Genomic DNA, 144,179 nt, shown 5'->3' on the forward strand with positions numbered 1-144,179 from the left:
AGCTTTTGTATGACAATACTAAAGCATTTTACAAACCCATTCATTTCAAGAAAAACCAGGTAATTAATAGAATTCTAGATTCTTAGAATTGTAAGGAATGTGCTTCACCTCAAAACGCTGGGACATTCTTCTCATCCCAGTGATCTGTAACACCTGTTCATTTCAACCAACACTCACAGAGTCACCCCAAGGATCTTCTTATTATCTGGAAATGCTTTACCTCAGAAATCTTAAATTCCAATATCTACTTTCTGAAAACAACCTCCAAACATTTTAGCTGTCATCACTGCAGGTTTTTTTGGTTTTTGGTTTTTACCATTTGGCTCATGCCCATCCATAGTATCTCCAGCTTCACTGGTGCTCCCAGTCTTGCCCTTTGCACTCCACACTAACGTGCTTGAAGTCAACCCATCCACGCATCCCCTGAGCTACGTTGTTTCTTCACTGGGTGAGTTTGCCCATGGTGTCGTCCAACTACTCAAATACTTATTGCCCTTCCACTCTGTGAGAATCACTTCTTCGCCTCTCTCATCTGGAATGTGGTCTTCCTCTTACCCCAATCCCTCCCACCCCACGCGCCCTCCTCTGCCTTTTCATTTTTTTTCTAACACCTACACAACCTTTAAGACTCCACTTTGAGGCACACCCTAAGAAGAAACCTTCCCTATCCATCCCCACCATTCCCTCCTTTCCTCTCCCGTTACACTAAATAACGTGTCCCCGTACTAATTTGTGCACACTGCATCAATCAATCGATTTTAATAATTGTTGACACAATTGTTTGTCCTTTCCCCCACTAGACTGGTGTGCACGCCTTTGGTCTGAGTACAATGTAGTGATCAGAGTCAGGCAGCCTGACATCACACCCCTTCCCAACTACTTAGCTAGAAGATCCTAGGCAACTTATCTAACTTCTAAGCCTCAGTTTCCTTGTCTATAAAACTGGGTTACTAAAAAGGCTTGTATGTAAAACACTTAGCACAATGCTTGATATATAGTGAATGCAAGATAACATAATAAATAAGCAAAATGGCATGGGAACAGCCTTAGAATACTCCTTAAAAAGAAAATATGAGTCCTTTAAACACTTTTAATGACAAGGAGCTTATTCCAATGTCAGATAACTAATTTTATCGTAATTCAAACGATAATGTCTAGTTTTATTGACATAAAATCATACCAGTTGATGTAAAGTAAGCCCCAGTCCCCACCTCCAATGTCCACTGCTGTGCTTGAGAATCTTGAGAATCTGTCAGGCTGCCCTGCCTGTGTATTCAGGAACCAGTCCCTCAAATACTTCCATTTTGGCCCCTAACTTGTCCACTAAGACAGTCACTCCTGGACAACGTGATAATCAGCTAGTACCTGTGGCTGCCACTCCACTGTGGCCTCAGGATAGGGCTGGTAACTCTCCTCTGTACTGCTTTGACCCAGCTGTGGTTATGGACCTCTCCCCTTAATTCCCCTCAGGACGTTGGAAGCAAAAATGTCGAGGAGTTGAACAAATCATAACGAAGGCTTAGGGACAATGAATGGGAAACAATTCAGAGAACAGCTCACTACCACGGCATAGGCTCCTTCCCTCCAAGAGGAAGCTGGTTTCGCTTCTCATCAGCCCACATGTGACGGGAGGGGCCACCTCAGGGCCTCAGGAACCGCCTTCCTGGCAGATCTAATCAGACTGACTCCAGGTTCCAGAGTTCTGACTTCCTGTCCCACGACTGACCTCTTCTGAGGACAGCTGGCAGTGAGCAGGTCCAGTCCCTGCAGGGGAAACCCCGCCCTTACAATCACGCAGTGATTCAACACCAGTGCATTTCCCCGAAGTTGTATCATTCAGTCTTGCTTGTTCCCACTTCATTGTTCATGAAAAGAGGAGCTACCGGATCTGGTTTACTGAACAATCCTAATGTAGAGGAGGTACAAACATGAAAGAAATTTTTCTGCGGTCACTGTCTTCAACTCTGCAATGGTCACAATCTCCTTGTTATGTCCCTCGACAACATCTCCAGCAGATCTTTAGCGTTCCAATCACTTTCCTGGGTAAAGAGCCCAATCCAGTCTAGCCCAATTTAAAACTTCAATTTTGGTTCAATGCAATAACAATGTCCCCTCTCCATGTCCTGGCCAGTTCCCCACCAGAGGGATTTGGAGTGTGGAGGGGAATGCCTGCTCCTGGGACCCTACTGTACTGACTATACAGCATGTGGAAACCAGGAAGAGGAACAGGCCAGATGGACATGCAGTTCTCACCTGCCTGGGGTGTCGAAGGCCTCTCCGCAGGCATTCCAATACTGTATTAGTCCCACTGCACAATCTCCAACCACCATCTGCTCCTGCCCGTGGTGATACACCTCTCTGCTTTTTGTTACTGGAGTTTACTTGCCTGACAGCCAGTTCTCTGCAGTGGAAACTTCCAGGGTATCCTTTTTGTTTTTGTTTTTGTTTGGAGGTAAAGGGGATTGAATCTGGGACTCATATATGCAAAGCAGGCCCTCAACCACTGAGCTATGTCTGCTCGCCCAGGGTATCCTTTTGTTACATGGCAAAATCATGTATCCATCACCAAATACTCTCCTTCCAATTCTCTTTTCCTCTTATTACACTGAGCAGAGGTAGATTGGCCTATCTGTGGCATAGACATTCCACTGGTGAATGAGGAGGGAGCAGGAAAGGCATCTCATCACAATGCAGCACCTCGAGGATGTAGATGACTTCCCCGTGTTCTCTCATCTGGGTCCTGTCTGTTTATATGAACTGGAAGGGGATGGTATGGATGATAGATGGGGAAGGCAGTGGGGAGAAGACTGTCTGGCTTCCTGATGTATATTGGGTTCTCAGGATTGGTCCAAGTACAGCTGCCCTTTTATCCTTATACCCTTAAAGATCAGGGTATTCTTAAAATCAATTTCTAGTTTTTCTTAAGCTAGCTTAAGTGAGCTTATATTTTTAGCAACCCAAACAGTGCTAATTAATACAGTTTTATAGTTTCAAAGCTAATCTACATTTTCCCAACTGTCTTGAAAAAGAAAGCACTATAGAGAACATTAATAGGCAGTTACACGGTGCTATAACTGGACCACCTTTATTATGAAAATCTGTATTATTCATTGCAACACTGAATAATAATGTTAACTGTAGTTAACATTTTCTTGGTGAAGAATTCAGAACGTGGCTGTAATATAAAAGATTAAGTGTTGGCATCCATCTGGAAAGAGAGATGAACAAGATGGCAGAGTAGATCCCCAATGCTAAATGGCAGTTGTTAGTTGCATCTTCTCTCTTTGAGTTTTGGGGAATGGCAGGAACAGACTAGACCTTGGGAACAAGCATCGGGATTCCAGCCTCAGACAGCCCTGGGATAGCCCTGATGCTCCTGCTTCCCTTGCCTTGATTTGAGGTCTGCCCCACACTAGAGATAAACATCATTTCTTTTTCCCATTGTCTTAATTTGCCAGGGCTGCTATGACAAATACCACAGACTGCTTGACTTAAACAAAAGGAATTTATTGCCTCACAGTTCTGGAGGCTAGAAGTTCAAATCAAGGTATTAGCAGGCCATGCTTTTTCCAAACCTACCGCACTCCTGTAGCGGCTTGATGGCAATCAATTTCTGCCTCTGTCTCATCGTTCTGTCTCCTCCGTGGCTCCTACTTATGTGTCCAAATTTCCTCTGCCTATAAGGACTCCTGTCATATGGGAGAAGGGTCCACCTGTTTCATTTTGGCCTCATCTTAATAAAATCTTCAAAGATCCCATTTACAAATGAGTTCACATCTATAGGACCAGTGTTTAGGACTTAAACATGTCTTTATGGGGAACATGATTCAATCTACCACACACATTATTTTCACTCTGCCCCCAACTTTCTCTTCAGAGAAACTGTGCAAGCCCCATTCTTGGGAATTTTGCATCCATTGTCCCTACCATTGGAACAAGTTCCTGTCTAAAGCTGGATCAAATTCCACCTGCAGGGAATTTGGAATTGGGCTTTTGAAACTCTGATCAGTCTTGGTTGGGGTCTTGACAAAAAGTCAATGTCAGGCTTGTCTGGGCATCCATGAGCACCCTGAGGCAGAGATCGCTGTCTGACAAAGAAGAACAAAGCAGATGCAAAGAGGGTAAGGGAAGGAGGAACCATGTAGTCTCTCAGAGAGAGGGCAAGAATTACCTTCATTTCTGGATTTTCCAGCTTCTTATGCTCCAATTCCTCTTGGAATTGAGCTGTACTTCATGACCAAGGTTTCTCGAGATATCCTTATATTCATCAAAAAAAATTTCCCTCTATCCTTAGACTAATTTGAATGGGCTCTATTCCAGTCAACCAGTCTCTCCTGTGGTTCTCTATGGATTTCAGTCATTACATAATTGATAAAGAATGTAGCCTGTCACCCATTCATCTGACTCTCAAAACAGGAAATATCCAAGAAAAAGAAAATCTAAGTTTATTTCTTCCCTGTCCACGTATTTTTTAGAGCAGGATATTTCTATTTCTTCAATTTGCCTTTTAATGTGAACAAAGGTTTAAGAACTTGTATACAAAGTAGCATTATATTTTAGTTGTAGGCCTAGATGTGAGAGCCAAAAAATTATCTATGCTTAAGGTATGGGATGACAGAGTTCCAATTTTAGATATAGTGTTCAGGAGTTCCAATTTTAGATATAATGTTGAGACCATCAGATCCTTTTCCACACAAATTCCAAATATTTGTGGAGTGGCTTTGTGCTTAGTACTATGCTGGAAAGGGCCTACCATCTGTAGGATTAGGATTTATACCTTCAAGGAATAAAAAAGCTAATTGAAAATGGAAAGCCATTTTTTTTCCAAAATAGATAGGGACAGGTTGGTTAGTAACTTTCCTAGACAATGAAAGCTAGAGGTGATCAACTAGGTTATGGTTTCTTAACCTGGATTCCATTATCTATTAGGTGAGTCAGTGAACCCACTGAAATTCATGCAAAAATTGAGACACATGTGCATTCTTCTGAGGAAAGAATCAACATTCTTGATCATATTATCAAAAGGCACATGTCCAAAGATTTAACAACTAATGAAAACCCAACCCTACTTTTACATATGAGAAAACTGAAGCATGGCAAAGACATGACTTGACAAGTCATATATAAAGACAACAGTAGAGCCAAGGACTGGAATCCAGGCATCCTGAATCTTATCCAATATTCTCTGTGTGCTGCATGATAGTGCCTTGAATAAAAGCCTTTTCGTTTTTCAAGTGGGGTTGTAACAAATAAGCAAAGCATGCTCTTTAATGGCTAGAGAAAGGTTGCAGACTCCAAGAATTTCTTCCTCAATAAATATTAGCAATAACTTAAACAAACATTTATGAGATTAGCCTCATGGATTCTTGGGGATAGTCATGGATTTGGGTATGAAGGTGTATGCACATGATAATGAAAGTCTGAGCCTATTTTAAAGTACCTTTACATCATATATCTGCTACCACTATACTGGGATTTCAAAAGAATCTCTTAATGATTCATATCTTACAAATTGGAAAACAGGTAAAAAATCTTAATATCTTGCTGATGCCTTGTCATATGGAGATAGACCCAGTTATCAGATGGAGGCCTTTTGACCACAAGTCCTTTGATCTGTAGTACTTGGCTTCAAGCTAGCAAACCGCACTTCTCAGAGCGTCCAAGATGAGGATTGTTAAGGCCATTTGGGGTAAGGGAAATGCAGATCTAGGTACAGGTTGGTAGCTGTCAAGTAAATGGTTGATGAGCTGAGACTCAAATTTATGTTCCCTGAATTTTTTCTAACTACTCATAGCAAAATGTTTATTATTATTATTATTATTTTTTTTGGTGGAATAATCAAAATCTTACCTAGCAGAAAGGCAAGGTGGTGCAGGAGACAAGAGAATTGGACTGAGTCAGGGGCCTGAGGTTACCCTTCTGGCTTTGTTGCCTATGAGACCTTAAATCAGTCACTTCCTTTAACCAGGCACTTAGCAAGTGGGGTATGGTCATTTTGGAAATTAGACCAGGTGCTCTCAAATTTCCACACCCTTTCAGTAGAAGTGGGTCCTTCAATTCTCCCAACTGTATGTGTGTAACACAGTGCATGTGGCAACCTCATTAGAATTCTAGTGCCCTATCTGTAGTCAAACAAACAAAAAAATGAACATCTTGTGAGAAATTTTAAGATAATGACATAAATTTTAAAAGCTGCTTTTAAGTTAAAAACACCAAATTACAAAGAATGAAGTTAGTCTAATTTTCTTAACACAGAAAGTTTTGTAAAAGTCAATTATTTTTTACTTTAGCTTAACAGTTGTCATTGTAGATTACTAGAATTTTAATTTGTATAGCTTTTTGCTCCCAAATGCTGATGTTCTTTGAGTTTGGACCCTAAATTGCCAAACTGCCGGGATGTGGTTGGGTACATGTTTCTTTTTAAGCGTTGTCATGTATATGCTCTCTTTCTCTTTGGTAGCAGAAGCAAAGAGCAGATGCAGCAAGTTTACTTTCATGGACTTAAAGTCCATCAAAATTCATCATTCCTGTGAGATCAGGGAGAATATGTTTAGGATGAATTACAACTATTTGAGTGTTTTAATTATAACTCAAAGCTCCCTTGGCATAACGACAACAAGCAGTTTTTAGAGTTTAAAACATTTTTCAAATTAAAAAAAAAATCATTGGTGAATTTTAACTGTTGTCTTGAAAAAATTCCATTCATTCCTTGATTTGTGCTACCTTTTTCTTTTCCTATCTGGTTGCATCATCTTTTTGGTGAGTCGCTTCTCTGCACCTGCACCTGCACCTCTCCGTGCCACATGGGGGCCTGTGCCTCACTGCGCGGCTCTGGGCCGCCCTTTTTTCTTTTTTTACCAGGAGGTCCTGAGGCTCAAACCTGGGTCCCCTGTAGGGTAAGCGGGAGCTCAATCACTTGCACCACAGCTGCTTCCCTGTGCTACTTCTTTTTGAAGCCATTATGATTGCAGATAAGCAATGATAAAATCGTATTTTAAAACAAAGAAACACAGATTATTATAAACAGCCAGATGTTGATGAGGGTGGCCTGGCATCATGGACTGAGAATCATTATTATTTTGCAATTAAAACATCATGTGACTGAAATGTATAGAAAAAACAAAAGGGAAAAAATACAAATGCTTCTTTACATAAATTTGCAGTGCTGTAAAGTCTGGGCGTTGCCCAATCAGTTGTTCTATGGGATTCTTCTTTTAAATTAAAAAAAAAAAATTAAAGATGCTTGAGATTACATAAATGTTATATAAAAAATATGAGATTCCCATATGCCTCCATCCCTCCCCCTCCCACACTTTCCCACATTAATAACATCCTTCATTAGTGTGGTACATTCATTACAGTTGATGAACCCATATTGAAGTAGCATTGCTACTAACCATGGACTACAGTTTACATTAAAGTTAATACTCTGTCATGCACAATTTTGTAGGTTATGACAAAATATACAATGGCCTATATCCATCACGCAGTGCCACACAGGACAAACCCAATGTCCCCAAAACACCAAGCTATTAGATTCTTGTTCTTGGACTTTTTGAAAGGAAGACTGTGTCAGGGGCTGGGGTGAGAAACTTGAGAGTTCTAGGTCCTCTGAATTCTGGCTTGTAGAGTGAGCTTCAATTTATCAAATAGCTCTAAGTATATTTGTCCAACCTTCGCTTATTAAGGAATAGGCTACACTTAGATTTGAATAATATATTACGTTCTTTACTAATTTTCACATTCTTTTTGTTTACTTTTTAAACTATATTGTTTTTTGCTTTTGCAAATTATATTATAAGAATTGCATTCATTATTCTTCCTAACTACCTGTTAGTTTGCCCCCTCTTAAAGTTCCATCAATGACCTCCTTAATTATCAAATTCAACAACCTACTCTCATTCTACTTGACCTCATATCTAATTTGATATTACAGACAACCTCTACTCCGTGGATTTCAGGATGTTGCTGTCTCTCTGTCCTCCTCTTTCCCTGACTACTTGTTCTTACTATCTTTGATTGCTTTTGTTATTCTACCTGCCCTCTATGAGCTAATATTTCCCAGCATACTACCCTGAACCATCTTTTCTTTTTATGCTCCTTCATTTACTCCCATGACTTCAACTACCATTTATGAGGCACTGATGTCTCCCAAATCTAAGACCCCAATCTTGACCTGAGCTCCAGACTTTGGTTTCCAAGTAGAACCTAAATAGCTCCACTAAGATACATGAAGCCTTCCCTAACTCAACATGTGCTAAACAGAGCTCATTGTCCTCTCACCATGGAAGGCAGCCTCCAAGATAATACTCATTTTCTGATATTCATGCTCTCTGTAATCCCCTACTCTTGACTGCAGGCTGGACTTATTGACATATTTCTGATGAAAAGAATACAGCAGGAGCGATGGGATATGACTTTTGATATTAAATTATAAAAAGATAGTGACTTTCATCTGGGTTGTTCTCTTTCTCTTAGACTGCTGGATCTGGGAGAAGCCAGCCACCATGTTATGAGGCATCCCTGTGGAAAGGACTGCATGAGTGAGCTCAAAAGCACATGCACCTCTAGTCAAGACTTGACATGACTGAGCCCCAGCCAACACTTTGACTGCACCCTTGTAAGAGTCCTGAGTCCTGAGGGAAGCAGATTTGGCCCAACGGATAAGGCGTCCGCCTACCACATGGGGGGTCCAAGGTTCAAACCCAGGGCTTCCTGACCTGTGTGATGAGCTGGCCCATGTGCAGTGCTGATGCGTGCAAGGAGTGCCATGTCACACAGGGGTGTCCCCCACGTAGGGGAGCCCCAAGCACAAGGAGTTCACCCCATAAGGAAAGCCGCCTAGCGCGAAAAAAGAGCAGCCTGCCCAGGAATGGCACCACACACATGGAGAACTGACACAGCAAGATGACGCAACAAAAAGAGACACAGATTCCGGGTGCCACTGACAAGAATACAAGCAGACACATAAGAACACACAGTGAATGGACACATAGAGCAGACAACTGGGGGTGGGGGCGGGGGTAGGGGAGAGAAAATTTTAAAATAAATAAATAAAGGCAGCTAAATAAATAAATAAAGGCAACAAAAGCAGAACAAAAAACCACCCACTAAGCCATTCCTGAATTCTTGACCCATGGAAACTAATAATGAATGTTTGTTATTTTCAGCCACTAAGTTTCGAGGTAACTTGTAATGCAGCAATACATAACTAATATCCTCACCTACTTGCAAATATACCCTCAATCTATGTTCTAGATACCTCAGTCAATTAATTCACCCAAGGTGCTTTGGAATAAAAATTCTGCCTTCTGACAACAAGATCTCTGCTGTGAGAAGGAGTCTGAACGGAGGCTGTGGGCTAATCGTGGACGCTGTCCAAGAAACACTCTTATTCCTGTTCCACAAAACCCACTCTCCCTTGCTTCTCTTCCCCTACTCCTTTTTGATATTCCTTTCCCACCTATCCCCCAAAGCTGACCCTGAGACAAGGATCAGAGTGCAAGTACTTATTTGGGAGGTGCAATGTAGGGGAATGAGAAACTCAGAGAAGGGACAAAAAAGGCATGGCAAAATGAAAAACGTGTCTGGTTCTTATGCCCAGTTCCTGGGGAGGCAACCTCTGAATCTGGAATTTCCTGTGATAGGAGTGTCTTTTATTCTTCATAGTGGGTCCATCCATGAGCACACCTGATAGTTTCAGGGTAGACCAGCCAAACTTGCAGGCTTAGGGAAGAGGTCTGAAAGACCAACAGTGTGATTAGGGGGTTGGGACTTTGGTCATAGCCTACCTCTCCGGCCTTCAGGCTGGGAGAAGGGCTGGAGATTGAGTTCAATCACACTGGCCCACATCAAGGAGCTGGAAGCAACCTGTATTTCCCAAACGCACAATCTGATTTTCCCTGATCATTAAGGACAGAAACCAGAGCAGAAACAACTATTATAACCTGGAAAATAATTTGTTCTCTAGGTATCAGTGAGTTCTAGGTTTCTCGGTTCTGTTTTTCCTTTAATAAAATGAGGGCAAGAATACCAAATTTACTGGTTTGTAGGATTAATTGTCACAACTATACCATAAAAATAGCCTTGTTAACTTTAAGTAAAGCTGTTATTTCTAGAATTTTTCCACTCAGCACAGGAAAGGAGACTAGACTATAAAAAGAGCTGGGAGGAGGATGCTGATGTGTAGCCCTCACCTATAGAACCTGATAAGGAGTTTACTGACTACTTGACCCAGGCAGAGCAGCACTGGGCGGAGCTTGCCTGGGTCAATGCAGGGCCTGGAGCAAAGGGAAAGATGGTGCTGTAAGCAGCCCATGCCATGACAAGAACTTTTTTTTCAAAATTCAGTTTCAGATGCTATGCTGAGACAAAAATAATTAAAATGAGAAAGTGTAGTTGAATTCCCTCAGCATCACTGGGGGTTATTTAAAATAAATTGGACTTGAATGAGGAAAACAAAACAAACAAAAAAACCTAGGGCAAAATGTGGTTAGTTCTTGGTTTGTTTCCTTCACTAAATCCCTCCTTATTCTTTGCATCCTGAAATAATAAACACAAAACAGACCTCCGCTATTACTCAAGGAGATTCTTTAAGCTCACTCATGGATTATCAGTTTAACTATACTAACTCTGAAATTTGTGGTGTCTCTCTAGGAAAACAACTTCAAACTCTCGAAAAATTCTCAAGTCCAACTTGGACCTTTGTATTAGTCAGGGTTCTCTTGGGAAACAGAATCAATAATATATATATAATATAGAGACATCTATAAATAGCATGAAATGTTATAAAATTCTCTCACATGACCATGGGGATGCACAAGTCCAGATTCCACAGGCAGGTTGCAAACCAGGGGCTCTGATGAGAGTCCGATGAAGGTCCTTTATGAGTTCCTGAGAGATGTTGGCTGTCCAAAGTCAAGCTGGGAAATTCTTTCTGAATCCTGAACACACTTTCCCTTTTAAGGCATTCAACTGATCAGATAAAACGTCATTTATTGCTGATGGCAATCTCCCTGGTTGATGTAGATGTAATCAGCCATCCATGTAGTAAACTCACTGATGACTAAAGTCCATAAATGTCATTGTATTATAATTAGCCCAATGCTTTCTTGACCAAACCACTGGGCACAATTACCTGGCTGAGTTGACACATTAGCCTAACCATCACAGCCCATCCCTTGGCAACCATACACATTACCTTAAACCATATTTAGTCTCTAAGTAAAAACGATAACAGACATACATATGCATATTTCCCGCTAAGAATATTCAACTGTCCTGCATTCAATCGGAAACACATTAATTCCCTACAGAACAGGGTGCAAATCCTTGTGTAATATTTATTCCATGTTCCTGTTACCTTCAGCAAGCACCTCAGCTGGCCATGGTTCTTTGCCTGGTGAGATGATCCAAACTTTCATTCCTGAAGTTTCTTGGTCATTGTTAGTCCTGCTTGGATTGGGTTGTTGCAATTTTCCATTGACTTTAATCACAGGGAAATGTGGTACTAAGAGACGCCCTAGAGGATCTCCTGTATTCCAGACAAACTCTTCTTTATCGCTATTATGTAAATGTAGTCCTATTTCCCCTTGATAGTCAGGATCAGTCACCCCAGCCAGTACAGTAATTGTCTTTTTTGCTTGTTGATTCAGAGTAAGAGTAGCCCAAAGTGACCAGGTGGCAGCCTTAACTTCCAGTTCAAAGGAATCATTGTTGTGTTCCCTGGTGGCAGCACTCCTCCTTTTGGAACTAAGACCTGTAGACCAGCAGAGCTTAAGGTTGTAGGGACAGGAAGCAAAAACTTTCCTAGTGGATCACTAGGGGTAATAGTAAGTGGTGTCACTCCCATTTCCACCCCTTGATTCCTGGACACATGAATCCTGGCTATGGGAGAAATAGCACCACAGAGTGGACACTGATTTAGAGCATACACAGTCTCCCGGAAAACATTGCCGCAGCCCTGCTTGATATTGCCACCTAGTTGGCACCATAACTGACTCATCAAAAGACCATTCCACCATTCTATCAATCAGTTGCTTCAGAATGATGGGAAACATGATAAGACCAGTAATTCCATGGGCATGTGCCCATTCCACACATCATTTGCTGTGAAATGGGTTGCTTAATCAGAAGCAATGCTGTGTGGAATGCCATAGCAGAGGATAAGACTTTTGGTAAACCCATGGATGGTAGTTTTGGAAGACACATGGTGTGCAGGGAATGCAAACCCATATCTGGAGTATGTGTCTATTACAGTTAAAACAAATTGCTTCCCCTTCCATGATGGAAGTGGTCCAAAGTAATCAGCCTGCCTCCAGGTGGCAGACTGATCACCTCGGGGAATGGCACCATATTGGGGGCTGAGTGTGGGTTTCTTCTGCTGCCAGATTAGGCATTCAACAGTGGCTGTAGCCACGTCAGCCTCAGTGAGGGGAAGTCCATATAGCTGAGCTCATGAACAATCTCCATTCCTACTGCCATGGCCACTTTGTTCATGAACCTGTTGGGCAATGACAGGAGTGATGGGGGAAAGAGGCTGAGCATTAGCCACAGAGTGTGTCATCTTATCTACTTGATTATTGAAATCTTCCTCTGCTAAAGTCATCCTCCGGTGAGCAGTTATGTGGGACACAAATATTTTCATGTTTTTGCACACTCAGAAATGTCTATCCACATACCTCTTCCCCAGACCTCTTTGTTACCAATTTTCCAATCATGTTCCTTCCAATTCCTGACCATCCAGCCAAACCACTGGCAACAGCCCATGAATCAGTGTATAAACACACCTCCAGCCATCTCTTCTTCCAAGCAATATGAACAACCAGGTGCATTGCTCAAAGTTCTGCCCACTGGGAGGATTCACCCTCACCACTATACTTCAGGGATGTCCCATAAAGAGGCTGCAGTGCTGCAGCTGTCACTTTCAGGTAGTACCGGCATATCGTACAGAACCATCTGTAAACCAGGTCCAAGTTTTCTCTTCCTCAGTCATTTGATTGTAACAGACTCCCCAAGAGGCCAAATCTGTGGACTGGGAAAGAGAAGGTAACATGGCAGGGGTGGTGACCATGGGCATTTGAGCTACTTCCTCATGTAACTTACTTGTGCCTTCAGGACCCCTTCGAGCTCTATCTTGTATATACCACTTCCACTTTATTTTGCAGTGCTGCTGTGCAAGCCCAACTTCATGGTTTGGTGCATCAGACAGTACCCAGCTCATGTTTCATGGTAACTTAATGGCCTATGGTTAAGCATTCATTCTCTTCTAAGGCACAGTAGCAGGCCAAAAGCTGTTTCTCAAAAGGAGGGTAGTTATCTGCAAAGGGTGGCAGGGCTTTGCTCCAAAACCCTAAGGGTCTGCATTGTGACTCTCCTATAGGGGTTGCCAAAGGCTCCAGACAGCATCTCTGTTTGCCACTGAAACTTCTAGCATCATTGGATATGCTGGATCATATGGCCCAAGTGGTAGTACAGCTTGCACAGCTTGCCTGGACCTCTCGCAGAGCCTCCTCTTGTTCCAGTCCCCAATCAAAACCAGCAGCTTTTCTGGTCACTCAGTAAATGGACTGGAGTAGCACACCCAAATGAGGAATGTGTTGTCTCTAAAATCTGAAGTGACCAACTAAGTGTTCTGCCTCTTTTTTGGTTATATGAGGAGCCAGATGCAACAGCTTATCCTTCACTTTAGAAGGGATATCTCGACATGCCCCACACCCTGGACACCTAGAAATTTCTCTGAGGTGGAAGGCCCTGTATTTTTGTTGGATTTCTTTCCCATCCTTTCTCATGCAAATGCCTTACCAATAAGTCTAGAGTCTTTGCAACTTCTTGCTTGCTAGGTCCTATCAACAAGATGTCATTAATATAATGGACCAGTGGGAGGAAGAGACGATCAAGTTCCCTATGACAGAATTATGATATAGGGCTGGAGTGTTGATATACCTCTGGGGCAGGACAGGGGTATATTGCAAGCCTTGCCAGCTGAAAGCAAACTGTTTCTGGTGGTCCTTACTAATGGCAATTGAGAAAAAAGCATTTGCCAGATCAATAGCCATATATCAGGTACCAGGGGATGTGTTGATTTGCTCAAGCAATGATACCACATCTGTGACAGCAGCTGAGATTAATCACCAATGGTTAAGTTTCCAATAATCTATTGTCATCCTCCAAGATCCATCTGTTCTGCACAGGCCAAATAGGAGAGTTGAATGGGGATGTGGTGGGAATCACAACTCCTACATCCTTCAGATCATTAATGGTGGCACTAATCTCTAAGGAAACAGAATCAACAGGAGAAATCTGTAAATAGTATCAGTTTTTACAAAATTCTGTCACGTGATCATGGGATGCACAAGTCCATGTTCCACAGGCAGGCTGCAAACCAGGGGTTCTGATTAGAGTCCAATGAAGGGTCTTTATGAGTTCCTAGGAGATGTTGGCTGTCCAAAGACAAGCTGGGAAATTCTGAATGCTGAAATCTCTTCCCCTTTTCAGGCATGCAACTGACTAGATAAAATGTTACTCATTGCTGAAGCAATCTCCCTGATTGATTGTAGATGTAATCAGCCATCCATGTAGTAAACTCACTGATGGTTAAAGTCCATAAATGTCCTTATAATTCAATTACCCCACTGCTTTCTTGACCAAACAACTGGGCACAATTAGCTGGTCAAGTTGACACGTTAGCCTAACCATGAAAACCTTCTGTAAGTGGGACTGTGTCTTAATTTGCCACAGGGCTGCAGAAGCAAAGTACCAGAAAAGGGTTGGCTTTTATAGTAAGAATTTTAGTTAGCATAAAAGCTTACAGGTTTGAGGCCATGAACCATCCATATCAAGGCACCATCAGAGATGCTTCCTTACCAAAGTCAGCTACTGGTGATCTTGATGTGCTGCCATGTGGTGAAGCAAGATAGTGGGCAATCTTTGCTGAGGTCTCTAGGTCTTTCTGGGTCACTGCTCTCAGTCTCTCAGGGCTTCTCTGCCTTTCTGCAGCTCTAGGTGAACCTGGAGTCCTCTCTCACGTGGCAGAATAAAAAATGGTGATTTCCTTCCTCTCTGTGTCTCTGTTTATATCAGACCCAGCAAGAGGGCAGAGACAGAAGCTAGCTCACGGCTCATGGACATAGTCCAATCAAAAGGCCGCACAACCACAAAAATGGATTAGTTCAAAAACAGTCTTTTTCTTTTTGGAATTCATAAAAGAACTTCAAACTGTCACAGTCTGATCTTGTTCCTGCAGGGCAGCCCTACTCACATGTACCAACTGTCCCCCAACCAAACCTGTCTGAAACAAACTACTGTACACCCTTTCCTTCCTAAGTTCTTTTTTGGAAAGTAGTGTTACTATTTTTCCCTTTTCCTAACTTCACACCCATGGATAGTTTTCATCCCATTGGTCAATATGTTCCTTTCATTTGCACATTTGGTCTATAATCATGACCTGCCACTTCATCAACAATTGCTATCTTTCTTTTACTAGAATTGTCACTCAAGGTCAGAAACAATGTCTTAAGATCTTTGTATCCCCAGTACCTAACATTGTGCCTGGACATTTTGAAGCAAGTGCTTAACAATTGTTTGCTGAATGAATGAATGAATGATTAGATATCCTTCAGTCTTATTCCCCTTAGTCCTTATTCTCACTGCAGCAACTTGAAATCAGTTTGACAACCTGAAGGGTGGACAACTGCAACAAAATTCTAGACACTTTTACCCTCCACATACACATCATAGCCAGAAATAAAGCTCTTTGGGTTTTCTTGGGACATATTAATATTTAACTGGTTATAGGATCCATTTTGAATTACTTTGTCATTATATTCCAAACATTCATTGACTGTTTTATTCTCCTCTTCAAACACTTCTAATTGCTTCCCAAATTGAATGAGAACTTTGTATCAGTTGCAAAGGATTTCTTCTACTAGGCTCTTTCTTTTCTAGATATTTCATTTCTAAATTTTTATTTGAATACTTTGCTTTAGTCCATTAAATGTTCTCAATGGTATTTGAATGTGACTTATCTGTTTCTCCACCAGGGCCTTTCATATATGCCAGTCCCAAAGGAGTGTAATGTTCTCTTGCTTCTCTATCTAAATACTTGCCTTCAGAATGGTTTGATATTTACTTTAGGAAGCTTCTGCTGGTATCTAGACACCACTACCAATTAACCAGCCCACTAACACTCACATTTTTAATTGTTTTACATGTGCATTAGAGTGTAAAATTTTTACACCAAGTACAGGGCACTCAGTTCAAAGTAAACAGGACATCATAGAGTGCACGTGGGCTGGCATAAAACAATTGGATTGGCTCAGGTTACTGCTGACTAGCTGTCACATCTAATTACCCAATCTCTTGAGATTGATGTTTTCTCACCTGCAAAATGGGAATGATAATAATTACTTGCTAAAGTTGCAGAGGATTAAGTGAAAAGCAGTTGGTGTGGTGCTAGGAAATGGTAAATTTGATAAATGGCACTACTGCAATTACTATTAGATTAAGAACATAATAATACTCAGTTTTGGATCATTTCCCTCACAAGGCAGAAGTAGTTGCTGTCTCTATAATAAAGGACCATGGAAGAAAGTGACTTATTTGTCCTTTAAACCAACTACAGGCAAATCTTGCAGATATTGCAGAGTTCGGTTCCAGACCACTGCAATAAAGCAAACATTGCCAAAAAAAAAAAAAAAAAAGTCATGCAAATGTTTTGGTTTCCCAGTGCATATAAATTAATGTTTACACTGTACTTTAATCTATAAGTGTAAAATAGCATTATGTCTAAAAACAGTGTACATACATTAATTTAAAAAAACTTTTTTGCGAAAACTGCTAACCAACATCTTTGCCTTTAGCGAGTCAATCTTTTTGCTGGTAGAGGGTCTTGACTTGATGTTGATGGCTTTTGACTCATGAAGGTGGTGGGTGCTGAAAGTTGGGGTGGCTGTGGCAATTTCTTAAAATAAGGTAACAGTGGAGTTTACCACTTCGATCTTTCGCACAAGATTTCTCTGTAGCATGGGATGCTGTTTGATAGGGTTTTACCCACAGCAGAACTTCTTTCAGGCGGAGGCAATGCTCTCAAAACTTGCCACTGCTTTATCAACTAAGTTGATGCACTATTCTAAATTATTTGTTGTCATTTCACCAATGTTCATGGCATCTTCACCAGTAGATTCCATCTCAAAAAATCACTTTCTTTGCTCATCCATAAGCAGCAGCTCCTCATACGTTCAAATTTCATCATGAGTTTGCAGAAATTCAGTCACATCTTCAGGTTCCACCTCTAATTCTAGTTCTCTTGCTAGTTCCACCACATCTGCAGTTACTTCCTCCACTGAAGTCTTGAACCCCCAGTCATCCATGAGGATTGGAATCAACTTCTTCCAAGCTCCTGTTTATGTTATCTTTTGACCCCCTCCCATGGTATCTGGAATAGTGAAATCTTTCCAGGTTTTCAAATTACTTTACCCAGATCCATTAGAGGAATCACTATCTATGGCAGCAATAGCCTTACAAAATATATTTCTATAATAATAAGACATGAAAGTAGAAACGACTCCTTGATCCATGACCTGCAGAATGGATATTGTGTTAGCATGCATGAAAACAACACTAATCTCATTGTACAACTCTATCAGAATTCTTGAGGGATCAGGTGCATTGTTAATGCAGTCGTATTTCAAAAAGAATATTTTTTCTGAGCAGTAGGTCTCAACAGTGAGCTTAACAGTCAATAAACCATGTTGTAAACAGATGTGCTGTGATGCAGGCTTTGTTGTTCAATTTATAGAGCACAGGCAGAGTAGATTTAGCATAATTCTTAAGGGACCTAGGATTTTCAGAATGATAAATTATTGGCTCCTAAAAGTCACCAGCTGCCTTAGCCCCTAACAAGACAGTTGGCCTGTCCTACGAAGCCAGGCATTGACTTCTCCTTTCTAGCCGAGTGTACTAAATGGCATCTTCTTGACAAAGAAGGCTGTTTTATTTACATTGAAAACCTTTTTAATGTTGCCACCTTCATCAATGATCTTAGCTAGATCTTCTTGATAACTTGCTGCTGCTTCTACATCAGCACTTGCTGCTTCACTTTGCACTTTTATATTATGGAGATATATATTCTTCTCTTTGCATAAATTAAATTGACTCAAATTTATTTCATCTTGAAGGTTAATTTTTTTAAAAGTGGAAATTGGTTTTTTATGCACCAAGAATAGGAATTGTACTTGACAGAATCTGATATCACTTTCATTATACAAGCTATTTTATTGTTTTCTAATCAATAAAATGAGAAAGCTGTGGTCCAATTTGAGTTAGCAGAAGCATTAAAAAGAAATTCAGTCAACATATGAGCTATGTTCTGATCAAAGACAGAAACACTAGCTTAAGTCAGAAATAAAAAAAGACAACATAGTCCACTTTAACTGCTGATTTCAAAACATCTTTACATTACATTGTCAGGGTCTTAAGGATGGAAAATATATACTTACCCATGAAGTAAATAACTAGACTTAGGAGAGCTTAGAGTGTGAGAACATACTACCAAAGAAATCATTTGGTTTTCTGGGAAGGATAACCAACAGTAGGGTATGAGCACTAGACCACAGATGTTTGGTTTAACTGTGCATAGTTGAGAATGATAGCTTGTGTCAGTAGATTAAAAAACGTCCCTGCTGAACCAGTTACTGGTAAGATTCCACCTACATATGCACTACTTATCTTCCTATATACTCAAGCCTAAGTGACCTGTCACAGTGTCTGTGACAGTTACAAGAGAATGGTCTTGCTTAGAATTTTGTGTGGGTGTTTAACATGGCGCTTTTAACAAATTTATGAGGTACAATGCAAAGATGACTCATAAAGTTTAGAATGTGTAACTATGAAGCACAATCTAACATACTGTCAATGGTGCTCACTCAGAGTAAAATAAGCCTTGATAACCAAATTGTCTGGACTACCAGGAAATTCACAAAATTTGCCACTCTTAATAAGTCAATTAGAAAAATTCTTGGGTTTATGATTTTAACATTTCTGTGGCACTACCATTCTGAACTGTTAACGGACATAATTTGCATTTTACAATGTTGTATTTTGATGGCAGCATTCAACTAAAGCTATTTCTCTGAGACTATAAAGAAGCAAGTTAATTCTTTTGAGAAATTAACAGTGGAAAACTTGAAGAGGAGGCAATTGTAAAGTAAAAAAAAAATTAAATAGAACTATTTTAGAATTATACGTCTTTCTTTAGGCAGGTTTCCTCATTTATATCAGTTAGAACAATGTCCTCTATAGAGGAACTATTTTTAAATATCTTACTGAATGTTCAGCGAAGAGAACGGATGGATTAAGGTGCATTGAGTATAAAGTCAATAAAAATTAGGAAAGACAATCTCACTGAAGTGTCAGAAGTCAGGCAATAAGAATAAAATGGAAAACAATAGTTGCTAAACATTTTGTATGGATGTTGAAATAAAAACAGATTAGGATTTTCCATGAGATTCATTTTTAATGTTCCTAGTTGGAGGGTTTTATCCAATTCCTACAAAAAATGGCATGGAAACTTTAATGAAGATAAATTGGTATAAACTATACATTACCAAAGTAATATTATTGAAATACTTTGGAGGTAAGTCACTCAGCTGTCAGAAGAATAATCCCAAATTGTGACCAAATGGTGAAAGCCAGGAGAACTAAAATTCAACAGGATATTGTTTTTAATATAGATCAACCGTGGGGTCACAAAGGAGCTTAATTAACCAAGTTTGTAAATGAAGGCAATTACAAGTGTCCTTGTTATTCACAGCCCCTTAAGTGATTAAAATTTGCTCAACTTCGTAAATACAAAAAGATTTGTAAGCCACACTTGAAAACTTAAGGACAACTATATTTTAAAATTATAACTTTAATATGTTAATTATGAACTTGAAAAAATTTACTGATCAGTTTTTTCTGTCAAAAAAACCACCACCAAAACAGCTTTAGGTAGTTTTCCTTTTTTTAACATTTTCATAGGTCAGTAGAATCAGAAGCCAGAGAAGAGGATTTAAAGTTTTAGCCACTGCAAACTCAGAAAGTAAGAAACATCCTAACCTGAGCATTTAGTTCTTAATTCTATGTGAAATAAGGATTATCTTATAGAGGGCCACTAAAAGGAAATAGTTAACATCAAGATTTTTGAGATTAAATGTATTTAAAATAAAAATAAATTTCAGGACATTGGATGGTTCTTTTAAAAACTTTGGAGAACCACTTGAGAACCCCATTTATGAGATAATAACCCACAGATAAAAATGAATAAATAAGCTTAGATTTCCTGAAACACCACCCATGCATGGCTGGACTGTAAGGTGGTTTTTAGTTAAACAGCTACCATTTTTGGCTATATGCTTCAAGCTGTTACAAACACAGAATATTCAATTCTAACATCACCTATTCACTCATTGCATTCATTTCCCATAAGAAAAGTTTAACACCTTGGTTGATTTTCTTTTGACGATGCAGTGCAGTATTAAGTGAAGTCACAAACAAAATGCGTATTATGTCAACAATAACTAACCACTTGAATAGCCAAACGAGCAGGCCACATGCCACACGGAGTGAGGAGTTACAAGGAAATTCCCTGCATTTTTATTTAGGTTTTAGCCTTCAAGACTGTCAACTATAATTGAAAAGGTATACTAGGTGCTAAGGACACCAAAGCCTAATGCTTTTACCCTAGTAGTTTTAACAATTAAGGACAAGCAAAAACGTACTCTTTCCTACCCTTTGAAAGGTTTAATGGAACAACCAAAAAAACTGTTATCTTGACAAACATATCTGTAACAGATATTTCAGCTTCACAACAAAACTGCAAAATTTTTAAAGTGACTTCAAAGTGAAATGCACTATCACTATGGCTTTATATAAAATCTCACCTCTTCCTCTTGTTTCAGACCTGGATGATCCCTCCTTCTGAATCTCACTCATTTATCTGTAAAGTGGCCTACTACCACAATGCCTAAAACAGAAAAGAGCTTCTTATTCATCCCGAGTCTATAACCCACTAAAACGTGTATTATTTTATGGGTGGTTAGTTCCCTTTCAACTTGGACTTGGGTTCTCAAAGGGCAAAAGTCATGTCTTATATTTCTTCTGTGGCTTTTACCCCCACCCTAGCATCTAGTACAGTGCTGGACACACTGAAGCTCTTCAATAAATATCAACCTAACAAACTCATCAATTAAAACTATGCTTGTTGGTTCTTTATCACAGGTGAGTTCAATTTCATAAAATTAGCCTGTAATATCGAGGAAAAATCACTTTAATACTTTAGACATGTAGTGTATTAGAAATGTTCCATCCTAATGTTCCTCCTTTTATTTATTAATTTATTTATTAAAGTGAAAACAACATAAATCAAGCTCTGCCTCTGACAAAGCAGAGTCAGCTGAGTACCCATTTGCTAAGTAACGTCTCAGAAATGAAGGTAACTGGCGAAAACTTTTAGTCATGATTTAAGACAAGCTTCTGGACCCCTAACACCCAAGCCCGGCCTGAATAATGAGACGGATGAGGCAGAGGAGCTAATATTATCTACTGTGGGAAGTGTTGTGCAGAAAGTGCTATAAACATAAGAATGTGAGGCACAGAAAATCTTTATTGCCACAGGAAGCAAGTGCACTCATCCCACCTCACCAACAGCTTTAATAGTCACAAAAATGCAGACTTCACATAATAAAGTATAACACAGACTTGGGGAGAAATGGTCCCTTGGACTATATTGGCTGTGACACTGAGGTAACCAATTGACCTTGTTCAGTGAAAATACCTCTAACACAATGAAAATCAACTAGTTATAACATCTAATTCATATATACAATTCAAATAAAAATATATATTATTTGTTTTACTGTATTGCAAGTTTAATACATTAGTGTTTACAAAATAAAAACTGTATTCTACTGAAATTTTTCTTGTGCTTCCCTCTTATCACTAAGCTTGAAAGACCAGAAAATGATGATACTTAAGGAAACTTATTTATGTATTTAAAGATGCAGTGTGTGGGGCCATGAAAGATTGATAAATATTAGCTGGAAGAGTACTGCATCTTTAAAAACTGTTGCTAATTAAAATCTACAAACTTGAACTGAAAGACACAATTAAAAAAACCCCACAAAATTTCTCAAAATAGATTAGAATACAGGAATCGTTTCATGAAACTACTGAGATACTAACCAGTGCAATGGCTAATATTGAAAACTGAACATTCTATTTAAATCATACTCATACTATTTCTACACAGTGAACAATACAACCACAATAATCAACCTCAAGCTAGCAACAAAGTTGCAAGGTCCATAAAGAGCTTCTTCAGTGGATAAAACACTATGGTACAATTAAAACAGGAAGGGAAATAGCCTTTTAATAGTATAAAAGTTGTTTACTGGTGTTTCTATTGTAAAACTAGTCTACAAATCAAAATGAAAAAGCATTATATATGTGACAGTGATCAAAGACTACAGTGCTGACATTTCATCTAACAACTGGCTGACGAATTCAGTATATAAAATATGACCACATATTTTACATAGCTAGGCTGAAGAGCTGAAGTGAAAATAAAAAACCGAGTCAATACGCTCTTCTCAGCAATACCTGGGTTTAGATGAATCTGTACTAAGTGGGTAAAGCTGGCAAATATCTTCCTCTCTTAAATCAACAGAGGAAAATGTGAATTGGCAGAAGTCATATTTGTAATTTTATCACCAGGGGTTCCAATGGGAAATTCCCATTTATAAGTAAGTACATCATTAACATTTATGCATACCCCATATATATGCACACAGCCCATTAATTAAATAGTGGGAATTAAAAACAAGGTAAAATGAATTTTAAGAAAAACGGCATTCACAAATCTAAAAGGTATACACAAAAATGAAATTGTAAAATAAATAATGAATATAGGTGTCAACTAAAACCCCCACAGAAATAAACCTGCAAATGTGGATGCACTAATTATTCAAATTTGTGATGGTTTGGGTAGGAAGACATTCCTTGGTGAGAACCATCGATTCTCTCTCTGACCCCTGTACATGAAGAAGAATTTCTAGATATAAAAGTACACTTACTCTATGATAGCCTTTGTTAACAGTCAACATCCTTATCACATTTAGGGTTAACTTACTAATAAGTCAACCTATTTAACACATCCTGAAATATCAATATTCAAATTAAGGCTTTTACATATCAGTCCACTTTTTCAAGTTCTCTGTCCAAGTAATAGCTTCCTATTTTTGTTCTATTTAAGAAGAATTATATGATGTAATCTGGGTCAACTAGAAAAGAGAAATTTTCTACTCTATTGCTCATGTTTTTTAACTTTCTGCCATTTATTTATCAATTGTGTAAATGTGTCCTGATGAAAATAATAAAAATGACAACACATGAATGACTGCTACAAATGTCCTGTTAAAGAGAATGAGTTTTTTTCAAATATTAAATCCAAAGAATTTTCCTTGGCTCAAAATGAGCATTTACTTTCCATTTTTCCAAAATCACTGCAACCTTGCCAATATCGACATCACTTTAACTTTCTTTTTGATGGTTCCAAAGATTCTAAATGCTGACATTTAATAATATTTACTCTAAATACACTTAAAGTAGACAATGAAATTTCAAGTAAAATAAACTGTATCCACATCTATGAACCAAACAGGTCTCAACATCTAGATTTCACTTTTATAAATTACACAAACATGTTGTACATTCTTAAATAATGAATGCTTACAATATTAATTTGTAAGCCTTTCCACATAAAATGACTTATACAGGAATGTGAATGGATCAATATTCTGTTAGATTGCAACACTCTCTGGATTTTCTCTTTTGTGGCTATTGTTCTGTCTTCCTGGTTTCCACAGACTACTGCACCAGTCCTTATGCTTTGGCTATGAAATCGGTTTGAGCTGAATGAGGCAACATTGGTTATTAAGGCTTATTTCTTTGATGGAGTATTATCCTTAAATCTGATGCCATTTCCAGAGGACAGGACAATCACAGCTATCTTGAATCTTCAGGCTCTGTTTTGATGACTTTCTTTTCTAAAGTAAAAGCTGAGTGAGGGTAGTCTTTTAAAATCCCAAGACTCTCTGTATAAAAATGGAAACACAAAGTGGGTTGATACTTTAATGGTTAATAAGAAATAAACTCAAACTTACAAAACAAAGTCCAAAACTCCATAGCAAACAGGATCAACTCTTCATGACTTGACAATTTCATATAAAAAATTTATATTTACAAAGCTGTAGTTAAGAGTTTGGATTCTGGATTTAAATTCCATCTCTGCCAATTACTAGGTGTATACAACTCTGGACAACTTACGTACCTCTCTAAACCTCTGTCTCTTCATCTATAAAGTGGGGACAGTATCTACAAAGGGTGGGCATGGGAGCTGAGTGAAATAATGAAATGGATGTAAAACACTTAGCATATAGGAAACATCAATTTTTATTAATGCTTGATCCAAGAGGATAAGTAAAATATATAAAATAAAACTCATCACTGATACACAACAAAGTTATTGGTTAAAATATTTACTGCCAATGAGGAAATGAGACAGAAATACACATTCCATGTTTAAATACAGAACTTTTTTAGAGTTTCTCTAGCTATAAAATATAAAATAGGGTAAAAGAAGGAAGGCTACTTTCGTAAGAAATCATTCCATGGAGTTACATGTGTACAATTATTTCAACCTCCCATAAACACTCCCATAAAATGTACTCTTCACATAAAGTACTAATACCAGTGAACATACACACTCTGAAAAGTAAGCAATACTAATAGTTTATCTGAAATTGGGTAGCTCAATTTATGAATTCACCTTCTGGACGTAAAAGGAGATTTTATATTCCAAATAAAAGTAATAAAAATAGCAGGTACTATTTATTGAATTCCTACCAGCCAGGTAATTCATATATGCCATCTTCTCTAATCGTAACTACCCTATGAGATAGGTATTATTATTTCTGTTTTACAGATAAAGCAAATGAGGGTCATGTAGTTAAGTAACTCAGTTAAGCATCAGAGGTGAAATCTGAACCCAGGTTTGTGTTAAATGGAAAGAGTATTTCTATTCAATTTTAAAAAAGAATAAAAGGTTTTCAGGCATTCCTTCTTTCTATTCTAACATAAAACCCAACCTCAACTATATCTCCATGGTAGAACACATTATGATCAATGTAATTAGAGCAAGTCTTTTATAAAGAGGAACTCAAAAGGAAAAGAAATTAGTTGAAAATATTTTTGTTTGCTTGTTTTTGTTTTTTAAAAAGCACCTTAAACAATAGATGACTTTTTCCTGTCATGGAACACAAGACTAGGAAGCAATCTTTAGAACAATTTCAACTTCTCAACCTCTCTTTGTTATATTCAAAATGGCTAGAATCAAGAAATACAAAAGCAAATTAAAAGTCAAAGCACTGATTATTATTTAGGGCTTTGGTATAATTAGTATCTGCTAGTAGGAACATGTATTGAAACTAAAGAACATAACTTTTCTTTGATGGCAACTTTTTTTAAGCAAATATATAAATTGCTCTATCTAGGTAACAGATGCAGTCAGGTTTAAACCTAATGCTTGCAAAACTACTTTTCCCATTGACTTACAATACAGTTTTAGAGCCATTTATCTGGCCTCAGCCTCCTCATTTGCAAAACTAGTGATCTGATCAAATGACTCCTAAAATTTCTTCAGTTCAAAGATTGAATGATACTAGATTCTTTCAAATGGTGCTGCTTTCTAATACTTTAACTTTGTCTAACCCACTTGACTTGAATAAAGATATGTAAGACTAATAAGGAGCTGCATGTCCTTTTGCAGAGTTTAGTTTACTTCTGATATAATGAATATCATCCCTAAAATGCATCTGCATGATGTTTCGATTTTGGTACACAAGGTTTTCTTGGTGTGAGAGTCAACATGTAGTCTATCAATTTATTATGAAAGGCTTAAAATAAAGGGCAATTACATAACTCAAATCAGCCATTTACTATTCATTAAAAAATTTTGTATAAAAGTCACCATTCATGTAATAGCTATATCAAAATAATCTATGCAATCTTGAGCTTTTTCCTATCATTCTTTAAATTATTATATTCTCAAAAAAAACAGACTATTATGACAATACACCATTTCCAGGGAGAGAAAAACTATTAACAATAACATTGTTAGCAATGATCTTTTTTGGGCATGGGGAAGTGGTAGGAGGTAGAAAGAGAAGAGAACTTAAAGATCCTTTATTCAAGTGTCAATCTGTCTAGTCATATATCACATTCTCACCTGATGAGTGGGACTTGGCCTCACTGGAATAAAGTCTACTCAGCTCCCCATCTACCACAAAATGATGGGGTTGTCTGTTCTGTAAATTAGGCATTCGGAGATTTAATGGTCTTTCTCCTAATGAAAAGAGAGAAAAAAAGCAATATGAATAAACACACAACATAGTTTTTCTTAAAAGTATGTTTTTATAAATAACTGAACATTCCTCAGGAAGAAAAGAATGAGGAAAATCAATGGGCAATAAAAAATTAAACAATAGTTGTAAAAATGTTTTAAATAATAATTTAAAGGAGGAAAATGGCAAGACATTTCATGTAAGTTCCAAGATTAACAATTCTGCCAAGACAATTTTAAGAGCTAAACGTGGGGAAGTGGATGTGGCTCAAGCAATTGGGTTCCTGTCTTATCATAAAGGAGGTCCAGGGTTCGATGCCCAGGGCCTCCTGGTGAAGGTAAGCTGGCCCTTGTGGTGAGCTGGCCCATGCAGAGTGCTGACCTGCATGGAGTGCTGCCCTGCACAGGTGGCCTACACAGAGAGCTGGTGCAGCAAGATGACACAACAAAAAGAGACACAGAGGAGAGAGAATAAGAGATGCAGTAGATCAGGGAGCTGAGGTGGCACAAGAGAATGATTGCCTCTCTCCCACTCCGGAAGGTTCCAGAATCGGTTCCTACAGTCACCTAATGAGAATACAAACAGACACAGAAGAACACACAGCGAATGGACACAGAGAGCAGACAACAGGGCAGTGGGGGTGTGGGGAGGGAGCAAATAAATAAATAAATCTTTAGGAAAAAAAAAAGCTAAACGTGGGCTAAACAAAAAACTGGGACTTTTAGTGAGCCTTCCAATTTTGGCATATAATACATCCACTCTGTAAGGCATTTTCTTGTGAGTTCAAGCATTTTACCAAGGCGTGTCATTACCTACACATTAACAAATATTAGAGAGACAGGGATGGCTTAAAACCAAATAAAAATAATTTAAAAACAAATCTCTCATGAACAATAAAAAATGTACAATACTAATACATACTGTTAATTATAGGGGGATATATGGAAAAAATATTGCAAGTGTATGCTATGGACCATAGTCAGTGGTAATAGTCAGATCATGTTCTTCCATAATCTATAACAAATGTTCCACAACAATGTAAGGTATTGGTGGAGTGGTGATGTATGGGAATTCTGCACATTATGCATGACTGTTTTGTAAGCTCACAACATCTCTAAAAAAAAAAACAAAAAGGAAAAAAAGACTATAAACAAGCTTGAGAATGTAGGCTAAATTTAAAAATTACATTAAGTAGACTAAAGAAAACTAACTAAAGGCTATAAAAAGTAGAAAATCACATTCCCACACAGAAAAAAAAAACCCCAAAAACCTATGACAAAATCCAAGAAAAAAGAGAAGCAAAGATATGGCAGAAAATAATTTATATACCAATCATCTTTGTCATAAACCTAAATCTATCAAATTTAGCAAACTGTCACCCTATACTGGATTAACCTTGCATCACAAATTAGAGTCTAAAATCTTTCATACATGCTTTTGCTTCTTAACTTTTAAGTCTATGGATGATTAGAGAAGTTACTCAAGACCTCAAATAAAAAGTTTCTGTAATTTCTGTGTATATTAAAACAGGATGAATTTTTTTCTCCTCCAGTACTCTCATATGCTGACATAGCTAATATTTTACTTCATAGTTGGAGAATGCTTAAGATGGTATTCATACTTAGAAAAAACAATATTGACATTAGTAACTTTGTTTTTTTTTTATACTAGTAACCATTCTTTAGAAAAGTATAACACATTCGCAAAAAGGTACTACATAATTACTTTTTTCCCTTGAAACAAGTATCACTATTTGAAATTAGAGTATATATTTAAATGCTTATATACTGTACATCCCCATCTGTTAGAGTAGAAGTTACAAGAAAGGTGGCATTTTTTGTCTTGTTCACTGCTGCATCTTTGTATGTGCCATACAAACATGCATGGCACATAGGAGACACTCAAAATAACTCTTTTGCTGAATGGGTGAATGGCAACTTGAGATTTTCTTCATGTGAGGACATGGAAAAATGAAATAATTTAAAAATGGCTAAAAATACTCTTAGGTTTTCTACACCTATGAGTTTAAGAGAATAACTTACAACATATACCACACAAAATATTTTCATTGGGATTGTAGGCTGATGGGAAAATGGAATCAACACACATTTTGAGTCTCTCCATTCTTACACTATCTCTTCAAATCCTGGTACTATCATAAAACTTTACAAGCAGTTACAATTTTCTTTTAGAAACCAAATGTTATAACTTCACAGTCAAATCTGTTTAGAAAAGTCTAACAAAACATAAAATTCTGATCTTTTTTTAAAACAATAAACATCTCCTGTGAATCCATTTATTTGGGAGAAATAATCTGTACTGTTTACATCTTCCATTCCCACACACCCTTTATAATACATGTAAGAGCCAACCATTGTTTGGGGATTATAAGGTAAAAAAAATACTCAAAACTAAAAATTTTAAGGAGGCATTTTTTCCTTCCTAGAAAATGGAACAACCTAAAAATTAATTTTGATAGAGAACCTATAAAATAGTGTCTACAGAACGACAAGATTTAAAAACCAACTTTTTTTTTTTCAGTTTCTCTTTGAAGTACACATACTAGTAGCAGGCTCTAAAGGTGTAAGTTGTTCTAAAGATGTACCTTGTCCGTCAGAGTTATCAGATGTCAAGCCATTAGGGCTGTGCTCTTCTGAGCTCTGCCTGTAAAGTCCTGCAGACAGTCTTCTTTCAGCATGCTGTAGTCTCTCATAGCCAGCTTGGGCGCAAAGGAACTCCATCTGCTTTGCCATCAACTTTTCAGGCTGCTAGTAAGTAAAGCAAAAATAAAATTAGTAACTAAAACATTCTAGATTCTTTAATGGTTTAAAGATGCCAATTTCAGACTCCAGCAAATATATTTAGTATTCATTAAAATTAGTTCACACTTCATGTGGTATACACTTTCCATAAATATGCATAGATGTCTATATGATGTTAAAACATAAAATGCTGGATTTTGAACAAAAGAAAAAAAAGCTTTCTTCTCAGACTTACAAGGAGAATTTTATTTCGGCTGAAGATCAAGATTTTCCAAGGTATTGTGTCCTTTCAGATTTTTTTTTTTTTTTTAAGAAATCTGAGAACAACAGCAACATCTGCTATAAACTGCTTCTAACACATATGGGTGAAAACTTGGCATTTTTATTTTAGGATTTGGCACTACACAGACTCTGATAGGACGACAGTTTGTTTGGGGGAGAAAAGGTGTAAAATGGCTGTCTACAAGAACAAGACAAACACACCTCCCACTAAAATTGAACAATATAAATTATGCAGAAAAACATCATGCCAAAGAGGAACTTCACCTTCATCATGGAATGAAACTACAGTATTTCTCACCCAATCAAAAAAAAGCATGTTTTAAAATACACACACAGTTGGCTGATATATAAATTTATCTCTGCATGTGTCTTTTAAGTTCCTGTTCTAAATTACTTATATGTGATATTTTGCCAAGGAGAGGCAAGCATCAAAATGCAGACATGAATTAGCAGCATGCTATATAAAAGAGTAGTATAAGGAACTACTATATGAAATTAGTTACAAAAAGTCCTGATTCACAATATTAAAAATCATTACTCGAAAAATATTAATTTAGAGCGTAAGTAAGATAAATATTTACCACATAAACCAACCATAACTTCATTTCATTTGAACCTGTTACTAATTAACTGATAAAATTTCAATTAAGTATCTCTGACAGGGAAAATATATTTTTCGTCAACATGAAAAAAACGAAACTTGGCAGTACTAAAGTTGACCCTGAGCAAGTCTCTAGGAAGAAGCTCAACAGGAATAAAATTTACAGTGCTTTCTAAAAAGTGGTATTTGCAGAATGTACTTTTTAAATGTTTATTTCAGTGTATACAATTAAAATAATGGCAAAAGCACTTGAAGGTACATATTCATTTAATAATTTTTCAATATACATGAATTTAAATATCTTAGTAATAGCTACAATATTACTATTACTATTTTACTGAGAACTAATACTATTTTATATCAGAGTTGTACTACACACAGCCCAGGCCCTGTGGCTATTTTCCTCATGTAGAACTGCTTCTTTGGGATTTTCTTAAATAGAGAATCTGTAACACTTCCTACAAAACTACAAAGAATAAGTAAGTAGGAAAATAATCAGATTCTTTCGAAAAACCAAATTAAGTTGTTAAATGCTATCTTGTTGACACAGCTGTGGATCAGATGACCTTTCAAAAACAACTAGAAATTCAGTCCTTAGCATCTTAGAACTGAAGTTAGTTATAACAACCATTTATTTTTTAACCTATAAATATTCTTATAAAATAAAAACTGGTGGTTAATGTTACCTGTGAGCTAAGAGCTGCAAGTTCTTCACTCTTAGCTTTAGCCTGCTGTAAGAGAGTCTGCACAGAATCCTGGAAATCTGGAAACCCATCCTGTGGGTCAAAGATTTAGTCATTTTTAAATAGTTTCTAAAAAATAAAGTAGCGACCATATTACCAAAATTTCAGAATATAAAGCAAAGTAAGCCATCTTAACAATCATGGTTAAGATCTTAATGTATGATATTTCCTTTCAGTCTATTATGATACAAATACCTTATTTTCTACAGTTGCAGCCTCAGTAAAAACATACACAGACTTCATGACCATTGATAATAATGGTTATATAGAATTTCATAGAGTGGTTCAAATATTTAACCACTATCATCACATTAGCCATAGAGATTCTTTTCCTAATTTTTGATTATTATGAAAGACATTGCAAGAATATTTTCATGTTTAAATAGCATTTTCCATAGTCTGGACTATTCAATACAATAGATTCCCAGAAGCAGAATTACTACAAAGGAATGAACATTTTCCTGTCCCTTGATATATACTGCCAAAGGGCCTTTACTAGTTCACCATAAACAATGTAAGACACCTCCCTCACCACTGAGTATTGTTAATAAAATTTTTCAATTATCTATATTTTATTGTTTTGATAGTCAAAATTTTAAATTTTACATATTATAGTCATATATACTATTATTTTGTGATTTATTCTTGTATTTGTCAGTTGGAGGAGTGCTGATGCAAAGTACCAGAACTCTGGCTACCAAGCTCTGATCTCACCCTCCAAGTACCTTGCAGTGACTGCCACACGTTACCCAATCTTTGGGTTAGAGTCTTAACCTCCCTAGTACAGTGAAGTAAAGACAGGCCCAAACCTCTCAGAGCAACGAGTTAGCAACATGGCCTTCGCTAATCAATGGGGGACAGGCCCACCCCTCTCAGACCTATGGGGTGGTGATCTTAACCTCCCTAATCCTTGGGGAATGAATGTGCTCCACCCTCTCTGTACCCTGGGGTGGCAAAACTCTCCCTTAACCGCAGGCAGGAACGTCAACTGCCAGGGCAAATCCACCTTCTGTGTACACATGGATGGGGTTCCTTTCTTGGCCTGAGGAAACATCTTAATTCCAGACCCCAGCTTCCAAGGTTTTCCTCTTAAAGTTGTTTCCCCTTCAATCCCCCCTGCCATGTCCCTTTTATTCCAGGCTGACAGCAATTTTGTTAATATAGTTCTCTCAAAAAGTTTGTTAATTTAGCATGCATGAAGCAGGGGTCTAAGCCATCAGACAAGACTTTCCACAAGTCTTTCCTAGATAACTGCATCTTCAATTCTGATTTACAAGTTCCATGTTTAGTTAAGTCCCCTAATGGGGCACTATCATCTGGAGGCTTGATTTCCAGAGACTTGGAATATTCAGAATCAGTTTCTGGTTTCATTGTGCCAAACAATTCAATTCTCAGCTTATTTCTCTTGTCTAATATTTTACTTTAAGTTGCAAGGAGAAGCCAAGTCACATTCTCTGAGTTTACTTTGGAAAGTTCTTCAGCTAAATGCCAAGGCTGACCATTTTCAAATTTTGTCTTCCAGAAAACATCAGGAATTAATCTTGCTAAGTTCTCTGCAACTTTAAAACACAGATCAACTTTCCGCCAGTTTCCAATAATAGTGGCACCCTTTATTTCTAAGTTCTCACAAAAAGTCTCATTAGAGTCCATATTCCTATCAACAGTCTCTTCAAAGCCATCTAGGACTTTCCCATCAAGCATGTCACAATTCCTCCAAAAATATCCCTTACCATTTATAAAATCGTTCCAGCATTTTGGTATTTACAAAACTATGACCCCACTCCTGGTACCAAATTCTGTATTAGTGAACCAGAGGGGTGCAGCTGCGAAGTACCAGAAAACTGTTGGGTTTATATTTGGGGTAGAAGCTTACATTTATAGTCCATAAAGCAAAAGTTACTTCCTTCAACAAAGTCTGTTGCCATGTGTTGGAGCAAGATGGCTGCCAATGTCTGCTAGGGTTCAGCTTCCCTCTTCTTCTCAAAGCTCAATGGTCCCAGCTTCTTCCAGTATCAATGTGGGCTCTTCTTTCTCCCTGGGTTTGGTCCTCTCTGGGCTCAGCTGCTCTGTTCTCTTCACAAAGTCAGTTGTAGACTATCAGGCTCTCTCTCTTCCCGGGGCCTCTGCTGTGTCTATGGAGCCATCTCTACTCCTCTGTGTTCCTCTCCTGTATGTTGACTTTTCAGGGCTCCGGCATCCAAAACTCTACTCTCTGCTCTGCCATTGCGTTTTCTCTGCATTGATGTCCCACTGATGTGGCCCAATCAAAGCCCTAATTACAATTTAATCAAGTAGAAGTGAAACCTATGAATCCAATCCAATCTAATATGCCCAGTGAACAGACCAGTTCACAAATATTATCCAGTATCTATTTTTTGGAATTCAAAAACAGTATCAAACTGTCACAATTTTTTTTAAAAAAAAGATTGATTGATTGATTTCTCTTCCCTTTCCCTGCCCCGGTTGTCTGTTCTCTGTGTCTATTTGCTGCATCGTCTTCTTTGTCCGCTTCTGTTGTTGTCAGCAGCACAGGAATCTGTGTTTCTTTTTTTGCGTCATCTTGTTGTGTCAGCTCTCCATGTGGGCAGTGCCATTCTAAGGCAGGATGCACTTTCTGTCTCACTGGGCGGCTCTCCTTACGGGGCACACTCCTTGCGCGTGGGGCTCCCCTACGCGGGGGACGCCCCTGCATGGCAGTGCACTCCTTGCACGCATCAGCACTGCACATGGGACAGCTCCACACGGCTCAAGGAGGCCCGGGGTTTGAACCGCGGACCTTCCATGTGGTAGACGGATGCCCTAACCACTGGGCCAAGTCCGCTTCCCAAACTGCCACAATCTAATTGCTATAAAATTTCAAAAGCCATTCTACTTTAGAGATTTGATAAAATTCAAATCTACCCTCTAAAACTACTAAACTTGATTTTATTGTTTATTTTAAAAATTTAATTCTAATCCACCAGGAATTTATTTCAGTATATGAAATGTAGTAAAGAACCAAACTAAACTTTTTTTGAAGTGCTACCTAATAACCCCAACCTCAAGTTTTGATTGTTGATTTGTGATTTTTCCTTTATCATATCTAAAGCAGTAGAGTGCTTTAGAATTCAAAAGACCTGAACTCACATTCTAATTCCACCATTTACTAGCTATGTGACACTGGATGATTAACAACCTTTTAGAACCTCAGTTTCCTCCTATGTAAAATAAGGATAAATAAGCCTATCAATTAGGGTTTTTATGAGTACCTAAGTCTTCAGCACCTCTACCCCTGAACAATAATTCAATTTATATTATTTCCACTTTATATTTTAATATAGATTAGTGCTAATTCCCTTACTACTTGTTCAAATATTTTCTTTCTCCTGTTTATTCCTCCAGATCAACTTTGTTATAACTACAAAACATCATGAGAAAGTTGTTTTAGTAATGTACTGAAATCTATTAAAGGTATCCTCACAGAAATTTAACCTCCAAAACATAAAATTCCCTCATCCTTTATTTAATAAGCTATATATATTTATAGCAGAGGATGAATCATCAAAAACCAAAGTTCCTACAATAAAATAACCAAAAAAAAGATGCAAGTAAGTAGCAATTAAATATTTTACTTTATTTGAGATGTAAGATGTGGTTCAAAAATTTTTTTCCCCATTAGGGTCCTTTGAAATAATTATTTCTACACTGTAAAACCAATGTTTATTTCTTAAGTAATTTGTTAACCAAAATTTATTTCTTAAGTAATAATTCATTTCTTAAGTAATAATTCATTTCCTTTTCTTTCATGAATAAATTCATCAAAGACATATGAAATAACAATTAAAATCCAAAAGCAAATATATTTGACATCTTGAGATAGTCTTACATAGCTTTATAATGGGCTAATATACAATCAGCAATCTTAATATATTGAAAATAGTCTCCTTTCTACGCACCTAAACCAAAAACCTCTAAGCTTGGAGAAATATATAGAACATAATCATTAACTAAGTTAGAATGACCTTTATACAAGTACACACAGTTTAAGTCTAAATGAAAAGTTCACCTTTTCTTAGCCATTCCCTTTTCCTCCCAAGAATTTATTTATACTTTAAAAATCCAACTTTCTTTTTACTAAATACCCCTTTTAAATTCTAAAGTTCAACGAGGCATGCTAATAGAAGACTTAGAGTAACAACATCAATAACAGCTATCATTTTTTTTCAGAAGGCTACAATGTACCAGTTCCTGATTATGTTCTGTTTTATATACATTACCTCACTTAATCCACATCACAAACAACCCTGGGTTTCCCATATTTTATAACTACAGGAACTGGCTTCAAAGCTAATGCTCAATCCATAAAAGCCTAGAGTATACCACCTTTATAAAACTCACAATAAATACAGCCACTTCTCTGACAGTTGAATTTCTTAAATTGAACTGACTTTAAGTCTACTATTTACATTGAGTTCAAAATACAATTCTGCCACTTATTTGCTAAGATATTGGGCAGATTATTTCATCCTTGTGTCTCAGTTTCCTCATCTGTAATATGAGTCATTTTAAAGATGTGAAAAATTCATGAAAAATACTTATCACATTGTTCGGCACATAGAAATTACCTAATAAATGTTTGTTACTGATATTTACTAAGTTCACCCCAAAAGCTACCAATTTAATTAGACAGAGCATGTCATAGTAACTTATAATATCTCTATAATATGGGAGGGGGAGATGGTGGTGGGATGTGGAGGAAAAGATAAATTTTGGGGATATTCACATTGTGTAGACATCTTAAGAGAATGAGGGACTAGACGGTTAACACTAAAACCAGCTATGCTGGTGGGGAATTGTTTTAGTGAAAACACTGGAAATCTGGAAACATCTGTTTATTCATTAAACAAAGTACGTGTAACAGGTTCCACAGACTGTACTGAGGATTCAATGGTAAAGACAACAGATATGGTTCCTCCCCTCTTGACAAACAGTCCTGAGAATGAAATGGACAAGCAGATCCAGATGCAGAGCAGAGGGCACTGTGTCAGGTTAGAGCTTCTCAGAGGGCATGATATCTAGGTTGAGACTGTACAAGAGTTCTCTACGAAAAGAGAGCAGCTTATACAAAGGCCTGGAGGCAAAAGGGAACATGAAACACTCTAGAAGCTGGAAAATATTTACTAAAGCTAAAATAGGGAATTCACTAAGAAAGAGGGAGTGCTGAGAGAAGCTGTAAGGTTATCAGGGGCCAGATTCTGTGAGGCCTTATAAGCCAGGTTAATTTTAGATTTTATATATTAAATGCAAAGGAAAACCACTAGAAAGGTCTTAGGCAGGGAAAAAACTACGTGGATCTGTATTTTAGAAAGCCCAAATTAAAAGCAATGGGACTAATGGACTGGGGAAGGGGCCATATGGAGACTGGTTAGAAGGTTATGGTGAAGAGAGACAACGGTGGCCTAGCCCTGACAAGTAACAGATGGGACACAAATAAATGAATTCCTGAAATACAGCTTAGGCAACTGGGAATTTAGTGGTTAATATTTACTAGGAGAAGAACTCAGGACACCAGGAGGTTTGGGGGAGAGGGCAGAAAGTAGATGAATTCAACAGGGCAGTCTGATCTGCTAAATAAGCAGATTCGTTTAGATAAGCCTAGAGGGAGGTGTTCTGGGTTTGAAGCTCAGGGCAAGATGTGGGCGGGAGGCTTAGACTGAAGAGTTATCAGCTCATGGTCAGGCCTTGAGGAAGGACACTGAATGGGCAAAGTGGGCCCAGGTCAGAACCCGCAAGAGCTCCAATCTCTTAAGTTTTTGAAGGAGCTTGTTAAAGGAAGAGGGAGTATTCTAGTCTTATAATAACCAAATAGTCAGTGATCTTTCCGCCAAGACTGCAAATGAGTAGGTCAGTCATTCTGATTTTCTCCCACAATCTTTGCAGCTCATCTTGGATTGAAAACTGAGTAGCTATCACTTCATGACATATAAGTAGTTTTAAGGTACACAAAATATATGACTTAGAAATAAAAGTAAGAAACTGGTCCCTTTCATATTATGTTTGGTACAGGACTTTTGTTTAGATGGCTCTCAAGCTTTATTTCCCAGGCACCAGCTATAGAATGGTATGGGCAATTTATCTCCATGTCATAATCTCGGCTGTTCCCATTAATCACAGTGTCCCCTTGCTGGCAGACTCTGAGCACTGAGAAAATAAAAGATACAGGGTGGGATGCTGTTTATGACCTAATTACTCTCCACCCCCATTTTTTCTCATCCTTTCTACCAACCACTAACCAGCAAGTTGCTTTAAAGTCACTGCTAAGCTGTCTCTAAAGTGACTTCTTATAGTAGATGTTCTCAGTCCCACATGTGCATTTCTTTTCTACTCACACTTTCTATATGAATAGCAGATTATAATGCTTCTGTTTTCCTGATCCAGAGAAGAGTCTACATCAAATTAGACAAGCTTTCTTTTTAACAAGCTCAGTTAACAGCGTAGGTGGATATCTGACCCTTTCCCTCCCTGCTTCCTCACTCTCCCAACCGCACCCCCCACTGGAACTGCTAGCAGATGTTTCCTTTAAATTTTTCTTCTTCAAGTCCCAATGCTCTGACATTTTGGTCTCTATTAACAAACTTCATTGCTTTCATCCAGTTACCTCTGAATGCTTTGCACTCTCAGCCTACACAGGATCCAGAATGCTGTCATCTCCCATCTCTCCACCTAGTCTACAGCAATTTCACTGAATAAAGAAAACTTACACATGAGATGAGAACAGTTAACTGTCCAATTAGTGTACAACCATGGCCAATCCAGAGACTGGTAGTTTTATACTGCCATTCATGCTAACAGGAGTGAAGGAAAAAAGGTATCTCACTGTTTTTTATAGCTATGGTACTATGCAAATGCTCATTAACATTCAGGGAGGTAGTACAACTTTGAAGTTTAGGAGTCAGATCTAGATCTGAAGCCTTGGCTATGCCACTGGATGGCAATGTGGCAACTTGAACAAGTTACTGAACCTCTCTGGGTTTCTATTTCCTTGGCTATAAAATGGAGATCACAAAGCTTTCATATAGCATAGACAAAAACAAATGCTTAGAATGCCCTGACACATAAAAGATTCAATAAAAAGTGGTTATTATTGTTTTACTGTTGCTTCAGAACTAGATTTGGGGTCTCTGATGAAAAAGACAAGAATAAGTGCAATCCATTTTAATTTTAGCTGAAAATGGTTTCACATAGAGGGGTGTATACCAGGGAGGCAAGCTATTCATCTAACCTGGCAGGAGAGAGTATTCTCAAACCTCACTAACACACAGAATTGATGAGGTGCTTTCCCTAGAGGCTTCACTCCAAAGGCAGGCTCCCCCCTAAAAACTCTCAAGCTATCAGGCTATTTTTTTTTCTATGTCTAGCTGATGTATTCTAGGAGTTAAAGAAATAAAATTCAAAATCTCTGTTTTTTAATGTCTTTTATGCCCTGTAAGGAGGAGCAGTATTTAAGGGCAGAGACTATCCTGAGCACTTTTTTTTTAAAAACCATAATTTCTCAAGGACTTTATTTCGTAAGTCCTTGCAAATATCCAAATTTCTTACTGTAGCAAAACATTTCATCTCTCAGTACACTAACTGGCATATTAAGTCAGAAAAAGTATCACTAAAACAACTGTATACTTTAAGCTTTTACGTTTTCATGTACATGGAACGTGGTTTCATGGTCACTAACCTGAGTCTCCTAATCATAAGCCAAACAAATAATTTATTCTTTAAATAGACCAATTTCCATTCAGTGTATATACTTTTTATGTTGCCTCTTTCCTTCTTTTTTTTATAGCTTATTTCTTTTTTATTTTAGTAACTTTATTTCAATATAGTTAACTGATTTCCTTTGTAATTTTTTTTACTTTTTAAAAAAATACATATTTTTATTATCTTTTTTTAAAGATACATAGATCACACAAAATGTTACATTAAAAAAATATAGGAAAGTAGACTTGGCCCAGTGGTTAGGGCATCCATCTACCATGTGAGAGGTCCACAGTTCAAACCCCGGGCTTCCTTGAGCCGTGTGGAACTGGCCCACGCGCAGTGCTGATGTGCGCAAGGAGTGCCCTGCCACGCAGGTGTCCCCCATGTAGGGGAGCCCCATGCGCAAGGAGTGCACCCCATAAAGAGAGCCGCTCAGTGCAAAAGAAAGTGCAGCCTGCCCAGGAATGGCACTGCACACACGGAGAGCTGACACAACAAGATAACGCAACAAAAAGAAACACAGATTCCCGTGTCGCTGACAACAGAAGCGGACAAAGAAGAACATGCAGCAAATAGACAAGAGAACAGACAACTGGTGTGGGGGCAGGGAAGGGGAGAAAAACAAAATAAATAAATAAATCTTTAAAAATATATATATAAGAGGTTCCCATACACCCCACTCCCCACACTCCTCCCACATCAACAACTTCTTTCATTAGTGTGGTACATTCATTGCATTTGATGAATACATTTTAGAGCACTCCTACACAGCATGGCTGAGCACTTTTATTTAATGTATACACTGATATTAAACAAACAACAAGTAACTAGCTAACTATTGTTAAGGGGAAATAAGACTACTAAATAATCAGAGCTTTCCAGGGAGAAAAATCCAACAAATATTTTAAAACTTCATTGCAGCCAACTCTTCATGTACGGATCAGGAAAAAATAGTATTCCACACACACAAAAAAACATTACGACTGAACAAAGCACTAGTTAAATTATTGTATCGTAATGCACTGATAATGGCATCCAAGAAAATGTTTCTCTCTTGCTTACATGTTTAATTATTCTGACATTTCATCTGTATTATCTATTGGACACTAACCTTTTTTTTCCTTGTTGTAAAAAGAATCTTTTTAAGAAGGAAAAATGTCAGCAACTTCACATATATGCTTATTGGTTATTATCAAAGATTTTGGAAAAATAAAAATGAAAAGAGAAAAAAACTGTCTTAATTTGGGTCTAGTAACTAGGAATCTGTGATACTTTACAATGGGCTAAGCTTAAGCTTACCGTTATATTATTTTCTTTTAACAGAGAATTATTGGGAAACAGATGTGGCTCAAGCGACTGTGCTCCCACCTATCACATGGGAAGTCACTGGTTCAAATCCCCATGCCTTCTAAAAGAAGACAGTGAGCTGCTGTGATGGGCAGGCATGGCCAACTGACACAACAAGAGACACAAGAAGAAAAAACATAATGAGACACACAAAGTGGGGAGCAGAGGTTCCCAGTGCCTCCTAAAGAACAGAAAGCTGACGTGATGGGCAGGTATGGTGAGCTGATGCAACAAGATGATGCAACAAGAGACGCAAGGAGGAAAAACATAATGAGAGATACAACAGAGCAGGTGTAGCAGTTTGATACAGATATGAATTCCAAAAATAGATATTGGATTATGTTTGTAAACTTATCTGTACCTGGGTATGATTAAATTATGATTAGAGCTTTGATTGGGCCATATCAGTAAGAGTGTTGAGCCCCCACCCCTTGGTGGATGAGGACTCACAGATAAAAGGCATGGCAAAGGACAGAGTTGGGGCTTTTTGATGCTGGAGGTTTTTGATATTTGAGTTCTGATGTTGGAGTTTGATGCTGACATTTTAAGCTGGAGCCCCAGGAAGTAAGCACACAGAGGAAAAAGCAAGCCAGCCCCAGGAAGAGAGGAAACCTGAGTCCAGAGAGAAGCAAGCCCTAGGAAGAGAGGAACCCTGAGCCCCGAGAGAAGCAAGACCAGGGAAGAGTGGAACCCAGGAAGCCTGAACCCTGACAGATGTTGGCAGCCATCTTGCTCCAACAGATGAAAACAGACTTTGGTGAGGGAAGTAACTTATGCTTTATGGCCTGGTATCTGTAAGCTCCTAGCCCAAATACCCTTTTATAAAAGCCAACAGATTTCTGGTATTTTGCATCAGCACCCCTTTGGCTGACTAATACTGCAGGGAACAGAGTTGGCTGAAGCAATGAGGTGCCTCCCTCCCACATCAGAGGTCCCAGGTTTGGCTCCCAGTGCCTCCTAAAGAAACAAGGAAGACAAACAGACACAGCAAGTGAGAAACAACAAGGGAGTGGGGAGAAATAAATAAAATAAACTTTTTTAAAAAATAGAGAATTATTAACCTAAGAATCACAAAACAATAGCTTTCAACCAAAAATAGGAGACAAAGTATGTTTAAAGAACTCTAAAATCATTCTGGTTTTATTTATGAGATCTTTTGTGTTAATCACCTATTCTGGACAAACTGGTCTACTCATTGTTCTCTAAACACACCTAATATTTCCTATCTGTGTGCCTTTGCCCATGCTAATCTAGCTTTATAATGCCACCTTCAACCCCACATTCCCACCTTCTGAAACCCACCCTTCTTTTAAAATCCAGTTCAAACTATGCCTCCACAATGGAGCTTCCCCTAATCTTCTCAAGCGAGAAATTCTTCCTCTCTTCTGTAGCTACATAAGAAGTGGATGTAAACAAAGACCTAATACTTATTAATTTCTTTTTAATAACTAGTATTAAAGTGAAATGTGGCAAGTATTCGTACTTAATAGTATTTAACTGCAATTAACTGAGAGATCCTTGAGAGCAGGGACGTTAACTTCTTTGTTTTAGAGTCCTTATTGTGCTTATTATAAATTATCACCACAGATAATATTCACTAAATATCTGCTGAATTAAAACTATGCTGAATTAAAACTATGACTAAGAACTATTACACGCCCAGTGGTTAGGGCGTCCGTCTACCATATGGGAGGTCCGTGGTTCAAACCCCGGGCCTCCTTGACCCATGTGGAGCTGGCCATGCGCAGTGCTGATGCGCGCAAGGAGTGCCTTGCCACGCAAGGGTGTCCCCCGCGTGGGGGAGCCCCACGCACAAGGAGTGCGCCCGTGAGGAAAGCTGCCCAGCATGAAAAGAAAGAGCAGCCTGCCCAGGAATGGCGCCACCCACACTTCCCGCACCGCTGATGACAACAGAAGCGGACAAAGAAACAAGACGCAGCAAATAGACACCAAGAACAGACAACCAGGGGAGGGGGGGAAATTAAATAAATAAATAAATCTTAAAAAAAAAAAAAAAAAGAACTATTACACTAGTGAAAGGTCTTCCTAAGGGCTAGAGGGAGTAGAAAGCCTTTACAGTCAATACTGTCTCAGTATCAGCTTCCAGACCAAATGAACAATTTCAGATTTGAAATCGAGTACACTGCCAAAGAATTTGGACGATATTCGCCCAATACTGTAAATTTTGCAAAGGATAACACAATATAGATGTGCGGTATATACACATACACATAACACATACACAAACTTTGAAAGAGATATTGATGTGTAATATTTAAAAGTGCTTTTAAATACTATGCAAAAAATAAAGCAAAATTAAAAACAAACAAATCAATAAGAAAAGCAAACCACTGTTCTGAAGTTCAAAGCCAAAGCCCATATTTATTTTGGGGGGGTTGGATCAAGAATGTAGTGTCTATAAAAGCATTTAAAGATGCCTGGGGCTGACTAATTACTTGTATTTTAGAAAGGTTTAGAATTGCTATTCAAAGGAAATAGAAACACTGATTACCTTACCTCGGAATCCAGAACTGTTCAAACAACAAACTAACTATATAGAACTATTATTCAACACTTTGGGCTATTAAAAAGAAACTCAACACACTGAACTAGATACAAGAAATGATATGCCTAAATTTTATTAATAGACGAGGACCTCGGAGGGAAGCAGAAAGCTTTATCAAAACAGTGTAACCAGGGGGAAAAAACCTGCAGCTCAAACAATACATGAAACTATGATCACAAATGCCTATGTTTAATGGTGATCACTAGAGACAGACAAAAATGAAAAGTGGGGTTTAAATGTGAAAGCAGCCTGAACCGTGATCACAAGAGCTAGTTATGAAAGAGAAGGCTAGCACCTGACTACATTTTCTGGTTACTGGGTAAGTTTTGTACCTTCTTTCTTTTAAATCCTCCAGTGGCACATGACTTCTTAGTAGTTTCTATGTGTATCTACCTTCCTTTTCAGTGGTAGTCACAAACAACTAAATCCACAGGCTCCTCTCTTACCCATTATCTTGAGATGCAATAGGATAAAACCATTTCACTACTTCAGTTATCAATGCGGCTTTTTAGATACTTACAACAAAAAATTTGTTGAATGGTATCTGAGACTAATTCATCTTAAATATTATTTCAAAATATCAATAAGGTCCAAGATAAATAAAAGCACACTTTTTAAAAAAAGTGCCCTTTTTGGACAAAATATTTCTTCTCCTTGTGAACCACTGCTTTAGACAAAAGTTTTTAGTAGTCAAAGATGCTAGTCTATAGCCATTTGTTATTTCATCCAACAGATTTTTTTTAAGTACCTTTTTTTTGAGGTACCGGGCCCAGGGACTGAACTCAAAGATAACCTCATATGTGGAAAGAGTGATCAACCACTGAGCCACACTGGCTTCCCTGAGTTGTTTTTTTTTGTTTGTTTGCTTTGTCTGTTTTTTTTCGTTTGTTTGTTTTTAGGAAGCACCAGGAACTGAACCTGGGACCTCCCATGTGGGAAGCAGGCACTCAACCACCTGAGCCACATTCACTCCCATAAATATTTTTTTAAAAGTACAAGGAACTATCCCTGATGAAGATGGTAGAGTGAGATGCTTCAGGGCCCCATTCCCCCACAGAATTTGAACAACCAGCCAGCACTGGCAGAAACATCTTTCTGAAAGCTCCAGAAAATATCTAAAAAACAGGGAGTTTTAACCTTTTTGTTCCATGGACCCCTTTGTCAGTCAGGTGAAAACCACGGGCGCCTTACTAAGTCCACACTATATTGTGTATTAATATATATCACACCTGCACCAACATGTCTCCACAAGAATAATGGGGTTTTTTTGGAATTTCAGTTAAAGCTCATGTTAAGAACCTCTGATTTAAAGGACTGCAATAACAGGGCAAGTGCCAAATCAAGAAAAAGGTAACTAAAATTAGTAGGATCTCCTGGCATTTTGGCTGACCCCACATGTAGCAGGCAGTTCACAGAGCTCTTCTACAGACTGCTGAGGGAGAGCAGCCAAACGGCTGCCTGGAGCAAGGGATTGCTGACAGTAGGATATACGGTGCATTTGCCGGGATCATGAGAAAATTGTTTGCTAAGAAGGGGACATGTGGAACCTATAAATGGGGGAATTCCTTGGGCCACACACACATGCCCAAGATAGGATATATGGGTTTAAAGGACCAGGAAGATCCCTATGCTTTGGCCTAGAGCTGTTCTCTAAACTCATATGGAGGGAAGCAGATTTGGCCCAATGGATAGGGCGTCTGCCTACCACATGGGAGGTCCAAGGTTCAAACCCAGGACCTCCTGACCCACGTGATGAGCTGGCCCACGCACAGAGCTGATGCTCTGTGCAAGGAGTACTGTCACGCAGGTGTGTCCCCCACGTAGGGGAGCCCCATGGGCAAGGAGTGCACCCCATAAGGAGAGTCATCCAGCGCAAAAAAAGTGCAGCCTGCCCAGGAATGGTACCACACACGGAAAGCTGACACAGCAAGATGACACAACAAAGAGAGACACAGATTCTGGGTGCCGCTGACAAAAATACAAATGGACACAGAGGAACACACAGCAAATGGACACAGAGAGCAGACAACTGGGGGGGGGGGCGGGGAAGGGGAGAGAAATAAATAAACAAACTCATATGGACAAGCTCTGAAGGACAGCACTCACACAGGTCAATCTACAAAGACTGGGGAAGGTGTTTTCTTTTTTTTCCTTATTCTTCTGTTGTTATTGTTAGCTCCCAACATTCAGGGAAAGCTCTGTCATAATACTAGCTGCATACAGGCTTAAGGAACTAATGCCTCAGAGTCTAAATTCCAGGGATAACACCTTAAAATAAAATGTTTCAGTTTCAATGGCAGGTTGTAAAATATGCAAAGAAATAAGAAGTGGTGGTCCAGGCAAAGAGAAAGATTTAAGCATCAGAAACCATCAATGAGGATGATCAGACCTGGAACATATCCAGTAAAGACTTTTAAAAATGGTCCTAAGTATGCTCAAAGAGCTAAAGAAAAATACAGAAATCAGGAAAACAATAGTTGAACACAAACAGACCATCAATAAAGAGACAGAAATAATTAAAAGGAACCAAACAGAGCTGAAGACCATGGACACAGAAATTTAAAATTCCCTAGAGGGTTTCAACAGCAGATTGGAGCTGGTAGAAGAAAGAATCAGAGAAACTGAAGAGGAGACCATTGAAATCATCTAGTCTGAGAAGCAGAAGTTAGAAAATAAAGAAAAGTGAGCAGAGCCTGAGGAACCTGTAGGACACTATCAAGCACTCCAATATACATACTGCAGGAGTTCCAGAAGGAGAAGAAAGTGAGAAACGTACATATATCCAAAGAAATAATGACTGAAAATGTCCCAAATTTAATAAGACATGAATATAAATATCCGAGAGGCTCAGTGAACTCCAATCAGGATTAACCCAAATAGACCCACACTGGTATTTGGTATTTAGTATTATAATACCAAAAATAGAGAATTCTGAAAGCCCCTAGAGAGAACCAGTACGTCACATACAAGGGAACCTCAAAAAGATTAAGTGCCAATTTCTCATAGGAAACAATGGAGGAAAAAAAGCAGCAGGGTGACCTATTTAATGTGCTGAAAGCAAAATACTGTCAACCAAGAATTCTATGTCTGGCAAAACTGTCTTTCAAATATGAAGGAAAGATTAAGATGTTCCCAGATAAAAGCTGAGGGACTTCATTACAAGTGTAGTAGATGAAGAGATGCTAAAGAGCATTCTGCAGGGTGAAAGGAAAGGAGAACAGATGATATAGGGAAGCTATATGAAGAAATAAAGATATTAGGTAAGGGTAACATGGTTAAATACAAAGACCGGTGCTATTATATTTTTGGTTTTATATTCATAATGTGTAAAACATGTAATTTGAAACAAGAATTACATAAAAATAGGAAACAGAGGGGTACAAGAACATAGTTTGTTTATACCACTAAGGTTAAATCAGTATCAAAGTAAACAAGATTGTTAGATTTAGGATGGTGGAAGAAAACATTGGAGAATATGGATGCTCAAAGAGACAGAAATTACAGTACAGGTTGCCAGGGATGGAGAGCAGGGGCAACTGGGAGTTTACTGCAAAATGGGTACAGGGTTTCTGTTTGGGAAGATAGAAAAGTTTTAGTAATGTAAGATGGTGAGTGTACCACAATATGATGAAAGTGATTAATCCCACTGAATGGTACGCTTGGGAGTGGCTGAGACGGGAAAGTTCATGTTGTATATATGTTCCCAAGAAGAAAGAAATAAACTGCAACTAAAGAGAAATGACAATAGAATGCAATACATGATCCCATGATCTTAGGATCTAACAAGGAAGGAGAGAAGGCTCAAAAGGATGTTATTGGTACATATGAAACAAATGGAATATACACTGTAAGCATTACACCAATGTTAAATTTCTTGAACGTGAAAACTGCACATAAGGTGGATATATAAGTGAATATCTTTGTCCTTAGGAAATGCACATGGCAGTATAAAGTGTTCAAGAAGTATGATATATACAATCTGCATTCAAGTGTTCAGAAAATGGACTGATAGATGCACAGAGAGATAGATGGATAGACAGACTGGTAGATTGATAGAGATAGGCAGAACAATATGGCAAATGTGACAAAATGTTAAAATTGGTGGATCTGGGTATGCTGGAGTTCTCTGTATGAGGTCTGTAATATTTTTCTAACTGTCATGCAAATTTGAAAGTGTTTCAAAATAAAAAGTTAAAAAAAATTTTTAAAGTGCAAAAAAAAAAGCTGTAAGTATAAAGTTATGAATAGATAAGAACTCAATTCTCATTTAATGAGGCAAACAGATAATAAATTAAAAGAAAATATGTAACAGTTTCAGATAGTGATAGGTGCTACAAAGACAAATGAAACATACCAGGAGAATGTGCCCGAGTGTGATTTTGTGGTGATGGTGACCCTTCAGAAAGGGAGGTAGGGAGGTCAAAGAAAACACTCATTTGTGACTTGAAACTATGCAAAGTTCTAGAGAAAGGTAACTCTAGGTAGAGGGAACAAGCAGTGGGTGCTGAAGCACAAAAGACTTTGGCATGTTCCAGGAACAAAGTAAGTCACTGTAGCAACGACACAGTTAAGAATGGGGAAGTATGGTAGATGACGTCAGAGATGCAAGCAGGGGTCATTATGTAGGGTGTTAGACACCTCAGTTAGAAGTTTAGATTTTATTCTAGGTACAGTGGAAAGACTGGAAGGATTTAAGCAAGAAAAGGACTTATGCTTTTATTCTTATGCTTATGCTTAGTAAGTATAATCTGATTTAGGGTAGTTAAGCATAACTTATTTACTTTAATGAGAAACTAAATAATGGGATGGGTAAAAACAAAAACAACAACATTAACTCCCATCCTCCACCCAAGAAAAAAAGAAAGAACAGAGGAAGCCCCTTGACTTGAAATTTCTACCCTGCTGTAGACTGGTCTTTAAACATATATGCAACCCAAATTAAGAAAAAGTAATTCTGAAATCACTGTAGAGTTCTTAGAGATGTAAGAAAAGCAAAGTTTTCTTTTTCAGCTCCCACCTTAACACCTGCAGGTCTAAAATCAGAAGGGCACCCTCAACCATGATCCTCTAAAATTGGCTTTAGTTACAGTAAAGTCTCCAAAATTTGCAGCTACTAAATTATCTCTCTCTAGAGAGTTAACATAGAAAAACTAAAACTCAGCTCCTCTGAATGTATTTGATAAGATGACTACTGATTTAAATAAGATTATAAAAGGAATAATTTAACTGACACCATTTTAATTAAGAAACACCTATTTAAAATTAACCGTTGATAACACTGATTGGACGTTAATCTAGTCATTATTGTTTCCTTCTAAGTACTTAGTATCTTAGCTCAAATTACTATAGGTACTTCAAAGTAACAAAATTCTATATTGTTTTTACAATTCTACAATTCACATTTTTCACAAGTCTGAACTTGTAAGACTTTACACTATTTTTAATGATCTTAAAGTAGAAGCAACCATTGTTAGCATTAGAAATAAAACATATAATCATACCTCCACTTTAATTCTCTTCGGGGATAATTCATCTCTTTCTCCACATTTTGACCTGGGGAGGAAGGGACAGATGACAAAGTGAGGAGTGAGAGAAAAACTTGAGAAGGTAACAAATTTTATTCTAAGGGCCTTCCAATCTATAAACTTCCACCAAAACATGTAACTCTGAAACCAGAAATAGAAAACATTCATAATGAACATTAAAATAATGAAAACAAGCCTTCTCATCATGTCCAAATTAACTTTAAGAGAGTATTCAGATACAACTTTATTATATATTTTAAAAAGCCACTATCTAAGAATTCCCCACAAAGTATTCAATACATACTTAATGCTTATCACATAATGAAAAAGAATATAAATCAAGGGGGGATGCATTCTGAGATGTTTATATGGTTTGTAGGAACAATTTATGATAAAATGACAAAATGAGCATTTAGCCTGAATGCTCAACACTACATGAGATTAAAATAAAATGCATTTTGTCTATCTACTGACATTACAGATGCATTTACTCTTGACCAAGCAATCCCTTTGCTGGGAATCTACCTACAGAAATACCCACATATATATGAAGTGGCATACTCCATTAATTATAAGACACATTATTTCATGTACCACTCTGAAATATTACTGCCAATTAAACTATGGCAAGCCATCAATTTTAAGTGGTATCCCAATTTTAGAGATATTAACATGTGAAAATAAAAGTATCTCAGAATCAACAAAAAAATGATACTATGGGGTTATTTACTGTGGTACTTATTTTTAATGACAAAAGATTGGAAACTACTCAAGTAATCAATCAATAGGGAACTGGTTAAATAAATCACAGTCACACTATACAATACCATGCATCAGTAAAAAATGCGGACAATCTATATGTACTAATCTGGAAAGATCTCCCAGATACGTTAAGTAAAATAAAAGCAAAATATAACACAATGTAGATGTAGGTTACCTTTTGTTTAAAAAAATAAAAAAGGTGAATATGAGAACATATATTTGTATTTGTTTGCATATGCATAAACAAATACTGGAAGGATAAAAAAGAAACCTACCTATATCAAGGGAGAATAGGTAAAAGAAACAGGAATGAGTGTGCTACTTCTTTTGCTTCTAAATTATGTGAAAGTGTTATACATTCAAATACACTTATTTAAATTTTTTAAAAAGAAATATAAGTTAAATACGAGAAGAAACAGTTAAAAAGTTTTGCAAGTGGTTGCCTCTGAGTGTGGTACTCAAGTGGGAAGGGAGTGGAGCAGACGACCTGCTCTGTTCTGTTCTAAGCCTTGTGAACTATATGGCTTCTTAAATCACGGATATGTATTCTTTTGATTAAAGAATATTATTTAAATAAATTACCCAGAAATTTTTGTTGTATAATGTAGTAAAGAAAATGAAAAAAAAAAAAAAATCGCTGTATCCGATCTTGATTATCCAACTAAAAAAAAAACCTATCCTGTAAATAATCATATAATGCTGTATATTCTTACCCTGTTCATTTAGTCTATGTAATTTGACTTATATATTATCAGTTTGGAAGTATGTAGGCAGTCAAGGTAGGGCAGAAAATGAAGCTACTATAAATTAGGGAAAACAATGGCAGTACAGGAACTAATCACCTAGAGCAGCTGTTTTCAAACTTGAGTATACACAAGAATGATCTGGGATGCTTGTGAAAATTCAGATTCCAAGATGCCATCCCAGATATTGCGATTCATTAGGGTTAAGAAAGGTACTCAGGATATAAATTTTCATTTTCAATAAGCTTCCAGGGTTACTCTAATGCAAGTGATCATCGGTATCTACTTGTGGAAAGAGGTGGCACACACAAAGGATGGTGTCCTGGATATCAGGGTTCAAGTGGAACAAGGTGAACAGAATCAAAATGGTCCTAAATTTGTAGCCAGTGCTTATGGGTCAAGTAAGGATAATATGGTACATTTACATTACACTTTGCAACCATGATTACTTTTCAACATTTTGGGTTTTTAAATTTCAAACTCATTTTCCATATTCCACCTGCTAGTAATAAAAGTTCCTTCCACCTTTCCCTTAAATATTGTTCAGTGGGGTCTTTTTATATATCCAGCAAATCAATCTTGATAGATTGCAAAAGTCTTGTGAAAAGAACCAATTTGCTTCCTCGGAGAGTTCAACAAGTTCATGTAATTAGTTTATATACAAGTAAGTCCCTAAGTGCTGAGTGACTAATTACAATATCACACTAAAAACCAAAACCTGTGTGAAAAAGAATGTCTAAAACCACTACCAGAATGATGCAATTGTGCTAGGCAGCTGTCTCTTTCAAAAGAGAGAAAAACTAAACAACAAAAATCACTTTAGCAATTATGTTTTGAAAACTCACTATACTGTTTAATTTTATAATTCAGACCTCTAAGCATGCCTCCACTCTTTTCTAAAACACTTATATCCTATCAACAGAGGGTGTTTCAAACTCTACTTCTATCATGCAATGCAGAAATACTGCCAGTTAGTTTAAACACTTACTTAGTGGTTCTATAAGTATATTTATAGGTGACTTCTCGAGAAATCTGCCTGGCCAGGGCAAAAAGTTCATCTCTTCTCGTCAGCAGGGCATTATCCTTCACACAGAGCTGGGCAGCCGCTTCATTAACAGTGAGCTGGACATCCATAATAAAGTTTTTTAAAATTGTATACAGTTTTTACTTCAACAATATATAAAATTCACTTAAAAATATAAAAATGTCACATACTTATATAACAAAATCATAATATATAAAAGTCTGGATAATCTTTCTTCATAATTATTCCTACAATCACATTTCAGAAGAAAATCAAGTCATCTACCATTTCTCAGAATTCAAAATAATCAAAATACTCATCTTGGTTTTATTATTTTTATGCTTATTTATTTTTGGTTAGGTAGGAGAGTTTATGATAACAAGGAAAAAGTAAATTTTCTGCATCTCAATCAAGGGATTGGTTACACTGACATGACCAAATACTGTGGTGACCGTATTTCCCTAGCTAAATTGAGTCTGACAAAAATTTTATTTCAATTTGTGAAATGAAATGAAAATTCTGAAAAAAGGAATGAAAATGAAACCATTCTGTTAAAACATTTATCAAATCGTTACTAAAAAATAGACTTAATCGCCAATTAGAACGATCCTGGAAAATCTAGTCTTAGAGTCACTAAAATCTCCAAAATTCATCTAATTCTACTCTTTCATGGTTCAGTAACTGTTAAATATAGCCAATATTGATAGTTGCTTGTTGAACAGAAACTTCATATGAAAATTTAAAACGGCAAATGATACCCTAAACTCAAAACTTGTATTTCTAAAATAAATTAGAAAGTAAGTTTTGTCACATAATTTTGTCAGCCTTAATAGATGTAAAGAACTACCAATAGGTAGATGAAATTTTTTTAAAAAAGCAAGAAACATAATCAGGCATGACTGACGGCAAAAAAGAAAATAGGATTTGATGGCAGACAGACCTGATATTAATCCTGCTCCACCACTTTCTAACTGTGGGACTCTGAGCAAGCAAAAACTTCTCAGAGCCTGTTTTCTCAAAAGTAAAATGAGATAATACTGCTACCATTGAAGACTATAAAAAATGAATTAAATGAGAAGGCACATCTAACACAAAGTTGTTCATTAGTGTTAGTTATTTTTCTTTCCTAAGAACTTGTGTATTTACACGTTCTCCTTCCCAGGCATTCCACCTTTAATCATAAAAATTATTTCAAAATTTTGAAAATACAGAGAGAAAAAAAATGCAGTGTGCATTTTTTGTGTTTAGTCTTCCAATATTTCCATAACATGTAAACACATGAAGTATATTTATATTTTAAAAAAAGAGATCATACTGTATGTACAGATTTGTAATCTGCTCCTTTTTCATTTCATGTATGCTGCATTTTTTTTTTTTTACCATGTAATATGTGTGAAGGCTTTGCATGTTTACATCAAGAGCTGGCACAGGTTGTATAAGCAATATGAATTTAAATATTCTTTATATCATTTTTACTACCTACCTATAACATTCCACTGTAAGAAAGAACAGTACATTAAACCAACATTATTTTGGACATTAAACCACCTCTAATTTTTCATGTTTTACAAAGTTGCAAAGAACATTCTTAAATGTGTATCTTTGTGCATGTATTCAATTATTTCCTTGGAATAATTTCCACAAATAGATTCGTTAGATCACAGAATACACTTTTTAAAAGAGATGCTATATTCCAAACTAACCTCCAGAAAAGTTGCTCCAAATCATAATGCTACCAACAATTAACTAAAGAGCCCAATGCACAGAATCTCAACCAACACTGGTTTTATCTTTCAAAAGCTTTACCAATTGGCATATCTTAAATGGTATCTCAGCGTATTTACATTTATTTGACTGTAAAACAAACTTATTTTCTTATGTTTCAAGCTTATTTTAAAATCAGCTTGCTCATGGCATTTGTGTGTTTCTTCTATTGCACTGTTTCATTTTAAAAACCCTTAGGAGGAGATGTTCACTATTTCCTCCCAAGTGTTAGATGCTGAAATCTGTCCATCTAAGCTGAGAGTTCAGAATAAAAGCATCATGCCTCACTGATAATGTATTTAGGTATGTGGGATTCTCAGATTCAACATTCCTCCTCTCTCTAAGCTGAGAAAGTTCTGAAATGCTCAGTCCTGACTTCTCAACACATTAGAACTTAGGAAATCAACCTAAGCTTGGCATCATCATTTATTCTAAGGGCCTGGGTTCTTACCTTTGTAACCTAATTAGACCCCACATCCTGTGGGATTACCCATTCACTCTACATCCTCCTTCCACTCCTACATTTGAGTTCCACAGTTCTTTGGCTGGGAGTTGCTACCTGCTGACAGATTCTGTAAAGCCAAGTTGTCTAGCTACTTATACTTCTGAATATGACATGTTCCTACATTCTCTACGGCCTTGCTATTCCCAACTTTTAACTTATTTCTCCTTATTCATTTAATGGATATCAAGCTCTGACACACACTGTTTGCCTACATTACCAACTATTGTCTGCTAATACACCTTGGACAGAAGGATCATTCTGGCTGCCTGAACTTTTCTATTACTGCTTCTAGGTTTGTCCCCAGCTCTGCCCCACACCAACAGCTAAGTGGTTCTAAGCCTCAGCCCCTCACACTATCTTCATGATATGACTCCTAGGAAGCAAGCCGCACCTAGCCAGATCATAAGACCATCGCTGATTCTTTATCTAAAAATAAAAAGTGTTTAACAATGACTCATTTCATAATTATTTACTGTACATAATACATTTCTTAAGTATAAAAGTACTTACAAAGAAAAAATCTTTTACATACTTGTGAGTGCTGGAAAAAATTTCAGGTATAATTTCCTGATTTTTATCCACTAGTGGCCTACATATGGCTCTATCTGAAAAGACTAAAAACAAAAAAGGCATGCACACAGGTTTTATATGAAGAAAACTCAGAAATACTCTAAAAATGAATTAAGAATAAGTCATATATTTCCTTGTTTGGAAATTAAGAACAGGAAAGTAACATTCTTTTATCTTAAGGATTTAGAAAAACTCAAAATCTTTTTCTTGTATTAACAGTAAAGTGAAAAAAAAAGTGCTAAGTTAACATAATACCTAAAAGCTACACTTAATATTTTCTTTCTTTTAATTCCGTTGGTATTTGAAAATTTCCTCCAAGCTCTTGGATGTTACTAGTTTGAGGACAGTTTCCTGACCAGAAACCTCTATCCTAAACTATAATTTTGGACCAGATTCAGGTAAACTTGAATTACAAGCAACCAGTGGTTTAAGTTAAATGTCAAATACAAAAGCCACATTTTCCAAGGACCTCATCCTCATATATCATCAACAATAATTTTGAGTATTTCCTTATTTTGGGAAACCCACAAAGGACTCCTTACTCAAATACCACCCATATTAATCTAAAGAAGCAAAGAGGCCCTCAGCAAAAAACAAGTATGAAATAATTCTTTTTGGATTTTTTTAAAAAGTATGGTAATATTTAAAAAGAAACAACAAAGCTGACTTTAAAATACTTTTACTTTGTTGAAAATACAGGTCTCTGACTCAGCTTTGTTACATGTGCACATTCTAAAAAGAATATGAAAACTAGATTAAAGCACAAAACAAAAACTGACAAGACTTACTGTTTCTATTTTCTATGAATGACAGCATAATAACCTTTTAAGTGGATTCTTTTACTGGTTCATAGGTAAGTCATTTTAAGCTAAGAGTGTTTTCTAGCTTGCCTCACAGGATCCATTGTATGGTGACAATAACATATAACAATTGCAAAAGGGTTAAGTCCAAACTAGATTAAAGCACAGATTCACTGTAAATCATTCTTCTAAACAATTATCTGATCTTAAACTCTGGCATCTGTTTATAACTAATATCATTTCTTTAAAAAGACCAGATGATGAAATTGCTGAAAATAAGTTTAATATATAAAAATCTGCCAGTGACAGTTACTGAAAATAATGCATAACAAAATCCATTTATAAGCCTTTTATAGCCTATAAATCTGCACATTCTGTACAAATAACATAAATATTTATTTAATATAGATAATTAATATACACACATATTTTATATAATACACAGTATTTTATGTTATAAGAAATGTGCAAAACTTATATGAAAAGAACTATAAAATTAATGAGAAATATAAAAGACCTAAATAAATACATATACCATATTCCACATAGGAAGTCTCATCATTTTAAATATGTCTGTTGTCTCCAAATTAACCTATATATTTAAAGCATTTCCAGTGAAAATATCAACAGAAATTTTGGGGCTACTTGACAAACACATTTAAATTTAAATTTAAAATTTCATTTTGGAAGGATAAATACATCAAATAAACTTAAGAAAGGAGTTCTTGCCTTTTCAGATAATAAAACACATTACAAAATTATAGTAATTAAAATAACTCTATACTGGTGAAGAAACAGAGAATCAGACCAATGAAATCATAAAGGACATGATGAATATAAATGATTACATAAAATTAAAACTTTCACATGGCAAAATGCTCTGCAATGTCAAAAGATAAATGATGATGTGGGAAAATGTTTATAACATAAAACAAGGGGTTAACATCCTTAAAATATAAAATGTTCTTTACTAGTCAATCTTTTCAAAGTAACATAAACAATCCCAACATTAAAACAAGGATATGAACATAAAATTGGATGTCTTTTAAACATAAGAGAAGCTATTCATTGCCACCAAGGAAGTACTAAAAGCAATTAAAACTTTTCTTAGATGGCCAAAGATTAAAAAGAATGATAAAATACAATATTTGCAAGTGTGTGGACAAATGGACAGGCATATAATGATAGTGAAAGAGTAAAAAGTTGCAGCTTTTTTAGAAGGTAATTTGGCAGTATTTAAATGTTAAACCTACATCTTTTTTTCATTCTGAAATAATTTCAAACTTATAGGAAAGTTATAAACACAATACAAAAGAGAACTCCAATAAAATTCCTACCCAGATTTACCAACTTTTAACATTTATTCCAACTACATTTATTCCGTCCACCCACCCACCCACCCATCCATCGATCCATCGATCCATTCACTTACCTATCTACCTATTTTGTAAACCTTTCTGAGGAAGTTGCATATATCATGTTCCTTTACCACTTAATACTTCCATGTGTATTTCCTAAAAGAGTCTTCACTTATGTAACAATACTATGTACAATTATCAAGTTCAAAAAGTTAACATTGATACAATGCATAGTCTATATTCCAACTTTTTTCAATTGTCTCAATGTCATTTTGGACATTTTCTCTTCCATAATGAGATCTAGTCCAAGATCATGTGCTACAGGTAATTGAAATTCTTTCTTCAGTCTCTCTTGCTCTTTTTTAAACTGTGGTAACATATATACAATGTAAAACTCCCCATTTCAACCACTTCCAAGCATACAGTTCAGTGGCATTAATCATATTCTTCATGTTGTCCTACCATCACCACCATTCATTACTGAAAATTTTCAATCATCCCAGAGACCCTGCATCAATTATATAATAAGTTCCCATTCCCTCTTCTTCCCTCTAACCCAACCCCAGGTAATTTGTACTCTACTTTCTGTCCCTATGAATTGGCATATTATAGTTATTTCATGTAAGTGGAATCACTTATATTTGTCCTTCTGTGTCAGACTTATTTTATTCAATTATGATGTCTTCAAGGTTTATCCATATTGTTGCATGTATCAGGACTTCATTCCTTTTGATGGCCAAATAATATTCCAATACATACCACACTTTGTTTATACATTTATCTATCCATAGACACTAGGGTTGCTTCCATCTTTTAGCTATTGTGAATGATGCTACTATGAACACTGGTGTACAAATACCTGTTTGAGTCGCTGCTTTCAATTGTTTTGGGTATTTAACTTGTAGTAGGGTACTGCCAGGTTATATGGTTAATTTTATGCTTAGCTTTTTAAGGAATTGCCAAAGTGTTTTCCCCAACAGCTGTACCATTACAACTCTCCAATAATATACAAGGGTTCCTATTTCTCCACATCCTTGTCAGTACTTGTTATTTTCTGAGTTTTTACACAGTAGCCATTGCAGTGGATGTGAGGTAGTATCTCACTTTGGTTTTGATTTGCATTTCCCTAATGTCTAATGATATTGAGCATTTTTTTCATGTGCTTATTGGAGAAATGTCTACTTGAGTCCTTTGCCCATTTCTAAATTAAGTTGTTTGGTCTTTTTGTTGTTGAGTTGAAGGAGTTCTCTATATATTCTGTATATTAAACCGTTATTAGTTTCCAAATATTGTCTCCCAGTCCATGTGATGTCTTTTCACTTGATAATGTCCTTTGATGAGCAAAAGCTTTTAATTTTGATGAAGTCCCATTTACCTATTTTGTTGTTGTTCTTGCTTTTGGTGTAATGTTTAACAGTTCATTGCCTAATGCAAGGTTCTAAAGATAATTCCCTATGCTTTCTTCTAAGAGTTTTACAGTTTTTAGTTCTTATATTTAGGTCACTGATCTATTCTGAGTTACTTTTTGTGCATGGCGTGAGCAAGGGATCCACTTTCATCCTTTTGCATGTGGATGCTCAGCTTTCCAGCACTATTTGTTGAAGAGACTGTTCTTTCCAACAGACATGGCACCCTAGTCAAAAATCAAATGGCCAGGGAAATGTAGCAAATCTATTTTTTGATTCCACAATTTTTATATGTTGAATTCATTCTATAGAAATACATGAATAAGTCTTTAAAGGTATATATAATGTTTATGAAGCAATGTATCTAATATCAGGAAACCGGAAACATTCTGAAAGAATATGAAAAAGTGAATGAAATAATAATGTATTCATACTATGGAATACAACTGAACTTATAATGTTAACTCTTTGTGCACTGACCTGAAGAGATATTTAATAGCATACTGTATCATGAGTATGTTATTAAGACAAAAAAAAAGGAATTTGGAGAACAATGCTCCAAATATGATCCTTTATTTGTACAGGTAGAGAAAAGTATCTGAAAGTTCAGAGATTAAGTTACTTCACATCCTTTGGTAATGACTGAATACTTTTACAATGAGCGTACATTCTTTCTTTGTGTTAAAGTACAAGTGAGAGGGGGAAAGATCCGACATTGAACATGAAATACTGCATTTAACATTATTTTTTCAATGAGGATTTATTTCTTCCTTCTAAAGAATAAATGGCTATAAAAATTTAGGTAAGAAATATTCTTTTTAACTTTAGAAACTGGTATGCAAAAAGTACAATAAAGTGTTGAAGGTACTGTGACAGTAGTGTTTGTAGTAGTAAAAAAGGAAAGGAAAGGAAATATCCCTTTCCTGGGGAGAAACCCTATAAGATTTCAGAAAGGGCTCCCTGTAAGCCTTCAATAACAGCTTAAGGTTATGCTTGACCTGAATCTTGAAAGATGATGTGTTGGCCAGATGGAAAAGAAAGAGGAAATAAAATGAAAAATAAAACCAACACATACACACACACACAGCTTGTACTAAGAGTATTTCTGGGCAGAATGCTACAATGATAAAACAAGAATTTTTAAAGCCAAATGTCAAACCAAAACAATGTGCAAAATAGTAATAATTCTGCTAACATTTTATCAAATATAATTTTGTTTTGTGCTAGCTAAAAATTGCTTTAAATTCCATTTTTTCTAAAAAAAGTTTCCTTAAATGGTTTATGTTTAAAATTCTATTTTGTTTCTTAATGTAAAAAAATAAACTACCTTGCCAATGCAAAGATGCTATGCTTTCAACCCTTACATTCTGACATTTTTCTAAAAGTCACCCTAAACCCAGAGTTCAAAGACATTTGAGTTCAACAAAAAAATACCCTGAATACAATAAATATGGTCTATTTCCATAAAGGATTATATTTTGCTAACACTTAAATGTTTTCAATACTGCTTTCAAGGAGCTTATCTCCTCTGCTAAAACATTACCAAAGTTATCTCTAAGAAACAGCAACATTCCACATGCATACAGAGGGAAAAAAACATGGAATTTTTACCTCATGAAGTGTGAGATGTTTCCCATCCTTTCTCTTTGAGTCAAATCTGCCGTATATTGCACTGTATTTTCGAATTTCCTCTTCTTTGTGTGGATCATCATCGCTCATCTCAAAGATGTGACCAATCATTTTGGCCAACTTCTTATTTGTTTTTAGCAGCTCTTTCACTTCATTCAAGTCACTTTTCGGCAGCGTGGGGGCCATCCGCTCCACACACTCTGCCACGGAGAGAGCAGCGGCAGCATCCAGCACCTCACTGCTTTCCTTTGGGGAAGCTGGGGAGCCAAGGTCTGCTGGAGAGAGGCTATGCTCGCTTTCAGTGGCATGGTGGCCCTGCCAGAGTCTGGACTCACTGACACTCTGCAGTGTTAAGCTCCCCGCCACATCTGATTTCCCCTGTCCCAAGCTCTGCACACATGTGGTGGCAGCACATTTTGGGATTTTTAAATGAGGTTCCCGGGCATTGCTATTCCTTTCATAACTACTACAGGATATTCCCAGCCATGTTGGTGAGCCCTCTGGTAATTTATAGATGGGTATGCTACTGACAGGAAGGGAAGTCAGAGGCTGATTGAAAAGACCTGGGTTTGTAACCCAGTCTCTCAAAGCCTTCTGTAGCCTTCTAACATGAAGGGGCTTGCTAGCCATGCCCACAAGTGCCATGATTTCCAAAAATTCCTCTTCTCCAGCTTCACAGAGTTGCTGGACATCATCACCACCTTGTTGAATGAAGGCATCAAAATAAGAAAGTAGATTGGCTTTTTGTAATATTCTATATAGCTGCAACTCCCCAAGGGTCCTGGGTAAGGCCGTGGCCATTACTGTGGATGTGTTTAACCTGAAAAAGAGGAGAAGAAATACTCGTCACACTTACCTAAATTTCTTAAACCAAGTAAGTCAGACATCATAGGATTTATGAATGCAGAATAGGAAGAACAAAAACAAGGAGTACTTACATAGCAACTGACGGTTAAGGAAGCATTCTCCCTATATAATTTATCTCATATTTTATACTTCTAAATCTCTGAAGATCAGCATAATTGTTCGCATTTTAAAGAGAATATAAAGGCTCAAAGATTATAAATTGCTTGAGGTCTTACAACTAGTAAGGAGGAGTCTGGGGACTCAAACCAAGGCTCCAGAGGGCTCTAGTTCCTATAATTTTGGTTATAAATTTGCTGTTTCCATGGTGTGGACACAAAGATAGTGAGAAAGATAACCCAAATTTAGAAGGAGGTAAGAATTATGCTACTATTTGTTGAATACTTATTTTGTGTCAGATAATATGAGAAATGCTTTACATTACATATTGTCTAATGCTCCTAACAGCCCTGAAAGGTAGGCATGGTTATTTCTCTTTTACAGATAAAGAAAAATTAGCAAGATTAGTTTGGCAGGCAGAGGAAGATATATTTGAGTATGAATTGGAGGTGAGAAGATAGAAAGTAGTATACTTAGTAAAGGAGTAAAAAGAGGAAGAAAATTTCAAACAAGTAACTAGACTTGGTGATCACTTTGGCTCAAGTGATGAAGAAGAGGAAATGGTTACCATTTATAAAGACAGATGAATATGGCTTACGTATCTATGAGCAGAATTGGGGTTGATGTTTGGGGATAAAGAAAAACTAGGATGAGGGGATTCCCTTTCTAATACATGGCATATGAACACGGCACATGGAATGCTTAGGTAGAAATGCCTTCCATGCAAAATAACAGACTGAAATCTAAGTGTGTATTAGGCTGGAGAAGAAGGATAAATCAGGAGGGTAGATAAGCCCTATCAAGAAGCAGCAGAGAGCCTAAGACAGAGACAAGGAAGAAGCACCCTCTTAAGAGTTCAAGCAAGACAGACAGGTCTGCCTATAAAGAGGCAGAACAAGACCCAGCAAAGTACTTTCTAACCTCTCTGCAGCATTTAAAAGTTATTCACAGTTGCCTGGAGATCTCCCACATACAAAGAGTATTTGGCCAAGTACTTTCACTTAAGCAACACAAATACATTTGTTGTAATCCATGCACCCCGAGGATTTAAAGAACCCTGTAGTCCTCTGCGGAGAAAATTACAAAAGGCTAAACGATTACACGCATCAGAGGAAAATGGAAACCCTTCTCTTTACTCAGAATAGTACAGGGCAATAATCAAATAAGAGATAATGCAAGCAAAGTAATATTAGGAAAATCCCGGACAGTCAGGAGGTCACCAAACTGAGTATTCCTGCTTTATGCCATGGGTCCCCCCAACCAAGGAGAATGTTTCTCCCTACCTTCTAATGACTAACTCCGAGGAAGCCCTATCTCCAGGAATCTCTTGGCCATCCACAATCTGCTCTGGTCAACTAGTGGCCTCCTCAAGTTTGTAGCTATTTATTTTACAAAGGCCAATATGGGCATTTGTGGTGACCTGTTGCCTCTGCCCCCACCCCACCCCCCAAATACAAACACGCACACAAAAAGACTGAATTGGACCCACTAGCTTCTGCTAACATCCAGGAATTCACCTGGGGTGCTTTGGAAAAATAGTTTCCCAGATCCCTGAGTTGCTTATCTCAGATTCCCATATTTTGACAAATTTGGCAAACACACATTATAAGATACCCATTTAGTATACCCTCTGGGCACCAAAAATTCCCACATGTTCTGTGATCATCCAAGTTCTTTATATCTACATACATGTTCATACTATTCCAGTCATCTGGATAAAAACATTTTTGCATGTTCTAAATCACTTATAGGAGAATCAGCTTGTACTCCCATTCTAGGGAGAGTCTATCATCTAGCTGGGACCTCTACCCCACAAAAACATAGCTCTTGGGAATTACAGACCCAAGTTAAAGTCTACATTAAACATTTACTAAATCAAATAGAAGTTCTTTTACAAAGTGTCTGAGGTAGAAGAAAGGAAACTAACTTTGCCATAATATACTTTATGCAAATGATCCACAGGCTTTCAACTCAATTATATAGAAAAAAATCACATGTAAATATTATATATCTGCACATATATACACACACAATCTTTTTTTATCAGAGGACTGTAACTTTTTTAAGATTTATGTAATCATCAATTAACTCATCAATGTACTCACTAGATTATGAAACAGAGGAAAGATTACAAGAAGACATCTAGAAGAGAGTTTTTGAGTATTTTTATGAACAATACAGAAATCACACACACACACACATAAGTAAATATAAAAGAGAAACTAAGAAAAGTGGGCTAAAAGATCCAAACTTACATTTTATTCTTCTGAGACAAGCAATGATTTTAGAAAATAATAATTTTAAGTTTTATCTTTCTCATCTTTACCTAGAAAGAAAGGAAACTCCCTAGTTTCTAAGAGAAAGCCCTTTGTACTATAAAGAAAGTAGTTATGAATATAACATCTCCATTAGGACTGACAGGACTAAGTATACATTTCCAAAGTCAAGAAGATAGATGAAAGATCTCCCAGGAGGCTTTCTAAAGGCCCATAATTACTGCTGGGAAAGAAGTTTTCCCCCTAGACTTTTGTTTTAAGAGAATGTTTCAGTTTCCTACAAAGCCTGCTGTGATCATTTAAACACCCACCACCTCATACATCAACTTGATTAAATTTAAAAGAAAACTTTTATAAGATGGGATTTTTTGTTTTCATAAGCCATGTTTCCCTTCAAGCTTCAATATAATATGAAGGTCAAATGAGTCAAGTGAAAGCTTCTATCTGCTCTCTCCAAATTAAAGTCCATATAAAAAGGATCCTAACACAATAATATAAGTAAGTAGCTCTCATGTGATGTAAATCTACTCAGCTAAAAACTACTGTTACCTGGTGTTTTCAATATATCCTGGAACAACCATACTGAGTCTGACCTTTTTGTGAATTCCACATAAATGTTTAAGAGAAACCAGCTACTCATTTTATTGCACTCAAAAGGCCCTGGGCCTCAACAGACTTGCAGCTCCTACACTATGGTTTATTGGGCTTACCCCACTCAGCTAATATCGAGGTGAAGAAGGTCAACCACCACACCAGGGAGCCAAGAGTGCCTACAACTGAAAGCAGGAGAATTGCATCCAGCATCCATGTGGAATCTAAGCCCCCTCTTGATATAGATGTGGAGTGGACACGGCCATTTTAGGGTCCACAGGAAAGAGGAATAGAGAATGGATTAGAGTGGACTTACTGATATTCTATTTATGAACTATTGTGATTAATAATCGAAGAAAATGTGGCATTGGTGTGGAGAAAGTGGCCCTGGTGGCTGATGGGGGTAGGGAGTGGGAGGAAGAGATGTGATGTGGGGACATTTTCAGGGGTTGGGGTTGTCCTGGGTGGTGCTGCGGGAACAGTTACCGGACATTGTATGTCCTCCCATGGCCCACTGGGTGGACTGTGGGAGAGTGTATGCTATAATGTGGACCATTGACCATGAGGTGCAGTGGTGCTCAGAGATGTATTCACCAAGTGTAATGAATGTCTCATGATGATGGAGGAGGTTGTTGTTATGGGTGGAGGAGTGGGGTAAGAGGGGTGGGGGATATATGGGGGCCTCATTTTTTTTAATGTAACATTAAAAAATAAAGAGAGAAAAATAAAGTTAAATCAGAGTTCTTGCTCTGGTGTCTTGCACACCTCCACATATACAAGCTTAAAAGTTTCTTACCCTGGACAGTCTAAGGAAAATAATCCCAGCACTATGGAAGAGAAATTAAACAAAAGGTTAGTTTAATACCATTTTTTTGTTATCTGTTATCCATCTTAAATGGTAAAGATTTTTTTTTTCTAAGACCTTAAAGAATCTCAATTTGGCTCCTTATGGGGCAATTATCTGCCAGATTCAAATTATGCTGAGTAAAATAATGAGCTAGTTTGGTCCAGAAAACTTTACTGGTCAACTCCTGCTTCATCCTTGAACCCCAATGAAACACTTAAAATATCTATGGAAAACATTTTCCAAGCCAAGGGTGTGATGACTTAGGGTAGGACAGAGGCTTTTAACAGTGACTGGAAAAAAGAAGATATATTCCTTAAAACTGCCTCAATCCACTGTGAAGGACCTGCCCTCTGGCCCTCCCACTCCACCATAACTCCAGAACTTACTTATTATCTATCTGCCTCTCATTAACCTCTCTGCAGCATGATATCCCTCCTTGAAATGCCCTTCACCTGACATCAGTAACACTGTATTGTTTTCTTCCCTACCTTTCCTTCCTGTATTCTAAGCACAAGAATTCTCCAAAATTTTATATCAAGATCCCTTTTCTCATCTTTCCATGATCTCTTTTGATGATCATATCTAGTGCGAGGATTCAATTATCACCTATAGACAGATGACCTCCAAATCTGTATCTGTAGCTTGGACCACTGGATCATAGGCCAGGGGTCATGGAGTTAACAGCAAATGTGTTCTCAAATTCAAATGCACATCAAGAATTAGCTATTGAGTGAAAAGATGCCTCCCTTATGTCTACTTTGCAAATGTAGATTAATGCTTCTATAATTTAATTAAAAACATTTAAAGTGTAGCTGAATTCATAGTTTTGTCCTTTGTATTCTCTCTCAAGCAACAAATACTAAATGTAAATTTTGAGTATTTGCAAAGATATACTTAACAGTCAAAAATTGATCTTCACACCTGTGAAGTAGGAGAATCATCAGCCCAAATTGTTCTTCTGAATTATAATTCAGTACTTCAATTGCTACCTGAGGAATGTCAGAATCTCAAATTTGGTGTGTCCAAAAGCAATTACATTATCTTGTTTTCCTCCATTTTTCCAGATTCCCAACTCTATTTCTCTTAATTGCATCACTACACTTCAGTTTCCTTGATTAATAAAAGTAGCAATTCCATCTTTGCTTTCTTCTCTTCTCTTCCTTCCTCAAATCTACACGTCCTTTAGCCACAATGACATCCATTTTCTTTCTCTGCCTCAAAAGCACCAAATTCTAGTTTTCACAGCCTCTTGGGGCATCTTTGAAAACAGTCTTCTCACCTTCAATACATCCAATACTGCAAAGCCAACCTTATCTTCCTAAAGTACAAATATAACTCTTCACATCACCTGTGCAAATGTCCCCACTGCAAAGTGAGAGAAATCTAAACTATTCAGAGGCAGCCCAGCCTAGATGTTGATCACTCCTGTCTCATTGTTCCCTAACATGTCCCTATGTTCCTGCCAAACAGATACACTCAAATGTGCCTCCTGTGTCCCTGCCCCTGTGCCATGCATCCTCTGGTACTCCCTTCAAACTTCTTGGTCTTTTTCATAAAGCCTCTTCCATAACCCCTGGCTTTAAGTGTCCTCTGCCTTCTCTGAGCCCCTAAACACTTTGTTTATACTCCCCCCATTTTTCCTCTTTTCCCTCTTTCTCTCACTGTTTCATTTACTTATGCAAATGTGCCAAGCACTGAGCTAGTTTTGGGGATACAGAGGAAAGATGGCCCTTCATGGAGAATCAGTTAAGAGAGAGGAGACAGACAAGCAAACAACTGTGACAAATGCAAAGCAAACTGTTATATATGAGCCACGGGAACAGAGAGGACTAATTTACCTGGCTCTGCAGAAGGGGTTATTTTTTTTTTTCAGAAGGGGTTATTGTTAGATTATAAATTCCTTGAAGATCATGTCTATTTGATCTTTTATACCCCTCTCTTCCCAGCAACATTTTAAAAATGTAGAACAACATCTCTATAAAGGTTGCTTGTTGAATGAAACCTAATGTTACAGTCAAAGGCTGATAAGCAGCCTCCTTTCTTATTCCAAGAGAGACACCCTCTGTGATAAACTAGTGTCCTCGTGAATTATCAGTCTAGTAACAGCTGATCTGGCCACTTTACCCACAACTCTTCTTGTCCCCGCATCCTCAATACCTGCTCTTTCGTAGAAAGGCTACATCATGGACTCCCATAACATGGTGGCTATTTTCCCAAAAGATAAAAGAATATTCTGCCAAATACAGGAGCTACATGTGGTTAGTGTTATAATATACATCATAGGTTAGTTGAGCCCCAACACCAGTATTTTATGAGTTCAAGTTCAATAATGAGGTATCCTAGGTAGTTTTTTCCTCTGTTCCTATAGATTAGCAATAAAATCTATAGTTCTTTTAGACGGTGTATACTCCAAAAAGAGGTGAGAATCCAAGCGCAAAAAATCCCAGTAAGACCTATTTATGCAGAAAACTATAAATGCCTTCCCCCAACATAGCCTGAAATTTTTACTTTAAGATTATCAGCAGCCTCTTATAGATCTATAAAAGACGCAGCAAACAGGGAGGGTTAAGAGCCCATGAGTCATTTACAGATTAAGGTGAATTAGTTCCACCAAGATTGCTTTCCTCTTAACATCTAGATGAGATCTGTTGAATGCTAAGAGAATGAAAGACTGAGGTGGGAAATGGGGAGAAAGGAAATAGGAAATCTGAGGGCAAAAACTACATCTAAAGCCACTGCAGTACAGCCAAGTTTTGAGAGTGTAGCATAAAGGTATAGGCATCTGGGAAGAAGGATGCAATGGGTACACAGTAGGTTGGAACTGAAACGACGGAACTTGGCTTAGGGAAACATAAGCCTTAAACATAGGAAATGAATTCTCACTTTAAGCTAAAATTATTTAATGAAGTTCAGTAATAGCATGAGTTACTCAAGAATGCAAAGGCTGGCTTATTAACTGTTGTTATATGTGTTTCAAGAACCAAATGATTTACCTACACATTTAATAGTAAGTGTTCAGTAAGGTATTTTATTTCAAGGCCCTTTGAGATATTATTACCATCACAGTTATGAATTGAACATACACATTCTACGAATTAATGGTAATTTTGGAAACTAAAATGTTTTTTTCCGTTATTGATTCTTTTCTGAATTAAAAACTGGACAAAGTTTTCTTAGAAACCCCTTAAAATTTCAATGAATATATTTTAAAAATGTATAAATTTAAATTTAGTTATCAAAATTAGAAAACATAAATCACATCTGTTTTGCTACTAAGCAATAAATATGTATTACCCTAGTTAAAATACCAATAGGTAATTACTAGCATTTCATATAATATGGTTGGAAAATTTTCAACTAACCAATAGTCAAATCATTCAACAAACATTAACTGCCCCTCCCTCACCCCCCAGTACTTAGTATGCATGTAATGGGCATAAATTTTATCTTTTTTCTTAAGAAATTTCCCTTAAAAGTCATTACTACATTAAGATATCATGCAAATAAGCATGCACCCCCTGCCACCCCAATACAATGCCCTGAGTAATGAGAAATTACTGGGAAGTTTAATGGTGTGTTTTAACTATGAGAATTCTGTCAAGATAAGGATTATTTTTCCAACACCAACTTCTCAACTTTATCTGTTCCATTACTAAATTTAAGAGTATATTCTACTATTGTATGTGTTACTGAATTTGTCAGATCTGAAAGAAAATGTGCATTTAATATAACTACTATTCTTCACTCTACTACTCAAAAAAAATGAAAGAAGCAGGAAAGATAAAAATAAATCCTAAGCAAAGGGGCTAGCAACCTTATATGATGATTGAGTGGGTACCATTTATTCTGTAATATATTTAATAAACTCCACAATGAAATATACATTGACAGGTTGATTACACATTAGCAGGGCCTTAAAATGTTCAAAACATACTAAACATGGTCAATTCTACGAAATAATACAAAATATATCATGGTAATATAGTGTCCAAAATACAGCTTTACATTTAAAGGTAAATCTTTTTCAGCACTTTCATTTCTATATGCACAAGGATAGCATCAACAAAAGCAACTACAGGCTTAGAACCGTAGATGAGGCCTAAGTCTTCAGACAGAATGTAGGTTAACAAATACAAAAACCTGACACATATCTATATCCATCCAACCATCTTTTCCTTTTAATATTTAAAGTCCATGCAACAAATTCTTGAACGGTCTCCGCTTCCTTTGTACATATATGTAATTTCTTCTTTCAAAGGATTCACTGTGCAAAACCCACAAATCCTTAACAAACCACTATGTTCATAGCTATAGTGAGACTAAAAGGAAATATGTAATGCTTTAACATCAAGGAGAATGAATATCTATCAGCTTTCCTAAGGGCACTAGTCACAAAAAAGGAAAATTTTAAATTAATTTAGCTGAGATTATTCAATTTTAGTAATAATTGAGAGATAAGACTGTACATTATTAGACATATCAAAATATTTATTAGCCATATAAGCTCACTAAATTTCCTTGTATCAGAGGTAAAATTCCTAAGAATTTGTCATTTGAATTACATCAACAACTGGCAGCAGAATGAAATAAAATTTAAATTCACAATGCTTAAATGCTTTTATTATTATTACTAATGCCATCACGTATAACAGAGCCAGGGAAAACAAAATTTGACTAATACCAGGATAGCAAGAGCTATTTAACAAGAACTATTAACTTTAGTGCAAGGTGGTAAAAATGATAAAATTAAAGCAAAAAATTTTCCAAAGGTTCCTTTAAATCATTTCCTTTCAAAACCTAATTTTTCAATATCCAATATCCAAACAAGGGTAAAAAAGCTGATTTTACCAGCCATTTAAAAATTCTCAACAGAATCCTTATTTGCATGTCAATATATTTAAGAGAAAAATAACTTTTAAACCCAAGAGCAATATCAAATTATATAAATATGGAGGAAAAAAGGATACCCTTGAAGCTAAGAGCCACTTTAACTGGCACTTAAGATTAGAACAGAAGCAGCCTCCACCCAAAAGTGAGGAAGCAAATCCTTCCTATCAACTTCTCTGCAATATTTCTCCCTAAAACCCACACATAAATTATGATATGTCATACTTGAGTATGTTGTACAGGGGGAAAATTCTAATAAGTGAAAATCTAAGCAGGGAGTTCACTGTGTGCACACTCTTCTAACAAAATAACTAGGCATTTCCTATGTGACTAATCCATTTTAAATTCGGTTCGGCTGTTTCTATGCGATCTAATATTATCTATTTAAGACTGCCAAAATATTTTTAAACAAGACCTGCGAATTTGCCTCTCAACTTCTGATCTTTGCACTCCTTAAGTTTGCAGACACGTCACTAGAAAACCAATTGGTAGTGACAGATTACTTCACATCGATTCTTTGGGGTGAAAGTTTAAATTGACAACCACTCAAAAATTTTCCACATCCCCCGAATCTCAAGGAGTGAGATTCAAGTGCTTCAAAACTTGGGTGTGTGGAACCAGTAAAACAACTCAACTACCTTTTTCCCCAGATCCTACAACATTTCGGCTTACTGGGAAAATCGTTTGAGATCTTAAACCTTGTGAACCCTGGAGATGCAGAACACAAAACATCTGATGGCACAGTAAATGTCTTTGCATGAATAAGGCCACACGCATCCGCAACCAAGACTTTGTACTTCCCACATGTGTTTGCAAATTCCACACTCGGCGTAGCACAATGAGAGTCGCTTCCCGGCACCTAGGTGCCAAGTTTCTGCAAGCCACTTCCAAGCAAAACTCTCCTCCCGCTTTTAAAAAGAAAACTACACTTGGAAGGGGGTGGATATCCAGGAAGAAAATTAAGACTAGGTGCAGTACTTTTATAAAATAAACAAAAAGACTCTGACCCTGCGAAGGTCGCTGCAAAACTCTGGGGCCCCGGCGCGCACCCGCACCCACCTCGCACCCCCTATCGCACCCCCATGGCACCCCCATGGCACCCCCATGGCACCCCGCACGACACCGTGATTCCTTCCCGCGCTGCGCAAGGACCCCAGCCCCGTTAGGAAGACGTGCACAAAGCAAGGCAGCTACCGCGCTGCCCTCTTCCCGCGGCCCCTACGCACCGAATTTCTCAGGGAATCGCCTCACGAGCCCGCTGCCGCCCAGTTTCCGGCGGCGGCCGCGCAGGGCCGGCTCCCCAGGACGCCCGCCGCCCGCCGCCGAGGGTCTGCGGCGCGGGGCGATTCCACCACCCCAAGTTCGCCCGCGGCCGCACAAGCGCGAACGCGCTCCGCACTTGGCCCACAGGGAGTAGCAAACGTCCGCTTAGGTACGTACTCGGCCCGCGGCTGCAGCGGTCGTCGCGCGCTCTCCGCCGTGGACTGCTCAGTCCCAACTCCGAAGTGGCGGTCCCCGGCTCTCCTCAGGCGGCGGCCAGGACGCCCCCGCTCCCATCGAGGGGGGAAGGGAAGGTGGAAGGCGCGCGCGATCTGCTCTCCCCCGGCTCGGGTCCGCCGCTTCTTCCCGCCAGCCCGCCCGCCCCGACGGCGCTCACTCGGCCGCGGCGGCGGCAGCGGCTCCTCCGGGCTGCGGCGCGCGGGCGGGCGGCGGCGGCGGCTCCCCCGCCGCGCCCTCCTTTCTCTCTCCCCTCCCCGCGCGCACTGCACCCCTCCCCCTCCCCCGCCCGCCTACGCCGCCTCCACCCCCCCGCGCTGTCACATTGGGAGATTCCGCTCTTGCTACATTCGCCGCTCCAGCTCCCGCCCACGCGCGGCCGGGTGACGCAGATCCCGGCGTGGGCCGCTGCGGGGCGGGGGCGGGGGCGGGGGCGGCGGCCACCAGGGCCGGGGCTCGTCCTCTCCCCGCGGCCCCCTCCGCGGAATCTGGAGGGCGGCCCATTCGCTCGGCAGCTGGGAGGAACCAAGTGGGCGCCCGGGAGGGGGCGGCTCTTGAGCGTCCCGATCCCTGCGGGGGGAGGGGGCGGGAAGAAGGGAAACGGGGGCGGAGGGTGGGAGGGGACGCCGCCTCGGGCCTGCTCTCCAGCTGCCGAAAGAACTGGGAGGGTTTGCAATACAATTTTTGTTTTAATGTGTGAGGCTCTCAATATAGTATTTCAAAGAGCACACCCCGCCAAATCCAACATTCCCCGGGAGGCCGACTTAAAATAGCGCTCCCAGCCCACTAATCTGGGCGCAGGGCTCGCCCCCGCCCCGCGGGCTCCGCGAGGAGGTGGGCGAGGCCGGTGGGTGAGAAGCGCCCCTAGCCCCGCGGGCCGAGCTGCCCAGCTGGGAAGTTGGTTCCGACCGCGCTGGGGAGGGGCGGCAGGTGCGCGGCGCTGGAGGAAGAACCGAGGGTTGGGGAGAATCTCTGCCTGGCCCCTCCTGCCCCCTCCGCCCACCACGCCTTGGCGCGGCTGGTGTGGGGGTGCGGGGTATGGGAGCCAAGAAACCCCAAGGGCGGCTTTGACAATTGTCTCGCTTCCCTCGTAACTTCATTCCAACCTTCTCAACCCTTTTGAAAACCTGCCTATTTTACTGGTTAATATTTCCTATTTCCATGGTGAAGAAATCCAGTGACTCTAGTACAGCACTGGGGTGTGTCAAATAGAGATTACCAAGGCACGCTATAGAATTTTTTAGTTCGGTTTGCATAAACTTTTCTAATCAAATGAAGTATTAAAACACCTCCAAAAATGTACTTAAACTATTGCCAAAAATTTAGAAATCTGTTTTAGAATCGTTCATTTATTTTCAAAAATGGGAGAATAAACGAATTCTCCGAATTTTAGTATTCTGTTCTTGAAGGACGGTAGGCTTTAGTGAATATAAAACTGCGAATACAAATAGAATCCCATTTTAACATACATATAAAAATCCAGCTATATAGAAGGCCATTCCCACATCCTGGCTTGCCTCCAAGAGTGTGCCTACTTTGCTGAGGTTATACAAGGCGTTCTTTGAGATGGGGAATTCTTCATATCACATCTTTCTCTTGCAGCAGTGAATGGGAAGGTGAAAACATTGAAAGAAAATGATCTTATTAAAGCACCAAGCCTTTTTTTTTTCTTTTTGCAGAAATATGTTGTAGGAATGAGTACTGCCACAATGGAGTATATATAACTAAAATTAACCCTCTTTCTCCAGTGTTAGTTGAGTTGATACTTCAAATGAATAAGCATGCTTACTTGATCACATTCTTCTTCAACTAAAGAAATCACTCCTGGAAGTTTCCCTTAGCCTCTCTAATTGTCATGATTTTGCAACTGTGGACCCTGGTCTTCTAAAAGAAGAGACAGTTAACTTGGTTTGTAGTCCACTATTACAGTAAAATAAAGTCTGCTTTGGCAGTTTCTTGGCTGGATGGGAAAATCACAGGTTAAGAATTTTCAGGCAATGAAATCTGCAAAATTTTACTCTTCTCATTCCTCTCTGAGTCCTGATGTTTTACAAACATTGTTGGTTCTGAACTGGAAAGAAAAATAACTTTCTTCCATGAAGATATACAATCAATGATTCATGAATCAGGAAATGAGTGGTCTTAACCTTGGCAATTGCACCTTCCAATGGAATTCTTTCTAGGGTTGGAATACAGGACATTAAATCCTTTTCTCCAGCTTGTATAGTCTCACCAGCACTAAGTATGATGCTGAAAAGAAAATGTGTTAGGGCAGGTACTTTTTCTTCTAACTCTTTAAACACTGAAATTTCTCCTGGTTTGTTTTCTGGGCACATTTAGATGGTATATTCTACCCAAATTAAGAATGGCATTTTTGGCTCAACTTTGCTTTGCCTTAAATGCCCTACGATGCTGGGGGAGGTGATGGGAAGCAGGAAAGATAAAATATTAGACTTTTAGGCATCTGATTGTATATGTTCATATGACACCACTGTAGTTGGCATGGTTGCTCAGAAAGAAAATCAAAGCATTTACCAGTATCTGAGACAACTCAATCAAAAAAGCATTGATTTGGGGGAGGGAGGGTGGATGGGGGGGATTAGGGGGATTACCTCGTGCATGCTGGGTGCTCGACCTTTGAGCTGTACCCACTCCAACACTGATTTTTATTTACTGCCTTACCATTTTTCATCACCCATGACATCCCTAAACACAGCCTACCCCTCTTCCAAAATAAACACATAGCCTTCTCCCTGAGCCAGGCCCTGGGGTTGTTAAGAGAAAGCAAAGGGATGAAGGTAACAAGGTACCTGATTATTCTATGTAGGCCCTCCGGTAGAGATCAGTTTCAGGGTTTCAGAGTTTTCTTGGAAGCAATCTCATATAGGTGAAGAGAAAAATGTGGGGACACAAATAATTACACTTTGGAAATCTTTTGTTAAGCATCCACGCAAGAGTTTTAGTTTCTCCCAATTTTATTTTACTATAAATATACTTATATCTTCAAGTCATTAATTTATTGGTACATTTTGTTGAGCAACAATTAAGTGCCAAGTTTGGAGTGGGGTGCTTAGGAAACAAAGACGAGTAAGTCTTGATTCCCTGAAATAGTTTTTTGTAAAAACCAAAGTGTGAAAATAAGAACTAAAGGAAGTATAACCGCAAAGGAAAATGGTTTGTTTCTTTTTATTATTTATTTCATATACTCTAAAAGATGAGCACAGTATGCAAACTGCTTATTACTAAAGACTAACTAAAATAATGATACTCTTTTCATAACACCCCTTTGAACACAAATCACAATAAAATAAAAGTTTTAAAAATGGAAAGATCTCGTTTCACATTGTATTTCAATAAGAGTATAAAAGGACATTGGAATATAATTTCCAAGAGGGTAGACATTTTTATCTGTTTTGGTCTTTTATTCACTCCTGCATCTTCAGTGCTTAGGACCGTGGCTGACATGTACTAGTCACTTAATAGATAATTGTTCAATAACTGAATGAAATGGAAAATATGAACTGATGATCAGAGTTTTGTGTTTGATATGTGTACTTACTATGAAGTATATTTCCTCATAGACGGATCTAAAATTGGCAATAGCTGCTTCTGAAATAAATAACAATTCCAATCAAATATTAAGAAAATGAGACACTAAAAGCATTGTGTAAATTGCAAAGTAATTTTGAAATGTTACTAAAATTCATATTAGATTTTCAGGCACCAGTTTCTTTTTTAATAAATTGCAAAGGGTTAATCAGCACATCAAATTCTGAATTTGACACCTTTTGGAAAGTGGCCTGAGGAATGTTCTCATCCATTATTAATTTCAGCTTACTTTTAGGAACATCCCACTTACAAAATATCATCCCAAGCTTAAGTTCTTATCTAGAAAAATAAGGTTGATACAGAGTTATCTTTTCTTCCACTTTGCTGACTCAGTTTTTTGTTTTTACCTGATGGGGATAGATTTGGGATAAGCTTATTTTATAACTCTATACCAATTATGTGGAGTGCATCACAGTACACAGCCAAATCTGGTTTATGGTCATTAGAAAACCAGATTTCCCCTTTTGAGTTTAAAAACTAGAAATAAAGAATACTTTTCGACTTCTGAATGAGAGTTGAAATTGATACAAAATAGAACATAATATGCACCACTGAAAATACACCATCAGTATACATAACACACTAAAGACTTCTCAATAGTAAATAATGGTTTTCTCTTTCCCTTTATCTTCTAATGGCCCTCCCAAAGCATGGGCAGCATGCTGAGATGGTTTGAGATGGAAAATGGACAGTGGCATTAAATAGCAGTCAATCTCATACTGAGCAAGTTATTCCCTTTTCAGTTCTCTTTCAGACCCTCTGAAGAAGGAAATCATTTGGTGCCAATTCGTCTCTAGCCCCTCTAACACTTAGTGGATTCTATCATTTTTTTTAAAGAGACTTCAGGTCAACCCTTTTGGCAATTCTTAGTAGATAGCTAGGATTTAATAGTACTGTTTTCCTTGTATTTTTATCGTTCTCTTCTTTTGAGGCAAATGAGATTCATTGTCCATTTAGAATAATATCAAGATATAAATAGACTAATTTCAGTAAAAAATCAAACATTTAAAAGAAAGCTATTAAGTGAATTATATTTTAGTGGCACAAGAAGATAAGAATAACAGCTAGCATATACTGAGTACCTATTTTATGTCATAGCACTTTATAGATACTACTTCCTTTGATCCTAACAACAGCTCTGTGTGGCATGTTGTAGAGGTGAGAGAACCCAGATTTGGCATACTGAAATAACCTGTACAAGGTCACACACGAGAGCTAGGCTATGAGACCAAGAAGTTCTTACAATTACACCAACAGCCCCAAGATGCCAAATCAGTGCCAGAGATTTCAGAAACACTGGCCCATGTACTTCTCCTATTCTTAAAGATCCACTTGCACCCTCTGGGAAGCTTGCTGACCCCCACACCCCCCAGTTGCACCTTCTGTGAAGATTTCTAACAGTACATCCCTCAATGACTTCTACTTTCCGTAACTCCCATTTTCCTTATCTCTTTGGCCACATGGAAAGAAGGCTCATGGTTATTTACTCATCTTAATTTCTTTAGTTGCTTTATGTTTCATCTTCCTAAATATATTGTAAGCACTTCTATGTAAGTACTTCCATGATAAGTTCACTTAAATTATATATTGTGGCATTTTCAAAAACATTTCCCTTCACAATTGGTAGTGAGTCTCACAATTGAGTGAAATCTCACTGGAAGAGCTTAATATATAACTTTCAGAAAGATCTCTTTAAAATGCTTCAGTGATTCAACATAAAAGAAAGCATGTTTGATTTAAAAAGAGAAAGAATACCATTAGAGCTTATGATCTACAAGCCCAGGATACAATATAATTCTACCCTCACATTTTCCTGTTGTTGCCTCAGAACAATTCTGTACTTAAAGAATCTTCCACTCTGTGTGGTGATGGCCCCTACAATTAACTGAGCCATGCACTATTCATATTGCCAGAAATATAATTAAAATTTCTCTTATTTTTCAGTATGAAGTTTAAAATTTTAGAAGTATGTTGCAGTCAAATTTTAGATTGGGATTATTTTATTTTTTTCTTTTTCAAGTATCACAATATTTATTGATAGACACAAGAGTATAAAATCAGGACGAACATGACTTGATAAATTAAGTAGACTTAATTTCAATACTATAACAAGAGGGACCAATTCAAATTCTCACCATTAGTATCACACCCACAAAAATGACTTTAAGACCATTAACAATTGCTCAAAACTAATCAATTTTGTGTGCAAGTAAACCATATTTCTTTTAAAAAGGATTAAGTAGAGGTTTTAAATGTATAAAGGTTTGAAGATTATGAACAAGTACCTTAAAGGTAAATCAATAGGAATATATAACTGATAATTTCAAGATCCATAACTTTTAAAATACCTTCTCTTCTTAAAAAAGAAGCAGCAAGAAATCTTCATGCATTGCATTTCATTACAAGATACTATAAAGTCTTTAAAGTGTAAAAGATTATAAGGTTCATCTAAGTAAACCTCCTTTGTAATGAAGGAAATTACACTCAAATACTTTGCAGAAACTTCCCAACATACAACTAGGTTAGTTTCCAATAGTTTATGAATTGGTTCTTTTGAGCTTGGATTGCAACCTCTATTGAAAGAAAAAAAAAAAAAGAAAAGATGTTTATATACCCAGGATAGATTAGTAATGCTTATAAAATGCAAGTTAAAATATAGAATTAGAGACTTTGGGGGTACTAGATAGGACTTTAGAAGTCATCTAATCCAATTGACTTCTACAGATAAGGAAACATACTCTACCTTGCTAATATAGAGAGCAGAAAAATACTAAAATAATATTAGGGACTAAATACAAGCAAACATTCAATTGAATCAAGAGCAATTTGGTTTTATTTTTAAAGTTTGTTTTTGAGGGAGAAGGAAATGTAAATGGAAATTTTTTAAAAGATTCCAAAAGAGAATTTCCGGACGTTTTTTAAGGATTAAAGCCTTGTTTTTCTTCCTACTCTACCCTCACTCTTTGGAAACAGTGGGTACAACTCAGCTACTCTTTCTCTTGGTCTCCGCACCCCTTTCTTTTGCTCTGATATCCACTGTGCTCGGTTTGTAAAGTTAACTCTTCTGCAACATTGTTTCAGGTCTCAAGGTTACTGTCAGCTCCTTCCCAGCCATTACTACTTGTTGGCTTACACAAGCAAGAATGTAGAGTAGATTTTTTAAAAAAACGTTCTGCTCACTGTCTCTGGGGATAAGCCAGACCATCTTTCAATTTGCCCACCTGGCTCTTGGCTTTCTTGTTTCTCATAATCCCATGTTTGGCTTTGCCATTCTCCACCCACTGTCCTGAGATCGCCAAATGTGTGCTCACTCTTCTAGCTCTTCTGAGCTTATCCCTTTTCCTAAGTCTACACAGACTGCAGGCAAAGAACCTACTAGCTGGAGTACCGCTTTTATGAACTCCACAAAAGGGTGGATGGAGCGTTTTGTTTGTTCCTTGACAAAGGTGTGGACCTCTCCTGTCAATCAAGATGTGGGGCTTTCTCTAACTCATAAAAGAAGCAAGAAAATAAGAAGAGAGCATGTAGAGAGAGAACGCCTTTCTTGAAGGGAATGGGTAAGACTTGGGAAAAGGTGGGGAAAGAGGAAGATCAAAGAAGATGTCTGTGTACTTGTGAGAAGCTGATTAAAGTGAGCATAAGTATTCTGGAAGAAGTGAAAACCAAAGAAAAAGTACGTTTTTTCCCCCTGAAGCAAAAAAATAAAAAGAAGAGACAGCAAAAGAGGCTATCTTCACATAATCCCTCTAAGCTAGACACAAAACCGTGCTTTTGATGTGAAACACATGGGGATGATGGGACTGGAGTAGTTGAAGCAGATCTGCAGGAGGAGGGGACAAACGACAATGGTCCATCTGCCATTTGCACAAATAGAACACTTATCAACTAACACACCTGAAGAGAGTCTGTATACTATCTTGTAGTTAGATTGAAAGAGGTAGTGGTGGAATGGGAAAGAAGAACAAAATAGGTTCAAAAAACACCCCATCACACCAATTGCTTTCACCATACTGGTTCAGATATAATTCTCAATTGCCTTATCACCCAACTGCTACAGAGAAATTGAGTGAATATTCTTGAGTTGGGTTGTCACAACAAATTGCTCAAAACTAATTGCCTTCTAGGAGCAGACACTTTGAAAGGACAATGCACAATGCATGTATTGTACAATAAGATATTTAAAACAATTGAAATAAAAGTAAGCTAAATGTAGTTCTGTTCACATATAATTTTAGAGGTTCATCTTTACAGTTTGAATGATACTGTTTTGCTTACTGATATATTTGTGACTCATCAGCTTGCCCAGGATTGATAATAAAATAGGGTGGTTAAAAAATTTTGAGCCTTGATTTCTTTTACTATCAATTGCTGCATGTTTTCATTTCTAATATATACAATCTCTCATACTTACAGAGTGTGGTTTTATCCAACTATAACATACATTCCTTAGATTAAGTTGTTTTGAATAATCCTGGTGTTGGTAAGATTAGGGGTTTTTATAAAAAATTGCTTGTATAAGGTACAGCCTTTAGGAGGGCATTTTGGCAAATTGAACAAGAGTTTCAAAGTGTTCATACAATTTGATCCAACAGATTCAAGAATCCTAGGCTATTATCCTAAGTTACAAACATTTAAGAAGATATTTATCACAGTATTATTTATGAACTTGAAAAAAAAATCCTAAATATTGAATTGGTTAAATAAGTTACATTGCATCTATATGATGGGAATGTATTCAATTAATATTTAAGAGTATTGGAAATGCATATAAAATAATATTATAAGTAAGAATAGAACAGAACAATACAATATTATAATCTATCAACCTAAATATGGAAGGAAATTTACCAAATGTTAGCAGTAATTATCTCTGGGTAATGGTATGATGGATGATTTTTATTTTACTTTGTATGTTTTTTTAAAATTTTTGAAAATTTCAACAATATACACCTAATACTTTGAAAATCAGAAAAATTTTATTTTTTACAAAAAGACTGCTTCTAAATTAGCTTGCAGTGAAATGAAGATGAAAACAAAAGTGTACTATATTCATCCAGTTGATTGAAGAGGGCAACAAAAATAAAAAATTTACCTAATAAATGTGTATTGAACACTGAATAACTACATGTTTTGAATGTCTCCCATGTATCATACACACACACATATAAATATATACTATACGCTGTTTTTGTCAGCTAGGTTGACAACATGCAATATACCAGAAATGGGTTGGCTTTTACAATGGGGATTTATTAGGTTGAAAGTTTACAGTTTCAAGGCTGAGAAAAATATCCAAATCAAGGCATCATCAGGCAATGCTTTCTCCCAAAGGAATGACTTCCAGTGATCCTGGACTCCTCTGCCACATGGCAAGGTACATGGTAGCACTGCTGGTCCCTTCTCTTCCTAGTCTCCTTGCTTTCAACTTTTGGCTTCAGTGGCCTTCTCACTCTCTTTCTCATCCTGTTTATAAAGGACTCCAGAAAGAGAATTAAGACCCACCCTGGGTCATACTCCAACTGAAGTAACCTAATCAAAAGACCCTACTTACAATAAGTTGACACACACGTTTTAGATTAAAGTGCTTTAAGAACATGATGCAGTCTCAAACCTCCACATATACATATGTGTGTGTGTGTATATATATATGTATATATATATCTAGCTTGAACTTCTCTAATCCAATGTTTCAAATATAATCATACTCTTATTTTGCAGAGTAAGCATTCAAACATGCTTCAGCGAGAAGTGTGATATCTTCCTCTGAAGGTTCCCTCACTCCAGGGAGTGCATGTATGCAGCCCCAGGAGTTATGCAGGCAAAACATGCCATTGTTTCTTGCTGCCCCTGTTTGCTGCAGAAAAGTGGTCCTACCAGATGCCTTGCCAGGCCAATGTAGCTTGAAACCCTTTCACAGGCCTCTGTGGTTCCTTAGGGAAGGACAGAGGAGCCCACTCTCTCCAAGAATGCAACTTGCAGGGCTTAGCTCTTCCTTCATTTCACACATACAACCATCTCCTAAGACTGCCAGCTCCATACTGGTCTTGCTCATCTCCAAACCCAAAACCACTCCTATTCCCCACCCCTTACCAGGGATCAAACCATGACCTTCTTTCAGACTCTCAAAATGGAAGTGTTCTGAATATATAGACTACTTTTTGACAGATTTTAGTTTTGTTTTACAGTAGCTTTTCTGGCATAAATAAATTTTGAGCCAGTCTTCTCATTCCTGCTCTTCCAACTTCTCCGTTAGCCTAGCAGTGAACGTTCATTTGTGCAAGGACTATTTACGCTGCTGTGAAGGTTCCTTTGGCAGACTGCCCAGATGCTTAGGATCCAGATCCTCCAGGCACCAGGGCAGTTACACAAGGCCCCTCTGTGTATCTCACTGTTGCCCTCTACTCCTACTCACACATACTGCGGATGGGTAGAAGTCTCAAAGAACTGAGCCCTCCACCTTCCTTGTACACTAAGGTCAAGAAATAGGTTCTTTACTTGTAAGGAGGCATTTTTCGAGCAAAGAAGTAGGGAAAGATGTTGTAAAGAAGTTAGAACAGTTTAGATTTTTCACACGGTGCAGTGGTCCGACACCTAGGAGTCCTCTCTGAAGAGAGGCCCCAGGCTGAGGTACTCCCAGTGCTGCCTAGAGCTCTCTGATGGTTCCTTCCTCCATAGTGCTCCCATGGAGCTCTAGGCAACATCACTCCAGCTCGCCACTTCCCCATTCTCATTCCCTCCCCTTCTGTCTTTCATCCCACTTGCTTTACTCGCTTTTACTGCCTTCTCAGGTATGTAGTGCTCTCCTGATGTCTGAGTTTGTTTCCTAACAAGGAAGAGCGTGACCTGTTCCAGATATACCCAGAGGTGTTACTGTTGTAGTGTGCTACTTTCCCAAAGATGTTTACACCTGGTGACTACTCATTTGTTCAAAATAAGCATCTACTGGGGGGTGCACATTAGGTCCATATGCTCAAGAGAATTAAAAGAAAAAAACTATGCCCTAGAATCTAATTCCTTATCTACAAAGGAGAATAAACATGCAAACAAATAGTTAATATAGTATAAAATGTTCTTAGTCACATAATAGAAAGTGAGAGTTCTGCTTTGGATGGGCAGAGGGGTGAGAGTGACAATGGGACAAGTCTTGGAGGATGAATTTAATAGGAAGGCTCAGTTGGGAGGGGCACTCCACAGCAACTACAGAAGCACAGAGGCAGTTAAATGCATGAGGCATGAACAGCGAATTAGGGAAATAATTTGTAAAATGAAACATAAATAGTTCAAAATGACATGAGAATGAAATGTGAAGATGGTAGAGGCAGAAGCTGAGGTTGCAGAAACCAACTAATGCAGGGGCCTTATGACATACCGAAGGGTATAGGTTTTGTCCTGTAGCTGTAGTTCTCTTCTTCAGAGTGCAAGAATCAAGCTGGGAGTGCCAGATATCAGAACAGTAGTGACAATTACGGAAGGGCACAGTGGAGCTTCTGAAGTTCTGGCAAGGTTCACTTTGTAATTTATTCAACTGCATATTTATGTTCTCCATACTTTTCTTGATGTGTTACACTACACAATTGTAAAAAAATTTTTTTTTGAATAAATCAAATTGAATAATTCTTTGATAATACAGACTTTTGGATCTCACCCCAAGATATTCTGATTGAATAGGTCTGGGTGGACCTTAGGAATCTGTGTTTTAAACAATAAGTTTAGGGAATCTGAAGCTAGAAGAGACCCCTAGACCACACTTTGAAAACACTGCTAAAGGTATTGAGGAACCAGCCAAAGGGTTTAAGCAAGATGTGAAGAATACAGACTTGCCTATCCAAACGTGCAGGTAAAGGGAGACGAAGAAGTTAAGGATGGCCCTCCATCTTAAACCTTATATGCACTTGAGGCTCTTGTGTCTCATTCCCTTATACTGTTGAAAAAGATGTGACAAATAAGGTGTTAATGACTTATAAGTACTAAATGTATTTTTTGAGATGTATTTTCTTTTGGAGGTTAAATAAATAAGAAAAAAATTTTACCCATATATATTAGTTTTATAATAGTCAAATTTAAGGCATGAAACAGGTCCTAAAAGTAGATTTTCTGGGGCAGGGAGTATCTTTCTAGAACTTTTTAAATGTGTGCCTTTTCAACCGATGAGTAATGTTCATTCTGCTACTGACCCACCATCATTAATGGCATGTGCTTAGTGATGACTGATTTGCATGGATGAAGCTAAATTCTTTTTCTTGGGCCCCTTTATAATCAGAGGGATATATTTGTGACATGAAGCATCCACTGTGATATTCTTCCAAACCTTAGTCCCTAGGGGGAAATATGACAAATTTTGTTGTGAAGTTATTTTTCCTTGGTACTTGCAGTTGGAAAAAGGGAAGGGAAACTTTACTTGGCTTTAAACAGAAAATGGGAAGGTCCAAAAATCTGACACAAAGTTTGCACAGACATTTCATGCATAATTGAACTACTGAGAAAATGCCATAAGATTTTTAAATTGCCACAGTCATTACTTCTTTGAGAGCAGAGTGCATACAATCATCAGATCAGCAAAAATGTTAGCATCTGACAACACAAAGTGTCATCTATGGTTAAGAATATGGGAACTCATAAACTTCTGGTGAGAGAATAAATTGGTACAAGTACTTTGGAGAACAGTTTGGCAGTATTTAGTCAAATTAAACATGGGCATGCTCTTTGATCCAGAAATTGCATTTCTAGGTATATTCTCAAAAAAAAAACCTCTCACATATGTGCACAAAGGAAATATGTACAAGAATATCCACAACAGCATTGATTGCAACAGGAAAAAATTGGAAACAACCTACATTAGATCAAGAGGAAAATTCATGAATAAATTACGATATATCCATACAATGATTTTGGCTGTGAATATAATGAAATAATGCTTCCCATCTCCCATGGAAGACTCTCACAAATATGATGTTGAATAGCAAAAGCAAGTTGCAAATGAATATGTACAATATGATACTATTTATATCCAGGTTAAAGACTTGTAAATACTATGTATCATTTAGAGATAAATACTGTTGTGTGGGATATTATCTTGCTATAGTGGTAGCCTCTAAATACACTACCAGGCAAACTCTCCAAGAGATTAGAGAACAGAAAGACTCACAGACCAAAACAAGATGTTTAAATCACATGGTTTATTGAATCAATTTAAAACACACAGCAAGAAGCAAGGTGAAAGATGGGATAAAGTTAACACAGTTAAGATATGGTATAGGCAGGATAGATGGACCACACTAACTGAATCTTGGGTCCTGTGTCTCTCTCTGCCACAACAGCCTTTTTCCCTAGTGATGTATGCTTGTAGGCACCAGATTTGACATTTGAGCAAAGTGATCCAATATGCAGAAGGTCCCTGGGGAACAAACACACACTTGCTCTGGTAGTATAGCTTGCCAGTTAGCCTCATGAGCAGCTATGGATTTTATTTTCATTTTTTGTTCAGAGGATGTGAGGAGCCAATGGATAACCAAATTAATATCTTGTGAGTAGCGAATGCCTTATATGTTTCATGTATCTTCAGTACATCATGAATATTTGATGATTCAGTGCCTCATGTATACTTACTGTATCATGGCTATTAGATGTCTCTTGTTTTTTCCAACCTTTTCTAATTTTGTTCATTACACAAATGTCTAATATCTCACAGGTTACTAATTTGTTAATTCTTGTTTAACATGTTTTACAATTTTGCCTCTCTTACAAGCTATTTGCTTCTATTTTTATTTCATTTTGCTCTCTATTGTTTCTCTTATTTTCTATAGCAGAATTGAATATTCTTAAATAATTTAGCAAACATACATTATACATACATGTGTAATATAGTTAGAATATAAATAAATGCTTGGTAATGGTAAAGCTCAAATTTAAGTTCAGGATTTGGCTAACTATGGTGGAGAAGTAAAGAGATGTGTTTGGGGGTAGGGCTCAAAGGGCTGTAATTATATTGGTAATGTTTTATTTCTTAATATGATTGGTTGGTGTATGGGTGTTCTTTATATAATTCTTTATAATAGTTGCACATCTGAACATTTTCAAAAGGAATTTAAGAAAAGTTTGAAAGAGTAAATGCTTGGTAGCTTGCCTGTAATATGTGCTCTTTCTTATAATTTTGATTTTGATAATTACAAAGAATTTGACTGGGTTAACTGAATTTTTTCTCATCTTTCTGTTGCTGATGCATTCATATATTTTTCAATATGTTTGCTGAGTACATACCATTTGCAAGGAAGGCATTGTACCACTTGACATAGAGGTTTGAAAGATAGTTAAAATGATTCTTACTCTAAAGTAGCTTGCAATTTAGTCAAGGAGTCGACACTAGTGTTAAAAATAAGTACAATACAGGGAAGCAGCTGTGGCTCAATCAGTTGGCCTCCTTTCTACCATAGGGAAGACCCTGGGTTCAAGTGCTGGGGCCTTCTTGTGAAGGAAGACTCGCCCGCATGCTGCGAGGAGTGCCGCTGGCCCACTAGTGCCACAGAGACCCGACTCAGCAAGGTGATGCAACAAAAGAAAGGGAGACAAGCGAAAACACAGAAGAGCACGCAGCAAATGGACACACAGAACAGACAGCAAGCAAGCCACGGGATGGGGGGAGGGAATAAAATATTAATAATAATAATAAATAAGTGCAATGCAATGGCATCATGTAAGTGCCTTAAGAAATGTATAAATAGGGAAGATCAGATTAGGTGGAGCTTCTACCAGATAATGAGATCCTAGTGCTTTCAAAATGGAGGTGACCTTTGATCTGGATCTTGGAAGAAGTAGATTTCAATTGGTGAAGACAGACAGAAAAGTGTTTCATGAAGTATCATGGTCAGAGAAAGAAGCATGAAGTGTTCAGAGAGCAGCAACTTGACTAGTTTGCTCTGTCAAAAGTGGGTTGAGGATAGGAAAGTGGCTGTGGCTCAACTGATAGAGTGTCTACCTACCATATAGGAGGTCCAATGTTTGGTACCCAGGGACTCCTGACCTGTGTGGTAAGCTGGCCCATGCACAGTGCTGCCATGTGCAAGGAGTGCTGTGTCACACAGGGGTGTCCCACGCACAGGGGTGCACCATACGCAAAGAGTGTACCCCACAAGGAGAACTGCCCCATGTGAAAAAGTGCAGCCCACCCAGGAGTCGTGCCGCACACACAGAAAGCTGATGCAGCAAGATGATGCAACAAAAAAGTAACAGTTTCCCAGTGCCACCTGACAAGAATGCAGGTGGGCACAGAAGAACACACAGCGAATGGACACAGAGAGCAGACAATGGGGGGGAAGGGGAGAGAAATAAAAATAAATCTTAAATATATATATATATATATATAAAAAAGTGGGTCTAGGATGTCCTCAACATGGTGATGTAAGATATCCCCTGGAAAAGTCTTCCCTCAAAAGAATCAGCTAATATAATGATAAATCCCACTTGCTTAGAACTTGGATGACAATAGAGACTGGAGAAGGACTCCAAAAGCACTGAATCCAAGAAAAAGAGGAATAAGCTATAAGAGCAAATAGGAAATTTCCATCCAGACCCTACAGTCTGTACTCTTCCTCCTCACTCATTCCAGCACAGCTTGGGAGTTATGCAGAGGCAGAGCAGCCCAGGTCCTTCTGCTGCAGATGTAGACTATAGAGCCACTCACAGCAGCAAGTTAGAACCCCACACATATCCAGGCACAGAGCTCCAAGTCAAACAGAGACCCAGGGCTTGAACACAAGCCTCTATATCGTGCTTTATACAAAAGGATTCCTGGGGAAAGCACAGGGGCAGGGGGAGGGGAGAAAGAGTCAGAGGAAGGCTACAGCAGAACTGCTGGAAAGAGGTACAACTTACTAAAACCAGTTTCTGTTGGCTTGACCATCTAAATACAAGACTGGCTTTTCTGGAGTGACCCACCTTTCTGGATTGACCCCACCTGGTTCCTTGGGATGGGATACCCTAATAGGGAAGAAACTGAAGTCAGAAAAGCCCACAGGGAAAAAAGGAGGTGGGGTGTTAAACTGAACTTCTGTAAGACAGGAAGGTAACTGAAAAGTCTAAGAAAAAGGGGGCACTGAGTTAGGGAAAGAATTTAAATAAATCATAGGAGCTGGGGAGAAAATTCTGCACAAAAACAAACAGAACAGCTCAGGATCCCCAGAGATGGAAGAGAGGTGAAATCATTTCACCTGTAGGTGAAATAATTGCATAAAAATTGCAATCTTAAAAATTGTAGCACATATCCAGGGTAAGAATCAGATGAAGAAAGAGGTGAGAAAATCTGAACAGTTATACATGGGCTAGTCTAAATATTATAATAAGTTGGACCAAGTGTCAAAGAGTCTTAACATAAGGCCAATTAACAAATAATACCCTACACAAGAGGGAGAAACTGACCTTCAGAGGTAACTCATCAAGATAATCAGAGGCTCAGACGTCAGCAAAAATTTACAAGCTGTACTAAGAAACAGGAAGATATGGCTCAGTCAAGGGAACAAATTAAAACTTCAGAGGAGATACAGAATTGGGAACAAATAATCAAAGAAGTTCAAACAAATCTCCTAAATCAGTTCAAGGAGATGAAGAAAGATATGCAAAAAGAGACAAACTGTATTAAGAAGACAATGTGGGGAGTGGATATAGCTCAGTGGTTGAGTGCCTATTTCACATGTGTGTGAACCTAAGGAAGAATTTGAAAGTATAAAAAGAAACATAACAAACTATGGGGATGACAAGTACAACAGAAGAGATTAAAAATACACTAGAGGCATACAGCAGTAGATTTGACCAGGCAGAAGAATCAGCAAACTAGAAGATAGGACAATTGAAATCATACAGTCAGAAAAACATTATGATAAAGAAAATAATTTTTAAAATTAATCAGTGTCTCAGGGATTTGAGTGATGACACAAAGCACACAGACATACATGTTATGGATGTCTCAGAAGGAAAAGAGAAGGAAAAAGGGGCAGAAGGAATAGTTGAGGAAATAATGGTTGAAACTCTTATAAAAGACATAACTATAAATGTCCAAGAAGTCCAACATACTCCAAACAAAATAAATCCTAATAGACCTACTCCTAGACATATACTAATCAGGATGTCATATACCAAATATAAAGAGAGAATTCTGAAAACTGCAAGAGAAAAGTGATCATCACATACAAGGGATCCTCAATAAGATGAAGTGCCAATTTCTCATTAGAAACCATGGAGGCAAAAAAGCAGTGTATGGTATATTTAAGGCACTGAAAGAGAAAAACTGCCAGTCCAAAATTCTTCAAAAATGAGGGAGAGTTTAAAATATTCACAGATAAACCAAAACTGAGAAAATTTGTCAACAAAAGACTTGCTCTTCAAGAATTACTAAAGGGATTTCTGCAGGATGAAAGGAAAAGACAGGAGAGAGTGGCTTGGAGTAGTGTGAAGAAATGAAGATCTTCAATAAAGGTGACTAGACCGGGTCACGTGTCAGCCAAGATGGCTGCTCCTGGGTGCGGGGCCAGAGGTTGCTGTGAGGCCTGGGGGCTCCGAGGGCTAGGCAGCACTGGCAGAGAGAAGTGGAGCCTAAGGTTCAAGGTGGAAAATCAAGAACCAGATAATACTATCAAGGAAAACTTAACAACTTTAAATATTGTAACCAGAAAAATTAACCAACTTCCAGAAGTAGAATGGAATCTATTTGCCTCAGTTCAGTTTTGATTTACTAGTAACTTTTGAGTCTTGTCCATTTTTGGGGGAAAAATATGTGAGGATAACTTTACATGTTTTAAGTGATATTGACAAGAAAATGTATAGCTGAAAGTATTTTGAACTCAAGTCTGACTGTTGTTTATATAAATACCAGGAAAAAAATGTAAAATTAAAGTTAAAAGTGAAAAATGGGAGATGTACTGTAAAAAAAACTAAATACTTTCATTTTTAAATTTAAAGGCCAAATTTAAGTGAATTTTGAAGAAATATGCTGTTCTCTAATGCATTAATAGTTGGAATGGCATCTGTAATGTTAGATTAACTAATTAAAAACTGATTTGCTAAGAACTGTTAACAAAAATAATGGATATATTAATCTTTTTCTAGTGTATGCTAAATATTACAGTGCAGGTCAACCCTTTCATGATAAGATTTGGGTTTGACTTATTTGATGTTTTAGTAAAGTAGAAGAAAAATGAAAATGCATGTGTACTGATGTGCAAATATGTATCAGTTAAAATGTAAAAAAATTAAAAAATAAAGGTGACTAAAAAGGCAAATGCAAAACCCAATAGTACTGTATCCTTAACTTACAACTCTAGTCTTTAATTCCTGTAAGAGTCAGAGTACATTTGAACAAGAATAAGGTATATTTCCTGATAATGGGCATGCAAAATAGAAAGTGATAAAGTAGGACAAAAACAATTTAGAGAGGGGAAACAGAGGGATATAGGAGCAGAGAACATGTATGCTACTGAAGTTAAGTTGGTATTTTTCAAATTAGTGGGTTATAGATATAGGTTGTGTAATGTAAACCCCAGGGTAATCACAAGAAAAGTATTTTTTTAAAATAAAGAGAAATGAGAAAGGGATCAGTCAGATACATAACAAAATCTAAACTATACAGAAAAGGAGGTTGTAATAAAGGAAAAGAAAGGCAAAAAATATGACATATGAAAACCAAAGGACAAAAAAGTGACTGAAGTTACTACTGCCTTTATAATAATAACACTGAATACTAATGGATGAAATTCCCCAGTCAAAAGACACAGATTGGCAGAATGGATTTTTAAGGAATTTTTTTTAAAACCTGATCCATCTGTGTGTTGTTCATAAGAAACCTGCCTTAGACACAAAGAGTTTGAAAGTGAAAGGATGGAAAAAGATATTCCATGAAGCTTTTTGTGGAATAAGGAGTCCAAGATCACTAGTAGCTGACCTTAGATGAGACACTATCTATGATGATGCCTTGATTTGGACACTTTCACAGCATCCGACCTGTAAGCTTGTAACCTAATAAAGTTCCCATTATAAAAGCCAACTCATTTCTGGTATATTGCTCCTAGCAGATTTTAGCAAACTAAAACAGCAAGCAAATAGTAACCAAAAAAAGAACTGTAATAGCTATACTAATATTGGACAAAATAGACTTTAGGTCAAAAGCTGTTTAAGAGACAAAGAAGGACACTATGTATTAATACAAGGGAAAATTCACCAAGAAGAAATAACAGCCCTAAGTATTTGTGTGTCTAATCACAGTGCCCCCAAATACATGAGGTAAATACTGGCAAAACTGAAGGGAGAAATAGACACCATTGCAATAATGGTTGGAAACATCAATATACCACTCTCATCAATAGAACATCTAGACAGAAGATCAATAAGGAAACAGAGAACTTGAATAATATGATAAATGACCTAACAGACATTTACAGAACATTATACCCCCCCAAAAAGTAGGCTATACATTCTTCTCAAGGGCACATGGATCATTCTCCAGGATAGACCACATGATGGGTAACAAAAGAAATCTCAATAAATTCTAAAAGATTGAAATTGTGCAAAGCACTTGCTCTGACCATAATGGAATGAAACTGAAATCAATAACAGGTGGAGAATGAAAAAGTCACAAATATGTGGAAGTTAAACAATACACTCTTACAAAGTCAGTGGTTCAAAGAAGAAATTGCAAGGAAAATAAGTAAGTATCTTGAGACAAATGAAAATGAAAACACAACATATCAAATCTTATGGGCTTCAGTGAAGGCAGTGCAGAGAGGGACATTCATAGCCCTGAATGCTTACATTAAAAATGAAGAAACAGCTAAAACTCAAAGGCCAAACCACACACCTGGAGGACCTAGAAAAAGAACACCAATCTAAACACAAAACAAACAGAAGGAGAGAAATAACAAAGATTATGGCAGAAATAAGTGAAATTGAGAAAAGTAAATAAGAGAGAGCATTAACAAAACCAAAATTTGGTTCTTTGAAAAAATCAATGAAATTGACAAACTCTTAGCTAGACCAACAAAGAAAAAGAGAGAGAAGATGCAAATAAGTAAAATCAGAAATGAGAGGGGACATTACTACTGACCATACAGAAATAAAAAGAATCCTTAGAGGACACTATGAAAAACAACTCTGTGCCAACAAACTAGACAACCTAGATGAAATGGACAGATTCCTAGAAACACATACAACCTACAATGACTCTAGAAGAAATAGGCCTCAATAGGCCAGTTAGAAGTGAAGAGATTGAATCAGTCATCAAAAACCTCCCAACAATAAAAGCCCAAGACCATATGGCTTCACAGGTGAATTCTACCAATAATTCCAAGAAGAATTAATTCCAATCCTGCTCAAACTCTTCAATTGTTTTCCTCTTAAAGCTGTGTTCCCTTCCATCTCTCCCCTGTGTGTCCCTTTTAGTTCAGACTGACAGTTGTTTTGTTCATAGAGCTCTCTCAAAAAGCTTGTTGATTTAGCATGCAGGAAGCAGGGTTCCAAACCATCAGACAGTAAAACTTTCCACAAGTCTTTCCTAGATAACTGCATTTTCACTTCTGACTTACAAGTTCCAAGGTTAGTTAATTCCTCAAATGGGGCAGTATTGTTTGGGGGCTTTATTTCCAGAGGCTTAGAATTTCTGGAATCTGTTCCTGGTTTCTTTGTGCCCAACAATTCCGTCCTCAGCTCATCTTTTTTGTTGAGCATTTTACTATAAGCTGCAAGGAGAAGCCAAGCCACATTCTTCAAGTTTGCTTTGGAAAATTCTTTAGCTAAATGTCCAGGCTAGTCATTTTCTAATTCTGCCTTCCATAAAACATTATGAGTTAATCTTGCTAAGTTCTCTGCAACTTTAAAAGATTACCTTTCCTCCAGTTTCCAATAATAGTTTCATCATTTACTTCTAAGACCTCATAAAAAGTCTCTTTAGTGCCCATATTCCTACCAAAAATCTCTTTTTTTTTTTAAAGATTTATTTTTATTTATTTACTTCCCCTCCCCTCCCCCTGGGGTCTGTTTTCTGTGTCTTTTTGCTGCGTCTTGTTTCTTTGTCCGCTTCTGTTGTCGTCAGCAGCACGGGAAGTGTGGGCGGCGCCATTCCTCGGCAGGCTGCTCCCTCCTTCGCGCTGGGCGGCTCTCCTTACGGGCGCACTCCTTGCGTGTGGGGCTCCCCTACACGGGGGACACCCCTGTGTAGGGGGCACTCTTTGTGCGCATCAGCACTGCGCATGGGCCAGCTCCACACAGGTCAAGGAGGCCCGGGGCTTGAACCGCGGACCTCCCATATGGTAGACGGATGCCCTAACCACTGGGCCAAAGTCCGTTTCCCCCAAAAATCTCTTTAAAGCACTCTAGGCCATTTCTATCAAGCATATCACAATTATTTCCTTCTAGGACCTTCTCAAAAGTCTTAGTGTCTATATTCCTTCAAATCAATCTAGGCCTTTTCTATCAAGCATCTCACAATTCCTCCAAATACCCTTTACCCATTTATAAAACCATTCCAGCATTTTTGATAATTGCATAAGCACGACCTCATTCTCCTAGTACCAAATTCTGTATTAGTCAGCCAAAGGGATGCTGATGCAAAGTACCAGAAATCTGTTGGCTTTTATTTTTTATTTTTTATTTTTTTAAAGATTTATTTATTTATTTAATTTCCCCCCCTCCCCTGGTTGTCTGTTCTTGGTGTCTATTTGCTGCATCTTGTTTCTTTGTCCGCTTCTGTTGTTGTCAGCGGCACGGGAAGTGCGGGCGGCGCCATTCCTGGGCAGGCTGCTCTCTCTTTTCACGCTGGGCGGCTTTCCTCACAGGCGCACTCCTTGCGCGTGGGGCTCCCCCACGCGGGGGACACCCTTGCGTGGCAAGGCACTCCTTGCGCGCATCAGCACTGCGCATGGCCAGCTCCACACGGGTCAAGGAGGCCCGGGGTTTGAACCGCGGACCTCCTATATGGTAGACGGACGCCCTAACCACTGGGCCAAAGTCCGTTTCCCCTGTTGGCTTTTATAAAGGGTATTTATTTGGGGGTAGATGCTTACAGTTACAAGGCCATAAAGAGTAAGTTACTGGGTGGCAGACTTGGCCCAGTGGTTAGGGTGTCCGTCTACCACATGGGAGGTCCATGGTTCAAACCCTGGGCCTCCTTGACCGTGTGGAGCTGGCCCATGCGCAGTGCTGATGCGCGCAAGGAGTGCCCTGTCACACAGGGGTGTCCCCGCGTAGGGGAGCCCCATGCGCAAGGAGTGCACCCCGTAAGGAGACCCGCCCAGCACGAAAGGAAGTGCAGCCTGCCCAGGAATGGTGCCGCACACAGGGAGAGCTGACACCACCAAGGTGACGCAACAAAAAGAAACACAGATTCCTGTGCTGCTGACAACAACAGAAACGGACAAAGAAGACGCAGCAAATAGACACAGAACAGACAACCGGGGGGGGGGCGGGGGCCGGGAGGGGGGGGGGGGAGAAATAAATAAAATAAATAAATCTTTAAAAAAAAAAAAGAGTAAGTTACTTCCCTCACCAAAGTCTTTTGACACATGTTGGAGCAAGATGGCTGCCAATCTCTGTAAGGATTCATCCTTCCTCTTCCTCTTAAGGCCCCATGGTCCCAGCTTCTTCCAATCTCAGCTGTAGGCTGGCATAAGGCTTGTCTCTCTCCCCGGGTCCTATTTCTCCCAGGTTCAGCTACAGCTGTAGGCTATCAGGCTCATCTCTTTCCCAGGACCTCTTCTGTATCTATGGAGCTGTCTCTATTCCTCTGTGTTCTTCTCCCTGTGTACCTACATCTGTGTGAGAGTCTGTTTTGTCCCCACCAAGGGGATGGGGACTCAACCCTGCATGCCCTAATGACATGGTCAAATCAAAGCCCTAATCTTAATGTAATTTAATCACCCTAATCTTAATGTAATTTAATCAAAGACATCGCAGCTGAATCTAATACAATCAAAAGTATCATGCCCAGAGGAATAGACTAGATTACAAACATAATCAACTCTCTTTTTTGGAATTCATAAATAATATCAAACTGCCACAGCTTCTATTAAAAAATAAAACTACAAGTGCATAAGAGGATGTGGAGAAATAGGAATACTTATTCGTCAGTGATGGGAATGTAAAATGAAGCAGCTGCTATGGAAGACAAGTTTGTCCCTTCCTCAAAAAGCTAAGTATAGAATTACCATGTGACTCCACAATCCTACTAGGTATATACCCAAAAGAATTGAAAGCAGGGACTCAAACAGCTATTTGCACACCAGTGTTCATAGTGGTATTATTTAGGATTGCCAAAAGAGGGAAGCAGCCCAAGTGCCCATCAGCCAAAGAAGGAATAAACAAAATGTGATATGTATGTGTGTATGAATTTTTTTCAGCCATATAAAGGAATGAAGTCCTAATACATGTGATAACATGGATGAACCTTGAAGACATTTTACTGCATGAAATATGCTGAGTGAGTATGATCCAAAAGGACAAATAATGTATGATCTCACTGATATAAAGTAATTTGAATATGCAAACTCATATTGTTAGAACATCAGGAGTTCTTAACAAGAGCTCCATGAGCTTGAATTGAAATTCAAAAAACATTATTCTTGTGGGGACGTTTTGGTGCAGGTGTGATATATTTATTAAATAATACACAGTATAGTGTGGGCTTAGTAAAGGGTCCATGGTTTTCACCTGACTGGCAAAAGTGTCCATGGAACAAAAAAGGTTAAACTCCTGAGTTAGATTCTAGAATATGGGTTACCAGGTTCTGGGTTGGGGGTAGAGAATGGGAGTTAATGTGTATTTTGTACAGAATTTCTATTTAGGTTGCTCATAAAGTTTTGGAAATGGATGGTGGTGATGGTAATAGATTATTGTAAGTGCAATTAACAGCATTGAATTATATATGTGATATTTTTGGTCACATATATGTTATTAGAATAAAAATTAAAAGAAAAACATAGGACTATACAACATGAAGAATGAACTCTATTGTAAATGATGGATTATAGTTAATAATGTAGGTATAAAAATGTTCTTTCATGAATTACAACAAATGTACTACACTAACATAAGGTGTTAATAAAAGGGTGGTATATGGGGAAAAACACACCTAATGTAAACTATGGACTAAAGTTAAGTATACAGTTTTAATATTCTCTCATCAATTGTAACATGGGTACCATTCTAATACCAAGTGTCAACAATGGGGAGTATATGGGAATGCTGTAATTTTTACATAATTTTTCTGTAAGCCTGCAAGTTCTCTAATTGTAAGAAATTAAACAACAAAAAAAGTGTGGGTCTAGTAGGAGAGTAGTGGAAGAGGGAGTTGGGGAGGTACATTAGGACAAAAATCTTTCTATACAACATTGACAGTAGTTATCTATGGATGGAATTATGGATGGTCTTGATTTTCTCATAATGTTCTGTAAAATCAACATGTTCTACAATGACTGTATATTACTCTCTGGTAGCAGAATTTTGAAAAATTGAGATAGGATGATTTTATTTTTAGCAAACCAAGGGTCATCCTAGCTGCCCCTTAGTTATGGAAATGTAGGGTGCAGTGTTACCTGTCCTTCTGGTATTTTGCCATTCTCTGAACCCTGGGATGAACAAAATTGATCCATGGTGGAATAGTTCATCAACTTGCTTATGGAGCTAATTGGGGCTTATGGAGCGGTAGGGATAAATACTTCATACTCCACCTACTGCTCTTTTTTTTTTTTTTAAGAGGTATTAGGTTTGAACTCAGGACTTGAACATGCGAAGCATATGCTTAACCACTGAGCTATACCCACTCCCCGCTTGTAATCTTTTTGTTTTGTTTTGTTTTTTAGGTACCAGGGGCCAGGGATTGAACTCAGGACCTTGTATGTAGGAAACCAGCCCTCGACCACTGAGCCACATCAGCTTACCTGTGTTGGCTTTTTTTGTTTATTGTTGTTTCTTGTTTGTTTTTGTTTTTTCAGAGGCACCAGTAACTGAACCTGGGACCTCCCGTGTGGGAGGCAGAAGCTCAACCGCTTGGACCACATTCGTCCCCTCCATTCTGCTCTTTTTAAGGTTCTTGAGGGTAGTCTCGCCAAGGACCATTATCAGAGGAGAGTACTGAGGATCTAAATAAAATCATCTTTAGGAATGAAAGAACCTAAGCTGGTGTCCTGGGATAAGCACAAGGGCCTAGGCATTCTTGATACAGGAAGCACAGCACACAGAAATTCTGGAAACTCCTTGGGACTCAGACACATTGTCCCTGTGCTATGTATTAGGCATGAGTATGTGAAGGGTATCAAGTGAGTTGTAACTGCAGAGCCCCGGGTCCCACTGTGTGTGGGCAGGGACCTGAACCAGCAATGGCATTGCCACAGTGTGGGCAGGACCACCCTCCCATGAGACCCTGGGAGGCTGTGAGGAAGGCAAACGCTAGTGAAGGGTCAAGTTGCCCAGTTCCCCCTAGACCCTTTGGAAACACAACTCACCCTTGTCCCCTTTTGGACTGAGTAAACCCTGGCATCTTTAGACAATTTAGGAAGAAGCTTCAGCAAGAATATATTAGACTTCCTGCTGACAGGGCATGTGAGGATCTGAGAAATTAATTATAAAAACAAAAGTTATGACTATAACATCAGAATGATTTTGGTCATAGAAGATAAATCTATATTATCCAAATATTCTGCAATATTTATGCTTAGCTTTATAATCAGAAAAAGTTATTTTTATAAGCCCAATTCTGAACACCAAATTAACTTTGAAACACAACATATGCTCTTTGATACATAATCAATATAAAAGTAGTAAAGATATGAATATAAAGATTTCTGTACATTAATCTTATAAAAGCATTTGATATAAGTATTATTGGTATCTGACAGTTTCTACAGAAGGTTCATTTCCTTGACAAAAAAGACAACCTGGTAAAAGATTTAACATGATCATGTTAGAGTTGAGGGTGTCACTGTGTGCCCAGTTTCACTCAACCAATGAAGTAAAGTTGTGTGATAGGGCCACTGCCATTTAATCTGTTTCATTTGCATGAATATATAAGCATCTTGGAAGATACTGTTTATTATTCATTTTGAATTCTGTAACACTCATCTTGCTTCTCAAAAGAATTTAATTAAGTCATATCTTAAGAATTCTTGATATTTTTGTAGATGATGCTAATGCTTGACTTCTTGAAATAATAATAACTGCAAAATAGCATCATTTCTTAATCAACTTGAGGTTTAAATTGAGAGAAATGTTAAAGAAGGCTGAATTCATTCACCAGAATACAATAGGAAATACTATATACAGTCAGGGATTTTACACTCTGCACCCTCAGAAAGCTTCCCTGAATCCTCCCTACACAGTTCCACTTTCTCCCAAGTTTTACACCAAGACCCCTAATGCTCTTACACTGCCTCTCATTGATGTGGCTCCCTTCCCTCCATGCCAAGTCTTCCTTTGCTCCTTCCTTCCCCCTTTCCTTAAGATTTCTGGCCAGAAGTGGACATCTGGAGTTTTACTCCTGGCTACTGACCATGCTAAGTCACTTGAAGATGCTGGAGGGTGTAGTGCAGCCTTGTCCCCCAACTTGCTCATTCCCAGTGGAGGGTAGTTCCTGAAGCTTTCTGGAAATTGTAGTTCTTCTCTTGTGAAGAACTCCACAGAGAAATTCTGCTTCCTAGAATTCTTGATGTTTTACTTGTATGTTCTAAAAAGCATTCTACAATTTATTTTAACAAATCAGTAAAAGTACACCACTGGAAAAGATGACTGTGGGAGGAAGACAGAAAGTAACTTTTGAGTCCTTAGAGAAGGAAGCATTTAGCAGGCTCAAGATTCAGAAAACCGTTTTACAACAAGGTGCATACATATCCATGAATTCTTTTATTGAGAGCAAATAGTAAATATTCACAGAACATAAACAAACAGTTAAAGGCACCAGAAGAGTGGTGGTGCCATTGAAATTTGGGTTGGGGAGTAGGGAGGAAATGAGTTGAGATTTTTATATAGGCAGTTTCAGGTGGTATAAAAAGAATCAACTGGAAGAATGAGGCCAGGTCTAAAGGTATACATTTGGAAATGAAAGAAGAGATGAAGAAAGAAATAGCAAATATTTGTAGAGTATAATGTGCTCTTCTCTCAAAATGCTCAGTAGACAAGGTCAACATGTAAACATTTAATAACAATGCATTGGTGCCTAAATAAAGGTATATTCAATGTGCTACCTTCAAAATATAGCCAGAATGCAAACATTCTCACCACCTCCATTGCCCCCATCCACATCCAAGCCACCATCCTCTTTCACCTGGATTATTGCAATAACCTCCTACCTGGTCTCCTAGATTCTACCCCTGCCTCCTCACAGCCTATTCTCAACACAGTAGCTGGAACAAACCTTTTAAAACCTAAGTCAGAGTAGGTCTTTCCTCTGTTGAAACCCCCCTAATAGCACCTCACTTTGAATAAAGGCTAAAGTCCTTTCTATGACCTTTAAGGCCTTACATGATGTGTCTCCTAATATTTTTCTGACTTCACTCCTACTGCTCCTTCCCTTGCTCACCCTTTTCTAGCCACACTGGCCTCCTTGCTGTTCCTCTAACTCTCTAATACTCTCCTGCCACAGAGCCTTTGCACTTGCTCTTCTTTCTGCCCAGAACTCTCTTCTTCTGGCTTGCTCATCTCTTTCAAGTCTGCTCAAAGGTCAGTTTCCCTGGCCACCATCCCCACTCTCCCTATCACTCCTTTTCCTCTTGTCCTTCTCTATTTTCCTTCATAACATTTATCATATATTTAATTACTTATTTTCTAACTTCCCAACTAGAACATAAGCTTTGTGAGCATGAAAATTTGTTTTTTGGGGGTAGCAGATGTAGCTCAGTAGTTGAGTGCCTGCTTCCAATATACGAGGTCCCGGGTTCAATCCCTGGTACCTCCTTAAAAAAATTTTTTTTTGTTTACTTCATTGCCATTTCCCCAGTGCCTAGAATAGTTCATGGCATATAATAGGTACTTAATAAATATTTGTTTAATGAATAAATGAATGCAATTGGGGCACAAAGCAAATATGACTGATTTTACAGTTTGAGTTGATGGTGCTGAGGGAGGCATTAGAAAAGACTTCAGAGTGGACATGATGTTAGTGAGTGATTTACTCCCTGTATTAGTCAGCCAAAGGGGTGGTGATGCAAAATACCAGAAATCAGTTGGTTTTTATAAAGGGTATTTATTTGGGGTAGAAGCTTACAGTTGCCAGGCCATAAAGTATGTTACTTCCCTCACCAAAGCCTTTTGCCACATATTGAAGCAAGATGGCTGCCGACATCTGCCAGGGTTCAGGCTTTCTGAGTTCCTCTCTTCCTGGGGCTTGTTTCTTTCCAGGCTCAGTTGCCACAAAGCCAGCTGTAGACTTTCAGGCCACTCTCTCTCTCCAGGGTTTCTTCCATGTCTAAGGAGCTGTTTCTGGTCCTCTGTGTTCTTCTTCTCTGTGTTCATTTCCTGGGCTCAGCTAAAAACTCCAGCATCAAAACTCCAACACTGTCTTTTGCCATGATTTTTATCTGTGAGTTCCCACCCACCAAGGGGCGGGGACTTAATGCCCTACTGACATGCCCAATCAAAGGCCTAATCATAATTTAATCATGCCAGGTACAAGCCAGTTTACGAACATAATCCAATATCTATTTTTGAAATTCATAACTATGTCAACTGCTACACTCCACCTCTATACCTTATGTTCCTGTGGGGATAGACTTCTACCAGAGTAACACTTCTCCATTTTGCTCTTTATCTGTTGGTAAGTTTGGCAAAACTTGCTCTACCTCTTTACTCTTTGGGTGTCAAGCTGCTTGCAGGAGTGAGCCATGCTCCTGCTCCTTATCTCCTTAAGTATTACAAGAGCAAATGGCTGGGGGGAGCTTTGCCTATTATTGAATGGGTAAGCTTAATTCTGGGGTGAAGTGTTGGCAGAGCCACTGTTAATGTAGATTGCATATCCTGCAATCTAGATTTTAGCAGCAACAGACCTAATTCTTACGTCTACCTCTCAAATAGTGTCGGGCTTAGCTGGGAAAAGGGTTTTATTGACCCCTCTCAAAAGAATGCCAACAGTGACATCTGAGCTGAGATTTGCCAGGTCGGTCAGTTTGACATTAGGAGGATGCACTTCAGGCAAAGGACAGCCCAAGGTTAAAGGCATTGATAAAAGAGCAAGCCAGTGGTCCAGAGAGGCTGGAGTGCATAGAGGGAAGAGGCAGCTGATGAGGCCAAATGTCAAACTAAACATCAGGGACGACATGTCTAGACTTCAAGGGAGCAGAGTGGTTAAAATAAAAAATTAAACAAATAAATAAAAAATACCAGAGTGGTGAGAAATGTAAGAGGTACGCCCAGATTGTGTAAACCATGGAGACCACTGCTTTTGTATATACTATTCCTTGGAACATTTCCCCTTTTCCTCTGTCTGGTTAATTGCTTCTCTTCCTTTAGCCTAGGTTGTCCTATTCTCTGGAAGACTTCCCCAGCTCCCAAAGACCAGATCAGATGCTCCAGATGCTCCTGTAGGACCTGGACTTACCTTTTCATGGTATTTACTGAGCTATTGAAACTGCCTGTCTGTTTTCTGATGTCTCCACCGGGTTGAGACCTCCTGGAAAGCAGGGGCTGTGTCTTGCTGGCTTTTGAAACCCCAGCATTTGACCTGGTACCTGGCACATAGCAGTTCCCCAATATTTGATAAATTATTGTTGTTATTTTTTTGAGGAGGGGGATAGTTAGCATGGTCAGGTACAGCTAGGACCAAAAATGACCTCCTGGTATTTGGATATGTTATATGTTATATGATTCTTCGTTGTAGTTCAGATTTTTGAGGTTTGGGGTAAGTGAGCTTGATAATAAAATTATGATTGTTCTTTGTTGTCAGAAAACTTGTTAGAAAATTCCCTGCATGTGACAGATGAACTTCAGTCGGGGGGTGACAGGTAACCCAGCCTCAGGAGGAACTAGGAAGCCTCAGGGAAGGAAGCGTGCTGTTATTTCTCATCTCTGCTTTTCTCTCTATCATTTTAGTTTTCTTTCTCTCTTTCTGCAGATATTTTTCTACTGCATTGTGTCCACGCACCCCAAAACTGCTGGTGTGCAGTTCAGCAATGCACATCTCTAAGAAAGCAGGACAGACTGGAATGAGGAGTTTTTCTCAATTCCAAATTCCCGGGAGAGAGGCTCTGATCCTCCCAGTTTAGACCAGGAGTCCCTCTTATCAATATTTTGTGTGATACCAGAAACTGAAGGAAACAGGCATTACTCAACTGATTTTATATTTCCTGAGGGAAAAATGTGTTCTCATTGGGTTGGTACTGCTAAGTTAAAACATGTCATGCTATTGGCCTCTGCCTGCTTAGAAGTCCGAAGGGTGAAGAAACAGTAACAGGAGCCGCCCGCATCGGGCCCATCTCTCCTAGCATCAGGAACACCTCTTGCCTTCAGCTCTAGCAGGAGACAGGAACGTGCCCAGGATAATCCCGCAGACAGTTTGTGCACGTCCCAGTGCCTTCTCCAAACCCTTCCGGAAGGTGCGGTGTCAAGAGTCTAAACCAGAGTAAATAAACGATAGGAATTCAGTGGTATCCAAGGAGCCAGGCCAGAATCACTCATGTCTAAAACGCTATGATTCCATGACTTTCAGGATACTCAGGAACAGGAGGCGGCACGACAGACCCAGAGGGGATTCTGAAGCTGCCAGGGCAGCAGGCGCTGGGGCGCCGCGGGGTCCCGAGGCGGCGGGCGGGAGCGCCCAGCGCGGGGCGCCGCGGGGAGGGCCTGCTCCCAGCCGTGTTTGGCTTTGCTTATTAGGTTGGCACACGGATTGAAAAATGTGCGTCCGAATCTATTTCTGGCTTTTAAATGTGTGAAGGAAACACATAACTTTATTATAATTTTATTTTTGTAAAGTTAAAGACAGAGACAGATGCCCCTAAAGCATATGCTTTTTATGTGAGAAGTTCCTATTCTTTGCTGGCAGCATCTCTGAAGGCAAATAACAAAAACAAATAGGTCATCTCCTCTACGTTTTCTGGAGGAATAATGGCAAGGGCAGGAATAAAGCCAGCGCTGGTAACTAATGAAGTTGAGGGGAATAAAACCAAGGAATATGTTAAAATTTTTAAAAAAGGACTTTCAAAGGGAAAAACAATGAAGTAAGTGTTGATGTAATATGCATGTTATTGTTAAATGTCCAGAATACTGCAGCTATAATTAGCCTTTTAAAATTTAGTCAAGAAATATACGAACACTTACAGAAATTCCCTCACCGGAGGTGGTTGGGATTCCAAAAGCTCAATATCCTTTTGTGAATGGTCAGTCAGTGTAAATTACAAATGAAAGTCATCTGGAAAAATAAAAACATATCATCAATATAACAAACATATTCCTGGAAGGGGTTGTTAATGATAAATTTAACTTCAGTGGTAGTGCCACAAAATCAAGGATAATCTTAGAAAACAAAATACTGGAGACATTTGTTTATTCAAAAAAATAGTTTTGAGCACATGCTATGTGCCAGGTGCTGTGTTAAGCATTCGGAATATACTGGTAAACAGGATGGATGCTGTCCCTAGACTCACGTCCCTACCAGAGCTCTAAGTTGATCGGGGCAAACACCATAATCACAAAATCAAATAGCTAGATGGTCCTGAGAGCTCACTCTATTTTCCAAATAAGGAAACTGAGGCCCCAAAAATGTGGTATAAGTGAAACTGTATTCTTGGCTTCTCTGTTTTTTTCTCTCTCTCTAAAACGGGGGGTCTTAACCAGGGATTTATGAGTTTGAATTGAAATTCAAAAAAACATTATTCTTGTGGGGACATGTTGGTACAGGTGTGATATATTTATTAAGTAATACACAGTAGAGTGTGGTTTTTTCCTGACTGGCAAAGAGGTCTATAGAACAAAAAGGTTAAGAACCCCTGCTTAAAAGAAGCAGTAAGCATTTCTTGTCTTACAGGTCCTTTTAGAATTCTCAAATTGCATGACATTTAGCAAATGTAGATATTAATTCATTTCAAAATACTTTTACTAGCTCTCCAGTATTTTTGTGCTTTTCTGGAAATGAAACAGGAAATCAAATTTTAAAAAGGTCCAATTTTCAATATCTAATCCAGTTTTTTCCAAGGAAGTGTTAGCCATGTGATTCCCATTACTGTCAAAAACAGTCATATTGTGTGATACTGACCATCTGTTTACTTTAGGGTATTGCAGATACACTTGGAAAATCCAGAATAATGGGAATTCATCATTATTGTCACTTAGAGAAATTATTGGTCCAAGATGATGTCACTTAGGTCAAATGTGGATGAAACATTATTAGATGGACCATCTGGGTTTCTCACCCACCTGTGCCCTAGACTCTCTGTGTAATAACGGTGCCTCCCTTAGCTTGTCCAACCTGCAGTTGTGCTGCACTGTTGGCACAATGCCTGCCACCCACAAGGGTGTTGTGACAATTGCTGAAGTAAATGCTATAAAGGATTCTGAGCAGTTCCAAAGAAGGGTGCTCCATAACTACCCAAATCATTATACACCCACAGGTACAGCGTTGTTTTTTTTTTTTTGTATTCTTCATATGGTAATATAAAAGGGCCTTCCTCAGGGTACATTTAAATGTCTGTGTATGTCTCATTCCATTCACTATTCATTTTAGCTTTTAAATTGATTATTATTTTCAGGCACTAAAGAGAACCTATCATCAATTTAATAATTAAATGTCATCATGTTTGTAAAGGAGGAGTATTTGGTCTCTGGAGGCCCCCTATCTGTTAATCTATATCTTACATGAATGTAGTCATGATTTCTTGTCAGAATCTGGATCATTTGGCCATGGAATCAGATATGTTTGGGAATCTGTTTGGCTGGATGACTTAAATTGAAGTCTCGAATTTTTAAAAAAAGAAAGGACAAAAAAAAAAAAAAACCCACAAATGAATGCAGGCTAAAGATGCAAATAGTTGACAGTATTTAAGCAGCCAGGAATGGCAATGACCTAAACCATCACAGCTTAGTTTCCTTTGTTTCCCCTCTCCCTTCCTCCCTTCCTCCTTGCCTTCCTTCCTAAATATTAGCTTTATTGAGATGTTATTGACATGCCAAAAAGTTCAGTCTTTTAAAGTGTGTTAATTCACTGTTTTTACTATGTTCACAGAGTTGCACAACCATCAACACTATTTAATTCCAGAACCCCCCAAAAAAACTCCATATCCATTAGCAGTCACTTCCCATTCCACCTGCCCCTCAACTCCTGAGAACCACAAATCTACTTTCTATCTCTATGGATTTTCCTATTCTGGCCATTTTATATAAACAGAATCATACATTTGGCCATTTGTGTCTGGCTTCTTTCACTCAGCATACTGCTTTCAAGGTTCCTCCATCTTCATTCCTTTTTATGGTATTATACTATCCCATTGTATGGATACATCACATTTTGCTTATCCATTCATCAATTGATTAAAATTTGGGTTTTTTTCACATTTTGGCTACTATGAATATTTCCACATTTTTGTGAATATAAAAATTAGTGTACAAGTTTTTACTTGGACATATGTTTTCAAATCTCTTGGTTATATACCAAGGTCTAGAATTGCTACTCTATGTTTAACTTTTGAGGAGCTGCTAAACTGTTTTCTAAAGTGATTTCATCATTTATATTCCCATTGACAATGAATAAAAGTTCTAATCTCTCCAAATTCTCACCAACACTTACCGTTGTGCATCATTTTGATGATTGCCATCAAAGTGTGTGTGAAGTAGTAGGTCATTATGGTTTTACTTTATTTTTCCCTAACAGTTATTAATAATAATGTGGAGCATTTTTTCATGTGATTACTGGCTATTTGTATATTTACTTTGGAGAAATGTGTAATCAAATCCTTTTCCCATTTTTAAATTAAATTATCTTTTTATTGTTAAGTTGTAAGAATTCTTTATACATACTGGATATGTCCCTTATCAGATATATGACTTACAAATATTTTCTCCTATTTTGTGAGCTGTCTTTTCATTTTCTTTATAATGTCTGTTGAAGCACAAAGGATTTTCATTTTGATAATGTCTAAATTATTTCTTTTTCTTTTGTTCCTTATGATTTTGGTGTCATATGTAAGAAACTATTGCCCAAGCCAGATTTACTTGTATGTTTTCTTCTAAGAGTTGTTTAGTTTAACACTTATATTTATGTTTTTGAGTTAATTATTATATATGATGTGAGGTAGGAATCTTACTTTATTCTTTTGCATGTGGATAACCAGTTGTCCCAATAACATTTGTTTAAAGAAAAAACAGTTCCTTCCTTTTGGGTTGTTTTGGGTACCTTGTAGAAAAACAATGGACAATAAATGTGAGAGTTTATTTCTGGACAATTCCATTCCATTGATCTATATGTTTGTCTTCTGTCAGTACCACACTGTCTTGATTACTATAGCTTTGAGGAAAGTTTTGAGATTGGGAAGAATGAGTCAATTTTTGCAACAACAAAAGCCAGCTGGAATTTTGATAAGTTTTGTGCTGAATCTGTAGATCAATTTGGGAAGTATTGCCTTTTTAAAAATAGTTAAGTCTTTCAGTCCATGAACATGGGATGCCTTTCCACTTATTTAAATCTTATTTAATTTCTTTTAATGGTGTTTTATAGTTTTCAGTGTACAAATCTCTTTCAAAAATATTCCTATTTTATACTTTTTTATTCTATTGTAAATGAAATTGTTTTCTTATCTTCATTTTCAGTGTATTGAAAAATATTGATATTTGTATATTGATCTTGTATCCTACAACCTTCCTGAACTCATTTATTAGTTCTCATATCCCCCTTCTCCCTCTCCCAATATGTTCTTTGTAGTTTTTACTTTAAATTCTGGAAGTCTTTTATTTCTTTTTCTTGCCTAATTGCCCTAGCTAAAACCTCCAGTATAACACTGAGTAGAAGTGGCAAGAGTTGACATCCTTGTCTTATTCCTGATTTTAGGGAGGAAGCATCCAGTCTTTCACTATCAAGTATAATGATAAATATGGGGTTTTGGTAAATGACTTTTTCTTTTTTTAAAAAGATTTATTTATTTATTTAATCCCCCCCCCCCCCCCCCCCCGTTGTCTGTTCTCTGTGTCTATTTGCTGCGTCTTGTTTCTTTGTCTGCTTCTATTGTTGTCAGCAGCATGGGAGGTGTGGGAGGTATGGGCGGGGCCATTCCTGGGCAGGCTGCACCTTCCTACGCGCTGGGCTGCTCTCCTTACGGGTGCACTCCTTGCGTGTGGGGCTCCCCTACGCTGGGGACACCCCTGCGTGGGGCGGCACTCCCTGCGCGCATAAGCACTGAGCATGGGCCAGCTCCACACGGGTCAAGGAGGCCTGGGGTCCGAACCGCGGACCTCCCATGTAGTAGACGGACACCCCAACCACCGGGCCAAGTCCGTTTCCCTGGTAAATGACTTTTATCAGGTTGAGGAGGTTCCCTGTATAACTCACTTTAAATGCTACTGATGGACAGGGCTGAATTGTTAAAACTCATGCGAACTTAGTTCTTTGGGACCTCATGTCCTTTTCAACATTTGTAATAAGGTGTGGAAACAATGACCACTAGAGACACAGTCTCAATTTTTTTTTCTAGAAAAGTCTAGATATTGCCGAAGACACTTTCCTATTTCTCCCTTTCTTTCCCCTTCTGTATTCTCTCTTATCTCCCTTCATGTGTGAGCAAACAACTGATTTTGTAGGTAAATTCATTAGCTTCTTTCCATCCTGTCTTTATGCTTGTGCAGTACATTTATGCATGCATTTTGATAGCATATATGCTTTGGATGTTATATAAAATTAGCTGCAGGAAGTGAGCAAAGGAGTCAACTCCAGAAAACCATCTCAATAAGTTTTTTAAAAAGAAATCATCAAACCCAACTGAGAGTTTAGTTACCAGGGGATCTGGCAAATTAGGACTTGGTCTGCATTCTGGAAAAAGAATTCTGATTTGATGGTGTTGATGATGATGATGCATCATCAGTTTACAATATAAGACCTGTGAGGTGTTAACTAAACAACATCTTTAAGAAGTTGAGGCCCAAGAGTCAGTACAGAAGTGGCCATCAGGTAAAAACAATCCCAGCCAAAGAAGACACAGTATGGCAGAATTAATTGAATGGCCCTGATGACTGTTCTCCAGCTTCCTATTGCCTGTTAGCTTGCCATTTTCCTTAGTGGCCAGTTCTCAGCAACCATTCTAACCTTAACTTTTAGTACTTTGCCTTTAGCTTTATGTGATGCCAGAGACTAATAAATCTGCCCTTGACGGCCACATGAATCTCTCCTTTAAATGGTACAGTAGAAGCACCAAGTATCTCCTGTTTTCTTGAACTGACCTTGCACATACCCAAGATTTGACTCTGTTCAGCCTTGCATCCTTTGTGTGTGACATTACAATCTGAAAGCAAACCATACCATTAAATAAAAACCTTTAAAATCCATCTCATGTGGTTCTAGAACCAAGTAACAAATTGCAAAGAGTCTTAATAGCAAATTCAGTTCTAGTCTTTGAATTGAGACCTAGCTTTTTTACCTTTGAGGGAAGAGAGTATTCTTTGCTTATTTCCATTCTACCAACTCCCAACATTTTATGTAGGAATTAGAGGGATAAAGGAATTTTAAAAGAGCAAAGAATTTGCCTCCACTTTCAAATAAAACTATATTCCAATCATAGAGTAAGTCAAAAGTCAGATAATTGGGGATTATTTCCTTTTTTCCAAAGATGACATCATTTGTTCCTACCTAACAACTTCTACTCAGTGGAACGGAGGTGGGGGAGAGATGAGGTTTTGGAATACATGAAAAGTCACAACAATAATGTACTTTTTTGAGTCTTGATTGGGGAAGTTGGGTATTTCTAAAGTGCCATTAATCCCTATGAGAGATATATTTGTAGTGCTCTATGCCAGTCTAGAGAGTCCATGAAATGCTAGAAACTTAGTATAAGAACTTAGGAAATACCAAGAACACCTGTCAAAGGGTGAGGAACTGATAGACAAAGGGAGCTAAGACTTGAGTTGTAACCTGGCCTAACTAAACAAATAATGAGGCAAAACAGGTAGAGTGATTTTGCTTAGGTCTTGAGATACCACACTGAAAAGTTGTGAGTGAATTAGAGAACCTGCTCAAGTCTTTGGCTTCTGAGCTACCTCTATGGTGAGACAGCCTATCCTCAGAGTTCTCTCATGTGCACCCCCTAAGGATCCCAGAAGAGAGATTTTTCCACTTAGCTACTTGATAATAAAATTCAATTCTGATTTTCAGGCAATTTAAAGGGCAGTACCAAATGTCATCATAAAAGCCTCTGAAGTAGAAACAATTGAGGAAATTACCTTGAAACTCTAAAAACCAGTTGCAAGATTGAATCACAAAAATGTAGATTAAATACTGAAGAGTGATAATCATGGTGATGATAAGGAAGACTGCCCTGCAACAAAGAAATCATTCGATTCCCACACAGCTGTCCCAGGAGAAATGAGGCTCTAGCCTAAAGGAAATACCAAAACTTGTATTTATGAAAATGAATGACCTCATTATTTCCCAGGTAATTTGCATTTGTGGGTTTATTCTGAGTAAATTCCCCAGAAAAAAATAATATGTTCTTTTAGCCTCGTATGTGGAGGTGATCAAGGGGGTCAGAGCAAAAAATGGAAGTGATACTCAGAAACTAAATAGAAGTCAAATGAAATTTTGTGCAGGGGGAGTGTTCCTTTAATCAAGTGCCTACTCCTAATCTTTCTGACAAGGGTAATTTTATTTTGGGTGGGGATGGATAGAATAGAGTTGGGGGAGGAAACTCTGATTTCCCTAAAAGTATACAACTAGAAAAAGACTAGAAAAATATAAAATCCATCTTTTGTTCCCCCATTTGGATTTTTCTAAACCATTTCCAAATATAATAGATAAGACTTCCTCAGGAATTCTTCTCAGAACAAAAGATGACAGCCTCCAAATAAAGCCTGACTTCAGAGAACATAAAGGCCTTCGGAAAACCTGAGGTAGAAGACAGTTAATTAAAACTGGAGTGGAGTGGGTTACCCAGAGCTAGGAAATGAAGTGTTCATAAACCCATTGGTTCAAATATTCTATAATTATTTTAAGGGGGAAAATAGCAAAACAGTTTACTGGTAGGACTATTAAGGAGAAATTTTTATGAGAAACAAGTCTCAGAGTTTTAGGATTAGGAACTTGGCATATGATTCTGAATCTGTGGGAAGGGGTGAGAGGGGAGGATCCAAAAGTACCATTTACTTCTCTTCAAAAGAGGGTGTTATAGTGAGAATTCCCTCTGATGTTTTAGGTTCCATACTTGGTGAGTCACAATTTGCGAAGTTCAGTGTTTGTGTATAAGAGTTTACTGTTCTAATCAGATAAAACTTGAGGTGGAATTAAGTTTTAACACATTTTATTATATACCTAATTATTGATGCTGCTTAATAATTAGACTTAAATATTAACTCTGCATTACTTTTTCTTCTTATTTTTTCATTTCTTCAACATCTAAAAGTAAGGTCAATGTATATCATGTCCCTAATGCCAGGTGCCATTTAATCATCATCCTTTTTCTCCTTTTCTTTCTCATTACATGATGATGTACCTGCATGTTTATAAGATTCAGTGTCTGTCCCTCAGTACCTGAGGCCTCAGACTGTGTTGTCTGTACCTAAGTATTTTATCCTAACATCCTTCTGCTGTTCATTTCCTCACCTTGTCCACCTATACTAGAGGATCTGGGCAGTTGCTTTGTGTCCCATCCCTGTTCATTTTATGTTGGGTAAGGAAAGAGGTGGCATGAAATTAAACTGCAGTCTTCAACAGGAAGGGGAAAACTTAATGTTCCTATGTTGTTGGTGAGGAAGAAAGATATTGGGGATGATAAAATGGAGGGTGAAGAAGGGAAGGGAGGGAGTGAGCATGGCGAGGATAGACTGGGGATTCCTCAAGATCTTAGGTTCTGCTCTAAATTGTAGTAAAGTACCAGTTGAACCCCAGTTCCAGGACCCTCATAAGAGGGGACCTCTTTGGAACTGTCGTAGATGATGTGATATGTTACCCAGACCCCCCTCTAGGAATAAAGTACTTATTCTCCCAGATGCTGGGAGTGCTGTGGTCAGATAGCCCACAGCTATCTGCCCTCTTTGGAATTGCCTGGGCTGGAGAGAGTTAACCTCACCCACAGTCACACTCCCTTCTTGGGGCAACTTTTTCCAGTGATTGGTCAAAGATAAAGGTCAGCCCCTTCAACCCCACAGGGGATACTCTGAAGGTCCACCTGAGCCTCAGAACTTTCTGTAGGGTCACTTGAGGATTTCTTTGGGATTTCATCCACAGCCCAGCTTTTTCCTCTGTCCACACTTCCTTCCCTTCCCTTTTGTAGGTGGCCAGGCCAAGAGCCACTGCTAATACAACTCCTCTACACCAGACTTCATCTCAGAGTCTGCTCCCCAGGAGCCCTACCTGTGACATGCTTTAGGTTTCATTCCCCTTCTAAAATCCGTTAAATTGAATTATCTTTGCAGCCAAATTTGGGTTGGTATGATTTCAGGTGCTAGTTACAAAGGTTCTCAATCTTGGCTGCATATTAGATTTACTTTGGGAGCTTTAAAAAATAAATGATGCTTTGGCTCAAGGCACAGAAATTGATATAATTATCTGGGGGCCTTAGACCGGTATTTTTAAAGCTCTGGGTGATTCAAATATGCAAACATGGTTGAGAATCACTAAACTAGAGGAATCCCAGCCCACATTTTCCCCACCACTTGCTATGGCCCTGAGGATTTGGCCACCCACTGAACTTCCTAGCCTCATTTTCCAACTCCCCATCTCCTACACACTGACGATATGGTGGAACCAGAGGACATGTCATTTGCCTCTCTTGTCAAACCCTGTATTCTGTCCCTTTGCTTATTTCCTCTAATAAGATTGCCCTTCTCTGACTAATTCCAACCTTCATGGACTCCTCCTCTAGGAAACTTTCTCTCAGCACTCCTCACTGGACTGTGCCAGGTGCCTCTCCTCTGAACTCTGGAAATACCCCACAGATAAGCACCTTCTCACAGAAGCCAGGCATCACATTCGCCAGCACAGAACCGAGTCTTTCTCCCTGCATTCCCAGTATAAGGTATGAAGAAAGGAACCAAGGAGGTTGTCAATACATACCAGTTGAACAAATGCAGATTTCTTTAGTAGGAGATCATTCCCGAGTAAAATAACAATTTTGAAGTAATGCAATGGGAAGGAAATTATCCTTTTGGTACAAAAGAGGCAGGTTTTCAGGAATTGAGCCATCATTATGTTCCTGGAACTGTGCTAATGCTTAGAGTTTCTTATTGAATCCCCAGCGTGAACCTAGGAGGCAGGTATTATCATCCTCGTGTTATACATGAGGAAACAATTTCAGACAGATTAAGAACATGCCCAAGGTCACAGCTAGCAGAGCTGGGACTTTCAGTTGGGACACAAGTAATGATTCCAGATCTTTCTGGTTTGGGAAAAGGGACAATGTGAAAAGGTAGGAGGTCATTGGGAATCTAAAAGGATTCAGGCTATTACTGGTAGGAAAAAGAAATCAGTCTTCCCTAATTGCCTGAGGCTTCAGCCTAACTGCCAGTAGGTATTTGAATCACAGGCACAAGCTGGTAGGTGGGCAATGTGAAGTCTCAGATGCAATTCAATTAAGTTCAACCCAACAGTATTTATTGAGGATCTATCATGTGCCAGGAACAGTGCAAGATGCGGGAGTTCCAAGCACAGACAACACTAGATCCTTGCCCATCTTGCCCATAAGGAGTTCTCATTCTAGTGGGGGCGGGAGGTACACAATCACCAGATACTCCGAGTACAAGGATGTGTGTTCTTTTAATCAACGTATGTATCAAAAGCTGTGGAAGCACAGAGGGGCTAAGGTTTCCAGGGACATTGGGAGGGTTTTACAACAGAGCTGACATTTGAAATTGGCCTTCATGTGTGAATAGGAGATGTAGAAGTATAGACTCTGCAGTTGTAAAAAAGTGTAAACACAAAGACTCAAAGGACATGGTAGATTGGGAAGTGACGATGGAGTCATCCAGTCAGGGAGACAGGATCAGGGCAGGGAATAGTGGAGTGAGGAAATCTGACCTTACCCTGTAAATTTATAAGCAAGAGGGTGGCAGTTAGATCTGTAGTTTAGGGGGGAAAGTATTCAGATGGCAATGTGCGAGTTTGAATGAGAGGACAGTAAGACTCTTACAACCATCTACGTGAAAAGTGAAAGTCTGGGTGTAGATTTGCACTATATACAGGGTGAGAGAAAGAATTTATCAGGTTTGGTGATCAGTTGAAAGGGAAAAGTTAAGGGTCCCAGGTTTCTTGTGTAAGCAACTAGGTGACTTGTTTGAATAAAAGGCTAAGAATATAGTAACAGTTGTATAAGGGTTTGAACACGTGGAATGTGAAGTGCCCAAAGGGACATTCAGGTGGAGACTGAAATAATGCAGGAGGAATGAGGGTGTCGGGTAGGGAGACCACAGAATAAAAACACTATCCTAGCCTTCCTCTCACATGTAAAATGGAAACAATACTACCTGTCTGGTAGAGTGATATTCAGATGGCCAATAATATATATAAACTCCTGAGTTGGCACATGGTAGTTTTTGTTCTTGAGGCAGATGGATGGAAAGGATTGAGTTAAAATTAGGTGAGGGGACTGATCTGTATTCAAAGAAACAAAAAGGCTGCAGGGGATGGGGGGAGTAGATAACTACTCGCCTGAAGTGCCTGGGGTAAGGCAAAGTGGACTTCCCATCGCTAGAGAGAGGGATCTCAAAATCCATAGCTCTTTAGGTCTCAGAAGTAGGTGTTAGGAGTGGAGAAAGACCGTGACCATCTTTTTATTCCCCTCTGTGCACCCTCAAAGGAGTGAAATAACTCTACTGTCAAGGTCATTCTTGAGTCTAACCTCATCTGTGCCCCTTTCCTACCCATTCCCCAAGAAGGAAAAAAGAGAAGAAGGGAGAGAAGGAGGGAGTCACCTAGAGATGGACAGAAGGGTCATCCCCATCTGCTTGTTCATATCTGGCTTTCCATTCAGGGGTCCCACATTTTATAATAGAGAAAAAAGTCAGATGAAATTAATCAATTCCAATTTATACTCAGTTGATTAATTTACAAGTAAAACTGATTTAAATGAGATCATTTCTTAATTTGATAAAAAGAAGGAATGAAAATGGTAGGGGAAACTTGAGCATTGAAAAGGGCAGTAGGGTGGGAAGGGTTGCTCCTGGGTACTATAAAAAGATGGAGAATGGAGACACAGAAGGCACACTTCAGATTTTGCCTAGTGCTGGTTTCCAGCATTTGACAGACATGAGCTGAATGTAAGATTTTGCTACAATGGCAGCTGTGCATATAGAAATTCAGAAAGCTGTTGTTACAGTGTAGTCAACTTTCGTTCTAAAGGAGCTTTGTTCATGGAGAATTTAGGGGAACTGTCATTGCACTACCTTCCCAAATGCCCAGGTTTCCCAGACATCAGTGCTCAGTGCAATTCAGCACATTGCACACTACACGCCAGACACCACACCAGGAAGTAAGAAGAATAAAAGGTAGTCTCTGTACTCAAGGAGCTTCCAGGCTGGAGAGTAGGGTTAGGGATGGGCGTGGTGGTAGAATATGAAGGTGGGAGAGGCAGATGGAAAATGGTCACATAAACAGGTGCATTTATTAATTCCTCAGCCTGACTGGGTCCTTAACCCATTTTCAACCATTATGTAATTGCTGGATCGAATCTAGCTAAATTATTCAAAATTCTCAAATTTCAAGTGCCATTTCCATTTAATTTTAAATAACAAGCATCCCTGAGAGGGATGGTTTTCAGAATGATGACTGAGGGAAAATATTTTTTCTGGCAGGGTTTTTGCACAGGAAAAAAATTTCATTGCTTCCATCCCCACACCCCACCCCTTACATTCCACAGTCCTTGGTGTAAAAATATTTGTATTTAAAGAATTTTAAATGTCATGCATGTATCATTGAAAACAATTCTGTACTCAGAGAAATAGAAATTCCTCTTTATAATCAATAAGAAAACTCCTAAATTTTCCTCAAGGGAAAATTTCATGAAGTTCACAGGTAGTTTAAATCAAGATATGTGATGTAAGCCCATTGGTTACATGTGGTCTCTGGAGACCACTGATCTCCCCTACTTCTTACTCCTGGTTGGTGAGATCCTTCTCATAAACAAATCTGATATTCCTAGCTCCAGCAGCAGGAGCTGAGAGGACACCCCAGCAAGAACCATCATTCCTCCCAGTCAGTCTCTCCTTTTCCTCTTTTCTTTCTCTTTAAGTACCCAAAGACAAGACTGGTTTTAAACAAAATGTTTTCTTTTCCTTCAAAAACTACAGTCCTCTGCCCTTACCTCTGGGTGGTGCGATCCTTCTATTGAACGGCCCTTCATTTTGCCTGCCCAGCAACTCTTCTTCTATCACAAAACAGCTTTTCTTCCTATCCTCCGCCTCAGCCAGGGAATTGCATTCCTTTGGCCACAGTGATTGGCTCAGGATGGGTATGTACTGGAAAGGGGGCCATCAAAACCTTCTCCAAGAAGAAGCAGGGTAAAGAAATGGGGAGAGGTAGATTCCCGATGACTTTCAGGTACTCCTTGGATTTCACTCTACCAAAAGTCAGATTTTCACCCTGGAACTACCCAGGGTTTTGTTTGTTGGTTTGTTTGAGCCAGGTTGTGTTGTGTTTCTGTCACCCATAACTGAAGGAGTCTGGGTGTAAGTGGATGGAATCCCGACAGGTTAATAAATGAAAGATTCTTCCAGAATTCTGCCTTGTTACTTACTATGTAACAAGCTGCTTAAGAAAGGGATTGTGTCTTCTCATTGCTTATAGTTCCTGGCACATAGTTTGATAAATGTTGGTTGGACTGAATTGCAGATGGAGGAGGCTTGGTGTGTTCAGGTCCTGCTCTTGCCCTGTTACCTGGAGATAGAGATCCTTTGACATTTAAGAGGCCTGAGGGTGACTACAGGTTTTGTCATTTAGTTAAGTATCATAGCAAGTAGGCTGGCAATTATTACTTCCATGAAATTGCTTAGAAATTGTTGCAACATATTTTTTATTATGTCCTTATATGTATATGGCTATTTTCATACAAACGGATTTCATTCTAGATTAACTGTGCATACTTCTTAGCCCCATCAAACCATCACCCTCCCAGCAGATTCTGGTCAAGACCAGAACAAGTCTATCATCACTACATTGTTTATCCTTCCTCACCTCATTCCTAAGCGGCCTTCACAGGAAGATACCAGGGCAGTGTGAGTGACAGGAGGTAGGAATGCTGGCAGCTAAAGAGAGGAAGCCCCTTTCTAAGACTCTGACCACTTGTTATGTGATTGCTGCTACACATTCCTATGCCCAGCAAAATATTTCTATTCTGGCAACATCAGCTTCATTCCAAGAACAATACTGATAACCCTCCCCTTGTACCCTTCCCTTGCCAATCCCCTTTCTTTCCCCAATATCTTCTCAATGGACCTTAATCTATTTTTCCCTTCCCTGCCCCACTTGAAAAGAGTAATCAAGAAATAAGAGAAATTTAAAAATAATAACACTGTTGATTAAAGATGGCTTTTCTGTGACATAGAGACCTGAGATTAGAAATCTTTGAAAAGTAATTTTCTAAGGTCTAGCTGCATTGTGCCATTCAGACCAGAGGTATAGGAGATGAAACACATAGCAGCAGCCAGCGCTCCACAGAAGGACAGGTGCCAGGAGAGGCTGTCAGATACTCTTGCTGAAGACAGTTTTCCCAGGTGATTGGGGAGAAGAAATGTGACTGGGATGTGGGGGAGCTACAAGGAGTACAGCTTGCCTAAGGAAACTGAAAATAGGCCCACATGCCATCTTTGTCATGCTTGCTGTAGGTTACAGACACCTACTCTCTGGAAAGCAGCCAGTGTAGGCCCTGATGCATAAAGAGCTGTGAACACCTGGCTATATCAGTTGGATAATTTTTTATAACTCCTACATACAAACATAAATCTATGCGAGATTAGGGCACAGTACAAAATATAAAAGTCACACACACAACCATTGTTAATATGTATACTGTGTACATTCCTTTTACCCAGCTGAATTCTTTTTAAATTTTCTTTATTTCTAAAATTTTTAACAAATTAAAATTATTAACACATATTAATAAAACAGAAATCCATCCAAAGTGTGTAATTAATGGTATTCAGTATAATCATGTAATTGTGCATTTATCACTTCAATCTTTTTAGAGCATTTTCATTCCAGTAATAAGAAAAACAATAAAACTCAAAAAAAAGTTCACAGAATCTGAAAGTAGGAGTTAAAGTTGAAATTTAAAATTTAAAATGCATTAGCAATAATTTTGCTATTTCTACTGACTAATATTAAAAAATATTAACACTGGGGATCAGATGAAGCTCAAGTAGTTGTGTGTCTTCTTCCCATATATAAGGTCCCAGGTTGAATCCCCAATATTTCCTAAAAACAAACAAACAAAAACACAACTCTCATTGTGGAGGGATGTAGCTCGGTGGTTGAGTGCCTGCTTCCCATACACAAGGTCCTGGGTTCAGTCTCCAGTACCTACTAATAAGGCATTAGCAAATATGGGAAAATGTGGTGAAAAGTTTATCGGCCAAAAAGTATGTATTTTTTCTAGAATTTCATCTGGAATTACAGACATTTCGGGAGCTCTAACTGTGACATCCTTCTAGGCTTACCATCTATCCAGATGAAAATAAAAGTTCAGCTCAAGAGCTTCAGGGTTTTTTTTTTGTCTATTTGATGCCAAATAGAAAAGCAATAGGAAACAGAATTCTGACTGTATCTTTTAATTAGGTAATGCTAGTTGTTTGACTTCATGAAAACCCAGCCTGGCTTTTGTAGATTCTTTCTTTCCTCTTCTTGGATTTCTGTTCTGCATTTGTAAATGGAGAAAGTACAGCCACCAATCCACCAAGGACTTTTGCAGTAGTTAATGCTCACTAATACTGAAATAATGGAGAAAAGATTAAAGCACAGTTTTAAATGAAACACATCTGATTTTAGTGCTAAAATAATAATCAGCTTAAAACTGGCACAAATCCTGACACATATTCAGTGTTCATTAAATGCTGGTTAAAATAAATTTTAGAAGGAGGGGACCTGGAATGCTACTACACAGATGCTCACCATTTGTAGTGTTTTTCTATTTTTTGGAATGAAAACACAAGTCAAGATTAAATGTAAACACTAAACAAGGGTGTGTTCTTTTTTTTTTTTTAAAGATTTATTTATTTATTTATTTATCTCCCCTTCCCCCTGCCCCCCCACCCCACCCCGGCACTCCGGTTGTCTGTTCTCTGTGTCTATTTGCTGCGTCTTCTTTGTCTGTTTCTGTTGTTGTCAGCAGCACAGAAATCTGTGTTTCTTTTTGTTGCGTCACCTTGGTGGTGTCAGCTCTCCATGTGGGTGGTGACACTCCTGGGCAGGCTGCACTTTCCTTCGCGCTGGGCAGCTCTCCTTATGGGGCGCATTCCTTGCGCGTGGGGCTCCCCTACGCGGGGGACACCCCTGTATGTTAGGGCACTCCTTGCGCGCATCAGCACTGCGCATGGGCCAGCTCCACACGGGTCAAGGATGTCCCGGGCTTGAACCGCGGACCTCCCGTGTGGTAGACCGACATCCTAACCACTCGGCCAAGTCCGCCGCCCAAGGGTGTGTTCTTAAACTTCAGGCTAAATTATTTTAATTTCTAATCACTCAAAAGTGTGATGTTTGGTCATAAGGTTATTCAGTAAGGTCAGTGTTATATACAAACTATAATTTTGTTGGTGGTAAAATATTTTAAGCCTGTGTGGCAACATGGTAAAATGGATCTAGGTAACTATGCCTATGCCTCACTTTACATTTAGATTTTAAAATAGTTACTCTCCTACTAGTAAATAAAGTGCATTCTGTAATTTGAGAAGAACAGTTAAAAAAGATTGTAGTCTACTAAAGTGTACTTTCAGCAGTACGTCAGAGGGGTTTGCAAAGTTTGGGGGAGGAAAGAAAAGTACCACTTGACGTGCTTCCTGGTGAAAAGCCTGCAGTGCCACAAGTTACAAAAATGAATAAATCAATAGCATTCTTCAAGACAAATGTTTGAATCTAGGATATTCTGTAGAAAAGCAGTTTTAAGTTAATTTAGTATTTGTAATGTTGGCTTGCCTTGGAATAAAACCAATTTCCTAAAAACACTTGTAAACATCTATCTTTGAATAACTTCCGTAAATAGAATAATTTGGAGAATAAATCTGGAATCCTGGAGAAAAACCTCATTTTGCCCATTCTCTGAGTTTTCTCATTCCTCTCACCATTGGTGCTACTGTCAGCCTAGAACACTGGTTTTAAACAGGGGTTTGGGGTAGGGCAATTTTACCCCCCAGGGGACATTTTTGGTTGTTAGAACAAGGAATGGGAGGTGAGTACGTGTGTGTTATGGAGGTGGGGCACTGCTAGCTGCAGGCATCTAGTAAGTAGAGGCTAGAGATATGCTAAATACCCTGCTTCGCACAGGACAACCCCCCAGACCCTGCAACAAAGAATTATCTGGCCCCAAAATGTCAATAGTGCTGTGGTTGAGAAACCCTGGCCTACAGGCATTAACGGGACAATGGGGAAGTACAGGCACACAAACATGTAGACTATTTTCATAATTGAACTTTAAAAACCCTTGAAACCCACATAAACTGGTGGCTTTAGAGATCAACAGTTCCAGTAAAGAAATAATTTCAAACTGATGCATGTCACAGCATTGTGAACACAACAACATTTAAATATATATCTCAATATGATTAAAAGGGGAAATGTTAGATTGCATATATGATAACAGTAAAAAAAATTGTTTTAAAATCTATGGAACTACGCTATACAAACAGTGAACCCTAAGTTAAACCATGAATTTTAATTAATAGTACAATTATAAAAATATGCTATCAATTGTAATAAATGTTCCACACCACTGCAAGGTGTTAGTGGTGGGATGATGTATGGGAATCCTGTATCTAATACATGATTATTCTGTAAACCCTCAACTTGTCTAACAACAACAACAAAAACCTAGATGGGTGGGGAATGCTCAGAAAAGTTTTTTTTAATTCCCTTCACCTCCCCACCCCCCCATCCCCAGCCCCTCCACCTCCCCCCCACCCCCAGTAAAATTTCTGAAGGAAGCATTGTGGTAAATAATCAGAAGGATTGTCCGTTTTATTCTAAGGTTTTAAAAGTGTGGGTGTGCCATACCCTGGGATTCCCAACCACTGTATTGGGCACATGCCTGTTTTTCTTTCTGTCCTAAACATTTTAACTATGTATTATCACAGTGACTGCTATGTGGGCATTCTTTATTTCATCTCTTTGGGTTAGATGTTGTTTTTTGTTTCTCACTCTCTAAGCCCTTGTTCAAGACAGCAGGTAATTTTCAGGTAATGCATAGTTCTCAAGAGAGTCGTTTTGTGGATTGTAATGCAGTCTTTAGCATTCACAAGCTTTAGGGGACTTCAGCATAATTTTATATTCACAAAGCCACAATCAGTTATGGCAAGTACCTTTTCTCTCTTGAAAACCATGCCCCACACTTCCCCAATCTCGCCTGCTGGAGCTCTGAAATGACTGTACTCTCCGCCACAACCTTCTTTAGGCAAGTCGCTGCCTCCTTTGATGAACAGTTTCCAACCACAGTAAACCCACTTGAGAAGGGTTTAGGCTCAACTAAAACTTTAACCAGCCTCAGAGCCTTTCAAAGTACAACTGGTAGACACTAGAAATGTCAGTCATGTTGGTAGATACCAAACAAGAAATTTTAAGCAGATAGAAAACCATTTAGCAAAACTACCAACCAATGTCGTTCAAACAGACAGACAAAAAGGCAAGAGAAAAAAATAGCAATGAGTCCTGTACAATTAACCTGTAACTAGAAATAACACAAGATATTTTTTAACACTAAAATCAGAGAATGCTAAAGCTAGATGAGACATGTCTATCTTGCTTAGGTGGGCTACATGATAGATTATGGCTGGGTTTCTTTTTTCTCTCTTGCTTTATTTTGATGATGAATAAACTAAGGGTCGGGACGGGAAGTAACTCAGCCAAGCTCAATTACGGAGTAGGGAAAGTTAGAATTGGGAGCACCACATGAATCTTCCTCCACATATATAAAACACGAAAGACTGTGATATGTATATTCATACTTTTCCAGCTTCTCCCCTCAATTGTTTTTTTCCTCCCATGTATCTCTTCACCCAAGTTCCCAACTCCTTATACTGTTTTGGAAATCGGAGATAACATTTTTGAAAAATGCAAATAATGCCTTTTTTTAAAAAAAATGTAAACACCCACAAGATTTTTAGGCTTAGTGACTTGATGCCAACTATATATATGCATGGGTGGTTGAATATGGTTTGGATCTATAAATGTCATTTGTATATTCATATATATTCATATACCATATTTCCTAATCTTGTTTTCCCTCACTTCCCAGAAAAAGAGAATCCTGACTTTTTTTCTTGAACCTTTAATTTTGAACCTTTAATTTTCAAACTTACAAGATATCCTGACATTTTGATAGCCTCATCTTAACTGTACATTTGCATTATATACAAGTTTCTGGTAAAGGTGAAAATACATGTCTTGATGGGTTTTTCCCTAGCAATATTCACCTTTTCACTAGAAAAGATAAAAATTCAAACAATCACTGTTTCTGTAGAAAGGAAGGAGATTTAGATTAAAATGAAAATAAGCAGCATCTCAGACTTGGACAAAGTGTTTTAGAGAATTCTTTGTTCCCTTGCTCTGGAGAGGGCCCTTGGCATGAGGCATGGGTCTAGCTGTTGATAGACAAAACCTATGCAAACTGTATTCTGTGTTTCTTGTAACGACCACTTGAAATACATAAGCAAAGCACATAATCTAATTGTTTTTAATGTTCACCTTTGTACTTTAAAATAAGCATTCATTCTCAGCGCAACTATTCTTGGCAAGTTATTCAAACTGCATATATGGCATGATACCAGTTTTAAAAGTCTTATGTGTGTTTGGATATAGGAAAAAAGTCTTATGAATGTTTACCAACATATTAACAATGGTTTTATTTCAGTGGTAGGACTTTCAAAGCTTATTTGTTTCCTTAATATTTAAAAAATTATTAATTTAGCACAAAATATTCATGCAGACCCTTTTCAAATGGTATTCCTTGTCCCTTGGGTTCAGTGATATTTGAAATGAGCTTTATTAATTCAATAAATATTTATTGAGTACCTTCTATGTACAAGGCCCTGAATTAATAGCTGTTAGATAAATGATTTTACTTCTTCATGAAGACCAAGCATGTGAGTCAACAGGTACTTAGAGAGTGCCTGTTAATGTGTTCACAGCTGGACCCCGCAGTGAGCAAGGCAGTGTCTCTGTCTCTCAGGGGCTTATATACTATAAACGTGTAAATTGTTTAGTAAGTCATAGTGGTTGCGATGGGTGTTATGAAGGATGACTTACTCTAGGGTAATGAGGTGGATAGTGACTAGGAGGCATGGCTCCTTTAGCTGGGCTGGTCGGGAGGGTCTCTGAGAAGTCTCTGAGCAGTAAGCTGAAGTCTGTACAGCAGCCTTTTGGCCCATGGTAGAGTTTAGATTTGGTGCTCGTTGCAAGGAAAAGCCATCTCTAAGTTCTAAGTGGGGAAGTGAAGTCTCATTTATATTGATAAAGATGCTGTGGGAATCAGTGTTTATGATAGATTTGGGGGAGGCAAGGGTAGAGACAGGTACCAGACAGGATGCTGTTGAGTGGGAATATACCACATAAGAAAGATGATAGTGGGGAAAGGTACTAAAAACTTTAAATTGGGTAAATACTTGTTGATTGGGGAAACAAAATAATGAGGGAGGCTCTGTTTTCAGTAGCAGGAAGTCGCTGTATAGCTTCCTTATATTGCTACTCTTCTCTTTCAAGTTGTGTCTAATGGCATGAGGCAGAGATTGCCATCTGTCTCCCAATGTCTGTTCTACCCTTTTTGTAATAGAACTCCCTGAGTTCTAGCCAGACATACGTCTGTTCTGTTATAAACTATGTTTCTCAGCCTCTCTGTGACTAGCAGTGATATTGTGACTAAGCTTAGACTAATGGGAAGTAAATGGAAGTAATGTGTGCAACTTCCTGGCTACCTCCTTAAGGACACACCACTTGCCTACGACTCTCTTCACTCTTCCATTGGGCTGGAATTCAGACATGGAATTTATCCAGCTTTGACGAGGGATATGAGGACATCACCCTACAGCATAATGGAACAAGATTGAGGGACCTGATTGCTTGAATGACCTCATGGGATGAAGCCCTCTGCCCTTCCTCCACCACTCACCTTCAGTCCATTTTGTATGAGAGAAATAAACTTCTTTCTTTTTAGAGCCATGCTGTATCCTAGGGTGTTTGGTTAGAACCACTTACCCCATTCCTTAGTTAATGTGGGGAGCTATGGGGAAGACAACAGAAGCGTTTGAAGTGGAGACACTAGGGCATGACAGATGTCTTTGGGGCTGTTCAGGGCTTTTAAGAAGTCAGGCGAACATCTCTTCAATGCTCCCTTGTCTGAGAAAAGAAGGAGGTATAGCCAATTGAGAGAAGAGCTATTTTTTAAAATATATTTTTAATTTTTTTAAAAAGATACTTAGATTACATAAATGTTACATAAAAAATAGAGGGGATTCCCTTATGCCCCGTTCTATACACCTCCCACATTTTCCCACATTAACAACACCCTACATTGACCTCACTGATATCAATTAAGCAAATTGAGCAAACTCACAGAGCTAGAGTCTGGAAGATAGGATTACAGGAGATAGAAAGGGAGAAGAAGGTTGTGAGCCAATGCCCATATGGGCAAAATCTATGATACGGCTGAGTTCCAGGCCACTGCAATAAAGTGAGTTACACAAATATTTTGGTTTCCCTGTGCATATAAAAGTTATGTTTATAGTATACTGTAGTCTATTAAGTGTGCAATAGTATAATGTCTAAAAAACAGTATACATACATTAATTTAAAACTACTTTTTGATAAGGTGGAAGTATGTAGTTGTGCAGTGGAGGGGCATGACAGTGGTGCAATGATATTATTGGGTTGGGTGGTGCTGGTTTGTCAGGGGGCTAGGGTGGGGACAGTGGGTTGGACTGTCCATGGAACTGGGGAGAGGATTGGAGGAGGGAGCAGGTGAACACCAGGGATTTACGGGTATGTGGTTCTGAGGGCAGAAGAGCTATTTTGATAATAATCTAGTCAGAAACCCTAAGGCCATGCCCAAACCTTGGGAGAGTTCTGATCCCCAGCTAAGATTCAGGGTGAGTAATAAAGGAACATTCCAATCTTGGACTCTGTATAACATTATTTGTGATATGCTGATAAAGAGAAACTGAAAGATAACATAGATCTATTTACTTTAACAGTTATTTTTAAGGAATTTTACATTTTGAAATATTCACTCTAATAAAGAATGTGGAAAATATACCAAGCTCTAATTCATTCAAGTATACTTACATACTAGGTTATTTACTCCATCTATGCTGTGTGGCTTCAGCCCACAATTCTTATCTGGTTGTAGTACACAGGCATACCTTAGAGATACGCAGGTTGAGTTCCAGGCCACTGCAATAAAGTGAGTCACACGAATATTTTAGTTACCCAATGCATATAAAAGCTATGTTTGTATTATATTGTAGTCTATTAAGTGTGCAAAACATTATGTCTAAAAAACAGTATACATACATTAATTTAAAACTACTTTATTGCTAAAAAATGCTGGCATCACCTGAGCCTTCAGTGAGTCATAATGTTTTTACTGATAGAGGGTCATAATCTTTTTGCTTGATGTTGATGACTGCTGACTGATCAGGGTGGTGGTTGCTGAAGCTTGGGGTGGCTGTGGCAGTTTCTTAAAATAAGACAACAGTGAAGTTTGTCACATTGACTGACTCTTCCTTTCACAAAAGATTTCTCTGTAGAATGCCATGCTCTCTCATAGCATTTTACCCACAAAAGAACTTCATTCAAAATTAGTCAGTACTCTCAAACCCTTCCACTGCTTTATCAACTAAGTTTATATAATATTCTAAATCCAGTGTTGTTATTTCAACAACATTCATGGCATTTTCACTTTCTTTGCTTATCCATAAGAAGTAACTTCTCATCCATTCAACTTCTATTATGAGATTGCAGCAATTCAGTCACATCTTTAGGCTCCACTTCTAATCCTAGTTTTCTTGCTGTAACCTTCACATCTGCAGTTACTTCCTCCACTGAAATCTTAAACCCCTCAAACTCATCTGGGAGGGTTGGAATCAACTTCTTCCAAATTCTTGTTAATGTTGATATTTTGACCTTCTGTTATGAATCACAAATGTTCTTAATGGTATCTAGAATGGTGAATCCTTTCCAGAAAGTTTTTTATTTACTTTGCCCAAATCCATTAGAGGAATCACTATCTATGACAGTTATAGCTTTATGAAATTTATTTCTTTAATAAATTAAATAAGACTTGAAAGTTGAAATAACTCCTTGATCCATGAGCTGCAGAATGGATATTATGTAAGCAGGCATGAAAGTGTTAATCATTTATACATCTTTATCAGAGCTCTTGGGTGAACAGGTGCATGATCAATCAACAATCATATTTTGAAAGGAATATTTTTTCTGAGCAATAGTTCTTGACAGTGGGCTTAAAATATTCAGTAAACCATTTTATAAACAAATATGCTGTCATTCAGGGTTTGTTGTTCCATATATAAAGCACAGGCAGAGTAGATTTAGCATAATTCTTAAGGGACTGGGGATTTTTTTCAGAATGATAAATGAGCATTGGCTCCAATTTAAAGACACCAGCTGCAATAGCACCTAACGAGGAGTCAGCCTGTCGTTTGAAGCTTTGAAGCCAGGAACCGACTTCTCCTTTTTAGCTATAGAAGTCCTAGATGGCATCTTTTTCCAATGGAAAGTTGTTTCATCTACCTTGAAAGCTTGCTGTTTAACGTAGCCACCTTCATCATTTATCTTAGCTAGATTTTCTGGATATCTTCCTGCAGCTTCTACATCAGTACTTGCTGCATCACCTTGCACTTTTATGTTATGAAGAGAGTGTCTTTCCTTAAACCTTATGAACATAACCTTCTACTGGCTTCATACTTTTCTTCTGTAGAATTGAGAATTGAAGAGAATTATGGCCTTGCTCTAGATTAGGCTTTGACTTAAGGGAATGTTATGGCTGGTTTGGTCTTCTATCCAGACCACTAAAACTTTCTCCATATTAGCAATAAGGCTGTTTCACTTTCTTATCATTTGTGTGTTCACTGGAGTAGCACTTTTAATTTCCTTCAAGAACTTTTCCTTTCATCTACAACTGGGCTAAATGTTTGTTGCAAGAGGCATAGCTTTCTCAGCTTTTGACATGCCTACTAAACTAAGCTTAATCATTTCTAGCTGTTTATTTAAAGTGAGAGATAAATGTCTTTTTCTTTCACTTGAACTCTTAGAGGCTGTTATAGGGTTAGACATTGGCCTAATTTCAATATTGTTGTGTCTCAGGGAATAGGGGAGCCCAATGAGAGGGAGCAAGATGGAGGAACAGTTGGTTGGTGGAGCAGTCAGAATATACACATTTATTAATTAGTTTGCCGTCTTATTTGAGTGTGATTCATGGCATCCCGAAACAATTACAATAGTAGCATTAAAGATCACTGATCACAGATCACCGCAACACATTTACTAATAATGAAAAAATTTGAAATATGTGAGAATTACCAAACTGTGACACAGAGACATGAAGTGAGCACATGCTATTGGAAAAATTGTGCCAATAGCCGTGCTCAAAGAAGACCTTCAGTTTGTAAAAAAAATCCCTCAATAACTGCGGGAGCACAATAAAGTGAAGCACAATTAAACAAAGTACGCTTATATACCTAAACTTGGGAGCCTTACTAAGAAAAAAAATCCTGTCTCAAAGTAACTATAAAAGAAAATGAGGTAAATAATACTAAATATTACAGAAGGTAAAAAAAAATTTTTTTCTTCAATATGGGGAAAATACGAACTCCCTTATAGGTTTTTTGTGAGGATTAAAAAAGATAATGTATGTAAAGCAATCAGCAAAATTATTATTGTTGTTGTTAGTGAGTTTCTCCTTTTCCTATACTTAAATATTTGGCTCTCAGATTCCAAAAGTACTCTGAAATCTGCCATGAATTTCTGAATGACTGTTTACTGGAAGTGTGGGACACAATCACTTGACTTGGTCTCTCTTCACTCTTACCTCGGGTGGAACTCAGACATGGACTAGTCAAGAGGACATCACCCTGTATCATAGTGGAGCTAAATATGTGGGAATGAAGGGTGGGGGAAAGGGAGACTAACCTTTATGGAGCACCTATTATATACACACTTTAGCCTGATTATCTTCTTTGATCCTCATAACCCAATGATATGATACCATCTTTCCTATTTTAGGGATAAAGAAACTAGGTCTTGATAGAGGTTAAGTACCTTATGCAGTTACCTAATAAGTGGTTGACAGTAGAGCTGAAATTCAAACCCAGGGCTGTGTGACTCCAAAGCTCACCTTTCCCTTTGCCCCTCTGGAGAAATTTAAGCCTCTTGGTGCCTAGAATGTAGGGTAATAGTCAGCTCTCCCAAACACAGTAATAGACCCCAAAATCACTTTCTACTCTCAATTTTCTCTAATCCCAAGTAGTAAACCATTTCCTCCTCTGCATTTCCATTTAGCCATTTGTATCCATACCCACATGTGAGTAATTATTGGTTTGCAGGCCTATTCATGGATACCCCCCAGTAGACTGCTAGCTATTCATGAGCAAACATTTCAGCCACTGTGTATTATTACTGTATTGCACCATACCTGCACATAAGAGACACTCGAAAGTGTTCATTGAATTATCCACAAATTTTCTGGCAATACTGTATCCTAGTCCAGTTGCTGAGCAGTTGCCCATGACAGTTTCCAGGTCTGTCTTGGAGAGCTCTTCAGTCTCCAGGCCCCTAAGCTTTGTGGGGTTTCCATGAACAATAGGTATTGTGTGTGTGTGAAGACATGTAAAGAACTGCATGTCAGAACTGTCACACATTGGCTAATATAAACAAAAACCTTTGGAGATTGTGCTTTATGGTAACCACAGAAACCTTTCTTAGTAAATGAGAAAAGAGTTCTTTCATTCAGCCTGGGTTTGAGTGCATGAAAAGGTTCTGAAGTGCAGGCAGTACACACACACACACACACACACACACATTCATATATACAGCGCAAGCTAGCATTATCCTAACAGTACCAGGAAACTCCTGAACTGTAATCTCACTGCATGGAGGCTGAATCACACTAGTAAACATAAGAGAAGCTTTCACAACAAATTCTTTAAGCATATTAATGGATATCGGCAACAATACTAGATTCAATTAGGCAACCTGACTTAAGCTGCATACAGTCTTTATTGTAATTAGGTTCTTTGTTGTGCACATTGTGTTAGCACTGAGGAACGGTCATTGAGGCACACTTGTAGGTAATCACACCCTTGACCCTGTAAGTATGATGGCAACTGACAAAGAAATTACAAAGTTTCTCACCCTGCATGGTAACGCAAAGGGAACAAATAGTGCCTGAATTCTACTCATTTCCATTTCTTTGGTCAAAATATTCCTAGTATAATCTTGCTGAGTCCATAAGAGCACGTAACAGAGATATCACTCTAAGTTTTGACACTAGGCAGAAAGGTAAAAAGCAAATATCATTTCTGTAGAGCTGTATGCTGATTGTTTTATGGTTTATTGTTTTTTAGTGTGGGGACAGTGTCAAGAACTGTGCAGAGTCTTATATTTTACCCTACCTACAAACTAAAAAATTTAGCCTGCCATAATTTCATGGGTTCTTATAGGACTCACGGATCAGAGACAAAGGGCAGTTTATTACTCACAGAAATAGCAGGTGAACCAATCAGGTTAGCCTGGGGTTGCCATGAGGAGAAAAATAAAAGCATCATGCCCATAAAAGGTCATAGTATTGCAGCGTTTTCCCTAGGTTCTTGACTAAGCTACAAAAAACGAATTTTAAGTGAAAGCCAATTTAGTTAGGCCAGTAATTTATTAAGGAACTGAGAGAAGAGAGATGGGAGAAAATAACAGATTATGGGGCCCAGGTAGAAAGGAAAGCAGCTGAAAAGAGATAAAGAAGGCGATTTACAGACTACAATTCCCCATTACAGATTACAAATGCCCCGGTTTACTTGTGTGCTGATTCAGGCAGGGGGAGAAAAGGCAAGAACAGGATTGGTTTTGATTTCGAGCTGGCTTTTTAAACCATTATTTATTCCACCCCTTTGCTAATGTAGGGGGAAGAATCCCAGTTGTTTGCTGTTTTGATCAATTACCCTACCCCTCAATCCCCTGGGAAGACCCAATGATAAGGCCCCCTGAGAATATACAGGGCTTCTCCTTAATTCCGGAGGAAATCCTGTTCAGAATGGGGATAATCTCAAGTTTCTTCCAGCAGCCATCTTGAGTATCCATGGTTATGTGTTTAATGGCGGCATTTTTTCTGCCAGGTCGCAGATTCATCTCTTTATTCCCTAATTATCCTGCCTCAATAGCAGCATCATGAATCTTCAGTATAGGCTTATATAACACCCCACCCCGTTCAACCTAATAATTACCCAGGAAGTAGCTGAAAGAAGATGATCCTTTTCCAGGAAGAGTGAATTCAGTGACGAAAACTTCTTACTAAGATTATGGACCAGGAGGAAGGGAAGGATGAAGAGTCAGAAATCTTAGAGTCAATTATCGAGGTCTTTCCAATGCTCAACAATGCCAGATGCTGTAGATGGTGGAGAGCATCGAAAACTCATCAAATACCTTGATGATCATCAGCCCAGTGTTGAGTTTTGTCACAAAAGATACATCATTGTCAGGCAAAAATAGTCCAGATGATGAAAAACATGACATGGATTAGTTTCAAAGTTGAAATGGTGTGGACGAAGTTGCTGATTAGAGTAGAACAGAAGCACCATACCCTGAAAAAGTGTCAACAGTGGTAAGGCCCCATTGATAGCCCTGAGAGACCACAGGTCAGATGTAGTCAATCTGCCAGGAGTGGGTGCGATCATTGCTCTACATGATGTCCTCCCTCCTTGCAAGACAACGTGTCACCTGTCAGGAGTCCACCCCTGGCATGCAGCAGTAGTTTCTGTGTCACAAACATGGAGGCCTTTACTTTGTGCCCAGTCTCTGATGGTGGAAGGATCGCCATGTCCAGTACAATGATGGATCTAGGCCGAAGTGGTAGCAATCTGGGCAGCACAGGCTTAATCAGCAACTTGACTCCAGTTGATCTCATCAGAGAATAGACTCTGATTTCCACAGTTTGTGACTCCAAAGAGGATTTGTCTGTAATTTGTCAATCTGTAATTTCAAAATGGCAGACCAAACAGCCAGGCCACTGGCAATAATTCAAAAGTCTGTAAAAATATACCAAGGTTCTTCAAGAAGAGTATTAGCCAGTTATTGGTGGGCAGATTGAACAGCACAGCAGCCCAGTGAATACCATCAACTTTCAACTTGACCAAACAATCAGGGAGCCAGGCCAAGGCATTTAGGGAAACCCCTGTAAAATGAAGACCCCATTAAGCCAGTGGCTTTACTTCAGTTGGCAAAGTGGAGGATAGAGTTTTCCCCAACGGAATATGTACTACTTTACATGTAGAGCCTAGATGCTGCTGAGGCAAGGCTGATTGTCTTCTTGAATATATTATTTCCATTTGACAAGCGAAACTTGCTGGGCCCTTCCCCACTTGTTAGTCATTGGGTCTGAGTTGACTCACCCCAAAATAGGAATATCATGTCAGAGAGTCACAAGGCATCCATGGGTCAGGCATTCAGTTTTGACAAGAGCACGCTAACATTGTACTGGCCTATTTAGGCCAGTAAGAACCTGAATACCAGTCAATGCCACATCCTTGGTTTCCCGAAGGAGTTTTCTGTCTCCCAAAGAAGGCCAAAGCCCCCTTACAGCAACCAGGATCCACTGCAAAAATTCCAAAAGTCTTTTACTTTTATCTCTTAATAGATCTAAGATTAGCATTGTAAATTCCAAGTGAGTTTGAGCCCTAAGAAAGCCCAGCCTTTACCATTCTTTCTTAATAAATATCACACATGCTACCCCCTCATCTTCCAAGGGAACCATCCAAAGTTCTAATGATTGGTTTGGTTTTAGCCCATAGTGGTAGCAAATTTCTCTCCTTTCATGCTCAGTGTACTTTTGTGTCTCTGTCACTTCTCTGAAAAATGATGGAATCTTCTGCACACCCAGACAAATCTTAGTACTAGCTGCCACAGTGGGGCAGATTTGAGGTTGACTGCTAGATTGGTGAGGAAGTCCCCCCGCCGCCCACCCAGAGGAGCATTAAAAACAAGCAATGTACTGTTCAGGTAACGCTTCACGATCTTACTTCCTCATACTTGACCTGCGACCACCTTCTTCATTCCTTCTCATTAACAGGCAATTAAAGTAGAGGACAATTTATTTGCTCAGTTGGGTGTACAACTTGGTCAATTCAATACCGTTGTTAATTGGCTTCATTCTTCCTCTTTCAGAAAGCCATATCTTTGTTGCCAAAACCGTCAAGAACTGACGGGTCTGAGATTTTACACTACTTGCAAGCCAGTAAGTTAGCCTGTCAGAGTTTCTACCAGCATGCTGCTAGAAAACTAGAGATTTCTAGGTCAGAGATGGGGAAAAAAAGAAAAGAATAGTTACAGCAATAGCAGCAACCAGAGTATCAGCATTTTTGTTTTAGTTCCTCAAGCCCCAATTCCCACAGGGTGATACAACAAGGATCAGGTAAAACCTGTACACGCAGTAGGATATGTTACCCCTCTCAATCAGAAACAGAGTGGGCATCACCATCCCCAAATCCTCAAGATTGAGGAATGAGCAAACATAAGGGGGGAAATGCAATTATTGACTTAAGTGTATATTCTAATTAATATTAATATTCTAGCAATGGAAGAACGTGTATCATTGATATAAAGGCAGTGGCCACCAGAGGTTCTGAGGGAGAGGGAAGAATAGGTGAAACATGGAGGCATTTTGGGGACATTGGAATTGTCCTGCATAACATCGCTGCGACAGATACAGGCCATTACACCTTTTGTCAAAACCTATAAAATTGTGTAGTGCAAAGTGTAAACTATAATGTCACCTATAGACCATGCTTAGTAGCAATACTTCAATATGTGTTCATCAATTGTAATAAATGTACCACACTAATGAAAGATGTTGTTAATGAGGTAAAGTGGGAAAGAGAGGGAGGTAGAGTACATGGGAATCTCCTATATTTTCCTTGTAACTTTTATGTAATCTAAAGCTTCTTTCAAAATAAAATAAAAATAAGAGAAGACAAAAAAAAATAGGATATGTTAAGGGAGAGAAACACTGAGTTTAGGGAACCCGAGCCCTCTTATAATGGTCAGTAAGGATGCCTGCCCTTTTCTCCAAGGAGATACTACCACTGCTTTAAAATGCTCTTCGCTATACAAACATTCTTTAAATGGAAAAAAGGGCAATCAGTGTTTTGCTTGCCAGATGTGCAGAAATATGAGAGACCCATGGAGCATTGCCTCCATTAGCACAGAGAAATATCCAGTGATACTATGGCAGTAGCAGAAGCTCATGTCTTTCTGTGGATAATACACATGGAGATTTTGGGAACTTATAATTACAGAAGTAAACGTGCAACCTTTAACAAAAGGTTAAAATAAAAATCCCTATGAGAGGAGGAAAAATCTGAGAATTTCAGGTTTAGAAGGAAAATAGAAGTCAAGTCATGTTAAAAAAAAACATTAAATTCAAGAGCTGTTGATAATTGTTGAAGCTGAGTGACAGATATAAAAGAGTACCTTTTACTATTCTTTCTATTTTTATTGTATAAAATTATAATTAAAATAATTGAAAAATAGCAAAATGGAGTTGGTATGGAATGTTTCTTCCCTAGAAAAACTCTACTCTTAGGAATAAGAAAAATATGTAAGCACTTTATCTCTAGATATAACTGAAGTTAACATTTGAATTTAAAAAATAATATATTTAAAATAATATGGCATTGAAGATCTGGGATGAAAATTGAACAGTTATCTTAAGTTTCACTGGATGATTAACAGCTGTGTCCAATATACTAGAATCTAATACATAAACTATGCATGAATTTTATGTATTTTATGTATTTATGTATCTAGGTGGTCCTGGAGTGAGGAAATCCTCAAATCCTAGATAGAGAACACTGAATTTCCAGTGTTTGCTGAGTGTAATGAGCAAATGTTCACATCAGAGGCTGCTTATAATAAATAACAAAAGAAATCAAAACTGACTTTAAGGGGAATATAGTCATTGATTCATTGATTCATTCATTATTAGCCAAGTTCTAGGCACTGTGCTAGCTGAATAGATCTAAAAAGGCAAGAGGCTTAAAATTGTTTTAAAATGGAGGGGGTTACTCATGATCTTCAATATAAAGGAGATATAGAATGGGAATCTGTACGGTGACAGGTTAAGGGGGTAGAATTCTAAGTCGATGATGATAAAAAAAGATCTTACCAGGCTTAGAAGATAGATTATAAAGTATCCAATAATTCTCTGCATGACAGTGAGTCAGGGAAAATTAACCTAAACTATAATTACAAGATGATCTTCTCTGAATTATCTATTTGAAACCTTCGAAATGGAATTCATTATTGACTTGTCCTTCTGGTCCTAGTTTTATAGCTCCCAACCCCTCTAGCCTGCTGATGTCACTGAATCCAGAGGATACTGAGGAGAGAGCAGAGAGAGTCTAGCTGCTCTTCAGCCTGAGCCCCACTCATGAAGAAAGGCAGAGGAGGGTCATTGGCCCGAAATTAGGAATGAACAGAAAGACTAAGATTCCTCAGGAAGAGAGGATATTATTAACATCTGTAAAACTTTTGAAAAGCCTACATATTTGAAGCCCAGTGCTGCTATATGTAGTTGTACCTGTTGTACCCTGCAAGGGCTCCCAGCCAGGGGCAGGGGAAGAGGGGAGGCAGGGGGAGGCAAGTGCAAGCTGAAATCTCGCCTGTGCTCTGCTCACCAAGCCATGCACCTGGCATAGGGCTGCCTTTGCCCAAAAGAGAGGCTTCCTTTTTTAAACTGAGCATTCAGGGGTCTTTGATTTATCTGCATCAAGACCCATATGTGCTAGCTGTGGCCCTGGAGTGAGGAATCCTAGAATGCTAATCCTAATGCCATTCAAATCCTAGAATGCTAAAACTCAAGGGCACCCATTGAAATTCCATGAAAGTACTTTAAAGATAAATAAAAGATGGCATTACTTTATACAGTGGGTAGTAAACATATGGAACTCATTATCCTCAAGATGTTGCATGGTCCACAAATATAAATAGGATAAAGAAAGATTTAGATAAATTCATCCTTGTTAGATTTGTTGGATGAGCTGCTAAAGTATTGTTAGAAACACACAGGAAATATCTCCAAATGCTTTCAGGGAAAACACCATGTTTGTCTTCTAAATGTCCTATAGTGCTGGTGCCATAAACTGGACACAGTTAATCTGGCTATCCAGATGTCAGAAAAGTCAATATCCATAATAACCAAGTATTTTCTTCATATTACCCAAATGGTGTAAAATCTTTCTAAATGGTGGTATGAACTTCCATGTGATCTTAAACGGAGTTTGCCAAACTTAACCTTCTCTTAAGAACTTGGAGTTGTCATGGTGAACATTCATTGTTGTACTGGGCTGTAATGGAGTGATATATTAACTGAGGTATGTAGCACTAATTTGACTATACCCTGGTCCTAGGGATCTCTGGTGTTTTTTTTCTTTTCATTTTCTTCAGTATTATGGTTATTACAAATAAAATTTTTGTCTTCTCTCCTGTTCTTCAGGCTGCTTCTCCTTTTTTTTTTTTTTTTTTTTTCTATTATGAATGGGCTTGCAGAAAACCCTTTCACTCCTAATATGCTGCACCCACCTCTTTGACCTCAGAGGAAAAGGCCCTCCTCTCTTCTTTGTCATATCATCACAGGTGTAAAACAGAGCCTTCTCTTAACTTACTACATACAGCCTCTGGAGACCTGGCTGCACTCTTAACAAGCTTAACTGGAGTTTGGGGAAAACAGAAGTACATTTAGTGCTGCTGCTGGTTGGGCTACCAGGTGATCTCACCCCTGAACCTAGGAAGGCTCAGACCCATTCTCAGATCATATGCTCTTCTCCAGGCTCATTGAGCAGGATTGCCCAGCTCAATCCAGCTTTGAGAGCAGGCCAACTGTATTCATAGCACCAAGCACAAGCCCACAGCTAACTGCCAGAGGTGAGAAGAATTTCCTCCCTCCAGTCCAAGGCCCACTTCTCCAATCATCATTTATTGGTCCCAGCATCTTATTACTTTTCCTAAGAAGACAGGCTAGCAGAATCATTAACTTGTTCTATGGTGCCCGGTAAGAAATTATACCAAAACATAGTAGTCCAACATTCATATCTTCTAGATTATTCAACCTGTTAGAGCCCATAGACATCTACAGTCCAGGCCTGGACGAGCTCAAGTTCAGTTCAGTTCCTTTGTGTGCTCTGTCTGCTAGCATGAGAAGATCTTGCCTATCTCCAAATGAGAAGGTGCTACTTTTTAGACACAATGTAATCTAAATTCACACTCTGAAGAAAATACTTACCTAGGGGAAACACAATGTGCAGAGCTGCAATACTCAGGCATTTGTTGTTGATTCATAATATAGAGACTTCAGCAACTCTGAAGCACACATGATTGAAAACCACCCATTCAGAACAAAGCCTTTGCTTAAGCTTCAATATCTAAATGACTCCTCTTGATCACTTTCCCAAATTGAAACAACAATCTTTCCTGCAGGTAAATTCCACATGCCATCTCTAGGGAGGAAAAACTGCCTATAGCTTTTAAACGATAGGCCTTTTCCCTCTTCTTTTGCCCATCAACTTTTCAAAAATCTTTAAAACTGAATTTCAGCCCAAGCTACCACTTAGGTAATAACAGATTCTAAAATACCTATGTTTTAATTTTACATTTTAGCTTCTCTGAAATCAGGACCCATCTTGTAATCTATAGTATCTCACAATCACATGCACCCAGACAGTATTCATGATGTAGTTGCCTGCATACGTGAGAACTTAGTCTACTAAAGAACAAGCTTGCTGAAAATGTAGCGACATTGTTATTACTGTCAGGTTCTGTTTGGACAGCTGCACAACTCCAGGCAACAAACTGAGGATATTTAAGGAAGGCATATGAATCAATTGTTGTCTGAACACTTCTGTGAACACCTTCCAATTAGATCAATAAGGCTTCACAATTAAAACTTTCAGAATGTGTGTCAGTGGCTTGGAAGAAAATCTTGGAGACAATAATGGAGCACTCTTAAGAAATGCTGTCTCACTAATGGTCTTGGTGGCACAATGTGTGATACTTTGTAGAAAAACACAGATACCAGTGACAACGAATCCAAAAGTGATACAAAGGAGTCTGCCTTCAAATGTGCAGAAGTTTTAGAGAATGCTTTAACCTATTTATTTTGATTAATTTACCTTTCTTGGTATGCAAAAGAGTGATATATGACTTCTAAAAATCTATATATCCTGCCATAACCCACTTATTGTACTGAAGGAGAGTGTGAACTACAGGATAAACTTCCATATGGTGCAGCAGTGCTCCAAGATGTGTTCACCGAGTGTGATCAGTGTGCCACAATGACGGAGGAGGTTGTTGGTGTGGGAGGAGTAGGGTCGGGGAGTGGAGGGTATACGGGAACCTCTTATATTTTTTAGTGTAACATTTATTTGTGATGTATATATCTTCAAAAAAATACAATTTACAAAAATGATGGGGTGGGGGTGGGGGTGGGGAGTGGGGTATATGGGAACCTCTTATGTTTTTCATGTTTTTTATGGTTTTTAATGTAACATTCTTTGTGATCTATTAACTTTAATTAAAAAAGTATAAAAAAGAAAAAGAAAAAAAATCTGTGTCTAAATAACTTACTCTAAGGTTATAAGAAAACCTTAAACCACAGTTTAATTGGTAGAGTTTTTGTTTATTTTTCTTTAGAGAAATGTAAAACAATGGTGTGTGTGTGGCAGAAAAAGTGGTGCTTGCCGAGTATTCTAACTATTGCTCCTTCTTCCCAGGTCCCAAGTCCTCTTGTAGGTAGGCTATGCCTTGTGAATAGTTATGGCTAGTGGGATATAGAAGGTAAATGACTTGTGTTACTTCTGACCAAAGCATAGAAATCTAGCTCTTTAATGCCAGATGGCTCTTCTCTTGCACAGTAAACCCAGAAATCTCTTATAGGAATACTCGAGGTCTCCATCAGTGTATGGTTCCTGAATAAGCACAGCAGAGACATGAAATAAACTTTTGTCATGTAAACCACTGATGTTTGGGGGTTGTTTGCTATTATGACATAAGTCTAGCATATCCTACTAATACAGTAATGCCATCCAACAACTAATGGCATCTTATATTTGATGAAATATAATATAGGCATACTCAGTGGTATGCTGGTAAATGTTTAACAACCTCATGGGAAGGGAAAGCCCCTGATTTGTGGTGTTTGCCTATTTTTTTGTTTTTTTGTGTTTTTTTGGTGTAAACCCTCCCACGATGGCCAATTTCTGCCTACTGATATGAAGGTAACCAGCTCACAGAATTCCTGAAGTATAGCAGTTGGCTCTTGAGATCTAATAAAAGTGAGCTCCAGCACACTACTGGGCATACACTACAAACATCTCCCCAGTTAATATTTTCCTGACTGATCATCTCTTGGTTTTTAATACCCAATGTCATAGAATATATGTATCTCTTAATATATCATATTTGGCTGATGTTTTTATAGGAAAACTAAACATTTACACACTAAAAATTCACTATAACTTGTTTAACAAAGCAATGTGTAGGAAAAGAAATATAATTGGTAGAATTTAAAAGTATGCCTTGTCAGCAAAGGGAAATTTCTCTGATGCTGATAGTAAGACAGACATCATAGCATACAAAGCAGCTGTCAACCAAGCCAGTTCTTTGATGACTAGCAAGCATTGTTTAATCATTTTACATCATAATATGATAGTTTGTTACTTACATATATTCATTTTACTGTTTTAGTTATGTTTTAAGAAATTATAATTTTCCCCATTTGAAATAATGTGAAATAGGCTCCCAGTCAGATTCTTCATACAGAACATCTGATTTGCAGTAACACTTTACTGATGGTAAGTGGGAGATGTTGATTATGTAAATACTAAAGCCTTGAGCTCTTATGAGCTTTAGTACATGGATTTAACGACATCTATTTTGCCTGCTCAGGGAACTTTTTGCATAATTCTTGGTTTTTAATTATGCTCCAGATGGACAACACGGCAGGAGTTCTGAGCTGTGGATGGTAGAAGCAAGTGATTCTTACATTCCTGGTATATTTTTAAATAAACAGTACAGAATGAGCTACCATCTGTTCTGAGGTGAGAGGGTGAAATCCAATTATTTCTGATTCATTCAAGCAAAAAAAAGTAACCATTCTAAGAATGGTTAAGAAACTGTCTTAGTTTGCTAGAGCTGCTATTACAAAGACCACACAATGGGTTGCCTTAGACAACAGAAACTCACAGTTTTAGGAGCTAGAAGTCTAAAATCAAGATATCCAAAGGCTTGCTTCTTCCCTGAAGATGTAATATTCTGGTGCTGGCTGCTGACGGTCCTCAGGGTTGCTTGGCTTCTATATCTACCTCTGGTGATGTCCTCTCCTTTCTGGTTCCTGTAACTTCTGGGTTCTCTTTAAAGGCCCCCAGCAATCCGGGTTATATAACTCGATCTACCACAACAGCTTCAGCTACTCCATATCCCCAAACATCTTTCCTTTGGACCTAGACTTTCATCCTGCAGCCTTCTCAATCCTGAACAGTTAAACTGAGCTGACCCTTCTTTGGACTCTAACCAATACCAAGGCTTCTCCCATGCCTTTTATTGTCTCAGGTTTAGTGTAGAGGACTTTGGCCTCAAAATCTGTCTGCATTTATATGGTGTATATACACCCTGCCCAAGAACAATGCTAATCACACAGTAGACATTCTTCGTTGGTTGATCGTTGAATCTATCACTTATTTCATATCTAAGACACTTTAATATTCAAAGTAATGCTGTATTGTTTCAAACACTGTATAGTCCTAGAATCATAACATCTCAGAGTTTTTGCATAATTCTTCAGGGTACCTTAAGTACGCCTATTATTTGCTGCTGGAATTCCCCCCAAAACACAAAACTACTGTGTCATCTGCCTGTGTTTGAACACTTAATGACATGAAACATACTGCCTTCATGTCAACCTCTTCTGTTTTTTGAGCATTTCTAGTTAGTAGAAGCACCTTGTCATACTGAATTAAAGTTGCCACCCGTTGGTCTTTATAATTACTTTATTCACTGCAATTATTCTTCTATACTTTATTTCCCTTAGCTGGATGATGTACTCTTTCTTGTCTTTAGACAAATAAGAGAACCAAGGCACGGAAGTATTACAGTAGGTTTCCAAAGGCTACCAAAAATCATATGAACACCAAGACTAGAATGCTCTTATTCTTAATTTTCAGTTCTATTCACTAAACCATCTGCCAAGAAATGCTGCTCTGTGACCATCGCTATGATAATCTGTAAGTAAAAACATCAGGCCCTGAGAAAGATTAGGGTGTGGTAAAAATCCAGAAACTCTGTTCCTCCCTTCATGGGTCAAACATCTGGCAAACATCCTGGGGTAAGATCTGAGGCCAGAATCCACTGTGGAGAGCTCATCCATTCCAACAAAGGAGATTTGACTCTCTGGCAGTTGGCAATTTTCCTTTGTGAAATGGGTGTTCCTGGCACTCCATAAAAGCCCTCCCTCCCTCTGCACTCTTTTTTCTCTCCACTCCCACACTCCACACCCTACCGCACACACCCTCCCACTCCTACATCAATAAAACCCCACCCTAACACACACTCTGCACACACACATGCCCCCAGAACTTCCTCTGCAAACACACCCACATATCTCTCAGACACACACCCAGGCAGCACAAAGCTTTCTGGCTGATGCCCTCATCCTTTCTGTCACTCAGCCTTCTCATAGCTTTCTTAATACTGTATCTACCACCCCATACTTCCTCTTCTTTCCGTCTCCTCTATTTTATCTTATTTTCCTTCACCTCATCCCAGCCCACTTCACTCTGTTCTTTGGGCCAGAGAATGCTGGCACTCTAATCTTGTTCTGCACATTTGTAATCTGGAGCTGTCACAAGCCGGAAAGTAGTCAGCCTGCCTGTGCCTGCCTGTTCTTCTCCCGCTGCTAGGCTAAGAGGGAGGATAGAAAGAAGCTGGCAGGCAGTCATATTTCTGGAAACTACAAAAACTCTTGTTTTTCCTCTTTAAATTCCTAAAGGAACCATTCCAGGTTCTACAATAGTCACCATCATTTCTCCTTCCCTCAAAGTCTGCTTCGGTTTCCCTGTCCATTCTTCAGGTATCCTTACAATATAGTGCCATGGTGGTGTCACTCACAGGGGTGGCTGCCCACTATGGCCAGCCTATCCTGTCCATTATGACAAGTTACTCAAGGCCAGGAGACCTCAGAGAGGATTTAAAGGGTGATGAAGGAGGGGGATGCATGAACCTTAGATTGTTTAAAGATAGGCTAGTCCCCTAGAATCTATCTATAGACAGGATAGCATTGAAGAAAATGCTAAATCAATGAAAAATAGAAAATACCAGTATATAGCAATTCCTGGTAGCTTCCCTAGGCTTTAAAAGTGGTGATCTTGGGCAGCAGACTTGGCCCAGTGGTTAGGGCGTCCAACTACCACATGGGAGGTCCGCGGTTCAAACCCCGGGCCTCCTTGACCCGTGTGGAGCTGGCCATGCACAATGCTGATGTGCGCAAGGAGTGCCCTGCCACGCAGGGGTGTCCCCGCATAGGGGAGCCCCAAGCGCAAGGAGTGCACCCGTAAGGAGAGCCGCCCAGCGCGAAAGAAAGTGCAGCCTGCCCAGGAATGGCACCACACACATGGAGAGCTGACGCAGCAAGATGACTCAACAAAAAGAAACTTAGATTCCTGTGCCGCTGACAACAACAGAAGCAGACAAAGAAGACGACGCAGCAAACAGACAGAGAACAGACAACCGGGGTGGGGGGGAAGGGGAGAGAAATAAATACATCTTAAAAAAATAAAATAAAAGTGGTGATCTTGGGCAAATGTTGCCTGGATTTCTTGTTTTTCCTTAGTGAGGTAGATGGTAGTTTAGCTAAATAAATATTCAAACAAGGGGGATTCTGTATTCACTCCAAACTAAGAACACATGACATTTTAATTATAGCTGCTTCTGGTGAGTAGATGTGGCTAGTTTCCATGAACTAAATATTAAGTGTCGCCTCCAACATTGCACTGAACATTAAAAAAGGAAGTAAAATAATTTTAGTTCACCATCTTAAAAAAGATCATAGCAATAAGATAGAAAAAATATATATGAATAAATAGCCAGAAATAAGTTTGATCACTTTTTTTTTGGCAGTACCTGGGAACTTTGCATGTAATGAGGTCCCGGGTTCACTACCCCGTACCTCCAAAAATTAAAAATTTAAAAAATTCAGTGAATCCCCCCTTTCCAAAGTATGTCCTAACATACTGTCATTAAAGAACCTCACTGAGGAATGGATATAGCGTAAGTGGCTGAGTGCTTGCTTCCCATGTGCAAGGTCCGGGCTCAATTCCCAGTTCCTCCCAAAATCCAAACGAAAAACCATATCTCATTGGGGAGTGGATGTAGCTCAGTGGTTGAGTGCCTGGTTCCCATGTATGAGGTCTTGGGTTCAATCCCCTAGTGCTCCCTAAAAAAAACCAGAAAACAAACAAACCAAAAACCACCTTACAATCTGGGTCCCAATACTTTTCAATCCCATCTTCCATTTTTTCCACTAATGTAGTAGTCTACACACCTCACTCATTTATTCCCAGACTCAGTCCTTGCTTTCCCACAGACTCTTGAGGCCAGGGTCCTGTCATTCTACATTGTTCCCCTTATATTCCCTAGGCCAGCACCTTAGGCATAACATTGTGGTTGCTGAATAAACATTTGCTTCATGAGAACAGGGCAGTTATAATTACGGCGGGGTTAGAATTTGCGAAGCTCATTGTATAAGAAACGGTATGTCCTCTTTGCCTATAAAGTGCCTGCTTTTTCCTTATTTTAAGCCACGGCCATCTGAGTATTCTTGTTCATCAGTATTGTTTTTCTGTTGCCATAACCGCCCAACAGTGTGAATATATTTCACGGCTCTAGGATGTGCTCATTCAACCTCACATGTCCGGACTTCACATATCTTTGGTCTGGGTTTTACCAGTAACTAACAGGTTGCTATTACCACACGTATCCAACACATACAGAAAACAAAACGGCACAGCCCAAGTAAAGACTTGACCCAGACACCCTATAAACTAGTTAATTCACCTCAAATGATTATGTTATAGAAATACTGTCTTTCAAGGGCATAAGCATTCAAATGTCTCATTAATTTCTCTCTTCCTAGGGAATAGATTCATCCTTTTCTTCAGATAGATTATTTCTTTTAATACTTAGAGACATTTTGGTGCTTCCTGTTTTATTTAATATCAGCAAAATTTATTAGCATAAGGGCTACCTCCCATCAGTAAAGCTTGGAAGCTGGTGCTAGTTCTAAAAAATCATTTCCAACCATATGATTTAGATAATTTGAGTCTCATAGTAACAAATACAGATTCAATGAGTTGTCAATCATTTCCCATGGCAATGAGACTATAAAATAGTAAACCAGAAATTATCCACAGTAAATGTGAATATAGGTCTCTAAAATTTACAGATGATCCTTGATTTTATTTTTAACCATTAATTGCAATTCCTACCTATCCTCCAACCAATTCATTTAAAAACCAGAGTTGTATAAAAGAGATCAACTTAATTTAATTTAATATAGTTGACCAATCTATAGAATCAGTTAGCAATACTAACAAGCTGTGAAATGGCTCATAAGAGAACAATGCGTGAGATTTTAAAAGCATCACAAACTGGATAATCAGGCCATGAAAAAATGAGAGCTTAGAAAAATCATACTTTTTCAAACTTTAGTTTTGATAGCAAGTTAATTATAAGTTTAGTAGAGTAAGTAAAAAAAAAAACTTGGAAAAAAAGGTGTTTGATACCAGCCATTTCAGAATTCTAGTTTCAAATTATAAATAAATGCACAAAGTTTTGCATATTTGCGAGTGGGTGTGGATGAGGGTAAGGATGGGATAGGAGAATGGAAAACTATTTGTTGGGAATAATAGGAACTGACATTCTTGGAGCCATTACAAAGAGACAGAGGCCAGGAAGTGGATTAGTGATTGCTTAGAACTGGCAGGGAAATGGGGGCGATGATTAAGAGGCGTGGGATTTATTTTGGGGGAAATGTTCTAAAACCGATTGTGGTGATGGGTTCACAACTCTGTGCATATATACTAAAAGCCATTTAATGGTATAGTTTAAATAGATGAATTCTATGGGATGTGAATTATACCTCAATAAAGCTGTTGAAAAAGAGAAAGAGTCTGTGAATGTTGAGGTTTGAGAATTTACTTTCCTAATCTGACTCATTTCATTCCAGTTTTCAAACTATTTTTTTCCCCCTTTTTTCCTGTCAGAATCAACAAATTTTAACTGCTCTCAGGTATATTCAAGCCAAGAAAAATGTAAAAGGTACTTGAGTTCATAAGATTTCTTCTGGGGAACAAGCAGGAGCTTGAACAGCAATCTACTATACTTTTGACTCAATTTATTCCTGCTTATTTTGCAATAAGCTTAAGATAATAGAAGTTTCGTTGCAAGAATACACCTGAAGCTCATAAACAAATATAAGGAAAGTCACACAATGATGTGAATAATAATAACATAAAATAATGCCATAACCTTCCAAAGACAAGGAAAAGAGATAAAGATGGGGAGAAACACATGAGGTTTGAATCCTAGCTCTGCCACTTTCTAGCTTGGTGACTTTAGGGAAAATATCTAACCATTCTGAGCTTTGTTTTTCTTCTTTATAAAATGGAGGTTTTTATTCTATGCATGGTTGTTACAAAGATTAGCGATATTGTATACAAATATCTGACAGCGTGCACTGAAGCAAGGGTAGCTATTATTATTGTAAAGGACATATATTAAGGTTCAACCATTGGCCAATATCTCATTAATCCTAAGAAAAATCTGCAGCAGGAAGAGTAGGTTATGATGCAATGACAGAAAACTATAAAGTCTTAGTGGTTTACGGAAACAAAAAGGATTTATTTCTCACTCAATAAAGATTTCCTCTGTGCCATCCTTATGCTGGGACAAAACCTACTACTATCTAGAACATATATGGCCATATGTCCGAGGAAAAAATATATGGCAAATCACACACTGACTTTTCAAACATATGTCTGGAAATGACAAGCATTGCTTCTGATTTCCTCTCACTGGCCAAAGCAAGTCACATGACCATAGCGAATTTCAAGGGGCAGGGAGTTGCATTCCTAACATCTGCATAGAAGAAGGGGAAACAGAATATTTGTGAGCAATCCTAATGATTAGCATACCACTTTATGACGGAAATATTTTTATCCTCAATTTTAAAGTAAGGAATCTGAGGCACGGGTGAATTGTTGCCTACGGCTATACAGCTAAGCAGTGGCAGAATAAGGATTCAAATCCCAAGTCCTGTATTGTCTCCTGATCATTCTAGCCAGACTCTGGAAACTGGAAATATTCTACCTGCAAGGATATATGAATATGTCTTCTACCCCACATTTATTGAAAAATGTGTACATTTCCTTCGGGAACAAATTGGAACCGCTTTCTCAAAAACCAATTTGGAAAAAAAAAACATAAATCATCATAAAAATGTTTACATTCCCTTTGACCTAGTAATTCTAGTTCTGGGAATTTATCCTGAGGGAATCATCTCAAGAAGATGAAAAAAATATACTCATGAAAAGATCTATTATGATATTGTTATTAATAGCGAAGAATTGGAAAAATCTACTTCTTCAACAATCGGACAAGTAACATGAATTATTGACTGTCCACTCAATGAATTATTATAAAGCTCAGTATTATACCTACCTATACTTATATGACCATGGAATAACATGAAAAATGCTTTTAATATAGTGTCAAGTTAAAATCAATCTAAAGTTGTTTTTACTCTATTGTAACTCTGTGATATATTAATGTGGCAAAGACAGTTAATATTCCCTATTCATTCTCCCTTTCCTCCTTTCAGTAAAATATAAACTTCACCCCAGTTTTTTTTTCAAAGATTTATTTTTTATTTATTTCTCTCCTTCCCCTCCCACCCCCAGTTGTCTGTTCTCTGTGTCTATCCTGCTGGGTGTTCTTGTTTTTGTCTGCTTCTGTTGTTGTCAGGGGCACAGGAATCTTTGTTTCTTTTTGTTGCATCATCTTGTTGTGTCAGCTCTCCATGTGTGCGGCACCATTCCTGGGCAGGCTGCACTTTCTTTCACGCTGGGTGGCTCTCCTTACGGGGTGCACACCTTGTGCGTGGGGCTCCCCTACGCCGGGGGACATCCCTGCGTGGCACGGCACTCCTTGCGCGCATCAGCACTGCGCATGGGCCAGCTCTACATGGAGCAGAAGTGATGCACGCAACTTTCCAGTTTACCCATAAAAATGATGAGGCACCTGTTCTCTGGAAAGGAAATGACAACTACTGAAGTAACTGATTTAGGATCAAAAATGAAAGTCATGTGTTGATAGAAATGTAATTTTTTTATTTTTGTAAAACCTCCTTAATAAAGTTATTAAGATAGGTGGGAAGGTATTTCAGCTATAGTTTTGTTTTGTTTTTTGTTATGATTTTGATACAACAAATCATCATGTTTTTTCTTAAATACTATTTTTCTAAAAAGAAATAGGACTCATATTTGTGGAGATATTTGAGGAAAACCTGTCCCCCCAAAAAAGAGAAGAAACAATATAATAGAAAAGCACATTTTACATGGCATTTTTGTCCAATTTGGACAATTCTGTATCATAGTTATTAAATTAAAATCCAATGAATGATAAAATTGAAATTTTATGACTTTGAACAGTCAGTGATTATTAGGGAGCATGACTCAGAAGGGCTGTGGGCAAGGCCAGCTGTTGTCAATTTACGACCCATGCTTGAAGCTCTGTGTGGTCATGTGACTAAGTTCCACACAAGGAGATGAAAATGGAAAGAGGATGTTGACTTCCGGGAACTCTCCCTACAAGTGAAGGGGCACATGTTTCTTTCTTCCCTTGCCTTGCCATCTTCTTTGTGGGAGTGTGAATAGAATGGCTTGCACTCAGCCTGAGGCTCATACATTAGGAATGTCATAAGCTGACATTAACTAGGATCTCTGATGACTTTTGAAGCCACCATGCTAGACTTAGGTTGGCGTTTTCCAGTGTTCTTTTTCCAGGAGAAAGTAATGATCTAATTGTTTAAATTACTATCTTGGGGTCTCTATTAAAGTTACTTGTGAACCTAATACAAAATTTTATATACATATGTTTATTTCTCTTTGATTCATTTCCTTCAGAAGGATTAAAATTAAATGACTTCCATTCAGATTTGGAAACACTGAAAATCATTTAAACACTTGAAAATCTAACCCCTTCTTTTATACATTTACTAAATAAAAAACTGAAAAAGACTTTACCTAAATTACTCTCAGTCCTTACAATGGATTTTAAAAAGATTTTTATTGCGGTAAAAT

General features: G+C 38.3%; 1 protein-coding gene and 2 long non-coding RNA genes across 4 annotated transcripts; 1 reads left to right on the forward strand and 2 right to left on the reverse strand.

The window, feature by feature from the left end:
- Positions 1-21,623: 21,623 nt before the first annotated feature.
- Positions 21,624-69,881, reverse strand: NAB1 (NGFI-A binding protein 1). 2 transcript variants are annotated; one of them, XM_023587125.3, is made up of 8 exons: positions 69,561-69,881; positions 58,539-59,376; positions 50,489-50,622; positions 47,972-48,023; positions 30,770-30,859; positions 29,044-29,203; positions 26,324-26,440; positions 21,624-24,131 (listed from the first exon to the last, which is right to left on the reverse strand). In XM_023587125.3, the coding sequence occupies exons 2-8, from the start codon at positions 59,355-59,357 to the stop codon at positions 24,043-24,045; spliced, it is 1,461 nt and encodes a 486-aa protein (XP_023442893.1). In that variant the 5' UTR covers positions 59,358-59,376; positions 69,561-69,881; the 3' UTR covers positions 21,624-24,042. The 2 variants fall into 2 exon arrangements, with proteins under 2 accessions (XP_023442893.1, XP_004452619.1); XM_004452562.4 differs by having other exon boundaries at positions 29,044-29,206; positions 69,561-69,841.
- LOC131279171 (uncharacterized) lies at positions 69,203-99,829 on the forward strand. Its single transcript, XR_009186528.2, has 5 exons — positions 69,203-69,552; positions 92,597-92,676; positions 94,058-94,090; positions 94,190-98,790; positions 99,295-99,829. It is a non-coding gene; the product is annotated as an uncharacterized lncRNA (long non-coding RNA).
- Positions 99,830-119,492: 19,663 nt separating this feature from the next.
- LOC105745569 (uncharacterized) lies at positions 119,493-136,320 on the reverse strand. The gene is made up of 3 exons (XR_001118262.4): positions 136,012-136,320; positions 121,837-121,944; positions 119,493-120,891 (listed from the first exon to the last, which is right to left on the reverse strand). It is a non-coding gene; the product is annotated as an uncharacterized lncRNA (long non-coding RNA).
- Between the last annotated feature and the right edge of the window lie 7,859 nt (positions 136,321-144,179).

Source organism: Dasypus novemcinctus, chromosome 7 (genome assembly GCF_030445035.2).
Source record: "Dasypus novemcinctus isolate mDasNov1 chromosome 7, mDasNov1.1.hap2, whole genome shotgun sequence".
Taxonomy (NCBI): Eukaryota; Metazoa; Chordata; class Mammalia; order Cingulata; family Dasypodidae; genus Dasypus; species Dasypus novemcinctus.

Excerpts from the sequence above, each read along its gene's own strand:
- NAB1 (XM_004452562.4), bottom strand. The coding sequence starts at position 59,357 with ATGGCCACGGCCTTACCCAGGACCCTTGGGGAGTTGCAGCTATATAGA. Across the intron at positions 50,623-58,538 it reads AACATCTCACACTTCATGAG|CTCACTGTTAATGAAGCGGC; the intron begins GTAAAAATTCCA and ends ATGGATGTCCAG. Across the intron at positions 48,024-50,488 it reads TATACTTATAGAACCACTAA|GTCAAAATGTGGAGAAAGAG; the intron begins GTAAGTGTTTAA and ends CTTCCTCCCCAG.